At 40.5% G+C, this 144,179-nt stretch overlaps 3 protein-coding genes across 26 annotated transcripts; 1 reads left to right on the plus strand and 2 right to left on the minus strand.

The window, feature by feature from the left end:
* Positions 1 to 19,518: 19,518 nt before the first annotated feature.
* Positions 19,519 to 40,610, minus strand: ALG5 (ALG5 dolichyl-phosphate beta-glucosyltransferase). 2 transcript variants are annotated; one of them, XM_075085657.1, is made up of 11 exons: positions 40,160 to 40,423; positions 39,701 to 39,837; positions 39,341 to 39,512; positions 38,047 to 38,093; positions 37,296 to 37,364; positions 35,975 to 36,067; positions 34,329 to 34,442; positions 32,985 to 33,044; positions 29,206 to 29,357; positions 21,140 to 21,225; positions 19,519 to 19,932 (listed from the first exon to the last, which is right to left on the minus strand). In XM_075085657.1, the coding sequence occupies exons 2-11, from the start codon at positions 39,719 to 39,721 to the stop codon at positions 19,820 to 19,822; spliced, it is 927 nt and encodes a 308-aa protein (XP_074941758.1). In that variant the 5' UTR covers positions 39,722 to 39,837; positions 40,160 to 40,423; the 3' UTR covers positions 19,519 to 19,819. The 2 variants fall into 2 exon arrangements, with proteins under 2 accessions (XP_074941758.1, XP_074941750.1); XM_075085649.1 differs by lacking the exons at positions 39,701 to 39,837; positions 40,160 to 40,423 and adding an exon at positions 40,430 to 40,610.
* Positions 40,611 to 40,677: 67 nt separating this feature from the next.
* EXOSC8 (exosome component 8) lies at positions 40,678 to 54,331 on the plus strand. The gene is made up of 11 exons (XM_075085670.1): positions 40,678 to 40,816; positions 43,934 to 43,970; positions 45,845 to 45,908; positions 47,484 to 47,557; positions 48,109 to 48,154; positions 49,180 to 49,285; positions 49,373 to 49,418; positions 49,666 to 49,762; positions 50,747 to 50,867; positions 53,550 to 53,656; positions 54,117 to 54,331. The coding sequence occupies exons 1-11, from the start codon at positions 40,800 to 40,802 to the stop codon at positions 54,230 to 54,232; spliced, it is 831 nt and encodes a 276-aa protein (XP_074941771.1). The 5' UTR covers positions 40,678 to 40,799; the 3' UTR covers positions 54,233 to 54,331.
* On the minus strand, positions 54,258 to 90,101 carry SUPT20H (SPT20 homolog, SAGA complex component). 23 transcript variants are annotated; one of them, XM_075085574.1, is made up of 24 exons: positions 90,010 to 90,101; positions 88,405 to 88,502; positions 87,251 to 87,286; positions 86,088 to 86,146; positions 85,938 to 86,004; positions 83,861 to 83,986; positions 79,537 to 79,663; positions 78,762 to 78,865; positions 78,133 to 78,249; positions 77,383 to 77,436; positions 76,338 to 76,477; positions 75,172 to 75,328; positions 75,029 to 75,085; positions 73,925 to 73,996; positions 72,829 to 72,986; positions 70,560 to 70,592; positions 68,317 to 68,434; positions 66,102 to 66,207; positions 65,712 to 65,873; positions 63,662 to 63,731; positions 62,464 to 62,618; positions 60,028 to 60,083; positions 56,301 to 56,406; positions 54,258 to 54,810 (listed from the first exon to the last, which is right to left on the minus strand). In XM_075085574.1, the coding sequence occupies exons 2-24, from the start codon at positions 88,405 to 88,407 to the stop codon at positions 54,710 to 54,712; spliced, it is 2,184 nt and encodes a 727-aa protein (XP_074941675.1). In that variant the 5' UTR covers positions 88,408 to 88,502; positions 90,010 to 90,101; the 3' UTR covers positions 54,258 to 54,709. The 23 variants fall into 23 exon arrangements, with proteins under 23 accessions (XP_074941675.1, XP_074941567.1, XP_074941684.1 ...); XM_075085466.1 differs by having other exon boundaries at positions 63,662 to 63,974; XM_075085583.1 differs by having other exon boundaries at positions 54,258 to 54,807; positions 66,102 to 66,210.
* Positions 90,102 to 144,179: the final 54,078 nt, after the last annotated feature.

Genomic DNA, 144,179 nt, shown 5'->3' on the forward strand with positions numbered 1-144,179 from the left:
CTTCCAAAATCTGTTGAAGCAACCTGTGTCAGTCAGAGAGCTCCTCAGCACTCACATTTACAATTCTTGAGAGCAAGGTGTCAGGACCTGATGATTTCAAAAGGTCTTAAATTAGGAGTTAAGTTAGCTCTTTAACATCACAGAATTATAGAATCATAAAGGTTGGAAAAGACCTCTAAGATCATCAAGTCCAGCCGTCAACCCAACACCACTCTGCCTCCTAAACCATTTCCCAAAGTGCCACGTCTACATTTTTTTTGAACACAAATCATCTTCAGTTACCATTAAAATAGAAAATGTTACTACCTTGCAGTATAAGTAATGTATCTTTTAACTTTTTTCCCAGATACTTTTTGAACTCTTTGCTTTATTATTCACAGTTCCATCATTTCCACCTAGTACTGATACAAATAATTATTTGAATTACTTTAATTTATGGGATGCTTAACTCCTTTCTTACTGTTAATTCTGCTAGCCATGGATTTCTTGTCCTTTTGTTTCAATTTTTTTCTAAAATCTCTATTTCTTTTTTGTCTCCTGTGTTTTATAGAATATATTTGCGTTCATACCCCTTCGGAGTCCGTATGTTCTCTGTTAACCAGAATAGCCTCCACTCTCAGTTGGACTGTGGTTTTTAAAGCACCTCCTAGAACGTTTTAAGCAGTTTCTAATTATTATTCCCTTTTTCTATTTATTTTCTTTCTTTTCAGCTGATTTAGCTTTTAACTGTTTTCAGCTTTGTGAGACTGGATTGTTTTTTTTTTTTTTAATTACCAAGAACATGTATAGCTGTCTGAACTATCTTCTGGTCACACATCACAAATGCAATCAAGTCATGATACCTTGCACTTAAACAATCTCTTTAATTTAGTGATAGATTTCTCTACCAGTGAAGACTGAGTCTAACACATATTCCTCTCATGTTAGATGCAGAATTTTGGGGGCTAGGAAAGCCATCCTTAGTGAGCAGGACTTTTCACAAGAAATTATTGACCTGACAGGATATCCTTCCTGACCCTTCCTGAAAGTACATTTAAAAGTGAGTCTGTAGAGAGATTTTCCACTTGGCCGTGTAATCAATGAAGAAGAGGTATGAGGAAGATCAGCATGTTTTGGAAATATTAAGACTGGGGTCATCTTGACATGCTAATTTCAGTTCTTGTGGGTCTTTTTCCATTTGAAAGTCAGCTGCTTAAACAGGTCCACCTACAGAAGTTTGGTGCAAAATAATAAAAAATACTACTGTCTTTATAATGTTGAGGGATGGGCACATGGCATCATTACCTAAGTTGCCTGTCAACTTCTTAATAGTTCTCACCATGTTTTATCTTCATAAGCCAGCCATAGTGCGGTGATCCCTAGAAAGCCCTGTGTGTTGTGTTTATTTAGAAGGTATGGTTATTTGGATCCTCATACACTTATGTGGTGTCTTCATATTCTTGCTGTAGAAAGGGGAAAAGAACAGCCAAAACAACAGGCCAGTTAACTCCCCTCCCCTTTTTTTCATGCACTTACTACTTCATTAACAAAAGTCTCAAAACAGAGACTGTAAAGATGTATTTTACTTTCTACGAAAGCCCATCTTGGAATGCCATTCGAAACTCTTTTCATTAAATGGTGTCCTTAGACTTCCATCTCCAGATGAAAACATTAAAAGATGTTCACAATTAAGGTTGATTGCAAACATCTTCTTAATAATGTTTTATTTTAAAACACTCCCATGGTTTAAACAAAGACAGTATATATGGCTTCTGGGGAGGTGGGAAAGACATCTTTATAAACTAGACTATTTAAAACTCAAAATATGATGAGAGGAAAAAAATGCTCAGTGATATTTGACAGAGAAGAACATTGTACTGATAAGCACAGCTTATTTGTTCAGTGTTGGCATTAAAGCAGAATGCAGCGAGTAGAAGGTAAAATGCCATTTGTATTAGAAAACTCACTGTATTTTAATTAAAAGCTTGATTTATAGGGATCAGATTTATCTGTATTTTCACTATCTGGCAGAAGTAAAAAGAGCCTCATAAACTTATAGTTGCTTCAAGCAATAGGGGTCAAGCAATGCATCATTTTACCACGTGTTTGCTTTAAAAGAAGTTGGGGACCGACTGAATATTTTGCCTAGAGGTTCTAGGAAGAAAACCGTTGTACTCCAATCCACTCCTTGCAGATATGATAACAGCAGTTATCTTGGAGATCATGAAGTTATTACTACTCCATAGGACCAGTAGCAATGGTCTGTTTGCAGGCCTGTGCCTCTCAAAGGGAGATGCATTTGGTAATTTATGCCCTGATTTAAAGTTGACTGCAGTTCATGGGAACTACCACCATTTTCAATAGGTTATAGATCAAGCAGTTATTGAATAAGGATTGCACGACTAAGCATGCGATAAATTCACTCCTCTGGGAATCACCTGGCACCAAATACCAGGTCTCATATTTAATCAAGTTATCAGAGAAGTTGAGTTACATGAAAATCTGTTTTATTATCAGTTCAGTGTCTATTTGTTAGACATCCAGAATGTACAATCTTAAATAATACTTTTATACCTACAAACTTTTTTTAACCCACTCAATGTCTAAGATGAAATACTTTGAGATAGTGTATTAGCCTTACAGCTTCTAATCTTACCATAAAAATAAATGAATAGGGAGAAAAAAAGCTGCTTTCCTATGGAGGAAAACAGATCAACATTTAAAGATGGTCCACTAAAATGTGCCTCTAGGTACATTGCTTTGGACAAAAAAAGTATTTATTCCTTAAGTCATAAAGCGGCTACTTATTTTCGAGAATCGTAGCACATTTGCATTAGAGGGATGTACAGGGGTGCATATACTGTTTCCTTTTCGTGATGTCTCTTCACTTTTATCCACCTTCCAGTCCATATCCCAGAAAAATTTCCTCATTCCTTCCACAGGGATATCTGCCCAACTGAGCGTAAAATGAACCTTTTTTTTGTTGTTTTGTGTCTTCTAAATTTTTACTTGCCTCCATCACAAGACTTAAAGGCACCATATTCCAGAAACTAACACGTTTAGATTCAGTGAAACCCTATGTTACTGCACACTAATGTAATAATGAGAAATGTAATTAAAGTCACTACTATAATAACATCTTATCGGAATGCACAATGAAGATAAACTTGCTTATTCCAGAGACAGAGGGCTTATTGCATAGGAAGCAGTTTGTTCTGATGGATTCTTTGATCTACAGCCGGTATCTTTGTTAACCGGAAGGGTGGGGAAGGGCTCGGTATATATTGCCACATTTTCCTTCAGCTGCCAAGGGAAGAATAATTAAAAATAAGGGGGGCTTCAGGATCAAAGAAATGGAAAAACTTACGCTGCCTAGTGAACAGGCTGAGGGAAAAAGTTTTTAAAAAGGTCTTCATTAGTAAATATTTAGAAGGCACAGATGCTGAATAAACACCTCATTTAGCTACAGACTTCAGCAGAACAATTACTGTATGAAAAAAATCAAAAGCCTCAAAAGAAAAATAAAGCTAGCTTGGTGGCAAGTATGTAAACTGTGTATAGAAATACCACAACTATGCACAAGGTATCAGGTTTTCTTCATAAAGGGCAAGAAATTACTCTGACTCATCTCTCCATATTTTGTACACAAATGAGACTGGATGGCAACTGAAAGCCTCAGAGACATTTCAGAAGTTGGTCCCTGGGAACTGGGTGAGATAGTTTCAGCATAACTGGCCCTTGGCACTGTGTATCTCAAATTGGGACGTTCTACTAGCTCCAGTCTCTTCCAAAGGAGGCACTAACAAGCGCAGGGAAATAAAGAAGAAAAGGAGTGATTTTTTTTTTTTCTGCATAAGGCTTGCCAAAGTTAGAGCACAGCATTAACAGTTTATTCCAAATACTTAAACACTCAGCGCATGGGTCCATGTTTGCAGAGTCCAAGTGGAAATGACTCAGCGTGCAAAAAAGAAAAAAGAGCAGGCTGCCCTGTTGTAATTCATATAATTAAAATATTCTGCTTAAATGCATTACATCTCCCCACACACATCAAAGGATTGTGTTTCCTCAAACTGTCCATTTACATTTAGGGAAGCCAGAGTTCTTAAGCTCTTACGAGAGAGAAAATATGATGTGGCCTGGGCATCTCTGCCTTGGTGTGGATAACAAATCCCAACGTTGTGTAAAATACCAGGTCCCAGGCAAAGAGGCCTTGTATTTAATATATACTGCAGCAGTGCCACAATTCAGTTACCATTTGTTGTACTAAGGGCTGTATGCCTAACTCAGTTTGTATGCTAGCCTGTATTGACATGTGCCTGCAATAGGGCGTCTAGGTCCCTTAGTGATCTAGACCACTGGCAGCTCAGCTGTGTAGGAAAAGTAGGTTGCAGGTGTTAAAGAATCGGCACGGGAATTTATGTCCTTGCTGGCAGCTTTTAAAGGCTTCCTGGAGGTGAGTGATTTTGGGTTTACTTGGTTTTTGAAGATTATGTGGCGAAGTCCTGGGAAATGGAGGGCTGCCTAGAAGGGTGGCACTTCTGATGTGAATGGGGCAAGGGCCTGCTCTACCACTGTTGATATTTGGATTGAGCTACCTTATTCTCCTGCAGGGTTAGATAAAAAAATAATCAAGACTTTTGTTGCAAATATATGTGAGATATTTTCTGCCTTGACTAACAGCCTCCAGGTGGTGGAGAATGCAGGTTGAGAGGTTGCAGTTTAGGGAAACAAGGACTCAGAGATCCTGATGTGGGAAGAGCAGCGGCAGCAGCTGTGGGTTCTGGTCCAGTAATGGGAGTTACAGTCATTGCAGAGGTCCACTGAAAGCAATGAGGAGCCAGCAGTAATTCTTGTCCAGGCTGCTTGCACTATGACTAACAGGTAGTGGGATGGGTGCAGCCTTGTGGGGCTTTGCTGGGAAGAGAGATGGATAGGGAAGATGACGGGAAGCACTTAGTGCTTGTACCCTCTTGGATCTGGTCCAGGAGGCCAACTGATGTGAACAAGGAGAATGACCAAAAGCTTTAGAAGACAAGTTGGATGCTACTTTCCCCTTTATAGCCCAGTTAGCTGGGCCTAGACTGGGGTGGCACCAGGTCAAGGATGCCAAGAACATGAAAAGAGTGAGGGTAGAGGTCCAGGTGTGGTGGTGATACCCCACATCTCTAGATGTCAGGTCAGGCCTTTGCCTTGGCTTAGGGGACTGTGTTCTGACTGACTGTGATGGACAGTGTCAGGAGTCTTCTGGTGGGGCAGACATTCCATGAGATGGAGTCTGTCACCTGGCCGATATTCCTCTTGGCTGAAGCAACCTCTCCCTTTAGGTTTCTTTAAAGTTATTCGGTACTTACAGTGGGCTGGTGCCATTTACTGGGGTATTATACTGTGTATCTTGGGAAGACAAGACTGACTTGTGACTTGTGACTGACTACTATAAACAACTACTACACAGTGATTCTTCAGGGGATGAAGGAATGAGACCGTGAACTGAGCATGTTCTGGAAAAATTGCATTGCTCAGCTTGTTTTCTTTTCCCATGATACTCCCAGTCTAGCTTTCTCTAGCAGAAGTAACTGATCATTCTGTTGCTTTTAATCTTATGCTACAAAACTGGTTTCCCAATTAATTATGCCTTAATGAAGAGTTTGGGAATGGATCCCATTTCCACAACATGGTTGTATAATCCCTTTCTGGTGAAGTTTTGATGGTAGTGGTAACAGTTCTCCCTGCCTGCCTTGGCCCCTCAGCTCAAAGTCGTTAAGCATGAGAGTAGGTGCTTGGTCACAGCAGGGTAAGGAAGGTGGCTGCGCTCTTTCTAATGGACAAGACCCGGTGCTCGCACAGTGGGGTCAGTGCAGTGTGTGTGCAACTGCATGACAGTCTTCAGCTAATCGAGGCAGGGCTGCTATCAGTAGCGACTGTCCCACCTTCCCTGGCTGTGCCTTCCTGTCCCTTCCCTTGTACAGGCATTTATAATTGGGTCTCCATGTTTAGTCTGATGGCTAAAAGGTCCATCTGAAAACGAAGCATGCTTCAAATGTGTTAGCATTCAGCCGGACAACATGCTGATGTGGGTGTGGTTGTGCAGTACTGACGTGAAGGAAGAGATGAGGATGACAGACAAGAAGATTGAGACCACACCTTACAGCAGTAGGGTAACCTTATGTAGGCTTAGTAACGTGGCTCTCTCTTGAAGGTATTGGGGGATCCATATGCCTCTGTACAGCAATTTCTGGTTTGTTTTTACGTGTATGGGAGCAAAACCATTTGGAATCAGCTGCTAGAAAAACAAATGATGCATTTGAAATGTGTGCTTCAAGGGGCACTTGACTCAGCGCTTCACAAGGGATGTGCACCTCTTCATAGAAGAACGAGCACCAGGCCATCTCCTGAGGAAGGTAGGAAGTAGGGACTATGTTACCACAGCAACATAATGGTTACAGCAAAATGGAGCAGAGGGGTTTGGGTCCTCCTTAGTTTAAAGGAATTTAATCTGTGGTACCTCCTTTCTGAAATAGCCACCAAGCTATGAAAGGTCTAGCATGGGGTCACTGAACTCTTGTTGAAATTGGGCTGCTGTTCAGCAAGGAGTGCAGGACTCTTGAGGACATAGACTAAGTGGAGAGGTACACAACCTCCTCTTTTACAGAGGAATGTGTCTGAGAACGGGAAGTCTTGGTTCTTGTCCGTGTGCTGGGAACTGCTTTACAACACGTGCCTGACAAGCCATTGAATAAAATGCCTCTGCAGCACTGGAAACAAGACTGAGGACTCCTTTCCCAAGGGGATATTTAAACTTTTCATTGGAAAAGATTTAAACTTTTCATTGGACATATTTTGTCAGCAATGATTTTATTACTCAGTGGCTATTAATCATGTGCCTTACTGTGGCATTCATATTTCAAGACATTAGCCTTTTGTTTTCTGGCAAAAATGTAGTACATCTGTAAGAGTAACTGTTCCCTGCTGTTGAGAAAGCCATGGCATCATAAAACTTGAGAAGCCTTGCACTAATGTAATCAATATACTAAATGACATCTATATTTGAAATACTGTGTGCATGTATAATGCCTTACAATAGAAAACAAAATACTGGTAGCACTACCATGTTGTGGCTCTGTTCTGGCATTTGCCGAGTTTCGTGCATGAAACATCTTCTGTGCTGCAAACCCTTATTCTATGTGAAGGTCTGTTCCCTCTGACTTAGTGGCGATTGTCAAGCAAATGTTGTGTTGCCACATAACATTCTGATGTCAGGTTTGCATCTTCATTTTTTTAAATTACATCATCTGTTTGATACAAAAGATAATGTTTGCCACTGACTTCACATCCAGTGAATGTTTCCTATAAGCTTTTTTGCTGTGTTAAGCAAAGCTCTGGGAAGTGTGAGCCAATTTATTTTGAAGTTCTTTAATGTCTTACTGTCTACAAAGGCAACAGCCATCTTAGGTGCATTGCTCACTTTGATCTGTCCCCCTCTTTGAGAATGAAGAATTAATCTATACAGGACACAGTCCTATCTAGAAGGACTGTATGGCATTCAACTGTAAGGGAGTATAAATGCAGATTAAATTGGGGGCAAAATGTTGACAAGTCTGCAGAAGAAACATGGGAAGAATGAACCTTTTGCAGAGCTAGCAATGTGAGTTTCATAAGAAGCTTTTAGGTCCTTGTAAATGATTACGTAGGCACAGCTGAGAATAGCATGCTTGCTACATGCTTGCTGACTTTTCCTAATTCTTAAATATGTGATTGAGCGCAGCAGTGGCTTTATGAATGAGCACTCTGCAAGTGTTTTCCCCAAAGATCTTGCTTGATAGAAAAATAAAAGTTCTTGCACACTGCTCAGACTTGTGCAACTATATTATGCACTAGATTTGCACTTAGTAGCAAAGACAGTATTCTCCCCAAAGTAGTCACTGTGCATAATAAAACTTCTTTAAAGCAGGAAATGTAATTGCTTGGTGTTGACTGCACACCTACAGAGCTATATGCACGATGCTTACATTAATAGAGAACATCTTAAGAGGAAATAAGCTAAAACCCTAGGATTTTTAGTGCAACCTGCAGGCAGAGTAATTGGGGTCCTGGGTAATCAACAAAATCACTTCATACCCCCCTGTGAATGTTTGCTGTTCACAGGGAGGAGGTTCTACTCTAACATATTAAAATCTCTTGCCTTACCACTGGAAAATTCAGTAGGGGCTTTTTAAGGGTAAATAAATTATCATGCCCATCTTCCAGATTAGGGCTAGACTGATGTACTGTATAATCTTGAGTAAATCAGAAGTAGCCAGGAATAGAAAGAATCCTTCATTATTGTACAATTCGGAGAAATCAGTACATGTAAAATTAGATTCCCTTAAACATGCAGGTCTGTTCAAGCCACTCCTGAAAGTCCTTTATGATGGGGGAGGGTGCATGCAGCAAGATCAACCTTCCTTTGCTACTTTCTCCAAAACTGTTCCAGTGTGGGAGGCAGAGCAACCATGGTTTCAGGGAATGGAGCGGGCCTTGCACTGGATTTTCCTTCCTTCAGTCTTCCCAGTGTAAGATGCGAGCACATTCTCCCCCCTTTGAATGATCATTCAGATGTAATTAATTTCTAGGGTACCTGAGCAATGACCCTGTATTTGGGATTTTACTGTGATCCTCTTCCATTTTCTGGAGAAGGCAACGTCCAGGATATGAAGTTAGCTCTTTGGTTAGCACATGGCTTAGGAAGGCACTGGCAAGTACGTGAAAGACAAACATCGTACATGTAGACAAAATGGTGAGTAACATTTCCACTCTGCAGTACTTCTGTAGTGTCTGACAAATCACAGCATTCCTTATTTACCACTTAAAGATGAATGGCTCTAGTAAGTTGTCTAGCTGTGTTTATTCATTTTGGTAAACAGTCCTTTGCAATAATGCATTCATCTGATAAGTGAACTGGAAAGGTCCAGCTTTTTTTTTGCCGTGGGATCACTTGCACTATATGCAGATTTGGGTGTGGGTTTAAGAATTTCAGAGGTATCATGGAAGTTGAGGCAATGCATGAACACATGAATAGTGTACACAGAAGTTGCTTAAATCTAATATATTCTCGTGCAGTTAACCATTCTTTTTTTTCTAGCTTTCTAGCAAACACTGGAATGAAATTGCTTGCCGCCTCTTGCTTGCTGTCTCCTTTATGGGACCAGTTGGTCCTTTTTGTAGTCCCGTTGCAGGACTCCTGCAGAAAACTGGTTATTTTTCTTCTGTTCCTGTTCTTATGAAACATTTTATTGAGAAAATAAATTGTCAAGAATAGTAAAATTAGACATAACATCAGAAAAACATTTTTGTGAGACCAAAATTTTATTGTTTGATCAAAACCCAGTAAGGTTGTTCTAACCTCATCTGTGCTTAAGCTCTTATTATCATGAAACCTTCTACCAGGCAGAACCTAGCCAGACTTGCAAAACTATTCAAGGAAGAGCTGACACAGTTTATTACCATTTCCAAAACTTATGACTTGGCTTAAAGACTGGAAGATGGCCATGGATATGGTTTTGGGTTTTTTTGTGTTTTGGCATCAAGACATGAAAGTTATCAGCAGCTCTGTTGTTGAGACCTTAAATGGCATCAGACCTAGTCAGCCAAAAAGAGTTAGAAATTCCTTGTGGTTTTGACCTAGTTCCTAGTTTGACAGCAGATGATTGAGAGTATGCAGTGGGGTAGTTTATGACAGCCTGTGCAACTGAGGTTGTAATGTGGCTACACGATGAAGCCTGTCCTTGACATAATTAGCTAAACCTTTCTCTACTCTACAAAGATATGAAGATAAAGATTTGTCCCACATGTGGAAGGCCGCTTTCCAGAGACCATGCAAAGTGAATTTGCCAAAACTGTTTGCAGAACTCAATGATTCTTCATCATCCTGTGGTTCAAACAGCTCTTCTGATCTCCAGTCCAAAAGCTGACACTCAATATTTCCCTTTGTTTTGTAATGGGATCTTTATATGGCTTCAGAATAGCCCCAGATGAAACATTAGAACATGGCAGAAAACAGATGGGAATTCCAGAGTTAATGTCACCTCATTCTTAAAGAATATTGTATAGAACATACCAGCAACAAAGGCTTGGATTCAGTCTAGATATTGAAGTGCACTCTGCTAAAACAACAAACTGCTCAAAGTTCAAAGGAGGGCAGTAATCTTGACAGCAGAACATGAAGACCCAAGGAAGGTAGAGCCTGACTGTTGCAAAGACATGTACCTTAGAGGGAATTAAGGTCCATAGGAAAGAAGGGTCACCTGTGGCTAAGCCATTTTGGGAGGATGTTTGTCTGGTCTGCAGCTGTTCCTTGAATACTAAGTGTACACATAGAAAGAGACTGTGAGTATGAGTAAGTTATTTATATCATTTGCTACTTGCATGGGAGCGCTGGGAAGTGTGGTAAATGCAGATAAAGGATAACGACCCACAGCCTGTTAGAGAGCTTATGACTGAATTACTGCTCACTGATGGTAGACTGTGTCCTTAGAAAAGGTGTGAGAATTAGGAGGCCTTAATGCAATACCTGGGACCCGCAGGAATTCTGAAGAGAAGTATTCCCTGCTAGTGTGGCTTTCCCCAAGAGAAGTTGGAAGCATTTCCTCTGGGCCTGCTGAGCTGCTGTAATAGCGCTTACTTTGCAGTTGTCCAACATGCCCAGCTGGCCCACGCCCTGTGTTGCTGCAGCTTGGTTGCTGCCATTTGCCTCAAGTAAGGCAGATTATTTCTAATAACTGCAGTCATGCATTTACAGTACATTGAAGCGCTACTGCTGAGCAGGCTGCTGGTCTGAAATGGACTAGACAGTTTAACTTATTTCTTTTAAAATGAGTGTCCTACATTTGTCCGGTATGGAGTGTTATTACCGGTGGACTCCACGTGCAGCAAGGGTTCATCTCGTTCTGCAGAAAGGGAGACATGGAGCACATTGCTTCAGCAAAAAAAAAATCTACCCTTTGCACTAACATGCATATACTGAAGCTCTGTGTGTGTATCTATCATAGAATCATGGAATGGTTTGGATTGGAAGGGACCTTAAAGATTCCATCTTTGGAATGATGATCACCATTCCAACCCCCCTGCCATAAGCAGGGATACTTTCCACTATATTAGGTGGCTCAAAGCCCCATCTAACCTGGCTTTGAACAGTGGCAGGGATGGAGTATCCACAATTTCTCTGGGCAACCTGTTCCAGTGCCTCACCACCCTCATAGTGAAGAATTTCTTCCTTGTATCTAATCTAAAACTACCCTTTTTCAGTTTAAAGCCACTACCCCTTGTCCTATCACTATATGCCCACGTGAAAAGTCCCTCTCCAACTTTCTTGTAGGCCTCCTTCAGGTACTGGAAGGCTGCTATAAGGTCTGCCTGCAGCCCTCTCTTCCCCAGGCTGAACAACCCCAACTCTCTCAGCCTGTCTTCATAGGAGAGGTGCTCCAGCCCTCTGATCATCTTTGGATGAGCCGTCCTCTGGACTTGCTCCAACAGGTCCATGCCCTCTTCATGTTGGCGGCCCGAGCTGGATGCAGTACTCCAGGTGGGGTCTCACGACAGCAGAGTAGAGGGGGAGAATCACCTTCCCTGACCTGCTGCTCATGCTTCTTTTGATAAAACCCAGGACACGTTTGGCTTTCCGGGCTGCAAGCACACATTGCTGGGTCATGCTGAGCTGCTCACCAAGCAAGTGGGGCAGGGACACGGGCAACTTACAGACTGATTTGCTGTTATCTGCAAAAGTGTACTGGTACTTGGAAGACTGAGCCAAGCAAGTGGGACTGGAAAAGTTTGTTGCCTTTTTTTACACCAGGGAATTGTCTAATTATGCAGTTAGGGCAGTTGAACAGATCTATGAACAGTATAATGAAAAATGGATTAAAAAATACCAAGGACTATGGAGGCCAGTTAGCTCTTTCTTTTCTGATGGATCTATTAAATGACATGATATTCTAGCACACCTCTCTCAGCTATGATCTCACAACTATTACTTAAGCTCGGTCATATAACAATACCGTCTCTTTTTCCAGTAAGAAACAAAGGTTTGTCTGTAGCTTCTCCCCTGAGTCTAGATGACCCCTTGGGCTAGTGTGCCTGAGACTCCCTTATGTGCTGTTGGCTAACGCAATAGGCACGACGCAGTAGCATCCAATTCTTAACCTCTGAATCCCTATCCCAAAGAGATAGATAACTTACGGTTCAGCTGGCAGGGTGCAGCCTTCAACAACACTGGAACACTACTTTAATTCATGCCCCTTGAGCTATAACAGACATGCCATTGCATCCGTAAGAAACATACACGGATCATAAATAAGGTTAGATGTTATTTTAAGTAATAAACACTGAGATACAGAAACTTCATTGCAGCCTTCTGTCTTTGCCTGTCTCTTCATTTGGACTATTTTTAGTTTGCAGTCAGCATTATGACTGTGAACCCTAGGAACACTTGGACAATAGGTACATAAATAATTATGGATAGGTCTCCAGAGCCTTAAATGTTAGCAGAGGATTCAACTCAAATACTGGCTGGGAATATTCAACGGCTTGGAGATGTTACTGTGCTTAACATATTAATACAATTTCATTTTCCATTGTGAAAAACTAACCTGGACTCCTCTGTATTTGTGGTGGTGGAAGGGTCTGCACAGAAGCTTTGAGAGTTGTAAATTCATGTATTACTGAACACAATTCTGCAGAATGAACTGGAGCTGTCTTCCATGTTTGGCTGTTTACCCTTCATAGTAGTGACCTCCGAGTACTTTATATAGATTAAAACTGATTAAAGCTGTGTTATCACTCATTTAAGAGTTACCCTGCTTTGTGATAATGCTGCAGTGTCACTGAAACCAGTTAGGGATATTGAGTTAACTGCTGGCGTTGTCACAGAAAACACACTGCGCATCAGCAGGACATGTCTGAGAGTAAAAAGAGAGAAATTTTACTGTCTTTTCCAATCCATATTTTAAGCATGAGTAAAAGAATGGCTTGTAAGCATAAAAGCTAAATGTGTATCAGGGGATTTTGCACTGCTGTTGCTTTGGGTTGCAATAAAAAATTGTAACAGTGAAGAAAACTGCTGTAAACTACCGAACCTTTTTCAGTAACTTGTTTTTTTCCATGTGTTTTTTAAAGAGAACTCTTTGATATTACGTAGGCTATTGAAAAAGTCTCTTATGAAGTGTTAGTACAATGGTGCAGAAACATTCTTTATGCAGAGATATCAAAATATTTTTTTTAAATTGAAATCTAAATCTATGAAAGCACTAGCTATGCAGGCATTGATGTTGGTAAGAATGTTGCAGAATTACCATGCAGATTTTCTCTCCTTGATTTTATTTCCTTTTCAAAGTCTGTGAAATTAGTTTGTTTTTTATGTGTCTTTGGATGGCCATGCAGGACAGTGAGTAATCTAGAAGACTTGTATCTGCAGGGGTCACCCCAGCAAATGCAAGGGTAGGAGCAAATAGTAAAGGTTAAGATTCCACTGAAACACAAACGAGGAGACCTTCTGTATGTCTGTAAGTCTATGAAGAGTGTGGACAAGTTAGGCAGAGCACTGGTTTGAATGACTGGCTTTGTGATCAGGAAAGTAGTCTACATGCACTCAGAGAAACCTGGTTCTCTACACAGTCTCTGTAGTTAAGTAGGACTGCATCATATGTGAATCAATTAGCCTTTCTTCTAGCAGGAATGACCAAGAAATGTTCCACTCGAGCCTCCTGCTCCATGTTGTGGCACTCCATGAAATCAAGTTGGGGCTCTGGAATACTTCAAGAGATGGAGCCAGGACTTTCTTGCTGGAGCTCTGTAGTTAAAGGTCTCATTTTGAGGGGGCAACAAGACCTCATGTCTTATCTAGGCTTAAAAAAGAAGGAATTTAAATTCACATTTCCTACCATAGGAAAGTGTCTAGCCTCCAGGTGACAAGTCATTCTTTAAGCTTGCGGTGAGTTCACAGCTATCAAAAGGGGAAGCGCTCCTTTTGCTGCTGCACTCTGTGCCTGCTGGACCACTCAGTGAGTCATTTTACATCACTGAAATGGCAGAAAGCTATCTCAGAAGAAAGGAAAAAACCCCAAAGAAGTGGAAGATGGCATCCTGCCATTCTACTGAACTGAACTGGCTTGAGGGAGACTCCAAGCAGCCCCAGAACAGGTGTAGAAGGAGCAGAACATTTCTCTTTATGGCTTCATGCGAACAAACCAGCACAGCTGCTTCTGAAATGGTACATAGAAGAATCTTCCACTGATTCTGGGATTGCTGTGCAACAGTTGAGATACGTTGGGCCTGAAGGAACACAGAGGAGAGTAGTGCTCTCAAGAAATCTATTGGCTGATACCTGAAGTAAGTATAGTAAATATATAGTAAGCAGACAGTAAATTCCCAAAGAGAAGGGCTGGAACCCAGGTCTTCCTCACCCTCAGGTAAGTTAAGTGCCATGATAAATGAGACGGAGTTATGTTTCACTATTGGGCGTTATGCACAGCAGTGCACAGCGGAACAGCTTAGATAGCAGTTAGAGAACACCCCATGGGACGTAAGGATTTGATCTCCCTCCAGTGTGGGAATCTACTCTTGGTCTCCCATTTCTTAGATACAGAGTTGAATCAGTAGACTAGTAAGCAGGCTTCTGCTCTGCTAAGGGAAAGCTTAGACCTGTTTTCTGAAAGGCTTCTACTCCTTCCTACACTAAGAAAAGGGTTCTGGGCTGTGCAATGAGCAGAGAGAGATGTCCCGGCATGCTGAACAGGCTGATGTTAGATAACTCTGACTAAAGCCAGCAGGTTAGCCTGGACGTGTAGTATTTAATGCAGGTAAAGGGTGCCTCATTCAGGATTCTGGATTCCAATAACCTTAAATGTGGGCACCCAGGAACCTGATGCTTAACTTCTGAAGTCACATATTGGGTCTGGTCCAAAACCTCTGTCACTTGATGTGATCTTCATGGGAAAATCAAGATACATGATTACAATCTTCCCATTGGTTCTGATAGCTACACAGAAAAAAAATTGGTAATGAACTAAACAAACTTGGAAATATATTAAACTAAGTAACTAGTAAGTACCTAAAAATTTATGGCTTTAACAAGAACAGCTAACTCTTCCTTTTAAGGTAAAAGCTTGGGGAAGATCAGGATGTGAATGACTCTTAGGATACATATTTCATACAAAGGCAGGGCTTCTCTGATCTCTGACGGCTACGGCTTTCTACTTTTAAAGGATCTGATTTCTGGCAATTCTAAATGAGCTATGTTTCCCATCACTCTGCCTCTGACATTTCTATAAAACTTTTAGGTTAGTGTAAAAAGTTTTGGTGTCAGAGACTGCTGCTTGTGTAATTAATACTGTAATTTGGGGTCCCTCCCATGTGGTCATCTCTTAATTCATAGCCATTGCGTAGCTGCTTTTCAAAATATCTGATTATGCCTCACATGTGCTTAATAGTTTTCATTGCATACTTATCACTGTGCTTCTATTCTCTGCATTCAGTAAGTATTTGGATTAAGGTAATCTTGATTTACATATTGATGTAGGACTCCAGACACAAGTGGACTTAAGACCTCTGACCCCAAACTGAAATCTATCAGTGTTCAAAATCTTGACTCTGCTGTGGCCCGACCTATAAATACCTATAAATATCTAAAGGGTGGGTGTCAGGATGATGGGACTAGGCTCTTTTTGTTAGTGCCCAGTGAAAGGACAAGGGGCAATGGGCACAAGTTGGAACACAGGAAGTTCCACCTAAACATGAGAAAAAGCTTCTTTCCTGTGAGGGTGACAGAGCAGTGGCACAGGCTGCCCAGGGAGGCTGTGGAGTCTCCTTCCCTGGAGACATTCAAAACCTGCCTGGACGCGTCCCTGTGCCCCCTCCTCTAGGAGTGCCTGCTCAAGCAGGGGGATTGGACATGATGATCTCCAGAGGTCCCTTCCAACCCCTGCCATTCTGTGATTCTGTGATTCTGTGATGACCTGAAGACATGTAAAAGTCATGAATTTTAAAATCTTTTGAAGTTTCAGAGGTGTACTAAATTTCGCTAGGGACAGGCTCTTATGCACTTTAGTTTTGACAGTGAAAAGCCACTTTTTGCTAATCTTTTATTTGCTCATTGTTGGGACCCACAAAGCAGGTACGCCTTTGCTTCAGGAGTGTGATGTTTACATGTACCTGCCCAACGTGCATTTAGAGAAATACTGATAACTGACTGTGTGCAAAAACCTAAAACCAAGCGTGAGTCTAACTTTCTGTTACAGCATGTGCCCGGTGGAGTCCTGGTCTCCTGTGGCAAACTGTGTCTTGTATTTCATAATCTGCAAATACAAGGAATTGAGTATGCTACCCAGAAGACTTGTGATCACTACATGAGTGACAGAAGGCAAAGCCAACCATCCTTCTCAGCTAAAGTAAGTCTCCTTTGCTGCCTCTGCTTCAGAGAAAGCTTGAAGTAGTTGGTTCAACAAGTGCAGGTAACTGTTCCAGACCCGAGATTATTACACACAAAGAAAAAGAGTTCTCAGAAAAGCAACCGATCATGCTTCAACCCCAGTACACACTATGGCAGACTTGGAACTCAATTTTCCAAATTCTCATCTACTGAAAGATAGGCACAGTGACACATCTGCATCACTGAGGTGTCCAAATATCCCTTTGAAATGATTTGCAGCAGGGTTTGAGAATTCTTTCACCATTTTTTAAGATGTGGGCTTGGATGTGGGCTTAAACTATAGAGGAACTGGATCTGTACCTCTAACACCCTCTTCGAATGTGCTGACCATTTGGGCAAGAGGGAAAAGAACCACATGCCTGTCTTATTTTACCTCTACCTGATGAAGGCGAATATACTGCCTCTCTTTAATCCTTTGTCTCATTTATACTCTATCTGAACTTGCATTTTCTAAACAGAAGGCCAACCAATCAATTTGGCTTTGCCATACGATGCACTGATTCCTGAATCAATCCCATGCACTAAAAATATGTCTTTTAGGAAAAGTAGTCCTTATATAAGCAAGTATCTCTTCTCGTTGCACATGTACACGATGTGGGAACAAGTCAGAAAGGCTACTTCTGTTTCCTATGTTCTTCATACCTGGCTTTCTAACTCTGAAAAGTGAGTTTTCCTTGAAACTTGGTTTGTATAATCTCCCACATCTTTGTGAAAGATTCCATTGCTCCTTCGTGCAGTTCAGAATTGGAGCCTCTAGATGATCTTACTGCAGATTTCAGTGACCAGGGCTGGAAGAATAACTGATACCGGTATCCAGCTACCCTACGGACTGGCACAGAAAGAAGATATCACTTGCCAAAGGATTTTGTAGAGGTTAAATAATGACTGAGAAACACTGAAAAAGGGGTTCTGGGTTCCAGCCCAGAGTCTGAATATCACTATATCCTCAGTCCCAACTTGTTCTAGACAATTTCTGTTCTAACCCTATTCTTGTGGAGGACTTGGCTTAGGGAGGTCCTTCAGCTTCCCCTTCCTTCATCAGCAACATTTCTCCATCCTTAACTGATCTGCCTCCTTCCCCATTCCCTTGCTCCAGTCTTTTTGCCGAGTCCATTGCTGTTCCACCCCCATTCTTCATGCAGTCTCAGTACTTTCCGTCTTCCATTTCACTCTCTGGCTTTCAATCTCAGCCCCAGATCAAGTCTCTTTTCCGTTTCTCCCCATTCCCCTTCTGTCCCAGTTTATTGCTTTTGGTTTTTTTCATCCCAGTTCAGCTTTTATTCCCACTGCAATGGAATGTGTCCAGCTACACCTCTACAAGTAAACTACCCTGTGCCAGATGTCCCACAGCTGCCTATCCCTCTTCTCAAAATATTTTCGGGCACAATGTGGTAGTCAGTGCAGGTCAAGGACTATCTCCAACAGAGAGCTTAGATGTAGCAAGCCTGCTTTGAAAGGCAGCTGAGAAGGGAGACGTAGGCATATGGATGTGACTGGTGCCATGCCTATCATCCTCAGAGCCAGAGAGCAGACTCTGGACTACGAAGACATGTAGTGACTTTTATCTATGGCTTAAATCCACTGAAAGCATAACAGAATTCCTTGCCAACAAGTTCAAGCATCCAACCCCGCAAAGCTCAAAGATGGTATATCTAGCCTTACTTCTGCATCTCTGAGGTGGAAGATATCCAGTATTTTGTTGGGCTGACATATGCATAGTTGCTAAAGGAAACTGCTCAATAAGGAGAGAGTTACTGGAGAGTTTACCTGCAAAGTTTTGAAAAAACTTTGTAGAAAATGTACAAATTAATTAAAAACAAATCATAAATTTAGCACCCTCCTTCCAAGCTTCGGCATCCAATTCAAAAGCAGAATTTTTTAAAGACGTCACCAGATGTTTACTTATCATGCAGAAAATAATTTGTGACCTAAGTCTCATCATTTGAAAAAAGTCAAGTATTTTCGTTAAAATTTCAAATAAGCTAAATTTTAATGTAAGACATGGGGAAAATTTTAGGAATCTGCTTTTGAGAAATGGTTGGCAGTTTTAGTTAATTATAGACAGAGCTATTATTGTCCAGGTTTGATTAGGTAAATTCACTTTAGAAAAACTGAGAAGCTGCTATTTTATGCTAGCAATGGCAACAAGGAGTCATCTGACTGATTATGCAGAAATGATAGAGAAGTATGTGGACTAGGCAAGAGAATAAAGCCTGTGAAATCAAACTGAAGATACTTTTTGAGAATTTATTCCAACACTTCAATTTATAGAAAACTGAGGTAACCCTAACAGGAGCAAAACTCAACTCAGTAGTGCAGAAGGAATAAGAAAAAACACCAGTGAAATTGTATGTGAAAGTACAACCATACATCATTCATTCTTTAAATCGGTTCAGATTTCTACTTTTCCAAAAGAAAGACCGGCTTAGTTTGTTGGCAACCCACAACTGTTTTGGAAGCACTGTTGGAACTTGTGTACTGAAACAGAGTAGAACATTACTATGAAAGACTCAAGACCCCTCCCTCCCTCTCTGATCCCATATCAAGCATAAGAACCTCAAATTGGCGTTGCTTATAAACAGGCCCCCAATGTACATTGGGTCTCATTTTTGTATGCTCTCCGTTAGCTTTCTATACCTTTTTCACTACAGATTTGTAGATGCCAAGGACTTCAGCATGCAGTATTAATTAGTACATATGAACAAAACATATTTATAAAAGACAATGTTTTAAAACGAAATGTACTTTCTCTTGGACCTTCTGCAGTCTGGAGATGATCTGCAGTTTGATCTCAGATAAACTATTTCAGCTTCAGACAAAAACATTTGGAATGTCAAGAGACTACTGAAAGTTCTTAGAACAGCCTTATGAACATTACTGTTGTAAGTCAGTAAAACCCATTCCGGTAACATTGAATCTAAACATGCATCAGCATGAACCATGATTGATAATGCCAAGTTGCAATATGGCCAGATATTTCCAGATATTACAGAAACAAATGGTTGTGGTCATTCACAACACAATATTGCTCAACGTAGGACTGAGTGCCTCTTTTTAACATCTATAAGGAAATTTCAAGTGTATGATGAGACAAAAGCAGATATATTTATTTGAGTGAATTTATAAGACACGTTAAAGCTATGATTTAATAAGACAAAAACCTGATTACCAGATAAGAAAAATCTTTTTGGAAATGCTTTCTCTTTTCGAAACATTGTTCAAGTTCCCTGCTGACAATCTTATAAAACATATACTTGCTGCAAAAATGAAAACATACAAAAGGAGCAACGAAGAATTACCTCAGCTTTCATCACCACTTCACTTGATTGAAACTGTTCTCATGTTCCATTAAGTATAATAATATATTTGGAAAATGTAAATAACCTAATTACATTTTCTTGTTTCAAGCTGCCAGGCACCAGTCATATATCGCAGTCGTATAAAAAGAAGATCCCTGCCCATCTGCAGCCAGCTCCAAAAGGGAACTAACTTAGAACCTGTGATTAATGAAGAAGAAAATCAGAAGGACGTTGTTAGAAAAAATGAGCATTGGCAAGACACACATTTAAGTAGTCATGAACCTCTGCATTCTCAGCACATTCAGCTCCACAACCTAGACCTTAACATTAATAAAAATTTATATTGCGAAAGTTGTTGCTTTATAGTAATTACATTATACTGTAGGTGGGAGATTCTAGTTTGCAAGCAGCACAGTAATTCCATGTTTGTCACAAGATGCACAGTCCTCTCTGCTACAAGGCTTTGTTCCAGTAAATAGGAACCTGAACACCAATAATTAAGCATATTATTTCTTAGCAACTTTGGAGAAGAGGACCACCACATTGTCTTACAGCAATATTATGAATGTGCCAATCTCCAGGCTAGGTAAAAGGAACCCATGCTACGAAACCAAGCCCTCTTCCACCTCTGCCAACATTTGTGTTATGTGCAATATACATGTGAAACTCCATTAAATGAAAACATTTCTAGTAAAGTTGGGTTAGGATGTTGTCTACTTGCACCCTGCATCACCACTGAAGTTCATTATACTTTGTGTTGTTTAGGGGTTGTGCAAAGGAGAAGAGATTCAGATTTAAAAAAGGAAAAAAAATGACAGGGAAAAAAAGAAGGAACTGCATTTGATGGGAGGGAAGAAGTGAGCAGAAGCAAGCAGTACCTCTTAAGCTGGCTTTGCTATGAAGAAACATGTATGGAGCTATACTTTCCAGTAACCCAGTAACAAAGACCTCCCTACAGGTGTGAAAGAACATCACATCTTAAGAAGAGGCGGTGCCTAGAGGAAGCCTTAATAGGTGGGCTAAGAATTTTGGAAGGCAAGACACAATGAAATGGAGTTGAATCAATAAACAATGATGATCAGACTTCCTGACAGTGTTCTGCAGCGTCAATGTTTTTATTAACACATTACAGCAAGAGGATGTGCCAAAGCAGTGCTTTGTCCCAACAGTATGAACTACCCACTTTTGTCTCCTGTGAGAGTGAAAAGTTTCTCTCCCTTGCTACCCCTTCACCTCTTCCTGTACCATGCCATGGCAGAAGGCTGGCAAGGACATGAAATTCAAAATTTTTATGGAAAGACGGCTGTGTGTTATCAAAACTGGGTAAAATATGGGAAGACACTCAGATATTTTGTTCCTGATTGTCATGTAAGGAATCTTATGAGAATATAAACAATTCCCCTACCTTCAATTTCAGTCCAGTTGACAGCAACTTCTGCTATAGGTATTCTCAAGCGCTGAGCTATATAAAGAAGTTCCACATCAAATGCCCTGAAGAAGAACAGGAAATAGCAAATACAGTCACATTTATTTCCAAAAGAAAGATGGTGGCACTGTTAATTAAATCCCTAGCCTGATTTAAGGAGGTTGGTGTTCAGTTACGAAGTTGATACCAATGCTCTACAGGTCAGATGCACATAAAAGGGAAATTAATTTCCCCAACTGAACGGCTCAGAACATAGCCAATATACAGACAAGAATACTTCCCTGTGTCCTGTTTTTGAAGGCACAGCTCACGCTGCGTTGAGAACACTGCTCACTTTTCATTCTGCCACAACCATGGTTTAAACATTTTTAAAGACCAAGCAGTCAAACATGGAGTGTCAATCTACATGTCTAGCAGTTTCATCAAAGGGGACAACCACCTGCTGTGGCTTGACGCTGATCTGATAGCTTCTCCTTATACTTTCTAAGTCAAGAATAAAGGCAGCAACACAGAAGTGAGAAATTATTTATGTTACTGTACATAGCAGAACCTCACCAACAGTTGTACTTTACCTGGTGACCATTTAATGTATGACACAAAAACCCTTGAGAGACCTGTCTTTTTTGCCGGCACGATTGTTTGCAGATTGTGCAGCAATAGGAACTGGGGAAGTGATCCTACTCTAAGTCAGCTGCCCGTTCCGGCCCAGTTTGTCCCAAATATGTTTAAATCCTCTCAGTTCTCTGCATAGAGAATTGTGTGTTTCATTCTTGCACCTGCATGATCAAGTGAGCCTTCTGGATCTGAGGCACTGAGGCTTTTGATATTAGGAAAGTTTTGGCAACTACAGCTTGTAATGCTCGTGTAGAAATCAGCATACAAAACTACCAGTAGCTACTATTGACAAGGGTGAATGCAAATCACAATTATGAAGATTCTGGTGATTTTTGTTAAATTTCTTATATGCATTGATTGCCAGCCTTTTTTTATCCCTCTTTGTGGTCTTCAAATGCCAGCAGGGACGTTCTTATTCCTTAAATGAATACCAGTAATTGCAATTTAAGCTAAACAGCAACCCGTCCCCAGTAAAAAGTTTTCTAAAAATACTAGTCTGTATTGGAAAAAAACTGTCAATGGCTATCCACATTTGATTTCTACCAGATTCAATACATACCCAAACACAAACTTTTTTTTCCCAGGGAACTAAACCTTAAAGTTAAGGAATTGGAAACGTTTTAGCCAAGCTGTTGATAAGGTTTCCAGTTTGAAGTCAATGGAACAGATGTTCTGAACCAGCTTACACAGGTCTTGAAAATGCAGCTGCGAGGCAGTCAAGTACAATTCAATACTAGTCCACATTTTCTCTCAGTAACTTCATAAGTTTAGAATTTCCTCAAATGCTCATTGCTAAGTCCAAGACAATTTTCTTTTGAAATGAAAAAAAATCTTTTGCCACTGGAGAAAATGTATGCAACAAAAAAGTAACATTACCCCTTCATGCTTCAAGGGTTGCCTGAATTCAAGTTGTTGGTAATCCTATTTGATGTTAAAGAAAGGGTAGAGAGGGGCAGGCAGGTGATCAAGAGCAGGCAAAAAGACAAACTTTAGCAGGTTGCTAGCCAAGTTCAGATGTTATTTCCCTCTACTTCAAACAACCCTCTCCTTTTAAGCAGTGCAGTGCATTTCTGCAAAACTATTAATGAATACAACAACAGAAGGCCACTCTGAAATGTGCACGTAGGTATGACACGTAGGTTCCCATTGAAGTACAGACCACAGCTTGCTGGAAAAATCATTACCAAACATGCATCAACCTGAACTCGCGCTGTACGTGTATGTTACAGGAAAGCTATTGATATCACTCTGGACAGCATTAAAACATGCAAAGGCAGCATAAGCAGAGGTTATCTACAGAGACTATGGTTATTGTGTATAGAGAATTTAGAACCACTTTGTAAATCTGATTTTGATTAGGACACAGGCCTTTTAATTGTCACTAAAAAAGTTACAGGAATAAATTAGGGTTTTTTTACCTCAGTGAACTGAATCTGCTCCAAACAGCCTTGCCATTTCACTGTTTTCTTTAAATGAGGGCCGAATATTATTTTATTAATTATGCCATGGTCTCCTCTACTGAAATGGTATTATTTAATTTTTTGCTGACATTTTACATTTGTAAGCCAAAACCCTCATGTATTCACCTTTGAATGTTTATGAGTCATGTGTATTAAGACTAAATCTAATTTTGTAATACTTACTACTTAACTGAGTAAAAATCTTAAGAATAATTGTCTGATGAATTATACTATATGAGCTGCTCTAAAAATATTGCTACATAAAGTATTAGCCTAGCGAACTAATAGTTATTTGCAACAATTCCTATGGACAACTGCCTACTGGAATGTCAGCATATACATCACTACAACAACATTAAATAGGCTGGTGAACTACAACGCTCAAAGTAAAAGATTAAAAGCATGGGAATTAATCAGGTCGAACACTAACATTATTACATGTGGTTGCCATTTGTGTAACAGTGAACGTTTCCTGAAATTTAAAAAAACCCTATTCAAAGCTGAAAGGAGAATGACTTCCGTAGTATTCTGCTGGGTTACACGTTTTTCCTTCCCTGCGCCCCACCACCTTTCAGTACACCTCATATGCATACTGTGAGAGTTAATTGGGAATACAGATAACAATGTATTCAATACACTGATAGTATTAGACCCGTCCTGCAAATCACCAGATCCAGAAGAACCACACAGAAGTTGCCATAGTAATGATTTAAGTGTGGGTATGTCAGCTCGAGCCTACCCTAGAGAGATCAAAGGAATACCAGTGCACGAGTTGGTGAGCGCAATACATGTGTTTTGACATGAAGCCATTTGTGACGAGCTAACGTGTGACAGAACTGCTCTTAGAAATAGCAGGGGATTATTCACACCTTGTACTTCACCAGACCCTGCTGCGGAGAGTGAAAGTAGGTGTGTCTGGGGAGGGGGGACAGAGCTCAGAATACCTAAGTTTGGCTTCAGCCTGAATGAATTCAGGCTCCAATCTAGAATGCCCAAAGTTAGATACCCAAAAATACATGGTGTGAACAATACATCAACTATTCCTTATAGTGGCTCCGCTATCTGTTAATTACCACAAACATGAAGTATAAAATACAGAAAGAGAAAAACTACTCCATTGGTTGTGTTTACGGTGAAGCAGTACTTTTGGTTAAGTTACAATTTAAGATGATGCTGGCTAAATTCAGTTAAACAACAAATTGGTAGGTGTTTAATGGAATTCAACCCTTTTAAACTGAACCCTTAAAATGCTTCAGGTTATCAAATATCTATCCTGCACAGTTATTCTGTATTTTAAAATTTCATTAGGACTCTTTTATTTTTTTTTTTGCTGGTCCAATATTAAGTGTTTCAAACTTCACAATTAAGCCTTCAGTTATACTGTTTTAACTGGAATTCAGGACTTTTCTACACCCAGGATATGTTGTTCCAGCAAACTCTTAATGGGCAGAGAAAACTTTCAATGGCCAAAGAGGTCTATGAATGAAATTGGATGCCAAGAGGGTTAGACTGCCAGTGCTGCTCTAGCTGTACTGGGGCTTTTGAAACTCCACATATGTCTGCCAGGAGCAGGATTTTTCACAAGACAAAACAGACAGAGTTATAACAGCAAAATATTTTTTGTGTTGATTAGATGTTCATAAACAATTCTACTTGTCATGCACAAAATCAGGAAAAAACTATTCATTCCACTGCTTGTGTTGGTCTACAATGCCAAAGAAGTGGGAAAAAGTCCCTGCAGCAATATGAATGATTATTTTTCTGTATTTTTTATATAGAGACTCACATTTAGAGATTAGTGACAAACTGGAGAAACAAACATTAATTTTTTATATTGAGCTTTGGAGTTTTAAACATGAAGCAGCATGGGTGGTTCAGTGTGCAAGGCAATTTTTATACACAAAAGTAATAGCAACAATTTGATCTAATCAGCGATTTGCTGAGTTGCGTAATATCGTTATAAATTGCGACTTTACAAAAGTATGTCAGTCAAACCAGGACTAAAACTATGTTTTGAATTACCCCTCATTCTATCAATATTCCAGGCAGCACCGTAACTGCTGCTATGTTTAGTTCTTCTAGGTAAGAAAAGGCATTTTTTGGCTGGAAGAAAATTTATGATTTTTTTTTTGTAGTCGGAAAAAAAACTGATGACCAAATTTAGGATAGGAAAATTCTGCCAGTGATACCATTTAATTTTCCAGTTTTCCTCTTGTGCATTACAATTTAACATAAACAGTTACATTTCTCAGGTCAAGACTGTAGATGCGGAACCAGAGCTTTTTTTTGGAGCCTGAAAGTGAGTAATTCCAACTGTCTCTATTATGTTTTTAAAATATCCCTTCTAATTTTCTTTTAAGTTTTAATTTAAAAAATGTGCTCCATCCATTTCTGAAAAACAGATTAGTGGTGTAATCAGATTCAGAGCCTAAAACGCGAAGCATATGCTTTCTGTTCAAAAGGTTGCTCTCATTTCGTACTAATGTCAAAACTTTGCTATTTAGAAAGTACATTTCAAGAATGTTTGGTTTGTATTTGTATATACACAGCCAGATCTCCAAAGGAGAGTTAAACAAAAGTCAGTGAGAACACTCACCAAAAAAAAGCTAGTTTAGGATTTAAGCTTATTTCTTAGTCTCAAATATAAGAATGGTGTCCAGTATCAATTTTCAAATGCTTTCTAAACTTTGGTGTTAGTTTTACCAAATATTCTAGGAAATATCTTGGTCTATCTTTAAAAAGTGTTACATGATCCTTATCACCATAATGTGATAACCATAATAAAACAGTGTTTTTCCTTGTATATTTCAGTTTGCTTTTAAGATTTCATAAATAAAAGCATCTGTAAATCAAATTCAGCACAGCAAGAAGAAAACTGAGGTTTGTTTTCTAGTATTTTTAACATTAAAGAGGTGATCTTCAACATCCACTGGACTAGAAAGAGCACGAAGAAAGCAGAAAAAAGTGAAGGTCTAAGCAATTAGTTTTTCATTCTTAATGCAGCTGATATTGGTTATTTCCTTATGATTAAACTCATACTGAAACTGTCAAAGATGCACATAAGGAAGTTCCTGATGTTCTCCCCTTCTTTTTTATATGGAAGGTGAATATGGAAACACAAGACTTCATTTTATTGGTGGTGCTGGTGAAACACTGAAAACACCATACGCATTTATTTTTGGTGTCCCTGACGGCTATTTAAGTACGGAAACTTAGAAATCTTTCAGCCTGTCCAACCTAGCCGCACGATAGCTATGTTGTTGATATATCTATTACCAGAGTGTAAGATGTTCAGCTTCCAAGGAAAAGACTGTCCTCCTAACACTTGCTCTTTGACTGAGTATGTTATCAGCCTGCTGAGAGACATAGAAATAAAATCTGCATTTACTGAATAGTTTATTCTTTTGATGCAGTTGAGGCACTAGCAGCCTGACACATGTTTTTTTCTACATATTACTACGATACGAGTTGAATTTACCCTGCTGAACTTCAGTCATCTACAGTAGAGATAATTCCTTTTGTACAAATTGTCCAGAGTGCCTTTACAGTCGAGGGCAGGAAACGGGCATTTGTCGGCTGCACTTCATCTGACATGTTTTAGAGACCTATATTAGGATGAAATGAATTATACTCTAAAATTGTCCCTTCTGTTGGTCTAAGGAGGGAGGCTAAATGACAAGGAGATGCACTCTAGATGTGATGAAGCAAATCCTGCCCGTTGTGTGTGCGTATTGATACTCTAACCGAGCAGTAAGCTTGACAGTTATGGGCAGGAATTATTAGATAGCCAATTTTATAGTCATTTTATACTAATTTAATGAGTAAATATGTTATGTATTAATATTTAGTCTAAATATTTATTATGTCCTAGCATAAGAATTCACTTAACACTGTAGTACCTCAAACAATCTTAGCCTGACAAAACTTGAGCAGACAGGACAGATGAGGCTTCTGCAGAAATGGGATTGTGCTCATTCTCTTCAGCAGCTCACCACGTGCTCTGGTGCAGCAGCGGGGGAGCCCTTGACAGACTCAGTGACTGGGGTGCTGGCTTTCAGATTGCTTTTATCCCATTAAATGCTGCTTGTTTGTTGTATATTCCCCAGCACTGTCCTCCATTACCAGAACACCTGAGCACCGACCACACTGAACTGAATTCTTTTTTCAATACCTAATGGAGCTTCACTTCACTAATGGGACTTTAAGATTCAAAAAGAATCAAATAATTTCTTCAGTTGTCAAACAGCCCCAGTGTAGTGATGCAGAGGAGGTAAAAGCCCCAGATCTCAGAGCCTTTTGTCCAATATCAAGATAGTGTTTTCTCTGCAACTCCCTGTCGTTCTGTGGCCCAGTCAGGGACTCACCGTTGTTCCAAGTCATCAGAAATATAATACTGACTACTATTTCTTCCTTTTACTTCTTCATTCTCGTGACATGTACAAAACCTCCACTGCACAATGTCTAACCAGTTTTTATTTTCCTTTTTACATGCAAGCTATGCAATGGAAAGATATTAGGGGCCACTTTTGTTTAAAATAACAAGTTTCCATTATTGGGCTATTTCAGATTCTTATATTACCATGTACAAAGGAATACAATGTATGGTTCTATGGGATGAATGTTTGATGTCCCTGTATCATTTCCTACTGCAATTATCCCAACTGTCTGTACATCACAGACATTTCACTTACGACTACTGTTTCCTTTAACAACCCACTTTCCCCATATGCTTTTACACATTTTCATATGAGAACACTGTTCAGTAATTCTGTTCCCTGTCAGCAAGCAGTAGCCCATGAGAGATTTTCTTGGATAAAGACAGTAGTTTGAAAAGATTTGATTACACTTAATTAAGCCTGGGGACTGTCACTATCCTTTTCAGCAGTAATTGTGGTGTAGGAAATTTACAAAAATTACAGTATTTGTGCAGAAGAAGTGTTTCAGTCCCACAACAGTAGTCATGGCTGTATCACTCTCCTAAGGGAACTATTCTAGCTAAATTATAATGAAAGAGAGCTCTAAAGGAACTCAAAGGCTGCATCATTTTCTGCTGTCTTACACCAATGAGATCTATCAGTAGTTCTCTCATGAAATATTCCAGCAGGAAAATAAGCTAAGAGTAGGCATTTCCTTTCACTTTGAGCCTTCAGCAATTACGAACATCAGATATGGATTTTAGGTAAAATGTGTTGGTTAAACAGCACCGAACTGTGAGGTTGTAATGCATAAAAATAGACTGATAAAATTTTTGAATAGGATTAATAACTCTTAACTTTCCATATTATAATAAGAGCTTCTCTCCATTTCTTACTCTGCTTGCATGGCTCATATCTGTAAAGGAGAGAGGACTCTCAGAAACAGGGAGTGGATTACAACACAATCAAAAATTGTTTCTTTGGGATTTCTTTCAGAAGTGAAGAGAGAAGAGAAGAGTCTTTGGGATTTTCTTTTTGTTTGCTCCCCTAATCAATTACCAGTTGCTCTGACAAGGCAAAACCAAAATGGCCTGCTTCTCAGTATTACACAGTTCTTTCTATACCACCTGCCAAAGTAAAATGGACTTTCAAGGAGCCAAGGAGTCAACTCTTGGCACGTAAAATCCAGCCATATAGTCTTAAAATCCTTCTTGCAGTTTATGTTGGATGCTCTTTTAAAATTAAAACTTAGTAAGCCCGTCTGTTCCCCTTCTCCCTATCACCATGAGTAGAAAGATTAAAATTAAATACTCAACTATTTCCTGAAGTATATCTTAATAATAAAATAGAATTCTTAGCAAATACCAGGATATTTTAGCAAAACAAGAAATCTAAATTGCCAAGCAAGTAGTGCTATAATTGGTTAAACTGAGCAGCTAGGATTTATACACAGACATCAAATGTTTCATAGTAGCTGCAATGCTGAAATTACTTTTTCAAAACCATGTTCAATTAGAAAGAAAAAATAAAAAGAAAAAAAAAAGAAAGAATTTACCAGCGTTCTATATGAAGAATTGAGAAGGTTCTTGAGGCAGCTTTTCTGGTTAAAAGTTTAAATCCGCACTGTGTGTCCCTGATCTCTTTGACACAGAGAAACCATACCAGGAAGTGGAACCCATACATAAGAAGAGTTCGAAAGTAAGAGCGCTGTGGACAAAAGGCAAGAGATTAGATGGTTTCATTTAAGTGATGAGTGAAGTGTTTGAACAGACCTGGCTTACAGGATAATAATCCCGTTTTGTGATAGCTTTCAAAGTTTGTAAACTGTTTTTGTTTTGCACTGGAATAAAACCAGAACTTTTCAATTGTTACAGTGAAACAAAATTACCACTGAAAAGGAAAGACTTGCCAGTCAAGCACATGGTTAGTATGCTGGCCTAGGATATGAGAAGTCCAAGTTCTTTTTTCTGCTTCCCTAATTCAGAGCAGCTTTTCATTCTGGATAATGCCTTAGTAAGTGGAGCAGGAACCTGCACCTGGATGTCAGTTAATGAGTGGGACAGCCACAGTATCTTCTGCACGGTTGTCTCAGAATTCCTCCAGGAAAAGAAGACTGAAGGAGAAGGGGAATGACATGCTACATGCTCTATTCCACTGGACACTTACCAGCTCCCTCTGTCCCTCTGTCTAGTCCTCCTGTTTTCCCCAAAATTGGTTAAACAGGTCCAACAAACTCCAAAGTTACTAGGACAAACAATGGAGAATAAGCCAGCAGGACTGCATAAAGACTGCTATTCTTAAGAATACATGCTAAAAACTGAACAGGTTCCAGCTGCTACTCTGACATGAAAAATTAAAAAAAAGTTTTATAATATTAAAAAAACCGAACCAAATGGGAGCATCTCGTGTTGTTTGCCACCCACTTCTTTCATTCAAGACTGTATGATCTCCAGAGCTTGCACACACCATGTTAAGGCACTTAAGGGAGTGCAATTAGAGAATGCACTTTTTTGCAGTATATGATGGACCAAGTGAAAACAGAACAAAAGTAACAGCTGCTATGCAAGATAATATTTCATTTGGTATTTCCAGCAATGTTACACAGTCACCTCTTTTGTTCTTTTGCTTTCACACATGTATTTTACGTTCCTAGTCAATGTTCTCCCAGCCTACTCTTTGGCTACGCTTTTATTCTTGGCATAACAATCATACAGGTAAGTTTGTCCATGGAACCCGGAGGCTGGACTCTGGGTTTGCAGAGGCCCCTCCTAGTCTTTTATTCAAGACAGCTCCTGAACAACTAGAACTCTGATCCACAAACAGATTCTGAACTCACTGATGGTCTTAAGCTCCATTTAGGCGATTGTATCTTTGACTGCAAGTCAAAATACCATGCAAAACCTTTAGGAGCCGACACTGGTAAGCACCTCTGGATGATAAGAGATGACTTTAAAGCTAATAATTTCAAACCTCACTTGAAAATTGAGAGGATGCTCAGCTTATTATGTAATAGCCTTTGGCTTAAGAAGGGGTCCAGAGAAGGGCCACCAAGAGGATCGAAGGACTGGGAAGCCTGCCGTATGAGGATAGGCTGGGAGAACTGGATTTGTTCAGCCTTGAGAGAAGGAGGCTCAGAGGGGATCTCATCACCATGTACCAGTACTTAAGGGGTAGCTACAAAGAAGATGGAGACTCCCTTTTTACACAGAGTCACATGGAGGGGACAAGGGGGAACGGACACAAGTTGCTCTTGGGGAGATTCTGATTGGACATCAGAGGAAAAATTTTCACGGTGAGGACAGTCACCCATTGGAATAATCTCTGCAGGGAAGTGGTTGACTTGGCCATGTTGGACACCTTTAAGATTCGGCTGGCCTTGGTGCTGGGCCATTTTGTCTAGACTGCGCTCTTCCTAGAAAGGTTGGACTAGATGATCCCTGAGGTGCCTTCCAACCTGTGATTCTGTGATTAAGGAAATTAAAATTCCTAGCTTGTGCCTCTCAGAAAAGTACTCTAGGCCTAGGTTAATGGTGGCTCTGGTGTGGATTCTTTGGCTCTTTTGGCGAAGGTAAGTCACTGTGTGAACAAGAACACAAGGCTACTAGTCCAGAAGAGAAGCTCTAAGAGGCTGCATGACTGTCAGCCAGTGAAACTGTGCACTTACTTCACAAAGAGACCATTTATGCATGTCATATGAGGAATTCATTAATGTACATTAACAATTCTGGAGGCAGAACAGAATTCTTGATGTCTTGAGACTCAATTTAAGGGTGAAATTCTGGTCTTAATAATAAATCCCATATGGCTGCTTCTCACAGCTTCATTCTAACATTGTAAATGCCACTAAGCCAGAGAAAAACCCCAACTTCTCAAAGATCGTTCTGCAATTTTTTTTTATCTACTGCACTACACAACAATCTCTTTCCAATATGGTAAAGGCAGTCTTTCCTCTCCCGTCTACCGACAGCTGGGTGATGAAATAGGCTATGTATTTCAAACAGAGCAGTACTACCTAACCAGTTGGTGATTCCTTTATCAACAACTCAGAAATATGGGATGAAACAGGAAGCAAAGGATGGACACATCCTAAAACTTGTACTTTTGCATTAAAAGATAAAGTCCTGTTCCAGTTCCTCTCCTTCATGTAGCAAGACCTTCAATGATGAAAATAAATATGAATGCACTGAAGAAGGTTTACCTATATTCCGTACCTGACCACACAATGAAGTATTTTTTCTGGGCTCAAATTTATCAGCTACATGGTCTTCATGTAGCAGCAACATTTCCAGGATACACTGGCTGCAGAGATAACAAGTAACTGCAAATAGTATATTCTGTACTACAAGCATGCAAATACCATGTCAAAGATTTATCCTAATTTCTGATAATGATGAAGGTTTTGGACTTTTTTTTTTGTGAGGATGCTAACACACACGCAGCAGTATTTACAAGAAGTCTTTCCAGTGAACCACTCCAATAGTACCTGATAAACCAGAATAAAAAATTAAAGATCTACCAGAGGCTGAACATTACCAGTGTAACTACTTTTGAACTTTTGTAACTATTTTAGTGGTTGTGTATACATTTTAGAATCATTTCAAGTATTAAACATCAGTATAAACAAAGCTTACTCTTGAGAACATTCAACATGATGAGCACATCCAATGATGCTGAAAAAATTAGTCCAGCAATGCGTCTGTTGCAACACAAGTTCCATGCCTGTGCTTTGTCAACTACTGTCTGCCAAGACATCAGAAAACCAGATGCAAGATAAGACCGTGTGCCTATGCATCACTGTTTATCCCACAAGAGCCACGCACAGAACAGTACTGTCTGTGTGTTCAAAACTCAAAAATTTTACTATGAGTAATACAGAAAAATTTCAGTACTTTCCCACGAATTGAGATACTCTTCAGCTTGCTGCTAATTATCCCTAACTCATTTTAAACAGGTTTCAAGATCTGCAGATCAGGCTCTTGCACTGGAAGGGAATCAATAAAACTGAACACATCAGTTGCCTTCCACTCCAGCCCCAGTACTCGTTACTAGCTACCTATTCTGTCAGGGATTAGAAGCTCTGCTTGTAAGGTGTTCTCAGCTAGGGAAATTAAATCCAGAAGTTGGAACACTAACTGACATGAGTTCAAAGTGCCTGAAATCTATGACACAACCCTTGCGTATGATGAATCACATGCTATACTTACGACAAGCTCTTCCTATTTTTTAACTTTCATTCTTTTACAAATATTGGTTATTTAATTGTAAAATCTGTAGAGCAGAATCAAATAATGGAGGTATTTGGGTATTAGTACACAGCAGGAAATGGAAACAAACCTTTGCTATTGAGTCCTTCTCCAGATGCGCTCTAGAACCACAGGAAATAGCCATCTCGTTCTGTACAGGAATATAAATTAAAGAGTTATTCTTAAACTAACATTTTCTGAATCGGTGGTATCCTGTGCCGAGAACTGTATAATAAAAAACTTCAAAGCAGTATACTTTTCTGCTTCCTGTAGCTGCACTTTTTCTGCTGCTAGATTCTGAGGCTAAAACCAGTCTTCTCTACAATTACCAGATCATCTAAAGTTTGTTACATTTTGCATAAGGTGCATACAAACTGCTGCAATTTATTCAGGTCTGGTTTAGCTTACATTGTTCCTCTGAGGTATGCATACAGTAAACGTGTTACACACCACAGATAAGCATTCAGCATTCCTAGGCACTTAAAGTTATAAGTTTTCCCTAAATATTCCACTGTGGAAGGGCTAACAGAATAAAGTACTTGTTGCACTGATGTACCTTCAAACAAATAAAATGCCATGGTATCAGCCAAAAATACAACCTCAAAATAAAAGATGTGATCAAAATGTTCTCATGCTACTACTTCTCACAAGAAATCTCTCAAATCTACTATATTTGAGAGTGCAGGTCTGACGCTGGAGAACCAGCAGCTGCCGCTGCCTTGGTAGCAGAGAGCATCAGGGAAACACCGCCGCCCGGCGGCTCCCACACTTGTGGTCCTGCACTCGCACAGGCGCACCCCTCGCAGCTCCCGCTGGAAGAGCTGCACATCGCTTCTGGCACTTCGGAAAACGACCTACAAGTACCTCACTCATCTGCGTTTAAGCAGAAAATAAACCTCAGTTCTTTCAAGTCAAGCACCCAAAAGAGAATGATTATGCAGGGAGGAGCTCTTGTTCCACAGGTTTTTGAATTTTTATTTAAAATAAAAGTTCTTGCAAATACTGTCATTAAACTAACAACTCTGAGAAAAGTGAACCTCTGTAAAATAGGGTGAAATTAAGATGCACCCTTAAAGGTATATAGGATGACAGCAGATAAAAAGAAAATACAAAACAGTTAACAAAGAAAAAATTGGTTTTTAACTGAGAAGGTAACACATGGTATTTAGACAAAATAGAACAACTTCAAAGGAAAAATGGTAAATAGAACATTATGTACTGCGTTGCAATAGGCGCAGTGAATGCAAAGGAGGTAAGAACTCTGTGGAAGCTACCTTGTGAGAGCCCATTCTTGCAGCTTCTAAGCTTACACCTAGGTCTTCAGACTTACACCTAGATCTTCAACCAGATCTCAAAAAGCTCAAGTTGAAAAGAATTACAAAAATCAATCTGTATGCATGTGTATGAAACAAAAACCATGAGAATTTATACTCACAGGCCACGGCTGAAGGTTTTTTAGACCTTCTTCTACTTTTTCAATATCTGCAAATTTTGTAGCTCCATCTGCATCAGCCATAAGAATTTTTTTCCCCCGAGAACTAAAGACACCCTGCAATCAAAATAGTCAATAAAAATCAACACCTTTGAAATCAGTATCTGTCTTAAGCTAGCTGCAAGACGCTACAAAACCCTAATACAGTAACTAGAACAGCAGACTCTCAAGGATTCAGCACAACAGATGAGTCTTAATATTCTGCTACTAACAACAATTTATCAAGTTATATTGCAATAGCATCTAGAGACTTCACACACTGAGTACTGTCCCACAGTGACAGAATGCATGAACAGGAAAGGTTAACAACGCCTCTCCAGAGAAGCTTGCAAACTAAAGCGTTACTAGTTGCTACAGTCAGCTATACAGGGGAGGACAAAGAAGCAGTGACTAGCAGCTGCCACTGCACTGGAGAGCTTTTCTTTGTCACTTGAACTGTGGAAAGGAGGATGCAGTGCTATTTTTTCCTAACATTGTTTCAAGAGAATTCAAGAGATAATCTTAAATTAGTTTTGAAAAATAAGTCTTAAGTCACAGTATCACTGCAAAACATTTGTGATACACAGGTCTCTCAGCTTGTTTTACCATATTCTTGATCAGAAATCTTTGACGATTTTTTTAAGGGGTCCAGACAGGAAAACCATTAACCGTGGGTTTGCCAAAAGCACTGTCGTAAACAAGCATGTGTGACTTTGGAAAAAAATGTCAAGGAAGTAGTAGTATATACACCCACTCTACTCTGCAGTGCAAAACTACACCACACAGAGAATCGTTCTCCTTCACTTGGAATAACTTCAAAATTAATATCCCTTACAAAAGCTCCATACATTCTAATTTAATGTTCTCTCTATTTGCCAAACTTACTCATGTTTCACAAAAGAAATTAAATTTACATGTTAAAGATAGAGCTTAAAACACCGATAAAGACAGCCACTGATAACCCATGCATCATACCACCCTTTTTCATAAAATTAAGGTGCCATTCATCTTAGGAAAAAATATTCCTTCTAAATGTGTAACAGCTATTTTATTTTTAGAAGGTGATGATTTGATGATAATATCTATGTGAAAATTAATATGCAAAAGCATAAATTGTGCTGGTTCTGCTATCGAGTGTGGGTGATAGCAGTGGGCTTCGAGACACGCAGACTTTGCTGGATGAGAATGTTTGTTCATTAGCCATTTTTAAAACCACAGCTATGACCTGGAAAGCAATGTTTGCAAATTTAGCTGTATTTTCTCTACAAAAGCTTTCCTTTAATCTGTAAAGGTGGTTTGCTGGTTTTTTTTTTTGTTTCATTGGATTTTTTAACCGCAAGCCTATTTCTAAGTGGAACTAACAGGAACATGAAATTCAAGTCTTTTTTTTCTTTCAAATTCTCATATAAAAAAATTCTTTGTTATCAATCTTAAGGGCAAGAGAATACTGTTTCCAAGCTTATTTTGAAAACAGTTTTTGCCTTCGTCTATAGAACCTGCACTCAGTTTTCCAATAATTCCGATAATTCAAAACGTCAGTCAGCCCAGCTCTATCTTCTGCACATTTGGGCATGGGTAGTTCAGACAGAGGAGATGAAAGTATCAATTACCATCCTGACTGCTCCTCCTTTCCCTCGATTTTTTACCAAAGAAAGCACTCGCACTTTGTCGCTTCCATATTTCTTGCAGTACTTCATTGCAACCTGATAGACACACAAAAAAACAGCGTAAAACAAAAACAGGAATCAAGGTAGAAGTTTATATTTGCTCACCCTTTTTAAAAAAAATTTAATAGTACTGAGTTATAACCACTTCAGTCGGAACAAATACATTGCCAGTGTTTGCTGGAGTCTGTCTGGGAAAATAAAAACCAGTTCACAGTCAACACAGGAAGACTGAAGATGTTCAATAAAACCAGGATATTCCCCCAAGCAATTCTAAAGCCCACGGACCCAAGTCCAAAGAACTCAATACTAATGTAATTTATATCATACTATTACAGACCTTTTACACCAACACCAACAGTTAATCAAAGAAAAAGAATTTTCTACTACTACTACCTATTTCTCATTTGTTTTGCTGCTATCTGTGGTTTTAAACAAGAAATTCACAGTGATCTAAAATCCCATTCACGCTGCAGGGACATGCATACTTTGTTCCTTGTTGTGGGGAAGAGAAAGCATGAGTTTTCCCCTCTACTTTTTTGTGAAGGTTGTCTCAAGCCTTTGTAAGTTCAGGCGCCTGTGGCCACAGTGTGCTTAGTTAGAAATTATGCTAGAAGGAATGCAAAGCAGTCAAAAATATATACGAACAATCCTTAACGGACAATCTTAAGGGAAATAAATGAAAACACAGCATTTATTTTAGTAGCTAACTCAAATACCTTCCAAGTAGTAGTAAAAAAACCCTCAAGTTGGCCAGCCTTCCTTTCCAGCGGCATACATCAAAGTCGAACCAGAAGAATGCAGAACTATTTTGAAACTACTACTGATGGCATGAGGATTTTTAAATGAACAATGCCACGAAGGGTATGGGAAAGAGCTACACAACATGTCAGCTGTTCTGTCAATCACAGTATAAATCAGCTATTTTAAAAGGCTTTTTAGCTTCCTCAGGTTCACATTCATATCACTATGCACATGTAGAATATTTAATAAGAAATTTATTGAAGATAAGAATTTTTAGAATTTCAGCTGCAGGAGAATGGCTGTCATAGCTGCCAATCAAGAATACTCATATCTGCAAAAGACTTATATGTGCATGCGTGGGTGCATGTGACACCCACAATGCATATAGGACAGTGACAGAAAGTATCTGGAAACATGAATTTTAATTGTCAACTCCTTCAAGTATCAAAATATAAATGCAAAACATTGCATTGTACAAAAATCCACACCTCTGATTACTTGGTAAGACACTTCTTTTTCTTACCTTCGTAGTTTGATCTTTACTACCGTCATCAACCACTATTACTTCATAAGTGAATGAAGGATCTCGTTTCTTGAAAATAAAAACAGAAATCAAGCATTTTGTCCAATTTCTTAAGGAGGGAGTAGGTCTTTCAAACATCAGCATTCTTTTCTCCCTAGCAGTTTTTAACTCATTCATGGTCGCCAACAGACACCGATATGATGCAGTACATTTGTTCACACGGCATACTTAAAGTTTGCCGTATTTGATGCGTGTTCCATTATATTAGCTTGTTATAATTTTCCTCAGCTACCATCTAGAACTGAAAAATCAATTCAGTTGTAAAAGATGAAAGCTTAGAACATCACTGTTAAGAAAACCCAAACAAAACAAAACCCACAAAACTTTACAAAGGGCTTCTTACCCAGGGAACAAATTCTAATGAAGAGCAAATGCTTAAGAAACTTATTGGGACAAACCAGGCTTTAGTCTAGAAAGCTAAATGTATGGTTAATCCTTAATCTCTGTCTTAGAGAGTTATCATACATACAAAGATTTTTCATCATATAGTAGTATATTAAATTTTCACTTAATTAAAAAATACCTTCTGGCATTTAATCAAAAAATAACTGGTAATAGACAGAAGCATTACTTCTAAGCGGCTAAGTAATGCTGTTTTAACATACAGCAAAATAACAAAGCTAATAGATCACTGACTTATTATACATAAACAATAGAAAAATAATGAATTTTGAATGCAAAGTGAAAATACCTGTCTTTTTTCTAGATAATCCAAAGCTTCATCCATCATAAGAGGTACTAGAGAAAAGGTGGAGGAGGTCAGGTTAGTGGATTGTAACAGGCAAAGCACCAAAAGCACCCGCACAAGCAAGCCGAAAACAACCACAAAGCAAAGCTGAGCAAATTGCCTCTTTCATACAGCACTACCTTCAGTAAACAAGCTTAGCACTGTAACTCCCAAGTCCTGTCCTTTCTGAATGCAAAAAGAACACTGAAGAAAATCACACACGTAAGACAGCAGAAACATTTCTTCTGAAGATAAGAATGAACTTTTAATTTTTAAATATGTCATTCTCTACACAACATTAAAGGAAAAAAATAATTCTTACTGACTTTATCTATTTAAGCAAGCTGACAGAGAAGGCAACAAGAGAAATTCCTTACACCAGTCAGTAACATGCCTTCTCTTACTAAGGCTGCTGGCCACGATGCTTCGGCCAGTGAACAGGCGCTACTTTTGCAGCTGATTTATCTGTAGGTTAGAAAGACGTTCGACCTTGTCTTTGCAGTATATGTTCATTCCTGAGCACATCTCAGGTGATTATTCTATCTCCAAAGAGAGACAGCTAAGTGAAACTCACATGAAGCATATTAAGACCTTGCTTACAAAACACAGGCATGTGAGAACCAGGACTAAGACAGGCCCTGGACTCAAGAAAGGGCCAGGCCAACCTTGTCTCCAGATACACTTTATTTTTCAACATCTCTTTTAATGGAATCCCAAACAGCTTGGCATTTTCACTGACCAAGAAAAGAAATGACAATGTGTACTACCACATCAACCCCGAGTACAGCTTTAGAGCTTGATTATTTCTATCGCATCTGAAAGTCTTCACATTTTAGTCTCAGGTACTCATATATATGGCCAAGCCAAACAGGAACCCATGAGATTATCCTTTTTTCTGCTTGTCTGAAGCTGCTGCTGTTGTTTACAGAGTGGGAAGCTCTCAAATCAGTTTCAAGTTTTTTTCTGCTTCTTGCCTTACAGCATTTACAGGGGCAATGAGCAGCCATTCTGCTGGACTTCATTAGAATAAAGAGGATTCTTACAAGTGCCCCACAATATTTTTAGCAGCAGAAATCAAGTTACACAGGGTCTTGATTTTGAAATTCAATGTACTTGGACTGTTTTCTGGAAACTGTGTCCAAAATCAGATATGTAATCTGGCCTGCCAGAATCTACTGCTAACATAAACTGACCTCTGCATTATTAGAGTAACAACAGATAGATTTTCTTCTTTTTCTCAAAACAAGAAAAATCTTACACCGGTCTTCCTCATTGTACGAAGGCACAACAACAGAGAGTTCCCTTGTAGCGGGATCATGTATACTTGGTACAGATTCTTTCCTGCCTTCCGCATTTACGAAGAATTTCTCTTTTTCGTATCGGTGAAGGGTTGGCATTTCTCTGGCAGTTATGTGAGCAATCACACAAACCTGTGATGAAAAAGAAAAGAATCGTTGAGCATTCTATTAAACGTTTACCTTGCTGTTGGATGTGCTACGAGAGGCAACCAAACATATTTCAGTAACGAGGTGGGTCAGCAGTGCACTACTTCATCTGCTGACCAAATCACACAAGACCAAAACCTTCTCATGCCGTTTGATTACTCCATTTCACCTACCCTGAGCACTGTCAGCATCATTGGCTCCTTGCTGTTTTCAACTGCAAAGCATGTAGATGCCTCCAAACTCGTGGTCCAAGCGCCACTGCCCCATCCCCAAGTAATCTCTGCCACACAAGCTGGTGCTGCCTCTGATCCTGCACAGAACCACTGAAATCAATGGCACTGCTCGTGACCAGTCAGCCATATGTGCTTGCAAAACTGAGCTCGGATGGTTTTTATGCATGGGTAAAATAAATTGTAGAACTTGGTTTTTGGAGTAGTTTTACTTGGGAACGCTATAGACACAGTACTGTTGATGGGCAGCAGAATTTTGCTTTCCAGGTGTCAGGCTTCTCAAACTTGCCAGGTATTTCAGTCACTTAGAAACATGCAGGACTCCCAAGCGGTTACCCTGAAAGCGCGTTACCAGGGTATTTTACAAGACATACTGTAAGGGTGAAATTGCTCCATTTTCACCTGGTTTGCGTGGCCTTTCACCCCACGCCTCGCGGAAACACCGTCCCCGCGTAAAACCACGCACAAGCACAGCCCCGCCAGCAGCTGCAGGAACGGGGCCCAGGGCCCGGGCCCGCCCCGCCGCCCCCGCGGGGTCCCGGGGCCCGCCGCGCCCCCTCAGCAGGCCCGGGGGGGCGGCGAGACGCCCCTGCCCCACACGGCGGGGGCGGTAGGTAGGGCCGCCGCTGGAGGCCCCCCCCGGGCCCGCGGTGACCGCGGCGCGGCTCTCACCAGCAGGAGGAGGAGGAGGAGAAGGAGGGCGGCCAGGGCTGCCAGCACCGCGGCGGCTCCGGGCAGGGGCAGCGGGGCCGCCATCGCCGGCAGGGCCGGGGCCGGGGCCGGGGTAGGGGGGGCGGTACCGCCCTATCGCGCGGCGACAGCGCGGCGGAAGCGAGCGCCTCACCCCGCCCCGCCGCCAAGAGGGGCCGCGCCGAGCGCCGCCGGGAGCCACGGGCGCCCCCTAGCGGCCGGGGCCCGCCGGCGCCGCTCCCCTTGATTGCCGCCGCTGTAGCAGGCCGTCCCCGGGCCGCCGGCAGCCGCTTCCGGCCGGCCGGGTCACGAGGCGGCGGCGGCACCGGCACCTCCGGACAGCGGCGGCGCCATGGCGACGGCTTTCAAGTAAGTGGCGGGCCGGCGGCTGTGGTGTCCGGCTTGCGCGCCGCGGGGGTGTCCCGCCGCTCCTCCGCCTCCCCTGTGGCGGGCGCCCCTCGGGCCGTTCCTGAGAGCCAAGGCGCTGCCGCCCCGGTGCCGCGGGGACCGTTGGGGCCTTCACCGCGTTACCGCTGCTGCCCCCGCCAGCGTGCGCCGGGAGGGGAGGGCGCTCCAGCGTCTTCTCCTTAACTGTTACTAGTCTCTTTACGCCGCTGCCTCCTGCCGCTGTGCGATGTGCGCGGCGCGGTCGGCAGCCGCCCCTTCCAGCGCCCGGTTGGCGGTAGGCGCTGGCTGAGGGAACCCCGCGTTGCCGGCCGCGGGTGGGTGGTGGGGGTAGCCCGGCGCAGGACGCCTCAGGCCCGGGGCGGCGGCCGCGGTTTGGGGCGTCCCGGTAGGGAAAGGGTGTGAGCAGGCGGAGCGGCGTCTGGCGGGGGGCTGAGGGGGCTGGGGCCCCGGAGTGTGCGAGGGGGGCCCCGAGCGGGCTCGGTTTGCTCGGCCTTAGGCAGACACGGCTAAGCGCAGGCATCGGCAAAGCCTTGAGCTGCCTTGTAGGGCGGGGTGTGGAGAAGGGAGAAGAGGTGGGCTGTGGATACAGCTATCCACAGGTTGAAACGTGATTCTGAACAGATGTGTGTGCGGGGGTCACAGCGAAGGGCGGCCAGCCAGCTCATCCTCGGAGACCGGCAGCGCAGCTGCGCAAGGCCCCGAGCCTCCTCTGGGTGAGGGGTCGGACCCAACACCCTGCAGAGGCCCGCCGGGCTGAACTGTCCTGTGGCTCTTGGGGCGTTAGAAGTAGAGGAGGGCAGCCTTTGACGAAGGGGGAGAGCTAGTTTAGTGAACGGTTACAAGGAGCTTAGAACAGTAGAGAATTCCTGCTCCTTTTGCATTCGTAGAATGGCTTGTGTTGGAAGGGACCTTCAAAGATCACCTAGTCCAACCCCCCTGCCATGGGCAGGGACACCTTCCTCTCGCCTGGGTTGTGCAAAACCCCGTCCAGCCTGACCTTGAACGCTTTCGGTGATGGGGCATCCACAAATTCTCTGGGAAACCTGTTCCAGTGTCCTTTCCTCTTCAAGATTTATGGCTTAAACGTGTGAAATAAGGTTTTGCAAGTCCTCTTACACGAATTGGAAGAGAACAGACCACGTGTTGGCGTTAAAACACAGTAGTACAGGACCAACGTATGGGGAATGAACAGGGGTTAATTCGTGCTTGCCATCATGAGTTGTGATATGTCTATATGTTAGTTTGTATTTTGAAAACTTCCATTTTCCAGTTGTCCTTCCCCCCCGGAAGTGCTTATTTTAGCAAAACTGAGAAGGCTTTGTTCAAACATTAATTACACTTTTATGAGTATTTTTTACTTTCATATTCTGTGCTTATAATACTAACACACAGTTTAGTACTATATAACTAATAATAAGCATTATTTCTCAGCTGAAGCACTGCATGAAGGATATTTCTTAATTTTACATTTTCTTAAAGAATCTAAGAAAAACATTTCAAGACTGTAAAATTGTTTGAAACCATTTTGTGCATCTGGATGCAGTCAGAATCACAGAATGGCAGGGGTTGGAAGGGACCTCTGGAGATCATCGCGTCCAATCCCCCTGCTTGAGCAGGCACTCCTAGAGGAGGGGGCACAGGGACGCATCCAGGTGGGTTTTGAATGTCTCCAGGGAAGGAGACTCCACAACCTCCCTGGGCAGCCTGTTCCGCTGCTCTGTCACCCTCACAGGAAAGAACTTTTTTTCTCATGTTTAGGTGGAACTTCCTGTGTTCCAACTTGTGCCCATTGCCCCTTGTCCTTTCACTGGGCACTAATGAAAAGAGCCTAGTCCCATCCTCTTGACACCCACCCTTTAGATATTTATAGTTACTGATGAGATTCCCCCTCAGTGTTCTCTTGTCCAGGCTGAACAAACCCAGGTCGCTCAGCCTTTGCTCAGAAGAGAGATGCTCCAGTCCCCTGATCATCTTGGTAGCTCTCTGCTGGACTCTCTCCAGTAGTTCCCTGTCTTTCTTGAACAGGGGAGCCCACAACTGGGCACAGTACTCCAGATGTGGTCTCACTAGGGCAGAGTAGAGTGGGAGGATAATCTCCCATTGAACTAACAAATATTTCAGACACTGTAATAAAATTATTCTTTCTTCATTTACTCAAAACCGTTTCACACCCTTGTCTCAATAAACACTCCTTTTGAATTAAAACTAATAGTCAAGGTTACTGAGGTGAAAGCTAGCAGTTTGTGTTAGATGTATGTGCAGGTGTCATGGTTTTAGCTGGGATAGAGTTAATTTTCTTCACTGCAGCTGGCCTAGTGCTGTGCTTTGGACTTAATACGAAAATAATGTTGATAACACACAGATGTTTTGGCTGTTGCTGGGTAGTGCTTGTACTAGTCAAGGACTTTTCCAGCTTCCCATGCTCTGCTGGGCGCACAAGAAGCGGGAGGGGAGGGGGCACAGCTAAGAGAGCAGATTCAAACTGGGCAAAGGGATATTCCATATCATGTAACATCATGCCCAGTATGTTAACTGGGAGGAGCTGGCGGAGGGAGGGAGGCAGCAATTGCAGCTCGGGGACCAGCAGCATTGGTTGGCAGGTTGTGAGCGGTTGTATTGTTTGCGTTTTTGGGTTTTTTCCCTTTTTCCCTTTTCCTTTTTATCATATTATCATTATTGTTGTTATCATTATAATTTTTTTTTAATTACTAAACTGTTCTTATCTCAACCCGCAAGGTTTTTTTCTTTTGCTTTTGCTCTTCTGATTCTCTCCCCCATCGCAGAGGGGTGGGGGGAGTGAGTGAGCGGCTGCATGATGTTTAGTTGCCAACTGGGGCTGAACCATGACAGCAGGCAGGTTCCTTGTAAGGAAGAAGCATTTTGGAAGTGAATGTGGGAAAATATCTTTTTCTTAGATCAGTTTAGAGTTTCCTCATTTTTCTGTAACCATATTGTTAAGTGGCTTTGCCAGCCATCTTGATTCTCAAATTATTGTAGGTTAGTGCTTGCTTATCTTTTTTTGCTGTCTTATACCTACTTGAGTGCTTGCATGTGAACTTCTCTTTCTATTTATTTTAGAACAGTGGAACCATTGGAATATTACAGAAGATTTTTGGTGAGTGAAACAAGATATGCATTTATAAATTGCTTTTAATCAATTTTTTCTTACTTCTGCTTTTCTAATTTTTCTGTATGGAAACCTGAAACTATAAGGGAAAACCAAAAACTCACTGAGCAGGGGAAAAATAATCATACTCTTCAGAACCTGTTTTTCCATCTGTCTGTGGCATTGATGCTGCAGCAGGTTGTGTCCCTGGTCAACTTGATGGCTAAACACTTATGCTGGCCTTGAAAGTTATTTGCACTTAACGAACATTACTTAACAAAGTTAATGTGAGTTAAATTTGACCAAGGCAGTGATGCGTGTTTGTGCCTAATACAAAATTGTGTCAGACCAGGCTTTTGGATGCTACTAAAAATGACTAACAGAGAATACCGCTGCTAACCATGCTCACCATAACTGAAGGAAAAACACTGACTTTTTTGTATATTAAATTAGTCTATTCATTACTATGGTAGGATTGACTTAGAAATGGGTCCAGTATTATTGCAGTAATTTTTGGTTCTTATAATTTGTCATAGTCCACTGTTGGGTTGAACAATTTGGCAGAGGTTAAACCCCTTTGCTTTCCAACCAACCCCAGATAATTCTGGCAGTTTGGGGGTGGCTGGGCTTAACTTCTGATTAACTCCAATGTGTTATCATAACTATGTTCCGTTTACATTCTCGGAAACAGAATTAAGACTCAAAACAGGCTCAAGTACCAAGGCACATTATTTGTCCAGAAAATAGATACAGGAGAGAAAAGCAAAGAAAGAGAAAAAAAAAAAAGGTGAAAAAGGGAGCGAGAGGGAGAGAGTGGGACTGTTGCGATAGCTATCACCATGGATCTGCGGCAGTCCATCCGGTCCAGGCGGGGAGTCTGGGCATCCGATGCATCTTTGAAGCCAGTGGAGGGGAGCATGTTCCAGACTGTGCCCCCCATCATCTCTGCTGGTTCCCCCTTTTATAAGGTTACTCTCTTGCATAGTCAGTAACTGTTCTGCACACCCCCGCCTCCCACTTGGCAGTGGGGCGCACACCCAGTACTGTCACTAGAGGTGCTTGAAAGTTCTAGAGGGCCTGAGCACCCACACACATGTTGCCAGTCCGCCTTGGGCCCGGGCGTATGCGTGGAGGATGAGTACTCCGAGGTAATGGGGCGCACATTCCTGTTAGGTCGACCTTGGTGATTAAACTGTTCTGTTCAGCTGCCGTAGTGATCAGGCTTTAGTAGTGAAACTTGCCTGCTGACAATGCTGAGACAAGTTTCTAGTCCCTGACATAACTGAACCAAAAATCTTTGCTTTTGAGAAGCTTGACATTGTGATGAATAATAATTCAGATCTAACATGATGGTGAACTGGGGCAATCTCTAACTTAAGGTTCAGGTATTGTACAGCTTCTGACTGACAGTATCTGAACACTGGGGTGTTTGGGGGCATGTTTTGCTTTGTTTTTTTGCTTTAGTTCACTCTAATGTTAATTTTAAGGGCTCTGCTAGGTGGGGATGGGGAAGAGGGATTGCCTGCAAAATCTAAACAATGCAGACAGGTAGAAACTCTCATGTTAAGGTATTGGTTAGTATTCACTCTTGGATGATATTCTGAATCTAGCCTGTAGTGCTTACTCTTGAGACAATCTGTTGTTATATTTATTTTCTAAATAAATTATTATAAATTTAAAAAAATAGGGTTTTTGCTGGCCTACAACCACAAACTAAGTATCAGTTGATGAAAAGCTGGCTAGAATGTGATCAAATTTTTCCCTAGCATTTTTGTAACTGCATATTTCTGCTAAAAAGAATACTATTTTATATGAACTCGTCTAGCATTGGTGTGTTATCTAATAAAATGTTTTCTGATTTGAGCTTCGTAATTTTTGTTTAGAAAGAGAACTGTCGACCTGATGGACGGGAGTTGGGTGAATTCCGGGCAACGACTGTCAACATAGGTAACTGGTTATTTGGAATAATAATAGTAATGGGGGAGGTATTATTAATCTCATATTATAATAGTTAGTGACCCTAATGACTTGCTAATCAGTTTTCTTGGTGCTTACATTTTGAAACAAGAAAAAGGAAAGATTTTTATTTATAGTTTCAACAAGCATTAGAGGGAATGCATGGTACAGTAATATATTTGAGCACTGTTATTCAGTTCTCCTGGGCTGATATGCACAGCATAATTTAGGTGTTTGTGGAAGCTTGTCTCTTTCTAAGATCAGCAGCGTATGTTATAGATGCCAAAGACAATGTCTAGGCATATACTGACAAGCGCAAAATTGATGCCCTAGCATCTTGAGAGAGTGACTCCTGGCTTCTGCTTTGTTCTAAGCTTGATGAGCACCTGTCTCAAACAGAGGCAAGATACCTTTTACACAGTGAGCGGCAGCACCTTACCTGCCTTTCTTGCACCTTGTAATTTCTAAAAGTAAAATACAGGTTAGCGTACCACCGTGGAATAGTTGCTGATTATTGCTCAAACTTGACACTGCAGGTCTCTTCCATTACACTACAATGCCTTCTAATTAGGTCTTGCTGTAAGTCAGCTGGAAGGTGGGCTTATGGTAACCTTCTGTGATTTCTGGTTTAAACAAATACCTCAGGGATTAATGATCTGGATGATGGGGAGAAGTGTACCTTCAGCAAGTTTGCAGATGACAACAAACTGGGAGGAGTGGCTGATATGCCAGAGGGTCGTGCTGCCATCCAGAGAGACCACAATAGTCGAGACATGGCCTGATGGGAACCTCATGAAGTTGAACAAGGAGAAGTCTGAAGTCCTGCAGCTGGGGAGAAACAACCGCAGGCACCAATACATGCTGGGGCCACCTAGCTGGAAAGCAGCTTTGCATAAAAGGACCTGGGTGTCCTGGTGGACAACAAATCGAACACGAGCCAACAATGTGCCCTTGCTGCAAAGAAGGCCAATGCTATCCTGGGCTGCATTAGGCAAAGCATTGCCAGCAGGTCGAGGGAGGTGATCCTTCCCCTCTGCACAGCACTGGTGAGACCACACCCGGAGTGCTGTGTCCAGTTCTGGGCTCCCCAGTACGAGAGACATGGGCATACTGGAGAGAGTCCAACAAAGGGCCACAAAGATGATGCAGGGACTGGATTGCCTCTCCTGTGAAGAAAGGCTGAGAGAGGTGAGACTGTTCAGCCTGGAGAAGGTGACTGAGCACTGGCACAGTTGCCCAGGGAAGTGGTTGAGTCTCCATCCTCAGAGAGATTCAAAAGCCATCTGGTCACAGTTCTGGGCAACTGGCTCTAGGTGACCCTGCTTGAGCAGGGGGGTTGGACCAGATGACCTCCAGCGGTCCCTCCCAGCCTCAACCATTCTGTGTGTTTCTGTGTGACTGACTGTTTAACAGAGAGATTCTGTTCCCACCCTGGATTTATTGAGACTTTGCTTAGCCTGTCTTCAGTATAAAATGATGGAAAGTAAACGCTTTGGGAAGATGGATTTAATTAAGGCCCTTTGAATGGAAGAATACATTTTATTGAACAGCCCTTTCTATCTTCAGGTTCAATTACAACTGCAGATGGTTCTGCCCTGGTGAAGTTAGGAAATACTACGGTGATTTGTGGAGTTAAAGCGGTATGTTTGGTTTTTGTTTCAACTTGGCTGTTAGCTGAACTTGTGCATTTGTAACTCTGCAAGAGATTCATTATAAACACAATAATATGCCAGTCAGACACAGTTAGTCTTTCACCTGAGTTACTTTCAGATGTGAAAGTTAGTATATAATTTGTCTTATCCTACCTGTATAGTCTGAGAACATGTATTTTTGTGGGGAAAGATATATACAAAAACAAAGTCTTTGTTATTTCTAGATAAAAGTGATGTAATTGAAGAGTTACCAAACATTGATCAATAAGTGCGTTGGCAATTAGTTGGCTTGACTATTAAGTGCCTTATAGCCTCAGCTTTACTGCTGGCCTGCCATGACCTATGAGACAAATCACTTCACATCCCCATATTGAGTTTTCCTATAGGAAAAATACAGACAGGGACTGATTAAAAATGGCTTTTGTGAATCTCATTGTAATGATAAATGGGAAGAAAATGACCACTTGTATATAGAATAGGTGGAAAATATTTTTGTACAAAATTCAGCTCTTCATTTTTGTCTTTTTTTTTTTCTCCAGGAACTTGCTGCACCTGCAGCAGACTCTGCTAATAAGGGATATATTGGTAAGCTTTTCAGTCTGGTTCTTACTCAGATCTTGCATTGCTTCAGCTAAAAGACTGTAATGATGGGACAGATTGAGTGTGTTGTGAAGACTTCTTAAAAGAATGAATGTGGGTAAAATTGTATTACTTACCTTAAAATCAGTTTCCAAATTGACATAGAGAAAGTGGTACTTGGGAAACTGCAGAATTCTCTGTGCTCTGCTTGTGAGTTTTCCATGTAAAGCTATCTTCTTATTGCTGATTCCAGGCCAGGCTGAAAATAAAGCTGCAGCAGGGGGAAGTATGTATGTTAAAAGGGGTAAGGTAGTTCATCTATAGAAGATTGTGGCATGCAAGGTTGCGCAAAGGCACGTTAACTTTTGTCTTGGAGTCCCAGTAGGCAAAGAATTTGACTCTTAAAAACAGTGAAATAAATCCTGTGTATTTCTCGAACTGTAGAAGTCCCAGGGGTACATCCTCACTCCTGTTTGGAGTTTCTCTTGAAATAAGATAATTCAGTGGAACTAAGAGTTTAGACTCAATCCCCTTTTTATAAAGCATCTCCAAAGTATGTTGTTTTCAGTAAACTTGATCATGCTTAGGCTTTTTTTCACAAAAGTTTAGGCCTGAAGCAAAAACATACATAAAGCATCAGGTTTTAATGGTTGATGGAAAGCAGGTAGCATGCCAGTAAAGTCAGGCAATGGGATGAAAATGCTGCTGTTTCTTGATCTACTTAAGGATGCTTAACAGTTAAAGCAGAGTCTGTGTGGGGGTCATGATATTCGTAGCAGGATTACAAACGGAAAAAGGTAGTTAGGAGTATGTGTTTCTCTGGAATATATATATCGTTTCTGAGGACAGAGTTATTTAATACAAGCTCGTACATAACTGTTTTAGAGGGGAGAAGTAGGAAGGCTTTATTGAAAAATTCCTGCCTTTTACTTGAGGTCAATAAAATGGTATTAAGAGTGTGTATTATTTCTATTTTTGGTATCCCATTGCCTGCTTTCTTTAGTTTATGACTAATGATTCTTGCTGCCTAGTTCCAAACGTAGAACTGCCATCCCTCTGTTCAACGAGGTTTCGCTCTGGACCACCTGGTGAAGAGGCTCAAGCAGCGAGCCAGTTCATTGCTGATGTGATTGAAAAGTAAGAATCATCTTAATGCATTTAAAACACATAGAATTCTGCAAGACAATTTTCTATTTCCTGGTTTACTTTCTCATTTCATTTCAGTTCACAGATGATAGCGAAGGAAGATCTATGTATTGCAAATGGCAAGGTAAGTTGTATCTCAAAATGAAGATGGACATACTAACAATATCACGGTGTTGAGATGTTAAAGAAGGTATTTGGGGTTATAGGTTGTTTTGCTTTTATGTTTTAGTCTTTGTAGCTTGGTTTACATCTGAGGTGTAAAATATGTATGATAGAAATAAGTATCTTTTCATGTAGCCAGCATTTTCTTAGATACTGCACAATTTGCTTAACTGCTGTAGCATCTCATATGTGCAAACCTTTTTTGATAGCTTGCTTGGGTGTTATACTGTGATATCATCTGTCTGGACTATGATGGAAACATTTTGGATGCCAGCACCTTTGCTTTATTGGCAGCATTAAAAAATGGTAAGTCTTCTCTAGAGCAAGAGACACACTCTGATTAGTGTAGTTTGGAGAAATAAGATAGTTTTGAGTCATCATGAATAGATAAATTGTTCGCAGTTCCTTAAGACTGCTTTTTTTCCTGTCATTTGAGTGCTAGATCACTAAAACACAAAGTGGAAGTGATGGTATGGATGCCATAGGTGTGTTAACACCTGGGGAGCAGGATCTTTTTGTTATGTGTATTACTGCTCTCTCATAAGACTAATAGCTATCTGGCATGTGCTGTTCTGTGTCAGAGATCCGAGTCTTTCAGCTGTGGTTATAAACCATCTTAATGTCTAGATCAGGGTCTTACCTTGTTAGTGCATTTTGTGTAGCAGAATAAGTTGTTGGGGGCTTTGCTTATTTGTCACGACAGAATATTCCTAGCTTAATGCATTGTAGTTTGAAAAAACTGTTTTCATGCATGCAACGTATGGATTGATTATTGACAGGTATGTGGGTTGTAAATGCACATAGGAGGCAGTATATAGGGCAGCTTACAGCAAGGCCTCCTTTTTTGAGTTGCTTGTCTCTGCATTCCTAGAGCTACTTTGCTCTTGATTTTCTTGTTTCCAACACTGTATGGGTTCTTAAGATCAGCTTGCATGGATTTTTATGTGTCTCATAGGCTTTTTTGGGAAAAGTACTTTTTGTTAAATACGATTCTAAAGGTATTGGAATTGTAGGGCGTTTTGGAAGCAGAAAATGCTTCTCTGTAAGGAAGAATGTTGGCTTGAGCAGAATATTTTCTCAAATGTATAGTTCTATGTTGAATACTTTCCTCAAATTCAAGAAATTTTTTGTACAGAACACCAGTAATGCAGCCAAAACTCTATTCTGATGTTTTCAGTGGCTTACCAATACAGTAGAACAGCTTAAATATGTCAGTAATCTTGGACATCTCTAGGCCTACTAAAACCAGCAACGTTTAATATTATATCATTGTCATTTTCATCTCTTCAGTACAATTGCCATCAGTTACTCTAAATGAAGAAACTGGTTTATCAGAAGTTAATCTGAAACAGAAGAATCCTTTGACTATCAGAAAGCATCCAGTTGCCACATCATTTGCTATATTTGATGAGTAAGTTCATAACTGTGTTGTACTTATGAAAACTTCTCTTACATGTGTGTAAAAGAAGTGAAAGACGGGGTGCTACCAGTCATGTTTCTGCCCTTCTGCTAGTGAAGAACGTGCAGTTTCAGGCAGCGCTGTTTCACTTGATCTGAAATCCGCAGCCTCTCTCGTTGAACTGGCCTGTAGTTCTGTGATATGAGTGAGCCCACAGAACGAAATGAAGTCTGTCCAACTTCTTCCTGTGACTTAAAGCAGAACTGGTTCCCAGCCTAAAAGATATGCTTTAAAGTACAGGAATAGGTATTGGTTTATGCTTTTGCAATATCTTTGAGATGAAAGAATGTTACCAATGCAGTTAATGTTTTAGAAGCCTGTGTAAATAACATATAAAATATGGTAGTTTTTGAACAGCTTATACTAAGGATTTAGTGAGCAGAGGAAGTAAGAAGTAATGGTCCCATCAGAACAACAGAACCTCTGGGTGACTGAAAACGTAATTACCCAAGGTGAAGTATGACCAGTGCTCGTAAGTCATTGTTTGTGTAGGTAAAGAATCCGATTATGAGAATTCAAAATAATCACACCTGGTAACATGACTCCTCACCTGAAACTGTTTACTGTCTCTTCATTAGTCCAAGTATGTTAAGTATGCCATCTGCTGCCATTTATAAGAAATGCAGTTATTTATGATGGTATCCATTTGAAAAGCAGATAACCACAAGCAAGATGATGCTCACTGTGCTGTGAATCTGATTTAAGATTTAGGTATATTTAGTGATATGGGGGGTTATGGCACGTTACTCTGTATTCACAGGAATGATTAATGAGCCCTTTTGTTCAAATACGAGATGGGGTTGAGGGAGCACTAAACTCTGATGTTGACCAAGTGATTACCAAAATGGATCAAAGCGGAAGGTTACCGGTACTTCAGAGTGCTCCCGTCAGTTGGTTTAATACCAGTTCTCGTGGGTCTGAAGTTTGATGTAGACTGAAAGGGAGAGTTTGGACAGCACGATAGGCAAACAGTTGTCAGTAGGGTATTACCTGTATGCAAATCACACGTACTTACCAAGAGACAAAAAAGATGCCTTTGGAAGAAAGCTTTCAGTGACAGCCTGCTGGGCTTTGCCCTTCACTGAAACAGACTGTTGCATCAAACAAGTTACTTAAGTCTCCCTTTAGCTCCTAAAACTAAATATTGAGGGGGTGTGTGCCTGTGTTGTGTGGTGTGGGGTGTTCTGTGGTTGGTTGGTTGTTTTTTTTTTTTAACTCTGGTTTATTAGTTTTTCTACAGCTGTTGACACAGCCCTCTAAATAGCATGCTTTACATACTCTGGCTTCCAGAGACATTTTTCATCTGCATAAAAGCCTCCTCAAATAAATAAAACTTCTGGGTTGCTGGATAGCATGGCCATGGGTGAGGAACACTGGTGCAGAGCGCTGTGCAGCTCCACAGCTGCCTCCTGTAGAGTCAACCTGTAACTAAATAAGTCTGACACATCAAACTCTCGATGCGTGCCAGGCCCGTGTCATGCAAAGGGCCGATGCTGCACAGTGCACGTGGGTGGATTTAATGAAGCCATATTTTTGAGTAGCGAAGGTATGGAGTGATGTTTGTTACGCTATTGCTATTAAATGGCAATCTGAAACTATTGGTGAAGTTTTAAATTACCCAAAAAAACTTTAATTATGCATTGCATGTGAGTTTGAATGAGAAATTCCATCTGTTTTGTGTAATTGGCTCCTGTAGCCTTGCTGCTGACTCCCCATCTGTGAACTGGTCACAAACATCGCTTAGTTTAGGTGTACTCTGGCTGCTAAATTGAGTTTGATTACATCAATACTAAATTCTAATTTAACAGTGTAAACTGAGGCTTCATAAAAACTTCAGCTAAAGTCTTTCCTGTCATGGTACCTGCACTTCAGCCGAATGTTTGGCGTGGCAGTGATTTTCTTTTTTAAAAAGAAAACTAAGGCTGACTGGTGGTTTTTTGGCTTAAGTTCAAGTTTTTCTTGTTGTGCAAAGTTAGCCTACAGTTTAGATCTTTTTTTCTCTTTCCATTACTTTGCTCTATTTTTAACTTATTAAATGGTTCAAAAATAACAATATTTAATCTCTGTTAATGGGCTACATCATGTGATGTGCAACAGCTTATTTTGGGTGCCTTAAGGAACCCAGTAAAGTTTAACTTTTCCCAGTCTGTGTGGTGTTAAGAGTTTTCCACCAAGAAACTGAGAACTACTTTGGTGAATTTATCATTGGAAATGAGTTTTGCCTTAAGGCCTAGTAGAGGTAAGTGCAGCCTACACCTAAAACCACCACCATTTTCTCTGTGTAACTATGAATGAAGCGACTGCATATTGCAGATAGCAATTTAGTGACATTTTCCTGCAATACATGGGTGTCACAAATCTGTGAAACTTAGGCATAAAGCTGTATTTTCAACTGCTAATATTTTAAGCCCTATGCACATGAATATGTGGAATGTCCTACTGCATTTTTAGTGTGTGTGTGGGTTTTTTTTTCCTTAAATTGGGGCATTTTGGTAAGAAAACAGAGAAGCCTGAGCATTAGCTCCACCTACAAGTATTTTGTAAGACTGCAGTAAAAATTAATGTTACGTGTACTTTGCAGTAATATTAATGGAGTGACATATACTGACATGTCTGCGTATGTTCTTTCACAAGCACATTGCTCATTGTTGACCCAACTGCTGAGGAGGAAGACTTAGCGACTGGAACAGTAACCATTGTAACTGATGATGAAGGCAGACTATGTGCCGTCCACAAACCAGGTACTTCCAAGTTTATTACACAGGAACCTACGGAGGTGACAGTCTTTTCTTGACCCAGATGTTATGTACGTGCGTGCTTTTCTTTGTAAAATGTGGGTGTTTTATGGTAACAGGCTGGCTGCTTCTGTGCTTATTAAATGACTTGCTCTTGAAATTCATTTTGGAAAAGGTAGTGTGACTGAAGCGGGAGGTCCCCGGGATTGCTCTAGGTCCTTTCCAGCTGAAATAGTCTAGTCTGTTTGACGGTCAGAAAGAAGTCGCAGCTTGACCTACATACAGCAAAGGACAGATTTTGAGCACGTCTCCTGTTCTACCTCCAGTTTGCTTCTGTTTTCTTTGCCTGAGGCTAGAGTTGGGGAAGCTGTTGGCCGTGAGAATTACTGCGTTACTTAGTACTCTCATTTGGAAAATGCATTTAGAAACACTTAACTAAGTATAAACTGTTCCCTTGAATTTTTAGGTGGAAGTCCTCTTACAGGAGCCAAGCTTCAGGACTGCATCACCAGAGCAATTACAAGACACAAAGAAGTAAAGAAGCTGATAGACAAAGTAATAAAAAGTATAAAGCCCAAGTGAATAAAAGGAGAGGTCTTTTCGAAAATGGATTTGTAAAAATTGTATTTGTTACAGTGTTCACAAACCTTTTACACTAAATAAACAAATACCAATACTACATTTACAAAGTTCATTTTTTTTTTGAAAATGCTTTTCACCCTTATTCTATGTACAATGCTGCCGAGTGGTAAAAAATACAAGATAGAATGTTCTGTTAAAAAATTAAGTGACTTAAGGAAGCCAGACCCTGCTTTTATAGATGAAATCTCTAAGTTCTGTAGGGTTGGCTTCCAAAAACAGTTAATTTATTTCAATGTAATGTCAAAAGTTTATTTTCCACCAGTAATGTAACGGATTTGTTTTTAAGCTTTCTCCTTTTTAATCTGGAAAAGAAAAAAATCCCCTCTGAATCAATTATTTTTTCATTTAGAGGGTGGAGAGAAAAAAAAGGCAAGTAAGTCTCAGGATTTTGGAGGGGCTGGTGTGCCTCTTTTCCTTCTACTTTTTGAGTGGCTGCCTGAATGCTGTTGATGATGCAGGTGAGCTGCTTGTGCTGCTGCTGCTGCCATAGCCATTTGATGCTGCAAGAATCGCAACTGCTGCCATGAAGAAGGGGGAGAAAAAGCTTGTTAGTGTTGACTATAAAGCTGTGTTTCACATCAGGAAGAATGAGAGGAAGGTGGGGGGAAAAATGAAAAGGGAAAAAAAAATGAGGAAGCACCAGGTTGATGAAAGGAAAACACCACATACTGGGGCAATGACTACAGTCAAGCAGCACCAGTGGCACAGAAGCCTGCTGAGGGCATATCTAATGTTTTACACATGTATGTGGACAGCTTTGTTTCTTTGCCCTTTCTCTCCATTGCAGTAACTGCAGTAACTCAGCAACTTCAGTGAATGTTTGGGTTATGTAGTACACATTTAACATAATACCTTCTCAGTGTGTGTGTTTTCTGTACGTATCACAAAGAAGAGACTGTGTGCTAAAAAAATATTAAAATATTTCCATAAAGCATCTGAATGACAGAACACTACAGGAATGCTTTGCCAGAGCTGTTGCCTCCATGTAGCAATGCTACAGCTGAACTTACAGGTGCTTACATTCATGCTGTTTTGAAATCCACTGGCACCTGGCAGACCTGATTTAGGTGTGTGCCACAAGCACTCCTTGAATGTCAGCAAATCAGGAAGGGGGATGGCTTAAATGAATAAAAATAAATTCAGTGCTCCAAGCTGAGGGAACCACAGATTTCAAATGTTCCATGATACAGTTTGCCAAAACTCATGTGTTTTTCATTTATGAGACCATAAAGACAGTTCAAAAATCTTGCACCTTTGACTTTTTTTAGTTTTGGAGCTGAGAATTGTATTTTTAAGTTTTTTTAAATTTTATTTTTTAAACACAGTCAGGGTGAAGTTGCTGGATTACTTGTATCTGTTGCTGCTGCTGCTGCAAGGCTTGTTGTTGCTGCTGTTGTAAGGCAGAAGAGAGCTGGAGTCTCTGCTGAGGAAGGCTTTGCCCAGGTCTGTTCATGGCAGAGCCAAGCTGAGACAACACTAAGAAAGGAGAAGGGGAAAGCAGGCAGGTCAGAGAGGGCAGGTTGAGTTTGTCAGGGTCGGGCAAGGGAGACACAGAGTGTAACAGAAAAAGGGGATCAACAGAATTAGTTTCAGAGTCAAATTAGAAACAGTGCAGAATAAAGTATACATGATACACATACATACTCAGAACATCATTAGAGTATGAAGTGCTTGGAGAGGCACAAAGAGGTATCTCATAGTGGATGTTAAGCGCACAGTTAAAGAAATATTCCTCAATGAAGTTTGGCATGGAAGTTCCCTGTACTTTTTGTATCAAGTGTGATTTACTTCCATGTAATATTATCAATTTACTACACCTAACTGCCAAACAAAGCAGAAAAGTGCATGCTTTGAAAGTGAAAGTTCACTATTTTCTGTATAATTCATGTGCTGATAACAGCAAATTGTTCTGATCTAACCTAAGACTTTTTCAAGACCAAACTTCATTTCAGCGTGAGTTTTTCAGGATACGCACTTAACTACAACAGGAGGCTCAGCAAGCACATACCTGTGGCTTGAGGTTGCATAAAATTCCCTACTCCAGTCAGGTTAATTACAGCAGCTTGTTGGGCAGATAATGACTGATCTTGATTGGCTGGACCTTGGTCAGACCCCTAGCAAAAATGAAAAGCTTGATCCTTATTACCAAACTTTGGTATCAATGAATAAGTAAATAAAGCCAGTGTGAAGGCAAACTTTCAAAGTGCCATTTAAAAACATTTAATTCTACACCTTCCAGTGTGTGTAGATCCAGGCTATAACATAGTCACTGTTAAAGTGGAACGGACAGACATTGCCCCAGAACAGCTCTGTTTTCGCAGAAATATATTACGCCTGTTACCCTGCAGAAGTCCTGTCTCGTCATCAGCTTCCCTGCAGTCAGCAGAGGATACAGTTTATGGCTGTAATCTTATGACATTTCCTGTCCCACTCCCAACCCCAAAGTCTTCAGGTGACACCTGAAACCATCCATGTGCAACTGTCCTAATCCATCAAAATGTGAAAAGCCTGAAACTTATATTCACATGTTCATATGGTGCCACATGGTCCTTAATTTCATAAAAAAATACAAACCCTGCCTTTAAAATTTTGTTTTCAGAAGGCAGTCGTTCTCACAGCAATCAGACTCCACTAATGCCATTTGAGTGCTCTAGTATCTACTGAACTCAAAGCTACTGAATTACGACCTTTTCTAGAACTTAAATTATGCATTGATTTATAAAGTGGGGCAATAAAGTATTATACATGCAATTCAAGCAAACTGCATGGCCTATCAGTCATGAAAAAAATGAAAAAAAATCATCTGCATTGGTGCATTTCCAGGAGTCGCAATGCTCCTGCAGAATAACCACGTGAAATAATGCCACTAAGATCCAGGTAAACTTGACCAAAAGATTGGTCATTAAGACGACATCATCATCTTGAGAAGACTACTAAGAAAAAGTCTCAGAACCAACATTCGGAGAAAAACCCTACGTAGGAGATGACAGTGTATATATTCTGTTGGCAGCACAGAAAATTTTTGGTCCTTTAGGGCTTCGTTTTTCTCCACTAAGCACCTGGCTTACAGCACTTTGAACACGGACATTCTCGTTCTTAGCGAAAGGTAAGGAATCTGGTATCCATAACAACACGTTAGCTAATGACCCTAGTCTTACTCTATAATGCGTGGTAAGAGAAAGTTCCTCAGGTCAAGTTAGGCAACGCAGAGAGATTGATTTCCTCCAGAACCTGGATAACATCAGCCTTTTTGTAAATGCCCTTAAAGGTCAATGTCTAGAAAATTAAACCCAATAGTACAAGCTTGCATGACTTTTTTTTTTTTTTAGTAATTCAACTAGTAACTTAACTGACATTTGGATTCTGAGAATAAATCTGAAAGTTTCCCTTTAAGCTGTCCCACATTCCAGAACGAGGTCTGTGACAAGGAGGCTATGTACACCATAAAAATATTTAAAAGAGGCATCTTATTTAAGAACAGTCTACAGCAGGCAAACTGAGTATCCAGTAGAGACTGTTTGGTAAACAGAAGTCTTGCGTGTCTGGGAAGACAAAAGATCAAGAACACAGAGCAGAGCAGCTAGTTTCCCCAAATTGCTGCGTTAGTGCTGGTAAGGCTTTTAGGCACAGGTAGAACCAACCACTCAAAACTTGTCATTTTGAGAACAGACAGATTGGTCTCTATCAGTATTTTAGACTTCTTCAGTGATTAAAGCCTTTACCACTAATTACAGGCAGCAGCATAGCAACTGTCTTAAGATAACAGCTTTAAAGCCAACTGATACTTTATCTAGTGCAAAGAGAACAATTCTGTTGAACCACAGCAGTGAGGACCATAAGCCAATTCACAGCAACGTAAGAAGTTTTAGTTACTCTAGTGATGCTGTGTTTTTCCTCTGTTCATCTGACACATCTGCTAGTTCTGGTAAACAGGACAAGACTAAGCTGATTTTACACCACTCGTACAGTGGACTGGCTCTCTTCACACCAGCATAAGACAATGCTTGGCCAGGTGTTTTGTTACAGCTCTTCTGTGCAGGATATAATTAAAGGAGTATAACCAGCTCCAGCCACGGCAACAAAGCCACTGCGGTCTTTGCAGTCTGAGAAGGTTTTGGAGGAAGACTTTCCTCCCACTTTGCTTCAGATCTATTGTGTAAAGGCTCATTTACTTGTGGAGTTGGGGAGCATTGGCGAAACTTTCATCCATGCACCCCAGACTGAGGGCTGTTAGCACACACCCGTCCTCCCTGTTCCTGAAGGCTACAGGTTGTAGACTGCTGGGGTTGTTGCTGTGAAGAAAACTGTCACAGCTGCTGCTGCTCGTGTTGCTGGAGTGGGTTAAAAATAAGTGAACCACCTGGAAGCTGCTGAAGATTAAAAACAAAAGGCAGAATTCAATCAAACTGCTGAATGTCCCACTGTCCTAGGAGGAACGTGCCATTGATGACGATGTACTCCTTGGAGTGTTTGCTTTTGTTTTGTGTTTTAATCCTTCAAAAATGAATCTGTTTACAATTGCTGTTTATGAAAAAGCCTTCTGCTTAGAAAACAAACCTGCATCAAATTATAGCAAGATATTTCCAGAGAAAAATACATTTTTATTATTCTAATTAAAATAGGAGGGATTGTACTGATACTGGGAATGTATTGGCTAGTCTTCAAAAGCACTGTATATTATTTTCACTTTCAGAATATTCCACTGAATTTTAATAGATGCTTCCAATCCATAAACAGCAAAGTCTGATGCAAAAAAAAATAATGTTGAAGTGAAACAGTCTTGACTCGTCTCCCTTACCCCAGCTTTAACTGTACCAATTTCAGCCAAATTATTCTTGGCTTATATGAGTGGCAGAGGTAGCTTGAAAGGATGTACTTCAACGTGGAATCCCACAAATACAAGCATTAAATTTCATAGAAGAGCTCTACTGTGGCACAACTGCCTGCTGTGCCTGCCCTTTTCCATGTTTCTGGAGTGTGTACAGGAGTGGGAAGAGGAAGAAGCAGAGCTACAGCTCATCTTTTACTGGTATTAATTCTTTTGAAGCATGGTGCAACATTTGTGGAACACTGAAGCTGCACTTCTCCACTTGACTTCAAGATCCAGGAACTACACCCAGTTCCACAGACACTCCCTGTTCTGCTTTTAAATGGAGCTCTGACATAAAAAGCAATTTTTGCTCATGTTTGTATTTTTATGTATGTTTAGTGGAAAGAAAACATTTATAGACCTTCTAAACTCCCTATCTTGCATGAGCTTCTATTTCAATTACCAGAAGCTCTTGAAAGCTATTACTGCACCTACCTGTGCACGTTCAGCTCAGTTTTCGGGCCTTGTACATGTAACCCAAGTGATGCTACTGTACTGTTTCATACTTTTAAAATAATCATAACCTTAGTTTAAAGCATGATTTGTAATAAAAGCTTGGGCAAATCCTGAAAACAGAAGATTGTATTTTAGGATTACTCTCTTGAATTCAAATGTCAGCATTTTTAGATTGTTACTGAAAACTACCTGCTTTGTTGCGAGCTAAGAATATATTTTCCGCCTGGGATCTTTATGGAAGGAGCTTTTTCTTTTGTTCTGAGTGTTTTAAATAAGCAATTAAAATGTGCAGTAAATGGTGTGTCCGGACAACTGGCTTCAAATATCTATGGGGGGCAACGCAGTAAGCAGCACTAAGCACGTCTCTAAAGAAAATTAAGAAATTATTGTGTCCAAGTATATCAATTACCTGTAGAAGATTTAAGGGCCGAAGATTTGATGCATTTTTCAAACCAAAGGGGCTGCCTGTTAAAAAAAACATCTTTTTATTAGTATGAAGTCTTTAATTATAAACGTGTATTACAATTAATACACCTTTCCACTGGGATCATTTCTAAACATTTGGAAGTTGGAAAACTAGCAAGATCAAATTTTATACTTAATACAATGCTGCATTTTCTATGATGTTCCTAAGTTCATAGTTATCCAGATTCAAAGTTAGAGAGCCGACTAAACAGAAGAGTTGTATCGCTAGTAAATACTGTACCCCATAACTAATAACCTGTTAATGCGTTTACACAAAGGTCAATGTGGAGAATTTCATAGCAGTTATTCTTCAGTGATTTTTCTTCTAGCTTTATAAAGTTTTACTGTTTGTACAGTAAATCCAGAAATGTCCAAGAGCTCAATGAAGTAACAGGCTCTCAGCTTCTCAATCATTAACAGAAAATAACCCCACCCAAAATCTTACCAACTGCCCACCCCCACCAAGGGCTTCTGGCAAGACTTGTAGAGCTTTTGGCATTATTCCACATGGCACTCTTCAAAGCTATGCTAAAAAAAAAAGATGTATATGCAGTACACTATGAGTCGGGTATAGAACTGATACAAACGCTCCAGTAACACAGTGGCTGTCAAACAGAATCCCCCAGAGGTCTGCCACCAACCTAGCTCAGCTCACTACTCCCATCTGTTATGTGGGCGACAGCGCAGCATGTAAAAATCCGTGACACCAAACTGGTGAAGGTTGATAGTGCTTGAAAGGACAGAATTAGAATTAAAAGTGATCCTAGGGAATTGAAGAGAGGGTCCAAAAATCAATAACATTGAATTAAAAAAAGACAAATGAACAAGTACAAAATTGTAACTAGCTTTGTGTCTACACAGCAAGAAAGGACGTGAGAAGTCACAGGAAGTCACAAACACATCCAAATCATCCATATCACAAACTACAGAACATGCCAAAGAACCTCTTCACACAGTTTACATTTATAAAACTCACTGTCACAAGATGCCGTAGATGCCAAAAATATAAATGGGTTCAAAAACCAATTAGATTAAATCCACAGACTAGAAGTCTAGTACAGGGTATTAAGCACAAAGATCCACATGGATGGTCTTCAGCTGAGAAAGTCTCAAAGCTGTAGATTGCCAGAAGAGATACAGTTGTATACAAGGGATGTTTCACTTAACACCTTTGCCTTGTCTTAAACTCTCTCCTAAGTATCCTCTAACGGCAACTGTCAGAGACAGAATATAAACTGGACAGATTTTTGGCCTAAATCTGTAAAGCCATTCTTATGATAATGTAATGCTGTTGTGAAAAATACAAATAAAAAGCAGGCAGACCTCATTTGGGTAAATGTTAACAGGAATGTTGTGAAAGAGATGAGATGCATTTATTCTGCTGTGCTCCACAGTGGTAAATCAGCCAAGCTCAGGCTTGTGTCCAGTTTTGGTTATCACATTTTAAGAAGGATGTAAGCAAATTGGACAGTCTAGAAGAGAGTGACAGGATTATGAAAGGTTTGAAAAATACGACCTATCAGAAAGAGAAGACAAATGTGGGACATGACAGCATGTTTGATACTTAGAAGGTAAAGAGAAAGGGTGAACAACTATTTTTCATGTCTGCAAAGAACAGAAGAAAAAAATTTAATTTGCAATTAAGGAGATGCACTGCAATTAGAAAGAAACATTTTGTACAGATAATGAAATACTCCAAACAGCTACCGAGGGAGACTGGTATCTTCTTTAGTGAAAGTATTTAAAGCCAGTTTAGATAAGCATTGGTTCAGTATGGTTTAGACATATTTGACACTGCCTCAGTGTAAGGGATGGGTATCTTGAAGTCTCTTCTATACATCTGATTCCATAATCATACTTTAGGGTTTTTTTTTCCCTCTTTATTACTTTTCAGAAAAAATAAACTAAGAATTTAAATGCTGCTTTAATGAATATTGTGGCATGCGGATTTATATAGGCATATTTGAAGGCATTAAGGAACTAACTAATTGTCCTACTAGAATAAAGTAGTACCAGTGATAAAACTGAATGCCCCGTGCATTTAAATGACGCCTCTTTCTAAGTTCAGTCATGCCTTTTTTCTGGCAGCCATCAGTATCAACACTGCATTTAAATTTGGAGTTTCTCTCAAACTTCCTCCTAAGTATACCAAACAATCCAGGTTTAGAGTACGTTTTCCCAGTTCTAATTCCTCAAAATCAATTTCAAACAATCACAAACAGAGCCTACCCTCTGAATGCAAAAATATGCATGTTGTTCCCGAGCTCTAGCCGTCAAATACAGAATCTATTCACAAAATAGCTACTTTTGCCCATTGTTTTCACAATATTTTCTTGTTGACCCTATCTGACAAGTGGCTTTTCAACTTATTCACACTAACCTGCTTGAGAGGCAGACTGCATTGCAGCGGGCAGCGCACTTGGTACCAGACCTCCTGATGGTAAAATGCCACCCAGATTTATACCTGCAGGGGCTATGGCACCAGTGTTGCACCCCAACATAGGGTTTGAACCACTCATCAGTGTCTGTGCTCCACTGTAGAAGAGGAAAGACAACACATCAAACCCAAGTGGTACAAGCAAATCTGAGTAACTAAAATTTTTGCCCTCTGTCTCATGACAAGTAAATTAATTGGTTGCTGTAAATAGTATTACGCATAAAGCATCAGGGCAGCTTAAAAAAATCGTTATGCCTAGAGTATAACAAATACCTATATGCCAAGAATATGGATTTCTCTTTTTTTCCCTTTGGTATAATCTATGGAAAACAAAACATAAGTGGTTCTTTTATTCTAGAAATACTGAAAAAAATCAACAGTCTTCAAGATGGTTGTACTAACAAAAAGTAAAGGAAGAGGTTTGTGTTGATCAACAGCGATCGACTGCTGAACACCTTGGATGAGTAATTTAAGTGCCTGATACTTGCACTGAAGCACACCTCCTGTGTCTTACACTGACCACCTTATATCGATCACAGAATTTCATTTAGTCTAAAAATCAGTTCACATTATACCACACAGTCTATTCTTGACAGCAGAATTTTTTTTAAACATGAAAATGAGTTTTAAGAATCACAGAATGTTTAACTTCAATGTTTGATTACAATGTCAGAAATGCCAGAAGAGATTTGTTGTTTTCTTGTATTTTACATACAGCCTTTCAGTCATAGGCATGTGAATATCAAATCTCTCCATTTTTCATTTAGTGGTCTGTATATGATACTCCATTTCCTCTCTGATTAATAAAAGTTTTGAAACTTAAAGAGCAAAACCACTTAAATGGAGGTTAAGCCTTATGAAATTAAACTACGTGCACGCAGAAAGCTGAAAGCACAATTTTCTTTCAAGACCTTCACAGTATTCTGATGGTGCCTTATATTTGAGAAATAAAAATAGTTTCTAGTGGTTCATCAGTTTATAATTACAAAGTGAATGATCTTTTTGCACTGCAGATCCTAAAAAATATCTATCTTACGGGATGCTGGACAGCCCTGTAGCACTCCCACCCTCCCCACCCCTCCATCCCAACAGCCAACCCACCCAGGATAAATTTAAGAAACCGTCATAACAAACAACTTACCACACAGAGCCCACTACATTGATGAAGTTAAGTCCTGCAGGGTTTGCCATGACCTGGGTGGAGGTTGTTCCTGTAGTAACGGATGTTACCATGGTGGAAAGAGGAATGGTCATTACAGGCAATGCCTGGCTCAGAGACATTTGCTGCTGAGCAAATGGGGTTAACAAAGTGGGCTGAGGGGTGAAGCCTGAATCTTGGGGAGTAGGGGTGGCAGAAGGGGTAATAGGAGTTGAGCTCTGAGCATCAGGAGGGTGTGGGGTCGATGAAGGGGTGTTGGTTGGAGTAGGAGTAGATGGTTTAGGAGTTCCAGACCCTGCTCATTGAGAAAAATAAAAAGTGCTAGTTTGTTATAAAAGGCCAGTCCTTTTTGTATAAGAAGGTTAATGGAATCTTATTCAGCACTGACTATTTGCTCTATTTTTTTAGACTGCAAGTGTTAATTTCTGCACAACACGAGTGTTGCAGCACACACTCATTGTTAAGGATGCAGTATAATCACACAGAAAACCCATTCTCCATGCTTAATTCCTTAAGCCATACACCAGTTTATCCTCCATTAAGTCCTTCCATAATTTATCATATATTAAGTCATAACTCCAATCAGAAATACTTAAACAATTCCTTAGTGACCATTTTAACCTAATTAATGTTTTGTCCTAAAATGTTAAACATATAATCTATATGCACTGCCTGCACAATAGCATCGTGTTAAAAACACATCATGGAAAACAACAGATTCAACAAAGAACATACACTATTTCAAAAATCACGGGGTTTATCTAAATTTCAGACAGCTAAACTCCCATTTGCCAAATTTTGATCAAGTAAAAATATATATATATTTAAGAACCAGAGGATAATACTGCATCTTTAAAAGTTACTGTGTAATTCCTTGTGCTTATATGTAGCGTGTACAGCTGTATTTGTTGTGGCTGCAGTAAGCACATTTTATCAGTAGAAAAACATAAAAACCCCCAAAAGCTTGAGGTGTTTTAATTTTTTTTTTTTAGCTTTCATGTCCTGCAGAAAGAAAGAATATATGTGAATGTCCAGCTGTTGTGACCAGAGCCTTAAAGTAACAACTGCGTGCATCAGATTTACACAGTTCATAGCACTAACATAAAACCAGAGTAAATGTTAGAAGAAAACTTTTATAAAAGTTTTCTTTTTTCTTTGTGCAAAACAAGAAGGCAGAAAAGTTACACCTTTTGAGCTATCCAGATTTTATATTATTTAATGCAAAAAGCGTATTATAATACTGTGGAGAATACTGGAATGTGCAGTATACAATTATTCATAAAAAACTGAAAAACTGTAGCTACGATTTCTCTTTGTACAAATCTGTTCACAAAATGTCTCAAGACGCATACATATTTTAAAAAATGTTTATGATCTATAGCTATGATTACAATGATCCTGTCAGCGTTGATGAAAATACTTAAACTAGGATGTCACTTAGTATTGAAATTTACATTTTAACACCTGAGAATATGGTGCTATCAGCAGCAGCATCACCACCACACTTGCAATCAGCAATGATTTGTAAAACAGTGTAGGAGTGTTTTAAAAAATCATCTTATCGTTTATTGTATCACCACCTTGGGACTGATCAGATTATATACATACATAGAGATACAACTGCACCAGCTCCTATAACATTTGAAAAACCAGATGCTTAAATTATGTAAAGGCAAACTGATCTAACATACTGTTTTTACACTGGAGGAAAAAAAAAAATCTACACTTTGGAATTTTATCTCATCACATTATCTACCAGCCTTTCATAAATGAGGAGATCATACTAATTGCATAAAATGTATTAGAACGTATACACAGAGGGTGCATACATATATACAGAAAAAACGAACACGGTTACAATAAACATAAAGTACATACAGTGAACAACAGACCTGCCTAAAGCTGCACAACTTATACAATTTAGGGTACACTGTACACTTAAGTTTCATCATTCCACAGGTTAAGGAGTTTATCTCAGGAAGCATTTATGCAAAAGCCTAAGATTTAATGGAGAATTTAGGTCGTGACTCACTTTGTGAAGAGCTCGCAGGAGACATGGCAGCTGGAGAGAGCATGCTAACTGCATTAAGATCCATAGATTGTTTCCGAGAAAGACCAGGAGGCTTAGAAGGAAGAGGAGGAGGAGTTGGGGATTTTAGATGGCCACTTGACTGTTGCGGACTAAAAATATTACCTAAAAAAAGCATAATTAAAGTACATTATTGTTCTCTGAGTACACGTTATCTCAAATATTAGGATACAATTTTGTGAACAATATAATCAGAAATGAACAATATGACACATTTTTCATATGGAAGGTCTTGATTTTTTTTTTAATTAAATATTTACTAAAGAGATATAATTTCATTTTACAACAGGCAGAACACATAGGAAGTCGATGCCAAAGTCAATAAATAATTACCTGAAGAGCTACTTCCTGAACTTGAAGGTAATTTGATGGGAGGAGGTCGGTGTTTTACACCTTTCCCCAATACTGAAGACTGAACAGAGCCTGATATACTTTCTGGCTGCTAGGAGGAAAGAGAAATTAACACTACCACAGCAATAATGTGAGCTTCCACATATTTGATAGAAAAGACAAATTAATTTGTATTAGACTTTGCAAAACAATGACAAAATTCCCCTCAAACACTTCAGATTATTTATTTATTATAAAAACATAGCCTATCACCTACTCTCCTTAGATGAAATGCTTACTATCAAGAAGCAACTTGAAAGTGACGGTAAAATTTAAACAGAGAAAAAAAAGTGATAAAAAATTAAGGAGTTTCTCTTTTCTCTGCAATTATGAAATCCTTCTTCGTAACTTTTCACAAATGCAAGAGAGATGCATTTTAAATAAAAGGATAACTTGGACAGACTTGGAAAAATTACATAATTTCATTCATTTACCATCTGTGTACATCTGCCACTTCCAATCAATAAGGATTCAGAGAACAGGAATTCCCTGATTCTGGGAGTAGGAATTTAAATACGTTCAGGAAAATCCCATTGACTTCAGTGGGATCTGAACTTAACCAACCTTTTTAGAGGAAAGGTGCTCCCTTTCTGTTTGTTCTTATAGCCTGCTTATCAGGTTGTTTGAACACAAATTAGCTTCAGCTAATCTAGTCTGCAGTTCTCAGTCACTCACAACAGACTCCTAAATCCGTAATTCAAATAGCTGACACTGTCAAAAGACTCCACAGTGAAACCCATTCACACTTATAACCTATATATTTTACCTATAAAGCAGATATCCCATAAATGAAAGTAATATCTAGATAAACATATAATTCAAAAAACTGCTGAAAGCAGAAAATGAGGGTCTCAATACACTGAATGGAATATTTCAGTGCTGGAGCCTAAATTCGATGTACATGGGCTAACATCCACCACTCTGCAGAATCAACCTGTTTGGATAGCTTATCTTCCACTGATTCTCAGTTATGAGACACTCCTACATGTTTCTAAGTGCTTGCTTATAAAAAAATAAATCTTTTAAGGAAAATTCTGAGGATTACCTTTCTCTTCTACTATTAAAAATTGCTTTCTTCACTCTGAAAATAAAGATTAATGCCTCATTTGAAAGAGGACTAGATCATTAAGCAGAGTAACCTTAGTAACTTTGGTCCAGCTTTTGGTGGGGGCTTGGACAGCTAGAGAAGATGACTTGACTCCTAGAAGTATCCTCCCGCCCGCCCTAGGTTATTCTATTATTTTAATTTATATTTATATATTTTTATACATGTAATATATATAAAATATATATACACACATGCACGTGCATGCATATGTCTGTATGTGCATATACACACACAGAAACACTCATACTCCTTTCTCTAACTGTTGGCCTCTGCATGCTTTCTTCTGTCTGCCACCAAGACCCACCTCTTTCAGAGCAACACTGTTGCAATTTAAAAGTAGGTGTTTAGGGGAAAGATGCAGCAAAGGAAATAGCACCACAGATACAGAATTCATTTACTAGCTGTAGCCTAAATAGAGTTCAGCACTAGAGTACTGAATCTGACCAACCAAGCCAGGAGCACCAAGTAAAACACATGTCCATGCCAACAGGCCTGAGAATTTGGGAATGCAGGAATTTCTACTGGATGTGTGCATACAAACATATGCACTTTAAAAGTTTTGGTGTTGTTTTTGGTTTGGGGTTTTGGTTTTGGGTTTTTTTTGTTTTCATCTTCAAACTAAAGAAAAAATAATTTTAATAATTTCTAATGGTAAAAGAGAAGAAGTTCAACTGCTACATCTGCTTCTGTGTTTACTGACTTGTAAAATAAAACTCATAGCTGCATTTTACTATACTGCTCTGTGAAAGGTTCATCTGAACAGGGGGAAACACTACAGCGAAACCTTGGCGCTAACTATACTAAACACGGCTAAAAAAAAGAAGAAAGAAAAGGCTAAAAGACACAACATTTGAGCAGTGAAAACGAAAGTGCTTTCCTCTAACTTTTCCAGTATACTCAATCTGAATGATTATGACAATAAAGCATTTAAAAATTCATCCAGAAATAAATTTTTAGGTTATTTTACTTTTAAATGCGGATAGGAAAAATTATTCTAATAATTCAATAATCAAGTGCAGATAAAAGACATGTATGGCTCAATAAACTCACTTCCATTTCCTTCCCTGGAGAAAGATGACTAAGATTGACTGATCCACCTGAATTATGAAACATTTTCACAGGACATTTTGCTTCATTTTGCACCAATTCCTGATACTGGTTCACCACTCTGAAACAAACAATGAGGGCATAAAAATATTAACAACTTTGAATTTCTAAAGTAGATATGTATATGTAAACACAGAACTGTATATGTTACATAGTAATTTATATTACACATAAGTATATATAAGTATTTATCTACATGAAATAGAGATGCAGATATAAAAATACACCTGTATCTTCACATATCTTTCTACTTTATGTTCCTGGGCTCTTTTCTTAAATTTATTCCATTTTAGCTTTTCTTTTAATCACTGCCTTTTTTTCTAATGCAAAATACAGTTTAAGAAACAAGTTTAAGAAACACTCCTTTTGAGGACTATGCAAAGCAGCAGCAGAACAGTTCCCTTCCCAAAAGCAACTGCAGTTCTTTGGGATGTCAGTCAGTGGGGATCCTGTTCCCTTCACATGGGTCCAGAATCTTCTATGAAGCTGTGTCCTCTGATTATGCTCCCTGCAGAACAGTCAATTCTCCTTTGAGATATATGTCAGATGAGGACTCTGGAAGCATGGGATGAATTAAGGGGTCCATACTGAATGTTCCTCCAAGAATCAGTTATCACATCAAAAGTGATCACTTCCTTCAGCACCAGGACAGCCAGATCTTATTCTATGAGGCTAACAAGCAGTGGCGTATCCAGGAATTTAAAGCATCAACATCAGGCAAACAGGTTTAAAATACTGCTCTACTAAATCACATGCTACACCTTTACTAATTTGAGAGAACTAAGTTGAGGGAACACTGTTTCACAAACATGAGCAGAATATACAAAGTGATCTCGCAGACTGGAAAAAAAAAAAAATCAAGCTGAGGACCTGTTGTCACATACTCTTGCAGAATGAACCTCAGCGAAACACTGATGGAATATTCCCGTTACGTTATACCTAAATGTGATGACCTACACTTTATTTTGATATAGCACTGATTCAACATGCTGCCGTGTAACTAATGCAGACATAAGTAAGAGCCGCAAGATACATGGCAGAGGAAAGGGTGCAGTGCACTTTTTTCAGCAATTGGGTTTTAGATTGCCTTAAAATTACAGTGGAATCCAAGTAACAAAGTGCCATGTACTCAAAACGGTGGTCCTGCCCTCCTTCCTCTTCTATGGCTGCTTCTTGTCCTAGTCTCTGAAATCCAGCTTATTCTGGTTGAAGGATTTTTGCAATCCAGTGGCAAACATGGTCAGGAAAGCAGTTCCAGTTACAACTAGACACCTGTATTACCATTGTTCTAGTTTTCACCCAACCAATCCCCAATTCACCTTACAGCACAAACAGCAAAAGCCTATCAGCACAACAGAGGCAGGAGAGAATATAAGCAAAGAGTTTGATGATCAAAATTATCTATCAAAACAAAGAATATTATTATTGATTTTTGACCAAATCAAGGACTCATCTCCCTGACAAGCACTCTGGGGGGAGGGAAGAGCTAAGGCATGTACATCACCTTGAAGTCTCCTATGAAGGCACAAAACCACAAGTGGCTTTGACAGGGATTGCTTTTTAAAGGTTCTGCGCTCATGTGCACAAAGTAACACAGGTACATGTAACGTGACGCCCACTGACAAACATTTGAAGAAATACTTATTTTGGTGCCTCAGTTATCCCAGAATTGCTACTCAATCATTCTACAACTAATACGTACTGGAAAACTGTTTTGTTACTTGCTTCCCTAGGAAAGTCGCATCAAGTAATGCACAACACCCAAAAGCAAGTTGTACTCATACAAGTCCTAGATTACACTTAAAGTTCAGATGTACAGTTTCCATGATTGCTAATCTACCATACAAAATGTCAAGATGAAACTCCTGCTAAGTGCTCTCAAAATGTTATTTCTTCCTGTGTAATCAAGAATAATTGCCCCAATAACTGTAACAACATGCCTGGAATTTAGGTAGTGGGACAAGCTGTACTCACATACTTGCTTTCCTCTACTCTTCCTTCCTTGTTAAATATAGAAACCGCACACTATATCCTACTTCTTGTTATAATGATTAATTCCTCTTATTTTCCTCATCTGTTCTGCATCTGTTTCCACAACCACAATATTAGCAGTCATAATGGCTAAAACGAACAAAATCCATTATTTGGCATGAAGCCAAATGGCTGTACATACTATATTAACTTACCTTTCAGCATCAGTCTTTGAGCCAATAAGGAACCTGAAATGTAAAACATATAATATGTTTTCAGTCATGAATTGGACTAAAGGAACATGTTTTTATAATCACAAAACTTCAAATAAAACTCAGTGCTGCTCTTTTTCAGACCTGCTGAAAACAGAAGAGATACTGTATCCATTTAACAGACAAGGTGTTATTTAGTACTTGAAATACAAACTTGGTTTCATAACTACATATACAATATACACACATGGTCTAATATGATCTCCTTTAAGAGTAAATTGCCAACAAAGCAAAAGGCAGAATATGGCAGTTTGTTATTTTACAATTTCAAAAAAGTAGAAGTGTGTAACTGCTGCAGCATTGCTACTGTAAAAAGTACAAGGGAAAAGTTATGTATAAATCAATGTATCAATCCACTCACACTGAAATATAAACTTCCGCGTCCTGTGGTTATGTCAAAAACAGCCCTACCTGTAATATTTTAACAGACATTTAGTTTCCATTGTTTAATTTCACTTACACAAATTCTGATTCCTCATGATTTTACAGAACTCTTAACTAAGCGTTTCTCTTTAGTGTAATACTTACAGCTTGTAAACTTCGTATTTCAGTGATTTTTTTTTAAACACTACAGACCTTTTCTGTTTCTCTAGCTCAAAAAAAAGCACTTTGTTTTCTTTTACAGCAGAACAATAAAAATGTCTTCTGCACCTTTTACTTCATATGACAGTTTCCTAATGAGGAAGTATCCAAATGCAACTAGTAATGTCTTAAAAGTCATGGACTACAGCCGTGATTTCAAAAAAAACCCAGGCACCTAACACCTATAAATTCTTTTAATTGCCAGCCTTATTATGCATCTGTAAGGTAGCACTACTGTTCCAGGAAGATCAATACTATGCATGTGTGCTGATTTTGAATGGGATAGAGTTAAATTTCTTCATAGTCTGCAGCTATGTTTTGGATTTGTGCTGAAAACAGTGTTGATAACACAGGGATGTTTTAGTTATTGCCGAGCAGCGCTTACCTAGCATCAAGGCTTTTTCTGCTTCTCACCCCACCCCAACAGCGAGTGGGCTGGGGGGTGCACAAGAAGCTGTGAGGGGGCACAGCTGGGTGGGACCACTGACCCAAACTGACCAAAGGGATACCCCACACCATAGGACATCATGCTCAGCATATAAAGCTGGGGGAAGAAGGAAGGGGGGGGACATTCGGAGTGATGGCATTTGTCTTCCCAAGTAACCATTATGTGTGACAGAGCCCTGCCTTCCTGGGGATGGCTGAACACCTGCCTGCCCATGGGAAGTAGTGAATGAATTCCTTGCTTTGCTTTGCTTGTGTGCGCAGCTTTTGCTTTCCCTGTTAAACTGCCTTTATCTCAACCCATGAGTTCTCTCACTTTTTACTCTTTTGATTTTCTCTCCCATCCCACCCGGGGGAGTGAGCAAGCGGCTGTGTGGTACTTAGTTGCCAGCTGGGGTTAAACCACAACAGTAGGGAAACTAACAGTAAATAGCTCAGTCTAGGAATTTTTATTCCTAGTATTTTTATCCCTGAGTATTAAGAAGTTTAAGACTTTAATAAAAAATAGCAATTACATACGAGACAATAAAAATAACTTCCATTAAAAGAACTAAAATTTGGTCAGGCTCACTGCTCCCTGCTTTACTGAAATTTATAGGGTCTATTCTGCTGCACAGTTCCCTCCATACAAAGAATCTGGTACACACAACAAAAAGAGCCAAGAATAGAGAATTATTTGTAGAACCACAGCTGACAAGAGCAGATTCAAAATGATTCAAAATGGAGCTTCTTAGGAACTTATATTTTTCTTCATAATTTATTTAGCCTAAATTTCTTTGCATAAGGGTAAACGATGTAATGAAGTCTTGTATTTTCACAGCATCAGGGAAATTTTGCCAAGCAAAATTATGAGTAACATGGAAAACAATTGCTAACAATGTCTCACGGTGTATCCACAATTTGAGTTGTTGGGGGTTTTTTTTGCCTTTTTTTTTTTTTTACAGTATCTCTAATGTAAAAGGACATGTAGGTTTAATATCAAAATATATTTAAGATACAATGGTTGCTTGAACACATTTTGCTTTGTTTTTTTTTCCTTACTAAAATTTAGGTTCATTAGCTGAATTTTTCAAACAAAACTCTTAAATCAGATTTCTAGCTCTAGAGTATTTTTGTGACTGTAAATAAGTAATGACTGTGTTCACCTATCAGATCATAGCACAGTTTAAAAGAACATGTAACTTACTGTGATGGACTTAATAGGTTGTCATTTTCCTCATCACCTTTGAGTGTCTGTATTTTACCATAGTACAAGGGATTGCCAAGAGTCTGAAAAATGGTCAGTTTTGTTTTTTGAAGCTGATTACCAACTTCACATTCAAACACATAATCATCTTTTATTTCCTGAAAAGAAAGAAAATAACCAAATAAATCTTAAACAAGTGCTAACAGAAACAGCTACTAAAATACGCCAATCCAGTAAGAAATGCTCTATAAGAAGGGGTCCATTATCTAACATGAAAGTGATTTGAGAAGTGATGAAGGAAAAAGAGTTAAATCATCTCTCAAAAATATGAAGCTATTCCAAACCCTAAACAATCATGTAAGATATGGAAAGACAGACTAGGTAAACATACATAGAAAGTTTTATATAAATTACGACAATGCAAAAATTGTTCGGAGTAAAACGTTGGAGATGAAGATTCAGTTCTGTGGGAAAGTATTACTTTTTACTAATATGAAATGACAAAGACATCATATAGATACTGTTAACGAAGATTAATTCTTTGTCATTTCAGAGATAAAACATTATGAATTGATTTATGGATAATTGTATTAAATGACAACTTCTTAACAAATCATGTAGTTTTTGCCAAAAATCTTCAGCTTCAACCTAAACATTGCAGGAAGAGCTTTCTGTAAGAAGTATATACTATTACTTAATCTCTTTCCAAATTTAACATCTTGATCTTAACAGCAGCTCTTTTCCATCAACCTTTGAGCATCTGAATGAAGAAAGTAATTTGTTGAGCAGAGTACTGCTCTCTGTAACTTATTACACTTTCTTTACTACACAGCAACATCACACATTACTTGGGAGATTAAAGTTGCTCTTCCTTTTATTTCTGGAAGACATGAGGAAATTACAAGACCGATCACATGCATGCTGCACTGTATGTAATTACAAGTACCTGTGGTAATCCTTCTGTGTCTATATAACACATGGAAGTTTAATCAAATTGGGGGAGGGAAGACTATTCCCACATTACTTAGATTTTGTTGAAATAAGAGGCATTTTAACTAGAGACAGAGAAGTTTGGCCAAAGGTCTAAACTACTCACATGGGCTGGCCAGACGGTTGGTTGTGAGTCATCAGGCTTGATAGACTTTTCCACTTTGGCATATTTTTCCACCTTGAAAATGGAGATATTAGAAAAAAGAACAATAGTCATACTGGGCCAGAGTTAAAGTCAATCTAGCACAGTTTCTTGTTTTTAACAGCGGCTAACATGCTAGTCTTTAACAGTGAGTGCAAGAAACAGACAAAGATAGCTTGGTACTTTGTACATTGTCCTCCCTTTGTGTTACACATTCAGAAAAAGTGAACTGGAGAACCTTCAGAACTTTACATTTATTCTGTTACACCATATTTGCTATGTTAAACTTAATGAAAGTGTGAAACATGGCTTAAGACTACCGATTGAAATCACTGCCTGCAATGGGGAATCGTTAAAAAAAATTTCACGATACCAGTAACTCCTGAAGTGTCTGATTAGGTCAGGTACAACACAGTAGAAGTGCAAAGAAAGAGAAGGTTTGTACAAACTTGCAGCATCATTTCACGTGTGATGCACACTCTTGCCAGCCCTATTAAGTCCAAAGCTACAATCTTGTCTGGTCTACTGAGTCCCTTCCTGTATGCTAGTAGTATATATTTTTGCAGTGCCAGAAACCAAGAATGTGAATGTCCCCGAGAGAAGAATGCACACAGAGTGATCAGAAGAATTCCCAACTAGAACTCTCATAAAAAAATTAAACTATTGAAAACATTGTATCCCATAGCATCATAACATGTCAAAAAAGAGGAATTTCTACAAAGCTAAATGACTCATTTTTAAATAATTTCCTTACCTCATTTCTTCTTCTATTTTTTATATTATCAGAAGGCTTCAAATAGACATGCTCACTGAACCCACAGATGAACAATACTAAGGGTCTGTTTCCACTGTTTATCTCATCCAAACTGTCATGTTACAATTGCAGTGTATTCTCGTGTGGTTTAGCTTGTGTTTATACCTTACAGTATAGAAAAATCATTTTAAACATCGAAGTCACTCCCACTTCTTAAAGGTCATTCTTTGATACTGGGTACTCCTTAGTCACTTCATACAATACAACATTCAACACAATTGCTAATAATTGCTAGTGGCAACAACTGGACTTACATCCACTTCAGAAGGTGCAGTCAAATAGCAAGGGTTCTGTTTCCACATATCTACGCACTGGAAGATGAAAAAGCAGTATTAGTGTATTAAATGTTTTATATAAATAATTAGAAGTATACCCGCCTATGTCTCAGAACGCTTACATTTCCAGCTTTAGAAATTTTGAGGTCATACTGCTGGGCTCCTTTCCTCTCCTTTCTTTTCTGTAAGTAGTCAAGTAGTCTGAGCTGAGGTGGAGTTGAATAGTGAGCTACTTCCTGCTGTCTGTTCAGAGATGACCGTGAGTACCTTTTGAAGCACCTATGGTGAAATGACAGATAAGCTTGTAAAACCATCAAAATGAAATTTTCCACTGCCTGTGTACAAACACAAAAATATGCAGGGAAATGCTACTTACACTGAGACTAAACAACAAGTTTTGAAATACTAATTTAAAATTGCTATTCTGGATTACACTGTACAACTCAAACTCTTGATTTCATATTTTTTAAAAATACTAGTATTCTCTTCACGTTTCAGCACTAAGAATGGGGTTATTTTTGAAATGCATAATTGCAGTACATTGTCAAAATGATTAACTAACTGAAAAGTTGCCAAGCTTCAATATTTCTATATTACCATAGATTTCGGTTCTGTCGCAAGTTCTGTGTACTGCTTACATAACTATAAAGCTATAAACATAGTAACTATCCTCCATTCTTTGTCTCATGCCAAACCCATTGATACATTAATGCTGTTCTGGACATTCATTTAACACCTCTCCCTATTTTTCTAGGGGAAAGTTTGTTGCCCACCAAGCTCTCATTTTAAGGACAGCTTGATCAATTTCACTATTTATATTTTTTTTAGACATTACCACTGGTTGTACAGTGGTACCCTTGATTTCCTCATTCAGGGTTAGACTTGTACATAGCTTTTAACAAATCAGAGACCAATATGCAAGATATCCATGTATATATTGTGCACTACTGAGCTGCCATCTGACTCAGCTTACATCTGAGTTATGCAAAAGGACAAAATTAAAACTGCAGTAACTTATTATGTAAAGAAAATATATATAAACATTCTTTTGTCATATAAAACAAGAATATTACAGTATCTACCACTAATTTGAAATACAATACTGAGCACTTAAAAATAAGATATAATTTTTAAACTGTTCCTCATATTCCTAATATTTAAGTAGATATTACTTTGAGCCCTGCATATAAGAAGCAAATTTTTTGTATAAAGCATTGTTTATATTTTTCTTTGAAGCATTTAATAAAATTTCAAAGGAAGTCTAAACATGCTTCACACTGAAAACTACCGTTTCATTGGGCGAGTATTCATCTTCTGCTTGTTGTACAGGAGTCTGTTTGTAGTACAGGTCACTGCTATTGAAGGATCAAGACACAAAGGCTCTGCTGTAGCCAAAATAAGTTGGCTCTCAAGTAGGAGTTTGTCCTCCTGTAATATACACAGCAATTAATAAATGTAAAAATATAACGAATTTTACATTAATTAAGTTGATACATACCTAGGCATACATGCACATTATCTTAAAGAAAACTGAAGAAATTATGTGTGGATAGTCAACGAAAGAAAATATTCAACAGCTAAGTATCACTAAGCATTATTATGAGTTACAGAGCTTTGGGTGGGGTTTCCAGTAGGAAACTAGATCCTGCTGAAAAGCAGAGGGCATGTTCTGTTTGTTTGTGCTGACTTTGTTTGTTTTAAAGACAGTATTAGTGGCAATGAAATCTATTTTCTGTCAGTGATTTATATTGATGGACTGGCAATCAGTGCCATAAAGATTATCTACCTGGGACTTTAAATTACAATTTGAAATGGATTTGAGCATGACTGTGGCTCTGAAACACAAACAAGCACATTGAGTATACCATGCTAGTCAGCATTTAACTGACTGTACAACCATAGTTACTTAGGATTCTCTCTGCTGTAACAGTATCAATAGCAAAATGATGCTAGAGGAGCAATTTTATCATTAGACTTCAACAGCTGTTCTGGGGATGTATGTTTAAGATGAAGGTGTGTGATGAAGAAGTAAGGTAGAGTAACTCCTGTACTGTTATTCTGCATTACCAAAAATTAAGGTCTGATTCTTGAAAACTTTTAGAAAATCCTGTTGTTTTCTACAGCATGTTGTAGGAAGATGCTATTAACAAGTTAACTTGGCAGCTCTCTGGAGCACGTCCCATGCAGCTCTATGCACATCACTGACAGCTTGAATTAATCAAAAACAATTGGTTTCGTTTATCAGATGAAACAAAAAAATATGTGAATAAGTTTTATTTTATTGTGTATTTACCGCATCACACTGTAAAGTTTTAAAATAACTGCTAACCCACCTGTGTCCATTTGTGGTTGTCACTTGTTATAGAATGCACATCACAAATTAAAGTCTGAGGAAGAAGACATAATGGTAATTAGCTTTCAACTAAATAATATTTCTTAACATACTGTCCTGGTTTCAGCTGGGAGAGAGTTCTTTTTTTTCCCCTAGTAGCTGGTACAGTGCTGCGTTTTGGATTTAGTGTGAGAATAATGTTGATAACGCTGATGTTTTAGTTGTTGCTGAGCAGCACTTACACTAGTCAAGGACTTTTCAGCTTTTCATGCCATGCCAGGGAGAAGCTGGGAGGGGGCACAGCCAGGACAGCTGACCCAAACTGGCCAAAGGAATATTCCATACCGTATGACGTCATGCTTAGTATATAAATTGGGGTGAGCTGGCCAGGGGGCAGTGACCACTGCTCTGGAACTGGCTGGGCATTGGTCAGTGTGGGTGGTGAGCAATTGCACTGTGCATCACTTGGTTTGTATACACTTTTATCATGATCATTGTGATGATGATTATTATTCTTCATTCCCTTCCTTTTCTGTCCTACTAAACTGTCTTCACCTCAACCCATAATTTATTTTTTTTTCACCCCAATTCTCTCTCACATCCCACTGAGGGGTGGGAGGGGCAGAGAGCAAACAGCTGTGTGGTGTTTAGCTGCCTGCTGGGTTAAACCACAACAGGTATGTTCAGTAATAATTCATACCCAGTCTAGGAACTACTGTAACAGTGAAGAATGACTTAAAATGCTTCTTACTTGCATTGTAGGACGCAAAAGAATGTGCTTGCTTTGGTACGTTGGAGATTTCATGTTACCAGACTGCCTATAGTCACGTATTTCTGCTATGACACATCCACAATGAAATATATTAACCTAGTTGAAACAAAAAAAACCAACTTGTAAATAAACAAATATTTACCAATCTGCCTCAGCCTCTGCTTCCAAAAAGATTATATGTCTTATAATATTCAGTGATATTATGAATAAAACTAATTACTAATTTTGTCAGACCAGTGGTCTTTACTACATACCTAAAATACAAGCTTCAAACGCAGTGTTTTCATACGCCAGCAATGTAGTTTTAAGAAATTCCTATGTCAAGTATTTCATAATGATGAAGAACAAAGGAGATTTTGCTAGAGCACACAGTTGAAGCTGCTTGGCAGCCTTAACCATGGCAATCTCGCTTCTACCTCTTTCTCCCCAATATTGTTTTTTTTACTATATATCAAAAAAATATTTATTTGGGGCAATAAATATTAGAGCTCCAAATGCGTAAGTGTTTTACATCTTGCGGTTGGAATCACCTACTTGAAGCATTCAAAAAATCAAGGTCTATCTGGGTACAAAACATAAGTTCTTTTTGAAAACAAAAACTTCCAAACCTGAGATTTTTCTAAAAGATCAACCAAAATAGGTGGCAGCTCCTCTGCATCCAAATATTCAAGCAGCTCTCCTTCCTCATAAGGCAGCCGAATGGTCTCAGAATCTGAATGTAAACAAAACATGTTGCTTTTCTTTTGCCTTTAAAGTTCAAACTTTAACAATGTGAAATCTAAAACAAGCTCACCACAGGAAAAAGCAGGGCCGGTGGAAACCTATCCAAACAGGCTTTTTTTTTCTTTTGCATAGTATTAATTTTTGACATCAATTTCTGTTCCCAGAGCTTGATTTTGCTCTTACGGTGCCAAAAGGCAACATGCCTTTACAGCTCAATGGGATGAAATTTTTGCTCCAGCTGATATACTGTATCCTCTTCTTGCACACCACAGTACCAGTGGCATAAAGATGCAACTAAACTAGAGCACAGATGCCTTTAGTCAGACCTAGATTTAGGAAGCAGTGAAAGAAACAATTTGACAGAAGGAACCAGAAGCAAGAGAAATTCAGATAAGCAACTCAGGAAGCTAAGGGGAAATTTAAGAATGGTACACTATCAAAAAGACTCATACCTACTGATTTACACTGCACCATTAGAGACCATTTCTGAGCACCTCACAGCTTTGTGAAAATTTTTAGTTCCAGTACAGTTGTGGGTTTGGGGTTTTTTTTCACAAGGGATTATGTTAGAAGTGAAACAGTTAAACATTAACACCACCACATTCTACCTATTTACAGAGCATTCTGAATATTTTTAAAAATAAACAGCAAAAGTATTACCTGAACCATTTTTTCCCCTGAGCATAAGTGAATAACCCTCATTTCCTGGATAGAGGTTCACTACCAGACATGACAACGTCTCCTGCATAACCAGCTTCTCAAGTAAATTCACATTTCGCCTCAGCTTCTGCTTTAAAAGTAAACATTGCTTATGAACATAATACTATCAAGTAATTAGTAACAATAAAAACAATTGCTAGAATATGAGTACTATTTAGACTAATGTTGAAGTATATAGCTAAACAAGCCCTGTTAAATTTAATCAGACTGTATTCAGAGTATATTCATTAAGTAGTATTATACGTACTTATACACAGATTTTTTTAAAAAAAACCCACATATTTAAATTAAAAAAACACCTTGAAATACAAGTCCACAGACAACACAGTTAATAAGAATGACCCTATGCTACAATGTTGGAAATCTACAGTGCACTATTATTTCTATAATTTCTAGAAGCATCATTTGTACCATATACATTGTTTGATAACAACAACAAAATATTTAGTACTTTCAAATATTCCTAACAAAAGCAGATATTTCTTTCCAGGACTAAAATACTAAATTAATGCAATTGAGAAAGCTTCCAAATGCTGTGCCTTATCTGTATTTGCTGAAATCTGATCCAGCAGCTGCAGAGACTATTCCCTTTTTTAATTGTAAGAATGATCTTTAAGTTAATTAGTATGTTTCAAAGACCCCATGTACATCCTACAAACCTAAACATTGTACAAGCTCCCTGAACTTAAAACAATGAATTCTAAGCCTCATAATTTTACACCTTCTGGTTGGACAGTAGATTTCATAGCTGGAACCATTCATTGGAAGCTAAGGCTAGCACTCAGACTATCCAACTACTCATTTCACGTACACCCAACTGAGTAGTAGTGGGCTATCTCTGTTCAGACAAATTCATCTATGCAGAGATATTGGGAAGATAGAAAGAAGAATCATTACTTGTATGGGAACCATTCCTAAGAGAGAAGTGCTGAAAACAGCCCCCCAAATCCCACAGCAAAATAACCCAACGGATCATTTTAGTGGGTACGCAGAGGAAAAGGAAGAAAATCTTTTTCATCTCCTGCTATGCAGTTTTGGATCCATTGCCCAAAGTTAACTCTTCCCCATGCATCATGAATGATGGTCACTACATCCTACTGCCTTTTAGTTTAGAAATTGTGAAACTAACACAAAGGACAAAGCAGCACATAAATCCTGGAGAATTAATGGGGAAAGAACTGGAGGAGCAGAGGAGAATGAGGGACAACATGTCACGGCAACTGTAAAGGTAGAGAGTACTTGGGAAAGCCAATTCCTCATATAAGACTCTGGTGGTGCAGCCTGTTATGCAAAACCTTCAGTTAAAACTCTGAATAACCACCCTTTGCACTGACCCCAGAACAAGAGATTGCACATGCACTGCTTTGATTTTCAGACACATTGCTGAGCAGGGGATATAGATATTGGGCTTTTATTTAGAGACAGCATGAAGTAGCCTGGGGTATGGTAATTGCCATTGGAGAGCAAAGTCAACACTCAAGTACTCTGACACCTTTTATCTTAAGGACTGAAGTATTGTCATCTTTTGATGGAAAAGTTCTTTTTCAGTGTTAGACAGATTAATACTTTCATATTTAGTTATGCAATGGCATTAGGAGGACAGACAGGAATACAAGAATTCTGTAAGAGTTGATTTAAAAAAGGATCATCAGGTCATGTAAGAGAAGTTAAGATGACATTATTTATACTAAAGCTATATTTAAAAATAAAGAAAGCAATAAAAACCAAATTCTATTCCTCAGTTATTGGGACAGAATTAATACTGCTTCTAGGAGTTGTTACTAATAATACAGTTAACATTTCTCATTCAACTTTACTATTTTCATGAGCCTGAAGAAAAAGGATCATTCAGTTAAAGGCATTACTTCCATCCAAAATACAGGAACTGAATAATTCATACTATCTAGTGACCACTCGTAGAATTCTAAATAAACAATTAATCTTTTTTTCCCCAGAAGTTTGTCTATGCATGCATGAAATAGCCAGGAGATTTATTTTTATGGAAGGCCTCTGCTCCTTAAATGCCTCGTAAGTAAAATATATAATGGTAATTAGAGTCGATCACATCACTCTCAATCTATTCAGTGAATGACATGTTAGTTTTATTTGTTAATGTTTAGGTTTTGTTCAATAATAGTTGGCCAGTTATGACTTGGTGGTTTTTTTGCTGGTTTCCTTTTTTTGGGGGCTAGGATGTTGAAGGGGAAGACTGGTAAAAGCAAAAAGGAGAGGACAACACAAGCCTAAGAACTTTTTTCACACTGTATTCATATGACCTGAACTTCTTAAGACATATTCTAAACACATTTTAAAATATAAAGCACATTTTAAAATATAAAGCACATTTTAAAATATAAAGCACATTTTAAAATATAAAGCACATTTTAAAATATAAAGCACATTTTAAAATATAAAGCCTAAGACATTGGGGTAAATCAGCATTTTAAGTACAAGCATTTCAATAAGCAGGTAAAGTTGCATCTCATTAAGCATGGAAACTTTAAGACTACAAAAATCAGCTTCTTCCTTTGAGCTGGCTATTAGAGATACTAGCTCAGAGCTGATATTAAGCATTAGCTCAGGTCTTGCCTGGTAAGATTTCAAAGATCAAGGAATGGCCTGAAGTGTTCTACATTTCTTAAGCATTCATCGCAGTATATTCCAAGAGTTCAGATACCCAGCAGCCAGGCCAGTTATACTGCTCTGTTATATCCGATTAAACTCCTAACCTTCTCTGACTTCACCTGCAGAAAAGTGGCACTCCTCTCTCCTGAACACGCACCACAGTGACTGCGTGATGGCTGGGAAGCGGCACAGAGAAGGCACAGCTGCTTCCTTTCACTCCCAGTGACTTCTGGTGACTATCACTGAATAAAGAATACTGAGTATTCCTGCCTAACAAGACTGAAGTAGTGATTTTAGGCTATGTTTGTTACTCCCCTGTCCTTGGCTGAGTGAAGTGTTAATTTTAACACCTACTACTCCAACGGCACACTGGTGTTACATAAAATTATATTTTCACCTTTATTGTGACTGCTTTTCTTGTCCCTCACTGTAGCATCTTAAATCCATTTTCCCATTTAACTTATGACTGAAAAGGTGGTCAAAAGCCATAAAATATACAGAACACCGCCATAAAAAAGAGCTCTTGTAGCTATTTACTATATCTCTGTGAAATGGAAATCTAAAACAACCACCCAGGTTCTTCCTTTGACTTTGGACACATTTCATTAATACCAGCACCACTTACAAACGCATAGGAGACGCGCCCTGGAAGGTACAATTTGGTCTCAACTTCAACAGAACTATTTAAAAATTTGAAAATTAACTTCATGAACAATGCTAAGCATTGTTCTTTCAAGAAGCAGAAAAAGCAAAGCAGAGTTTTGCATATATTGACCGAAAAATAAAATCCAGCTCAATAAAACAACTTGAGGAAGCATCATTTTTTGGTTACAAAATACAAAGAATAAACTGAAGCCTGAAGATGTTCGTGACCTAGCTGAACCAAAATCAGATCGTGAGAGAAGACTGCAACTCATAACTGAGGATACTTCCACCAGGATATTTCTAGCTGTGTCAGTCTTCAGGCTGCCATTCTAATAGAGACTAGTATTAAGGCAGCTAAAAGACAAGGGGCATGCAGCCTCCGTAGTGGAGGCAAGAAAACACATTTCATAAGCAACACCTAAGGTAAGGTTTTGCAGATCAAGCTTCAGGAATACCGTGGTCTGAACAAGGTCTGCTTTTCTCACCCTAATGAGGATAGCTTTACTTTAAATTGCATTTGTGCAGTCAATTGTTTCCTGACCTTACACATGCAAGTTAGTTGTATTTTCTTCAAGAACAGAAAGATGGATGCAAGATGATGTTTTACACAATATCCAAAATACATCCAACCCTGCATATCATTCATCACCATTAGAGATTTATCAAAGAAAAAAAATCCCACCAAAAAACCAACACCCCCACTTATCTGGCACCATCTGGTTTATTCATGTATAGTAATCAGTCATTCCCCTCTGAGAAGCACATTTACAGCAAAGTAACAGATACGTGCTTCAGTATTTTAGCACTAGTCCAACGTGGAACTCGAGTGACTTTCGTTAACTGTGTTCTGAAACTTCCATTACTCCAAGATGTTCTCATGCTTGCACAGTGATGCTACCAGTGCAGCTGTCAGAAGGCACCAACTAAGAATAGGTGACTGAGCAGTGATTTTAATTCCTCCCCCCACCCCGCATAGTGAAGCCCTCAGATTTACCTGCCGAGCATAGATCCTTCCAGTCCACAGACCAGGTCTGTTTCCACATTTGTGTTTAAGACTGCTTCCAAAATTATTGTTTTGATTTTTACTTTTTTCAACTTTCAAGTACAGGAATGCTGCACACTAGATTTCAAATGAAACAAATTGTTCTAGATAATCATCGACACAGTGCACTCTCTCCAGTGTGCATATGCACTAATAGAAGAGATGCTGAGAATTAGTGAGGCTGGGCAGACTGGACTAATAAGAGGATGAATAATTAATTAGTCCTTTGTGAATTATTGTGGAAAATCTGGTCTTCCCTACGAACACCAGGGATATGAGTGACCAAGTAAACTGCAGGGTAGAAAATAGGAACATGGGAGAGACGCAGTATTACAAGAGCTAAGATAAAGGGAGAAATTTAAGATTAAAAATAATATTCAGTGACAATTTAAAAATTGCTGAGTGGACAACACAATTACAACTTGTACAATCAAAATGGTACGATACTGGAGCAGAAACTTGACAGTTCTGTACACTAAAAACGTTAAGCTACACTCAAGTCATTGGCCAGACTCTAGTCAAAATACTATTTCCTTCTCCAGTTTTATTGTGTAAATTAAGAGAACAGTAAGCAGTGCTATGTTCGTGGATAAAGTTTCACAACCTCTTCTAACCTTTGCACCTCGATCTTTGAGCTTCTCATTTTCAATAATTACAATCCATAACATAAGACAAAGATATCTATTAACTATCCACATCTTAGTTCAGTGAATAAGGGCTCTGAATACAAATTTTTCTAGGACAAAAAGCTTCCAATTCTTCAACAAATAAATTAAATTTTTTACTCAAAACTAGATCTGCAATAAATGACTTTATCTACTGTGATGTTATAACTCTGCTACTTTAATTTTATGGTAGTCGGGCAAGTTTGCCAAGTGCCTTCTGGTTTAGCGACAATTATCACACTGAAATCCTACTTTTTTTCCAGATTCCAGTCCAGCAAGCCCAATCTTCTCCCTGCTGCTCAGATATCTTGCTACTCATTCACTATTGACATATTAATCTTTTCAAGTCTAATTTGCTTAACACCTTACATTTGTGATTTGAATCAGCATCATATGCTAAATAACACCAACTACACCAGAATCAACGAAAAGAACTGTAAGTGCTCAGTAACTAAACTCATTCCCATTTGTCTTCTCATAGGTTTTTACTTCCTTGGGAAGCAGCAATACAGCAGATTCCACACTTGTACTTCTCATTCCCTTCAATATTCATAGTTTAGCAAAGTAGCTTTTGCTTTTTACACCTTAGATTTACCGTTACTAAGCCTGTTTGAGCTTCTTTGTTAACATTATAAAAAGTTTCACAAAACACCTTTGCAGTTCATCAGCTATCAGGAAATAAATCTGAATTTACAAAAAACAGATTCTAAAAATTTCTCTGCATTTTTTTCCCGTGGCAGTCATGCTAAGCAGTTGATTCTGAAACAGTGATACTGACGACAACACACATGGCATTGACACTGGCCCTGAACTTGACCACAACTGACTTCAGTGACACAAGATTAAGCCAGAATGAACAGGTCACTCAAGCCAGCCTAGGCCTAACTATTCGTATTACATCACTCAGTTATTTTAATAGCACTATTATCTAATAAGCTTGTTAGATACACCTCTGCATTCTAGACCATTCTTTTGAAACTCTCTTTTCATATACAGAAAAGCATCTCCAGATTACAATCTTTACAATCCTCTGCCAGCATTCTACCTTATCACCTTTAAAAACAGATTTAAGGTTACCAGGTAGCCATTGGCCCTCCCATCACCTTTTTTTTTTTTTCCAAGCTGAACTAAGATAATGCTATTAAATTACACAATTTAGTCCACAAAAGTTATAACAATAATTTCTCCTGTAGTGTTAAGCCTCAGGTAGTAAATTCTTACTAATTACTAAAGTAATTACTTTGGTAGTAACCAGACTACTTTTTTTAAAAAACAAGGGAATTAAGTGAAACTAAAAAAAAAAGTATTTTCTGAACTTGCCTGTTCAGACAGCAATGTAAACCTTCTCAGCTATTTCCACTTACCTTTATCTCAGGCTCTTTTTCACATTCTTCTATATATAAATCATAGAGTTTTTGAAATACAGATTTTCTGAAATTAAAAAAACTTAAAATGTAACCAAAATTAAATCAAAGAAATGCTATTTAAAAGCTAAATATTGAAACTCTTACTACCTTCCACTGGATAAATATTTTCGTTTGGGAGGTCTCTGACGGGCACTTTCAATGATATACTAGAAAAGTAAAACAAGAAATTTAATTCTAGCTACCATGCAACTTTAGCTCATTATCAGACAGTGTTCTACGGATACAGAATGTAATTAACAGTTATGGTACATGACTGTTTCAAAAGTGTACTAAACATGACTGCGTCATCAACAAGGACATATCTCCATTTAGCAGCATAACACAGCATTTCGTGGCTATGGCTTGAGTTGCACATAAAGTGTTGCTTTTACATTTATGTTTTGTAATTACAGTAGTAAATAACACTACTTAGTTAACAATACTGAAGTTAACACAGTAACATACTGAAGTTACCATGCTAGGATACGATCAAATCCATGCGTAGTGGCTCAACAGTATTTACAAATCATGTATTCCTCAACATAACCAACTTCAGGAAGTTTAATTTTCCCCTTGTTTCTTGCATTTACACTAGTTTTCTCCATAGAGCTGTGTATTACAAATACAACTCATGCACATTAAATACTTGAATTTAAAAAAAAATATATATCACCCTACATTAAATGTAGCTTATATTCCAACAAGGTTTTTCCAAATCTCTGTTGTTTGCCTGAAGTATTTTGATTAACAGCATAGTTCAGAACTTCAATGAGAGAGGTTCTCCCACAGAAACATGTGTTTCCCATAAGAGGGTTCAAGGCAGCCACTAGATCAGATGTCAGCATGAAAGAACATGAATGTGAAGGCACTTGCCTCTTCGTTCTAACTGGGCTACCCTTAAAAACACAAACAGGATTTTGCCATATATCTCTACCAGCTGTCTGTGGGTCACCACTGTACAGCTCTGCTTATTTCACAGCGCACAGATTTGCTGGTTTAAAAGGGGAAAACTGAAGCCCTACATAGTCCATCATCATTGCACCTGATGATGTTCTCAATACAACAGGTAAGAGACAAATAGGTGACATAGCAATTTTATTAAGAATTTTGCAAAACCAGTGTTACATGTATGGGTGATTATTTATAAACACACACACATATATATTTATATAACACACTCCTCCACTGCTTTTCAGAATATAAAAATGCAATAGTTATTTTTTAACTGTGAGACCTATATTTTATGTGCAAACAACATAGTTACTCCTTACCTCTGCACGATCCAATGCCAGTTCTAAAGCTTGTTGCTGCAAGAATTGCAAAGGTTTTTTTTTTTAGGAAGCACATTAACTGTTTCAACATCCTCATACATAAACACCACTATAAAAACTATTACTACTGATACGAATTTACAGTTACAAGATGGGCTCAGATGTTCTTTGGCACATACTAAACTTCACAGCTGAACCCTCATGTAACTGCATCAACAGTAATCTCACTACTAAGTGTCTACGTTCACAAAGTTTTGACTAAATTAAGAAGTCAAGAAAGGCAATTAGAGGTAAAAGTAGGAACAGAAATTACACCTAATAAAAGCAATAACAAATACTAATCAAAACAATTAGAGATGACAAGTAGAAAATCTAGGCTACAGTATCAAAAAAAAAAAGAGAAGTGTTTTGCACCTATTTGTGAAGGCAAACACCTTTACTCAAACCTCAAGGAACAGAAGGCATATAAGCTATGTCCAATGCATGTTATTTCATGTTAACGCAACATGTTGATAGTTATTTCATACATTAGAATAGAATTCAGGGAGAAAAGCACACTACAGTAACAAGGAAATACACAGCAAAAATACTTCAGCTATTTACCATTCACCTAGAGTGTGTCTCATACAAAATTTCTTACCTGTTCTTGAACAACAAAAAAGCACTTGACATGCTATTACTTATTAGAACCTGCCACTGCAGAATATTAAAATTTTAAAGGGTTTAGGTGTTTATATTAGTATGTCAAATATTCACGCTTTCTATATAGACTGGTGGATAACTGCATTATTTCAGTCAATTCACTGACTGCTTGATAACAGGTAAAACACCATGACAATATTGTCACCTGTGACTAGAAGAATACTATGTAGAGGCAGGATTTATACTTCATACTCAACTGTCTAACACCAGCCATGACCAAAAACACCCACTAGCTTTATATGGTAATCCCTATGATGCACTGGACAGTGACTAAGTGTTTAGAAGTATTTACAAGCTATGAAGGAAAATATCCACGAAGAAAGAAATATCAGAACTCAGGAGTCACGAGCAAAATATTTAAGAAAATGAGAAACATTAATGGCATTCTCACCAGCCAGCTAGCAGACTAGAGTGAAAAGATCTGAAAGTGTGTTACCTGAATCATAACTTACCATTGTAGTTGATGCCAGGTGACCAAATGGCAAAAGAAGTACTTAAGAAGTTTGGTGCGGCAGGCGAAGAATCATATTTTATGGTCACACTTGGGGTACTGAAAAAAAACAAGGAGTAAAAATATCACTAAGAAACTAAACAAGCATTTTATTTAAATACAACATTTTCAGTGGTTAATTGTACTTAATTTTTATTTGCATAGTATCCTTTCCTCCAAAAGTAGAAACAAAAAAGTTCCATTCGTTGTAAGTGCAGGGATTCCTACTCTAATAACTACTACTTTGCACAATCATTTTAAAGTAACAATAAACATATAATTGAAATTATATAGCAAAATACTTTTCTCTGTTGTAGCAGTATACCTAGACACTCCAAACATCACATCCACAGATGCAGAGAAGGCTAGACTATTACATGACAAGCAGCCAGAACATTTAGTATACCCTATTAGGTTGTTTTGCTTTTATGAAGGTATTATTTCATAGACAACAATTCCACTAGCAGTGCCTTCTAGCACTATTTTGAGAGGTTAGCTTAATACTGACTCACAGCAGGCTGTCAATTACAAAGTGAATAAAATCTGCACAGCGCTAGCATGTTCCTTAGATGTCCTTGCCCCTGGATACTGTCCCTATGCGATCTCATTTTTAAATTCAGCTAGATAGTTTTATGAAAAAAAAAAACCTAGCTCAAAACCCCAAGTCTTTAAATCTTGTCCTTGGTATCATTACCAATTAAGACATACAAAAATTCAAGTCAACTTTGCTTTCATATTTGAAGGGTATAACACCTCACTATACTTGAAGTGTTCACTTAAATTCCACCACACAGAATTTTAATTTGTAGAAGTATTTCTGTTGCAGCTATATTCCACATCAGTCACGGTTCTGCCAGACACCTTCCTAGATCTCAGATGACAGATGCCTGCTACCTCACACCTCCCTAAACCTTACTCAGCTGTTTCAGCGTGGAACCAATTTCGACAGGAGAAAAACAAAAAAACACAGACAATGACTGAGAACTCCCCGCAGGGCTGAAACCTGCTGTCTTCTGGCCGATGCGAGACGGCGGCGGAAAAGGAGCCTGCACAGGACGGCCGCGGGGCGGGGGGCCCGTCCGTGCCATCCCAGGGGCCAGTTGCTTCCCGAGCAACCTCTCCTCCGTCCCCGCCTGGCTCGGGCTAAAGGCAGGTCCCGGGAGCGGGAGACCGACGGCGCACCCCGCCCGACGGCAGGCGAGAGGCAGGTGCGAGCCTCGCCGGAGACGGGCAGCCCGACCCGCCGGTGCCCCACCGCTGTCGCCGCCCCGCCGAGCACCGCCGGGCGGGCACTCGGGCAAGCGCACCTCCGCGCCTGCCGCCGCCTCTGCGGCCACGGGCCTACCTGCGAGGGCGGAGAGCGGCCCGGCACAGCCACCCACCGCAGCACCCAGCCGGAACGGGCCGGGCCGGGCCGCGCCGCAAGGCCGCAGGCCAGGCCCCCCTCCAGCCACCGCGGCCCGCCCGGCTCTCCAGGGCGTAGGGGGCCGAGGCTGCCGCCGCCGCCCGACCAACCGCCCCGTCCCCGGCGCGGGTAGGGGAGACCCGCGAGGCCGATCGCCATTACCTGTCGGCCTCCCGCGGGGCGCTGCCCCCCGCGCAGCGGCCCCCGCCGCCCGCTCATCCGCCCCCGCCTCAGCCCACCGCCACGCCCCCGGCCACTTCCGCCCCGCCGCTTCCGATCTCTGCCGGAAGGGGCGGGAGCAGTCGCCATGGCGACGAGGTACGTTTAGGTTGGAGGGAGCGAAGCGACTCGCACCGTCGCCATAGTGACGGGAGGGCGGGGTCCTAAACCCCGCCCCTTCGCGGGGAGTAGTCGTTGGGCGCTGAGGGGAGGGGCCGGGAGGGGCCGGGCGGGGGCGGCTGAGGGAGGCTGAGGGAGGTGGTCGAGGAGGTGGTGGCGGCGGCGGCGAAGCGCCCGGGCACCCCTGCGGGCCGAAGGTTTATCGCCATAGTGAAGCTCTGAATAGATTTCCCTGTGTCTCAGGGATGACATAAGGGTGTCTGAGGATTTTTCATGTGTGACCCCCGGGCAGCAGCGCCTTGTGGAAACTGGTTTCCATGAGGGCAGAGAGGAACAGTTGGGTGGTGGGTGGTAGTGTGGCAGCAGTTATCATAAAATCATAGAATGGTTTGGGTTGGAAGGGACCTTTAGAGGCCATCTAGTCCAACCCCCCTGCAGTGAGCAGGGACATCTTCAGCTAGATCAGGTTGCTCAGAGCCCCATCCAACCCGGCCTTGAGTGTTTCCAGGGATGGGGCATCTACCACCTCTCTGGGCAACCTGTGCCAATGCTTCACCATGCTCATTGTAAAAATTTTTTTTCCTTAGATCCAGCCTAAATATACCCTCCTTTAGTTTAAAACCATTACCTCTTTTCCTGTCACAGCAGGCCTTGCTAAAGAGATTGGCCCCATCCTTCCTATAGTTGCCCTTTGAGTACTGAAAGGCCACAATAAGGTCCCCCCGCAGCCTTCTCTTCTCCAGGCTGAACAATCCCAACTTTCTCAACCTGTCCTTGTAGAAGAGGTGCTCCAGCCCTCGGATCATTTTTGTGGCCCTCCTCTCAAACTCCTCCAACAGGTCCACGTCCTACTTGTGCTGAGGGCTCCAGAGCTGGACACAGCACTCCAGGTAGGGTCTCACCAGAGCAGAGTAGTGCTGCAGAATCACCTCCCTCACCCTGCTGGCCATGCTTCTTTTGATGCAGCCCAGGATACGGTTGGCCTTCTGGGCTGCAAGTGCACATTGTTGGCTCATGTCCAGCTTTTCATCCACCAGTACCCCCAAGTCCTTCTCTGCAAGGGTTCTCTCAATCCCTTGAGTTCAAGGATAGGAGATACTTGGGAAAGGTACGGTGGACATATGGCTGGGGAAGCTTTGCTTAGTATAAGCTCAGTGCCTGAATGTACATTTTACTCAATCATAATGCTCTGTCTTTTCATAAATTCCCATCTGACGTATACAGATTTTTTCTAAAGAATGATACCGGGAACATTTAAGCCTCTTTTCTCTGTAATAGATTATTGTGTTTTAGCAGCTGCTTCTGGGTAACTTGCTAGAGCTGCCAGGTGATTCAGCAGACCATTATGCAAACAACCATCAGTCTGAAGTGATAAAAATTATTTTTAAAATTGCATTAAAAGCCTGCTGTTTGTAAAGTGAAAAAATGACTGTCTGTTTTTTTGGGTTTGTTTATTTTTCTGGAACGTTCAATTTTCTATAAAATCAGACAAAATAGATAAAGCAGTACTGCAGAGCAGATTTGGTATATATATGTTCATGATATTGGAAATTTCTTTTAATTACATAGTCAACAACAAAGGGATTGAGAGCAGCTTGAGAAGAAATTTGCTATGACCTCTCCTCCAGAGAGGATAAATAATGTCTGTATTGCTTTTGGCAGATACTTGTCTAACAGTGATCAGATCTGTCTGAAAGCAAAGTTAAACAATATGTTGTTAAAGGTAAAGAAATATCAGGATTACGTGATAAAATATCTTTGTGGTAAAGCATTGAAATGTCTTCATGTTAAGAAAACAGTTTAAAGTAGGATTTGTGTTCCTAAAATCATAAGAATTAGGAAAAAATTATTTTAAATTCGTCATCCCTCAGCATGGACAGGAAAGTCAAAGGATACGGCTGAAATTAACTACTGCTAGGTTCACATGAGATGCCTATAGTGCTGTATTGGGTCACTTCTGTGGGCATCCTGGCAGGAGGGTTCCTGGCTGGGATGCACTCCCGGTATCTGTACTCTAAGTCTGAGTATTTCCAGGCTCTCCCAGGCACATCTACACTATACATTGCACATGCTGTCCCAGGGCACACACTTACCCAACTTGTTGCCTGTTATTCCCAGGCCTTTTCAGCCCTTCTGGCTGAGTCACAATTTATTTGTTCATAGCAATGAGCAAGTGTGCTACCCTGTGATTCACAGAACAGTCCTATATGAAAGACTGCAACTAACCCTACCCTTCAATGCCTTTGTTAGCCTTGCAGTGCTGACATGTCCTAACAAGAGGTGTCTTGAAAACTCAAGGAAATTTAGCCATGAGGAGCTCCTGGGGCCTCTGGGCAAAGAGTGATGCTGAAGTGCTTCCTGTAGGACCACCCAGGTACTCCATCTTCTTGGTGCTGACACTGTTTTGGTTTCAGCACTGGATTCTTCTCAGCCCCTCTACATCTCACGCTCTGACCACAGCCAAAATGTTAGAAGCCATAATTGTTGGTGAGGCCTACAGTCTCTCAGAGGTTCTCAGTACAAAAAATAAAAAACTCTGATGGGACCAGTGTTCCTCAAATGTGGGGAAAAACAAGATGGGCACCTAATTTAAGTATGTGAAAAGCTACTTTAATGGTTTGTCAGGAGCCCATGTTGTTCCTGAACACCAGAGAAGAGACGACAGTTTTGGGCCCCCCAGTTTAAGGAGGGCAGGAGAACTGCTTGGGCAAGTCCAGTGGAGAGCTACGAAGATGATCAGGGGACTGGAGCATCTCTCTTCTGAGCAAAGGCTGCGAGACTTGGGTTTGTTTAGCCTGGAGAAGAGAAGACTGAGGTGGGATTTCATAAATACCTATAAATATCTAAAGGGAGGGCGTCAGGATGATGGGACTAGGCTCTTTTCATTAGTGCCCAATGACAGGACAAGGGGCAATGGGCACAAGTTGGAACACAGGAAGTTCCACCCTAATATGAGGAAAAACTTCTTTCCTGTGAGGGTGCCAGAGCAGTGGCACAGGCTGCCCAGGGAGGCTGTGGAGTCTCCTTCCCTGGAGACATTCAAAACCTGGGGCTCTGAGCAACCTGATCTACTTGAAGATGTCCCTGCTCAAGCAAGGAGCTGGTCAAGATGATCTCCAGAGGTCCCTTCCAACCCTTACCATTCTGTGATTCTGTGACAAGGATCCCATCCTGGTCCAGGAGCAGGTGGCAACTCTTCCTGGGCTCCTCCAGGCACCTAATAGGTGCGTGGTGCAGCAGTTCTGCAGCTGCATATGATCCAACTTTAAAGTTAGCCCACCTTTGAGCAGGCAGTTGTACTACCTTTCAACCTAAATTTTTCTATAGTTATATGCTCTATGCCATCTGCTTCACATTACCCAGTAATATAAAAGTTATCAGAACATAATTGTCATTATCAACACCATTTTTGGTCACTTTTTTCTGTGAACAGAAGAACGCTTGGAATGTGAGAGTGCTAAACAGTTAGGCTTTGTTTCGAAAGGATTAATTATATTTTTTTGATTTCTGCTTAAGTCTGTAACTTTCTGTATTTTAGTATGATTAGTCAGAATTGAACATAGCAAAATACAGGGATAAATTAAATCTCATTTCATGTCCACTTAATCTGATGCCTAGAGCAATGTTATGGAGCATTGGCTTTCCACCAGAGCAGCAAAGTGCAGAAAGTTCCCTTGTTTTTGAACTCTGTTATATTTTACTTGGGATAATCAAGCAGCCTCCTTCTGCTCGGCAACATCATAATTGCCTTTGAGGGACCCACACACTGACAACGTGTCCTTGCTGCCATGGTCTGGCTTGGTGACTATGATGCCAACCCTTAGCTGACTGCACATTCTGCCACTGCTCAGTGCCCATCTGAGCAGGCCTTCAGTTGGCTCGTGTGGTGCTGCCTTTGGGAACAGCTCTGTGCCAATGTGCTGAATGCTGTAAAGTCCCATAGGGATTCACAGTGGAGAAATGGCGACCCAAGTAGCTGCAGGAGGTCTACACATTTCATAAGACCTCCGATCCAAAGACTTAGTTAATATAGCTAATGACACATTTTCTGGTCCATTCGCATAGAAGATTACCATTATGTGAAAAAGATTCTTGCTTTACTCTCAACTATTCACTGCCTGACTATAGAAAATGAAAGATTGACACCTGAGCTATATTCTTAGCCAGTACCACCAGGACTCATGTTTTGAGTGCCTTTTTTTCCCATTTCAGTTCAGGCTGGAACGAGGAGATCTAACCTCTCAAGAGTGGTGTAATGCATAGTCATGATCTCCCTGAAGACTCCCCAAAATACCTTCTATCCAAGGCAGAAATGTCTTTTTAGTCCTAGGCAGTAACCTGTGCTATGCTCAGCCTCTTGAGGGCCTATGACCTTCCCACAGTGAAGGATTTCTCCAAGTTAGGTTATTCCTGTGTTGAAGAATCTGGCTGCAGTCTACCTATCTATGTGGGGGTTTCCACTTGCCGAAGATAACATGGTTGTGGGTGAGAAGCAGCACTAACTTCAGTGTGAACAGTTGTTTAAAGAGGCATGTTAGTGTTGGGTTTGGAAATGTGCTTTCTTCTCAAAAGAGGGACTAGACGTCTAGCATCACAGATGGTTTGCATCATCTCTAAACGTATTGTCTCTTTATGCCCTCTTTGTCTCCTTACCAGAAACAAATTAATACGTATTCCTTATTGTACACAGGTGGAATAAATAATTAACATATAGCCAACTTTTATGCAATGATGATGATGGAAAAGAGTATTGTAATTATGGTGTTTTGAATACTTGCTGTTGTCTGTTCTATTGTGGTCATTCTACCTTCTTCTGCTTGATTTGGCATATATTACTCAGATGTATTTTACTGAAAATTAGTCTTTTCACTGCAGATAGTTTGTCACTGGAGCTAACTAGCTAAAAATCACATGTATATGAAAACAATAAAGCTGAGATCATTAAAGCTAGAGTGATAAAGCATCTCTGTAAATAAAAGATATTAATTCCTTCATAATTCCATTAAAATATGTAGCAAGAATCCCTTGGGAGATTCTATCCATATTCTTACCCTACTGGAAAGGTTGCAGGATTTGTGTTGATGGTTTTGGGATAGGGAAGACTGGTGATGGAGATACAAGTCCTGCAATAGATTTCTAGCATTTGTTATACTTTCTCAGAATAGGGGACTTTAAATTTAGAGGTTTGGGGTTTTTTTCTGAGTTCACTGTTTAACTCTGGAGCACTGGACATGCATTCCTGGTCATTTAGCCATTCATTGTGCTGGGAGAACATCTTCATGACTCTCTTCCTTTTTGAGGAATTCTGAGCATCATTTGAAATATGAACTCCTGTATAGTCTTTTCCCACTTAAATGACCCCAGTGGGCTTCATGGTGAAGCTTGCCCTCCCCAATTACTCATACTTTTGGAAATCTGAGACTCAGATATCCTATAGCAAGTCATATGTACTTGATTTCAGTTAGCTTAATCCAGTTGTCTTTGTGTTCTCTCTGTGCTCCTTACAATCCATGTGGGAAAACCTGAAGATTTTGAACCCAGGTTTTCAAACAAAGCTGGAGGTACAGAACAGATCTAGGAACCTACTGACTTTTCCAGTGAGGAAACTGGAAAATCAGTTGTCAGGGTTGGTAGTCCATCTATACTGCCTTACAATTTATTCCATCTATCTTTCAATTTGTTCATCTTCTCATTTTCTTCTTTGTGCAGCATGTATCATTTAAAAAGCTGTATTTTAAAACTCCTTGGTTACAATTCCTCCTACATGTGCAGAGCATTTGAAGATAGGTGCTGTCCAAGAAATTATGCTATTAGTCATCTTGCAGTTTACTGACAAAATTTCATTGACAGTTCTTGCTACCAAGAACAGGGAATGCTGACAATAAATAATTAAAGCCATTTCTCCCCATCCCTCCTGTGCTTTAACTGAGCTTTCAAGTTTTTCATGCATGTGTTTTTTGTATTCCTTTTCTCAGGAACTTGTTAGCTGAGAACAGCCCCAGTACAGTATTTCAGGCTGGGTCCTTTCAAATTCATGGATATTGTGGTCCCAGGCCTGCCTCTAGCTCTGCATTACTGTGTTTGCACTATGAAGGGAAGGCCTCGGGGAAAACAGGCATTCTACATTTCCTTTTCCACAAGCCCTTTTAGCATTGACTTCTCTGTACTATCACATCTGCAAGATCCCACAATTTTCTATACTACTCAGCCCTAACGGGGCATAAGTTCAAATTAGTGATATAAATGCAGGGCAATGGATGAATTTAAAGAGCAGGCTTTCTAGACTTTTCATGTTTGGCACCTTCAACTTCTGAAAAACCAGGATAGGATTCTCCTTCAGATTCAGCCTCTGCGAGTTTGGTTTTAAACTGACCTTTATTTAGGTTGAATTTCACCTGCCATTTTACTGTTTAGTCACTTTCAGTTGTGAGTTGATCTTTACTACTCTGAACAGTTTGGTATTATAGAATTTTGCCACCTTTTTGTTCACCCACTTACCCAGATGGTTTCTGAATGCGTTGAAGGGCATAGGTCCATCACAGATTCCTGTGGAGCCTTACTGGTTCCCTCTGGAAACAGGCTATTTGTTCCTTCCTTTTGATTCTTATTTACTCTTTAAAGTCTGTATTAAGGCAGTTTCTAAATCCAGCCTTGAGTTCTCTGAAGTCCTCTGTAGATGGGCCCCAGTGACTTCTACTACCTTGTCGGTTGCTCCCAGGCTCTAGCCAGCCAACTTAAAAGTTGTTGTCTGTCCATAACTTGTCTCCCAAGATCCTTTTCTTGATAGCAGCACCCGCCTTTTTAGAACTCTGTAAGAAACATGATTTTCTTCTGTCTGAGTCAAGAACCTTGCCTGACGTAACAGATGAAATGAATAGGTTAGGCTCTGCATACTCCATGCTTCTATAGGCCAATTTGCTTTATTACATTAAGGACTCTGCAGTGGGGATCCATCACTTACACAGATTTCCACTTGACTTTAGCTGAATCTGAAAAGATAATACAGGTTTGTTTATCACTGCATTTGGGTTCTTATGTTTAAATTGACTTCTCCTTAAGGTTCATCCCTTCCTCATCCCTTTCCGTTGTAGTGTGGTATGGCTTTTCTGCCTTGGGTCAGCAAAATTGGCAATACTTGGCAATACTTCTTAATTCTCTCAGCATTGTTTCTTCACTAAATTAAACTTTGAAATCAGCTGATCCTATACTCATAGCCCTACAGAAGGAACAGGGAATAGCTATGCTGCTGCAAAGTTCTGTTGGAGGATGAACCATGATAGAAGTATTTGCAATGCATCTTTTGTTCCCTTTTGAGGCTGAGGGAAAATTAATCCATTCACTCAGAAAGATACTTTCCTGCATATGCAACCTCAGGTACCTTCTTGGGACAAGAACCAAAGCTCTCTCAGTTTCTTTCCTTTCTTACCTCCCTGTTGTCCTGACCGGACAAAACCCTGAGCAGCCTGGTCTGCCCCAGAGCTGATCTTGCTTTCAACAGGTGGTTGGACTCTTCTGGTCCTGAAGTATCGAATGAGCAAATGGCTTTTGCATGAAGGATAAACAGCAGCTGCTATGAAGCCTGCTATGCCTCTTGATGTTTTGGCTTATAAACTGCATAGGTTACAAGGAACAGTGAGCTCAGTTGCCTATAATAAGATCAGTCAAAGACTAACTCTGAATCTGTGATACCTATTATTAGATTTTAAAAAATTATTTTCAAAATTTCTTAGACAGGAACCAAATTTTAATATTTATGTTTAATTTTGCTGATTGTGTAGAACAATAAAAATACAAACCAGAAAAGGCAGATCAAAGTGTTGTGATGGGACTGTGGTTCTTCTTTTAAGCTTTAGATATTTCTGTGTAGGTGAGAAGTCAGTCTCCTTGTTCCCCTATCTGAATTGGATTATTCTTTAACAGTAACAAACCTTCATTCATAGTATCTACCTGTCTATTAACAGATTCGCATGATTAGTGTGTTTGATGCATTCATGGGAACAACGTACCGGAGTCGTGTAGCCATAGTGATACACTTGTCCCAATACAAAAATGCAGTGTTGTTTTTCATTTTCCTGTGCTGTTTCAAAATTAAATGGCATGCAGATGTATGAATCTGAGTCAGATTTATATGTTCAGGCTGAAGCAGTGATTCAAATATGGTCCCGCTTGCTTGAGTACAGATGAAAAAAGAAATGACAGCATGCTATGAGTAAGAAGCTCTTTGTTCAAGTCAGACAGACTGTGGGCATGTGAGTGAAACTTAGGGCAAAGAGCCATGAACTCTTGAATTCTAACTCAGTTATGTCATTGACTTTCTGTGTGGGCAGTTATAAATCCCTGTGGCTAACATTTCCTACCCTGGGTATGTACATCCATATTTAGGACTTTAATAATTTGCAGACATGCTGTAAACTCACAGCTTCTATTTATTTTGAAGGTCAGATACACCTTGTCAAGTACAACCATCCATTCTCTTGTAGGCAGATATTTCTAATTTGACTGTTTAAATAGAATTTTACAGTTGGTGAATACAGATAAACAACATTCTTATTCAATTTATGTTCAATTTGTTGTCTGAACATTTGTTTTTCCTTCATGAAAGCATACACAGAAGTTACATAGAAACTTCTTCATTTATTTTCAGGCAGTAGAGGTCAGGAAAACATGAAATACTGTGGAGTAAATGTTTTGAAGTGATTTGGAGTCAGATTCAGTACATAATTAATACACATAAAGTAACTATAAGTGAGCTAGGAGCATATGTTTTCATTATACTCAGTAAAGCCTAGAAATCAGTTCAGCTCACTCTAAAGTAGGTATCCTGGGTAAGCTTCTGTTGCTTGAAGATAAGTATCTAGCTCCATTTGTGATGCCCCTGGGGTATCTTAGACATTTCTTTCAGGACTGGCAAATATGACACAGAACTTGAGGGAGATCTGTATTCTTCAGCTGGAGAGGTTACCTAATGGAGTCTAAAATGGTACTACACCCCTGTCTTTAGTCAGCCTGTGGCTGGTCAGACGAGTCACTTGGACTTCTTGGCTGCGCTGATAACCTCCTCTGGCTGTGGGAGCACTAACACATGTAGACACCTAGAGTTAGGGGTCTCCATCTCAAACTGAGTCTTTAAGAGTACTCCTGCCTCTGTTTTGGGAAGTTCAGCCAGACTAAGAGAATCAACTGTATGAGTGCTTTCAGTAGCACTTCTATGCTGGATACTGCAGGATATGTAAGGAGTAGCATAGCAGAGTAACTCTGGCTGTCCTGTTAAGGTTGTCCATACATCATCTACCCTATGTCAGGAGTTTGAAAGAGACAGCTGTCATTCCCATCACTTTGTCTCTTTCTTTGGCCTTCTGGATGAAGACAGCTGAATTTAAAGTTGTGTCTTGCATATTTTCTGCAGTCTTCATATGGAAGCCTCCTATATTTCATTGGAAAATCGTTGCAGCAATCTTTTCATAATTCTGGATTTAATTTTCACTGTGGGACAAAAATAACAGGAAACCTAAGATCCTTAATCTTTGAAGTCCAGAATGTACCGTGGAAGTGTTATTTTTTTTTGCTGAATATAATGGGGGTTCATAAGTCTTCACAGCAATCAAGTATTCTTAGTTTATAAAAAAATTGCAATGTACTTATCCCCAACATTACTTATTTGTTCTTCTGAATCCAATGATAGATATCTCTTGGGCAAAAGGTAAACTAACCAGAAAATGGTAAGTCAACCAAACTATGCAGATAGCTAAGAGACTAATAATGGGATTTATTTAATACAGAGCTCCCAATGGGAATGAGCATTTGTCTGCTGAGTGTCATAAACACCTCATCAGTCAGATGGATGTTGGCATAAGGCACAGTACTGCTGTTGGCCTGTAATTAATTTTCATTTGTTTAATAAAATAGCTAGCCCTTGGCTGATTGTATGGCTTTGCTGGAACTTCTACATGTTCTAGCTTTAAATGAAATTATTTATGAAATCATATTAACATGTTATCCTGCCTGCAATGACTTTCACTCAACCCACTAGAGGTCAGGGCTGTACCGCTAAGATAGATGGTTAAAAATCAGCTAGGAAGAAATCTCTTAAGATGTTGTCAGAAGTGAAAATTTTGTCAGCAGCTTCTAAACTTTAGCAATTGAGATTTAATAAGATATTAACAGATGTTAAATATATTATTCAGTTAATATTAAGTAATCCATTGTGTTTAATACTGGTGAAGTGGGCCCATTTGGCAGATCCATGGTTATTATAAAATTATATAGCTTGATTTAGCAAGGACAAAAAATTAACTAACGTGTTTTTTAATCCATACATCTCTACATTTCCATTTAATTGCTGTTCAACCTTTATTTCCAGCTTTGTGATTGCATTTTATACACTGGTTATTTAAGTGCCTACTTAAAGAGGCAGGTAAAGGGGCATTTCTTAGTTCTGTAGAACAAGGGTTAATTCCAGTCATGTAACCTTCTCAGCACATTTTGAAGGAATGGGTCACAACAGTAATGGTTTGTAATCCAAAGGATGAACAAGGCCTTTGACGTAACATTTCATAGCTTGACACTCAGTCCATGGAGTTTTGCTCTTTCCCTGCTGGTTATAAGAACTTATTTCATCTTGTTATGAATGAGTAAAACATAGCACATGATCAGTACTTCATTAACATGATTGTATTCTGCTCTTTAATAGGGTCCTTTTAGAAAAATTAATCCATGGTAGTGAGAAAGGGAACCACAGAGCTCCTGGCAAACCTATACAAAGGGTTAATTACACTGACCACACCAGTATATATCAAAGCCAAGGGAAGGCAGAGAGGAGCTTGTTATTGCTTTGGGTGGAAGAAAGGAGACATTCTTTTTCCTGCTATATTGACTATAAATCTGAGATACCTAGCTTCATCTAGTGATGAGAAAAGGAGACCTGAAGAGATGGGAAGTGAGCGTTCTGAGATGAGTAGTGGCGCTCAGTCCTTTGGCATTGTTTACTATGAGATCGACATCTAAAATATCTAAAACATCTCTCTTAAGGGACCGGACTTCAGACACAGAGGATTCATTTGTCAGATTGGTGTCTGCTTGTATGACGGATGTGTGCCTGCAAGTGGGGATGAGTGAAAGCAGCACCAACTCCTTGCTGTGCATGTAGCATCACAGGAGGGCTGCATGCCTGCATTTGGAGTAGGTGTGCTCTATGGTATGTGTGCTGGGGGTGCTGCAAGGAGGGGCTGATATTGCACAGAGGCTGCTCTAGAGGGCCGTGTAGTGGGATTATGCTCCTGCTTTGCTGGGCCGTGCAACGTGATCATGCTCCTGGCTTTGCTGCCATTCTACCAGCCCAGTCGCCATTTTGCCCTATCAGTAGTCAACAAATCCTGGATTGCGGTAACACTTGACATCTGACATGTTGACTGTTAAACTGAGTGTGAGAGGTTTGACAGGTCTGCTAGTATTTGTTTTTAGTATTTTTCATAGGGTGAAACCTCCCTCCTTCCTTAAGTTTTTGAAAAAGCCAATAATTTAAAATTTCACCTATACAGTTGTGCATTTATCCAGAACAACTAAGGTTCTTTCCATGACATTTGGCTTAATTACTCTTTTAGAAATCTCACATTTACACAATTGGAAGCTGTTGTTATGTTTCTGAGCATCTCTGATCATGATTTGTGGGAGAATATATTGTAATGGGTTTGCATATTTGGCAATTACTCTTTAGCGAAGGAAATTCTTTTGACTATGTGCTGCGATTTGTCAGCCTTCCATTTTCACCTTGTCTTAGTGAACTGAGGTTGGGAAAGGAAGGTGGGTGCTTCTAAATTCTTCACACAACTAGAAGATGGCACAGAACAAACTTATATATATATTGTGACAAGAAAAGACAAAGAACGTTTTATGTAATGTGTTTGTAAGGAACACTGTAAAATGACCTGTAAATTTATCTTAGCTTGAATTCTACCGGATTAAGTATATAGTTTGATATGATGTACATGGAGCTTGTTTGCTACAAGTTCCCACAAAGGAGAAACAGCTGGATGATACAGCATTGTCTCTGGAAGACAGTTTGCAGTTCCACTAGACAAGGAAGATGAATATATCGGTGAGGTGATGTGAGTCACTGATCAATCAATTATTTGGTATCATAGACTTTATTAAACTTTTGCTATAGCACATTGGCAGTCCAGTATAATCTCTTTTGGTTTTTGCCAGGTGTGGCCGGCCTGCCCTGTGTCTCAGCATGACCAAATTGCCATTCTGAAACCTCAGTTGCTTTAAGCCTTTTGAACTCTCATATTTTACTTTTCCCATGATACTATCTTTCAGGACACCCAATTTAAGAAAAGTTACTTGTTCAGTACATCTTTATCCTACTACTTATGACAAAATAAATGCCAAAGTAAATATCAAGTGTTGCTGCTACATAGTAGTTGTGTGTAGATGATGTAGCTGATAGCCTTGACAATCTCATACACCTTCCTGCATGTTGAAAGCTTTCTGAAACTAATTTGGTTACCCAGTTTGGCAAGAGTTGTGGTAGTGAGGCTCTAAAGAAGTAAGAATGATAATCTTTTTCTCCATTGGGATAGGCTGATGGGTTGTGATGGTCTCAGGCTGGATATCCAGGGCCAGTTGACAGAGAGTTTCAAAGGTGGCCCTCTGTATGGGGAAGTTCTTCATCCATTGCTGATCATCCCACTTGTAACTCAATGTAGTCTTGCCAAGGGGTGTTAGTCTTTCAGGCCTTAGTCCTCCCTTCTTCTAAGAGGTAATGTGTAGCAGACTTGGACCCTCCTTGTTGCTATTGGCATTGGCAGGGAGGTCTGGATCTCAATAACAGTTTTCTTTTGTTCATTGCTGAGTACCAGAACCAGACATGGGATGTGTGTGTTGTGGAGCCTCTGCTGAGTAACAGTTTTGTTGGCCCCAAACAAGAAGGCAAGCCTGAGAAAGCATGGAAGGCTGTCTGATGTGGATATAAGTAACAAAAACTCAAAGCAGTAGGAGCTTTGGGAATATGAGCATCCAGAGGCAGCATGTTAAGACACAGTGTGCTCAATAACTGCCCATGTGAGAGCATCTCTGGGTCTGAAGTTATCCACTGTGTGGGGCAGATGATGGTGTGTGTGGCCTATATGACATGCTAGAGAGGTGTGTGGGTAACTTCAAAACTCTGAGACGTACATTCTGTGCCCAGGTTCTCTGCCATCTAACTGGCATCTGTTTTGGAAGGTGGTGAGTGCACACCATGTTATGCCAACTTGCTGGAGGGCCAAAGCAAGTGCTTTGGCGTGCTCATTTTACTAGTGGAAACATACTGTAATGTCCAAATTAGGCAGAGCTAAGTACCTATGGGTGCTTCATGAATGCCAAAATGCTGATTGGGAAATTGTATATGCTACATTTTTGAAACTGTTGAAAAAAGCAATATTGTTAATCATACCTTTTCCTACCCTCCTCTGCAGTAGAATCACTGCCCAGAAATTCCTTTGAAGGTGAAACCTTTGTAACAAAACTGAGGAGACGTCAGTCCTTTCTCTCAAAAGACGATCAGAAATTAGATGCACATTTTATCAGTCCTTTCTCTGGAGTTTTTCCTCACTTTCTTCCATGTTCTTTTCTCCTATCTGGTTTGAAGAACGTTTTCTTATCATTGAAGAAAGGCCCAATTTGAATGGAGCTATCAAAAATAGCTCCAATTTCTTCCACACTTCTCTCACATTGCATTATGCTACAAACAGACATTTTTCTGAACATCCTAAAGCTGTGGGGAGGGAATTCCCTGGGAAAGCAGGAACAGTATCTTTAATCACCCAAGCAAGGAGTGAACTTAGATGCCTATCATCCACATCTTTGGTAATCGCACTAACCGTTGTGCAACCACTAATGATGGAAAGAGGGACACTTCATTTTCCTTTGCAGAGGTTGATCCACTGTGTATGCTCTGAATGTGCCTCATGAATTGAGCTCCTAAGGTAACAGGCCTGGGACTGGAGGAACACCTAATCTGGTTTATACATGAAAGAGGTGCTGAGCTTCTTGGAGCTAATAGAACCACATGTCTTCTGAGAATTCCCAGGTGCAGCATTCTAGGCATCAGGTGAACTCTGGTATCAGAAACTTGGCCAGCTATAGTTTCTGTCCCTCCAGATTGAACAGATAGCAAATGGTGATTTTGCTGGCCTACACTTTCTATTAACACATCTAAAATGGCAGTTAGGATTCATCTACAGTGAGACTCAGGCACTTAAGGGAAATCTAGATTAATTATTTAATACTAAGTTTAACTGTAGTAAAATTAATAACTGATCAATGAAATAGCTGAAAGCAAGGCCCTTCATCTTTTTTTTTCTCAAACCCAGAAAGAATGCCATTGTATCATACTTCTCTTTGCATGCCTCAAAATTTTAAAATTTTCAATATGCCTCTGGTTTAAGTCAATTTAACATGCTATTCAGTACATAATCTTTTTTTTTATGAAGATCTGAAAAGAAGTCAGATTAAAAAATGCTAAACTGACATAGCATGGAAAAAATCACCTGGTGAGAAGGCCAAGTATCCTTATGATCTGACTTTTTCTTGTATATCAGGTCATAATTTTGTTTGAGAATATGTTTTGTTCCAGCTATTGGCAGCTTCTTCTTTTCAGCTTTATGAGCCTCAAGTGTGTCTGTTAAGAAGAACATTGACTCGAAGCCATTTTCTTTTTGTTGCTTTCCAGATAGAAGAGTCACTGCATCTTCTCTTTGTGTAGAGAATCCAGAAAGCTGTTCTTTGGGAATTTGCTTCTTTTTCATCTTGGCTTTTTATTTTCTTTCTTTCATGTATTATTATTGTTATATAGTATGCTGTAAATGATGAAGAAATCCAAAACTTTGAACTGATACTGAAATCAAGAGTATTTATCCCTTTCTTACATGAACAAAGCCAATTTGTTCAATATGGTAATGAAAAGTTGATTTGTAATTTCTGTTTATGTGTTAAAATAAATGTCTTATCAATACTAACACCTATTCCTCATGATTCTAAGGACTTTTTCGTATGGAGGGTGTGTAGCCAGGTAGGCTAACTGACGAGGCTGGCCAGGCCAAGGCCTGTGGCAGTTGAAGCTACATAGTGCACTGTTCACTAACCTGGGTGCCTCCACAGTCTAAGGTCTCTTTTGTTTTGTCTTCGTTTTGTTTTGCTAGAAATGTTAATTACTATGTCCAGGACAAACTGCTGCCTGGGAAATAACATATTTTTTGACTTTGCGGATCATATATGTTTGCGTATTCTCAACTTGATGGTGCTTTTAATTATTGTCTAAACTCTTGATATGTCAAGGGCTATTTTTTGGTGCTTCTGGTCTTTTGTATTAATAGTGTTACATTTGGTATGGGAAATAGGAACTGTGCCATGCCTTCTGGTTCGTGTAAGGGCAAGGAATGGACATTTCTTACTTATGACTTGTTCTACAGCTGTGGAAAAGGGGACTTGATACCTGAGGACATGCCATCCATTCCTATGTTTCTGTACATCTGTAATTTCTATGGAGTTCCAGACAGGATATGTTGTTTCTATTTTAAATCCTTATACATATTTCCATGTATCATTCAAGTATTTGTATCTTCAAGAACTCAAGATGGGAATCATGTCCAGGCTATAGACACCTAAGCTTCTGCATGTCAATACAAGTTTTCACATTCACTCGAGGTGCCTTAGACGCTGATACAGTAAAGAGAGATCAATACAGGGAATGGGGTGGGATTCGGTTGCCTGAATTCAGCCCAACATTCTTAGAAGATTATTCAGCTGATCAGCTGTAGGTGTCTCTTTTAAGATAAACTGGATCACTCTACAAGCTCTATTGATTATATAGGCTGGAGGAAGATTAATTTCCAAAGTATATGACTTTAATGTCATTTGTGGTGATAGGGGTACATTCCTGGAGTTCACCTGCTGCTCCACATTTTTTCTGCAAGTCTTGTGACAGAGTTGCTACTCTGTGCAGATGTTTTGCATTGATCATGACACTGGAAATCTTTCTTAAGGCTCTTGAATCCCACCCTAGAACTGGTAAGGGAACATAACACGTCATCTTCAAAATCTGAAAATGATTCCAGCCTTTTTCCTTCATTGTCCTGCTAATCACCTACCTCCCTGTTAATCTACCTCAGTTTTTTGTGACATGCCAAAAGTGTTGGGCACTGTTTCTGCACTGAGGTTTTAAACTTTATGTCATGCAAATAATCCTGCTTTAAGTTCACTATACTACTCAGACAGTTAAACATACTAAAGTTTTTAATTAGAAATTGAAATCAGATATTTTATAACTGTATGTTCTTCTTTACAAGATGCCTTATGAATAGTATAGCATAATTTTTCAAGTATAACTCTGTGCTGTTATTTCAGTTATTTGTGAAGTGATTCTTCATTGCAGTTTTGGGATCCTTCTCAATTAGTGTCATTGGTGTCATTGTCATTTGCTTTAAATATGGGTTTTACCACCAATAAAATTTATCTAATGATGTGGGTTTTATATATATATATATATATATATCTCCATATATATAACTATATATATATATATAGTATAACTATATATATATATAACTATATAACATATATATAACTATATATATATATAAAAATATATATATATAGTTATATATCCATAACTTTATCTTTTAAGCAATTCCAACATTATTCTGATGTAGACTGCAACTACCCAGTTCTGCAGATGCTATGAACAGGTTTAATTATAAAACCTCACTCTTCTCCTCAGCAAAAATATTCTAAATTGCTAGACAAAAAATCAGCTTTTGAATTTGGTCCAGCTGTAAGCTGGAGAAGTCCCTGGCATTGCCTTTTGCTATTTCTGTCTGTAACTAATGCCTTCTACAATAACTAAGTTTTATGTAATTTCAGACAGCTACCTCTTTCAAATGCAGCATTTACTATATAACATAGGAGAAAGTATACAACATTTCATCGCAATAAATGAGTGAGAATGCATTGTAAGGAACAAATAGAAATGCCTCAGTTTGAGTTTATCCAGGTATTAGGGTTGCCTTCCTGGATTTCAGAGATTTAGAAAGAGTGCTCAGAGTAAGTGGGGCCCAGGTTTGTGTTTCTTTATAAAGAGCAGACACTTTTAGATTCAGGTTTTATTTTAATGTTTTGCTGAAGATTTAGTTCAGTACTGATCGGCCCATATCAGATAACCCTCAAATAATGTCTCAATGCTGTATCACCCACAGTCCAAGATGTTGTAGGAAGACTCCTGACAGGGCAAACAGGAAGACTGAAGAGACAGTGCTCTTGTGGCTATGTCACAAGAAATAAAGGTTTATTCAGTAATCTTCCAATCTTATTCAGTAATCTTACAACACTTTCCTGTCCTACTGTGGCAGGTCGACCATGGCTGGCCAGGAGGTGCCCACCAAGCTGCTCTGTCACTCCCTCTCCATCAACAGGGTGGGGGAGAAAATATGATGAAAAACTCATAGGTTGAGCTAAGGACAGGGAGATCACTTACCAATTACTGTCATAGGCAAAACAGGCTTGACTTGGAGAAATCAGTTTAATTTATTGCCAGTTAAACAGAGTAGGATAGTAAGAAATAAGAACAAATCTAAAAACACCTCCCACACACACTTCTCTTCTCCCTGGACTCAACTTCACTCCCGATTTCTCTACTGCCTTCCCCTGAGTGGTGCAGGAGGACAGGGGAATGGGGACTGCAGTCAGTTCAGTACACTTTGTCTCTGCTTCTCCTTCCTCCCCATGCTCTTCTCCTGCTCCAGCATGAGGTCCCACCCATGGGATACAGTTCTTCTTGACCTCCTCTGACGTGGGTCCTTCCCAAAGGCTGCAGTTCTTCAAGAACTGCTCCAGCGTAGGTCCCATCCACAGGGTGCAGTCCTTCAGGAATGGAATATTCCTGTGTGGTTCCCCCATGGGGTCACAGGTTCTGGCAGAAAACCTGCTCCAGCATGGGGCTCCTCTCCACAGGCTGCAGCTCCTGACAGAAGCCTGCATCAGTGTGGGCTCTCCATGGGCTGCAGCTTCCTTCAAGGCACATCCACCTGCTCCGGCATGGGGTCTTCCTGGACTTCAGGGTGGATATCTGCTCCTCCATGGAACTCTATGGGCTTCAGGGGAACAACCTGCATCACCATGGTCTTCACCACAGGCTACAGGGGAATCTCTACTTCAGCACCTGTAGCACCTCCTCTCCCTTGTACTTCACTGACCTTGGTGTCTGCAGGGTTGTTTCTCTCACATTTTCTCAGTCTTCTCTCCCAGCTGCTACTGTGCAGCATTTTTTACCCTTTCTTAAATATGTTATCACAGAGGAGCTACCAATGTCATTGATTGGGTCAGCTTTGCCCAGTGGTGCATCCATCTCGGAGCTGGCTGGAACTGGCTCTGTCTGACACGGTAGCAGCTTCTGGCATCTTGTCACAGAAGCCACCCCTGGTACCAGAACCTTGCTATATAAACCCAATACACCTACTTTGGACATGGATTAGGTTTATCTCCAGGAATCTGCAGGACCCACAACTTGTTACGGAAACAGGAAGGTTTCTCTTATGTAAATAATCTGCAAGAAAGTTTTACTAGTTATATGTATGACTGCAGCCCTGGAGAATCCTGTGCTTCTGTCATGGCTGTGCTATGTTGCTGGAAAAGTAATTTTCTGGTGGCCAATAAACGTCTGCCCAGTCTGTGATCTTATGGTTACTTTTGTAGAAATGCTAAGGACTCGCATCTGGATGGAAGTCAGTGGGAGCTGTCCTTTGAAGTGTCACGTTATGCTCACTACACTCAGGAGACAGATACAATTTCAGTTACCATAAATAACCATGAAAAATTACCCAGAAACATACAGTTTTGTCTTCAGAGCTGTGCTGAGTAGCCTACAATGATTAATGCATGACAGTGAACACAGTAAACAAAGCATTAAACAGTTGGTCATTGGCACATTGGTGGTCTGTGTGTGGAGTGAGTGACAAGGATTTGATAGAAAAATGAATGGTTACATGATCCGGTAATCAGAAATCGTGTTGTAGCTGAGGTTACCTTCACTGCCACACTGACTGTGGGTTTTATGTGAAAGTGTTGCTCCTGCAACTTGGCAGTTCTGGCTGATGAACGTCTGCTCTCCACATGTCAGCAAACCAGCATCACACAGGCGCCAGGTTTCTCTTGGGTAGCCAATGCACTTTTTAGAACAGATGTTTTTCCACAGAAGTTTTTTGAAAAGTCTTAGTTATTGTATTGTTTGGTGAATATTACATGTTTTATTTCCAGATTTCCTCACACTTTCATTAATTTGGTACTCTATCAGTATTAATTGTTAGTCAGAAAAAATTGCCCACGTGGCTGTATGAGAAGTTGTTGTTTACCTAGCAATACTTTTTTCCCTGTTTGGGGATCCTCATGATAATTTTTCCTTTGGCTTCTTTGGATCAGTTGCACACGTTGTTCCTCACATAAATTGTCACCCTAGTCCTGACATAGCTAGTCCTGTGTAACAAAAATGTTGCCTAGAGAGGAGATTTTATATTAGTTTAAGGTATGTTTACAACTAAGTGGTACTGAAATGACTGCACTGAAATATAAGTTAAAGGAAATATGATTACTGCAACTGACTGATGGCATGTAAAATACATAATTGGATCGATGAGTAAGCTTTGACCCTTAATTTCATTGTTTCAGAGTTGTTCTAATTATACAAAGAAAAAGCAGTTGAAAACATACCCAGTAAGGAATAATTGTTTCATATTTCCAGTTGTTATTTTAGAAAAATCTCACACTTTCCCATCAGTGCCACTTGAAGACAAAGAGCCAAAGAGTGGAGAAAGTTAGTCAAGCACTTAAATGGAAAGGTTAAAATTGCATGAAAGAACAGGAGAGGTTTCAGTAAAAACCAGATTATGCTGTTCCCTTGTTATATGTCTGATTTGCTGCTGATAGATTTTCCTTTCCTGCCCCCCCAATAGCACAGTGCAAATAGCATGTGGCTTGCATAGCTGATATAGTAGATATATTTTGGACAGATAAATGATAAAACCACATAGCTTGGAATACAGTCTAGCTAAGGTTTCCAACTGGAACTATCTTGCAAACCCAGCAAGAGGTGGACTAAATCATTTAGGGTTCTTTTTTCATCACTACTTTTTCCTTTGTTCCTTTTTGTCTTAGAATGAAATAGAAAAACATTTAAGATTTGTGCTATTTTCTTTGTTTCCCCCACCCCTCTTCTACTCCTCTGTAAGTTTTAGAACCTCTTCATTGGAAAAATGATAAAATGGCAAAAAAGAGAAGGAAGAAAGAGAAAACAAGTCCATATGTGGGGGGAAACTTCTGAACTTTATTAATTTGTATTCGGTGGTGAAAAGAGTAAAAGACATTTCTGGTCATTAATTTTCATGCTTTCTGAATACCTTTTGGTAGGTAGGTTGAGTAAGAGAATGACTTTGCACAATTTTTCATCATACAAAAAGAGCAAAAATGGGCATTTCTGATCAGTCAAATGGATGAAAGATGGCCTGAGTAACTGTTAGAAATGGTGGTCTAGATACAAACTCTGACTCAGCATGTGCCTGGACTAATGATTGTGGGGAACTAATAAAATATTATTAAAAGAAAATCCCTCCATTCTTACATTTTCTTGCTCTTTTCCGTAAATCAGGTACTAGTAGCCACTGCTGAAATCAAATGCACCTGTTTTTGTAGCTGGAAGGGCAGTTCTTATGTTCTTAGGTTCCCACATTGTCCTCACTTTTAGAGTATTTTATGTGTTAACACTTGCTTTAATTAACATTACACATTTCAAAATCCATGCAGATTGCCTTGTGAATGAAACATTGTTCTTCATTTTAGATTTCCAGTTTGAGAGTAGGATATTTCAGAGCCCACCATTTGGCACATCTCTCCCAGAAAGATGTGTAACAGTCAATACTGTCAATAAACTCTTTGTGCCTCTGACTTACATTCCTCTGTGTCTTACGTTTCCTGCTGAGTCACTGTATGTCTTTCTCACTGACTTCGTGTTTTAGTGTTTTAATGTTTGAGTGAGAAATTATTTTGGCTGCAGAACATACTTTTCTGTATTTCTTTGTATTATCTTTGATAAAGAAACATGGTGTGAAAAACTGGCAAAACCAGCCATGGGATGATCACAAGAAAGTCTTTTTTTTGAATGAAACAAACCACTCATTTAAAAATAAAAGTAAAATGGTAAACTAGTCTTCTTTCCATTGACAAGGCCCATGTTATTGTAGCAGCTGGAAGCAAGCATAGAAGTCAATCTGCAAGTTGTCAGTTGGACAGGGGAAATCTGCATGCTGGCCACGCTGATTTACAGGGAACAACCTGAGCTGTTGGGTCTGTATGTGTAAGTCTGCAACCCTTGTATCTCCAAGACTACCTGCAACAAATCTGCAAACTGAAAACCAGAATGGTGAACAAGGTGTTGTTGAGAAGAAGAACTTTATATAACAAATATGGATTGTGCTCAGAAAAAAATATTTCTTCTGGTGGTTTTCCTCTGCTTTCACCTTCTTCACAGTTGCATGTCTAAAATGGTCTGCTGGCATAACTCAGCTAAATGAAAAGGAGAAGTGAAATCAGTCCATATAGATACATAAGGACAGATATATTTATATTTATGCAGATGACGGCATATGTTTGCACTGGTAGAATGATAGTACAAAGGCTAATAATTAATAAAGATTAAATAGGTTTAAAACTGGGGCCTAATTTTCTATTGTTGGAAGTGTGCTTGGTCTCTTGTTGTGAGGGAAATGTGACTTACAGAACAATGTATCATTCCCTGCTTCCTTTCACTTCCAGGCTTTCTACTTCAGTACCTGAGTTCTACTCTCTTTTTCATTCTGGGGAAAGTTTTAGCAGAAAATGGGCTTTTTATTCATAACAAAGCATTTGTTTTATTGATTTGTATTAATATGTGGTAGCCTATTACTGAGAATCCTCTGTCCTGCAGTCTATGTGCAGGCATGTTTCTGTTTGCAGTGTTTCTGCAGACTATCTAGGTAGCTGCTAAACTGTCTGAGTTGATCAGGTCTCTAGCACTTTAAAGGCCTTAAATTAATGTCACTACTTTGGCTTTGAGGCAGAAACAAACATGAGGGTAGGGAAGCTGTCTGCATGGAAGTGGTGTATCAGTGCTTAGTTTTGTCATTAATTAAGCTGACGCTAGCAACTTGAATGGGCTGTTCACACAGTAGCCATACATGACATGATGTAGGTTCAATGACTCAAAGTAGCATAAAATAAAGGCAGAGGTTGCAGAATGAGTCATAGATTTCTTGTATGTAATCGAATTCCTTCGATGAGCCACAGAAGCAAAAGACATTCCTTGTTGCCCTATAGATTGTGTAGCAGTGAACAATTTGTACGAGTCCTGGGTTGTCTGCTGCCTTCCTTACAGAAAATTGCAGTCCATGACTGATGTTGAGACTGGTGTGGCCACGAGGAAGTAATTATTTTTATGGATCACCATCAGACATCTTTCTCCTAGTTTATATTCAAGGCAGCTTGTTTCCTTCCGTTATTTGCTCTAGGAACTGAGATACACGGATAATGGATGAACCTGTATCAGTTAAGCAAGCGATATACATTTGAATATTATTTCCATTTTTGACCCTTTGGCATCTCAGAGGCTCTCTGATCACCTCAGATTCTTGTGTGAAGGGAAGAACAAGCACTGAGCCTCCTGGGCCTGCCTGTGGAAACTGGAGGGTTGGTGCTTCTGCTCAGTGTGCATTTTTGGGACTGAAAGGTTTTAGAGGAGGAATCTGATAGCACCGGTAGGACAGATATGTAGGATAGTGGAGTTAAGGCTTTTTGAACATTATTGCTATGGATTTCTTGACAGTGTTTTGCGTAGATTACCATCCAATATAGTAAAAAAAAAAAAGTCTTGGAGAATAAGCCGCTCTTCTCACCTTAGTAAAATTTGGTTCTTTTATTTCATTGCTCATATAAATTAATTGGGTATTCATATTTATCTCATCTTTAAGTTTAGGGGAAAAACCTTGAGCATCAGACCTCCTCACCTTTGATATAAGTAGTAGGTTAATTTGCTTCTGACTTCATGTATAATTATGGAAAGATGTTCCCACACTAGGCTACTATGCTCTCAGGAGAGATGATGAAGCTAAGAAATGATGTGACTTTCTTTCATGGCCTGCCATTGTTCTTATCTTAGATGTCCATATCAGGATGAGATCACCCTCTGGAGATTCCTGTCTTTCCCCAGTGACTGTTAAGGGGTCCTTGCTGTTCAGTTCAGATTTGTAAATTTTTGAGTAGCCAAAAGACAATGAAATATATCTCACTCAATGGTATAAAACAATCAGTCCTAAAAGGGTTCAAGTGATTAATCTCATCCTGGAGTGTTTATCAAAGATAGAGCTGATAAGCCATGCCATAGAAACATCTATTCTTTTAACCATAATGATAATGTTTCTGTAGAGAGGTCTAAAGTTAGGTGAGATGGATGCCATGTCTAGCCTTGGTTTCTGATACTCATATTTGTTACAAAATGAATATTCAATAAGGAAAGCTAGAGTAAGCTGGTGATACCAAAGACCATAGCGGCTTACAGAGGTTGAGAACACGGCCAAATATTGTAACGAATCAGTGATTTCAGTATTTGAAAAGGTATTACATAGCTTCTGCAGCTTGCTTTACTCATGTGACTGCAGATGTTTATATTTCTGGCAGATAAGTGTTACCAATTCTGGTAGGATTGTTTTAAGCTTGCTTTTTGCTTGCTCCTTGAACAGGAATGAACTTTAGATAGAAAGTTTTAGAAACCTGGATATGCTTAATAGTTTCCTGTGTCCCTTGCATTAGACTCACTATGTATAATAGGTTTGCACATGTGCAGCTGGCACTTCTCTAGGATTTCTGGATGTACAACAGTCAGTAGGTCATTGCTTGGAGCAGTGGGATGGCAGGGTATTGCTGTGTAACACTGAAAGCAAAGACTGAGAAGTAGCCTGAATATTCACAAACAGTCTGTTTCTCCTTTGAGTCATAGCCCCAGGGGTTCCAACATTAGCTATGTTGCTTTAATCCAGTCTGGGGAACTATGCAGCTGTTTCTCATGACTGATTCCTAGTAATTCTTTTATAGTATTTGATTTTTTGTGCCATGGTGGTTCAGTTATGGAAGAAGCTTAGCAATATTCATTGGCACCCTTATCCCTTTTCTGTGTTTACTAGAATGAAGTCATTGACATATGGGAACATTTATATGATTGTGTCAGACAAGCTAGACTGAAAACAACAGACAGATGTCCAATAAGTTAAATATGCAAATCTTTAATGTAAATGATGAAGCAATTAGATTAATGAACAGATGAAAAATGACCACATTAAAAATGACTGAAATCTGATCTCATTCCTTCTGGGAGAGTTTTTGTGAATCGCATTATCATCACAAAGACAGTGTGTTTCTGTTTAGTATATTTCCTGACAATTAGCACATTCTTTGTGCTATGCATGAATGTATTTTTCTGTGCTTAAGTGGAACTTCTAGGCAGGTACTTTCTGAAGATTTATCATTCACATTCACTTTCATTTGGATATAGCACTAGGTAGATCCCAGTAACAGGAGTTTTGATTCATACTCTCAGTAAATTTAAAATACCAACGATTGATCTAAAGGTGTCTGATCAAAGTAATAAAAAAAAATTCTACCTTTCTTTTGTGCATATATTTTCATCTCTGGGAGCTGCGTGTGGGTACACAAGGCTTCATTCTGAACCACTGAAGACTGTAGGGTTTGCCACTGGCTGAGGCACAGCTAGGTTGATCAGATTTAATATGAAATGCATTTAATTACAGCAGAAGAGATTCGTTTCTGTCTAGCAGACAGCATCATCTGACCTATTTTTAAAAAAATTCCTCTACAGCCGGTGGGGAGAATTAGACTGAGGTCATGGTCAGAGGCCCACTTTAAGCTAACAAGACTCTGGGCTGCTGCTGAAGGAGATGTCCCCTCACGCCCCATTTGTCCCATTGCTCCTTTTAGCAGCTGCTGGAATGAGCAGGCACAGGGTCCAGCACACTGCCTCTCTTCATGGAGGGATGCATGAGCATGAGAGAAGTGGAAACATCCCTTTTGGTGGCAGTTCAGGTTTCTGTTGCATAAAAGCGCCCATTTAACCACAATTAATGATGAGTGGATTGAACTGAACTGCCTATAGCAGCAGCCCATATAGCTAATTTACTTAGTAACCTAGGGAAATACAGTGAAGTAAGACGATTCCTGGTCTTTGTGTGTTAATGACTTATGGTCAACAAAAATGAAGCAGTTGTTAAGTATCTACATGACAGGTTGGTGTGGCAGTGTGGTGTGATAAGTCTTTTCTGCATTTAATTCTTTACATAAAATATGAAATAAGAAAAGATGAAATATATTACAGATGTGCATGTACTTGAAATATTGGTATAGTTGCTTATTTTCACAGAAGCACAGAATGGCTGAGGTTGGAAGGGACATCTGGAGGTCATCTGGTTCAACACTCTGCTCAAGTGACACCATCTAGGGCAGGTTGCCCACTTGTGTGCCCACTTGTGTTGTGAATATCTCTGAGGATGGGGGCTTCACAACCTTCCTGGGAAACTTGTGCAGTGCTTGGCTACCCCCACAGTAAAAAACGTGCTTTGTGATGTTCAGGCAGTACCTCCCGTGTTTCAGTTTGTGCCCATTGTGTCGTGTCCGGTCTCTAGGCACTACTGGAAAGAGCCTGGCTCCGTCCTCTTTAAATCCTCCCTTCAGGTGTTTATACTAATGGATAAGATCCCCCTGAGCCTGCTTTTCTGCAGGTTGAACAGTCCCAGCTCACTCAGCCTCTTCTCACAGGAGAGATGCTCCAGACCCTGCATCATCTTTGTGGCCCTTTGTTGGACTCTCTCTGCTCTGTCCATGTGTCTCTTGTACTGAGGAGCCCAGAACTGGACACAACACTCCAGGTGTGGCCTCACCAGTGCTGTGTAGAGGGGAAGGATCACCTCCCTCGACCTGCTGGCAATGCTTTGTCTAATGCAGGCTAGAGTAACATTGACTTTCATTGCAGCAAGGACTCATGTTCAAATTGGTGTCCACTGGGACACCCAGGTCTTTTTCTGCAAAGCTGCTTTCCAGCTGTGTGGCCCCAGCATATATTGGTGCCTGGAGTTGTTCCTCCCCTGGTGTACAACTTCACATTTCACCTGTTGAAGAAAAAAAAGATTAAAAAATTTTCAACATTTAGAAAGAATTTTTTTTAAACTGTTGCAACCACAGTGATATTCATTCCTAAGACACAGTGCTTTCTTTACCCCACCAGGTTTTTTCCTACTGCCCTTGTTTATTTTGTCTTTTTTTTTTTTTTGTGTAGTTTTCTGAGGAAAAGGGAATATAACATTGAGCTGAAGAGTGTATTTACAGTATTTTATGGTTTATACTGGTAGGCAGCTCAGCCCCACACAGCTGCTCACTCAATCCCCGCAGTGGGTTTGGAAAAGAATTGGAAAGGTAAAAATGAGAAAACTCGTGGGTTGAGATAAAGACAGTTTAATAGGTAATACAAAAGCTGCATGCACAAGCAAAGCAAAATCATGTATTCATTGACCACCTCCCATCAGCAGGCAGGTGTTCAGCCATCTCCAGGGTAGCAGGGCCCCATCGTATGTAATAGCTACTTGGGAAGACAAATGCCATAACTCCAAATGTCGCCCCTTCCTCCTTCTTCCGCCACCTTTTGTTACTGAGCATGATGTCATATGGTGTGGGATATCCCTTTGGTGAGTTGGTGTCAGCTGTCCCAGCTGTGTCCCCTCCCAACTTCTTGTGCACCCCCAGCCTACTTGTTGGAAGGGCAGCACAAGAAGCAGATGCTCTGTAAGCCCTGCTCAGCAATAACTAAAACACCCCTGTGTTATCAACACTGTTCTAGTTACAAAACCCAAACACAGCCCCATACTAGCTACTATGAAGAATATTACCCCTATCCAGCCAAAATCAATGCAAGTATACTCAGGAGTTTGAAATAATGCACATCACTTCCCCATATTATTTAAAATTTTAGCCAGAGCAGAACTTGGATTGCCATCAACTGATCTATGAGGACACCATATGCCCTAGGAGGATTTTCTGCTACAAAGCTGAGATGTCAGTCTAAAAATATGGGCTCAAAATATTGTCTCTAACCTCTGTGAGTCTGCAGGAAAACCACCTTCCTTCCCATTGCTTGTCATTCTATTCTGCTTTGAGCCTTAATTCATGAGGAAAGGAGCAGAAAGCAAGATGGCTAATGAGGTTGCCTTCCTTCTCCTTTATCCCATCTTGAGCTGAGGACAGCTGAGCTTGCTATTTATCAGCTGGTGAAGTGGCAAATATGCAGTGTCCTCATTTGAAGTAAAGTGTCAGTAGTTTTCATCAGCCTTAAATACCGCAGTCTTTACTGGAGCAGTTCAGAGGGTGATTTGTAAGTGGTTCAGCACACTTTTTTTCCCTCCGCTGCAGGCAAGGTGGACTTATGGGGTGGAAGTTTCACCAACAAACTGCCTTTGCAATCTCTCCATTCAGGAATCAGAACATTTCAATCCTAATTTAGGTATTCAGAGCAGGAGTTTTGACTCATAATGCATTTTAGTGTGTCATCTGCCATGAGAGGACCTTCTTGTTGCCCAGGACATCCAATCACTATGATAATACAAATCATAACAAGCTAGTGAACATCTGCACATGATTATGAAAAGGCAATATGTAACTGGGTAGTTGTTAAGAGATTTCATTAGCCTATTTTCAGAACAACCAGAAGTACAGGGTTTGGGAGTGTCCCTGCTCTGCGAAGCTGACTCACTTGTAGTTTCTCCATCAAAATTTGAGCTGGGTTTATGCCCTAATGGTGGGAAGTCTTCCAAATTCTCAACTTCCAGTTGTGGACAGAGTGGCATGATGTGGCTTTGGATATGGCCCATTGTAGACAATGTCACCCTGTTTTAGTGACCCCCAGAAGACCCACTGGGAGGTGCTAACCTACTTTTGTGGGAAAAGTGGTGTTAAAGAGGCAGAGAATACAGCTGCATATATATGTACCATGCAGCGGGAGCTGTATACCAGATATAGAGATCAATATGAGCGGGAACTTTAATTTATACACTTCCTTTTCCAGTTTGCTTTCATCATGTGAGCAAAGGCTGTACATATGCTGTGATCTTCTTTTTCTAACAGTCTACCAGTATGTGTGTCTGTTTGAAGGATTTGTGTTTATTCTCTCCACAGAGAAGAAAATACTAGTTTCATATAAATTTAAGGGACATTTGCAGCAAGTAATTGTCCTCCTTTATCCCTACTATGTTCTGTGTACTCCTATGTAAAATTTTAGCTTTATTATAAAGGACCTACTTCCCCATTTTTTTCACATAGCCATATGCATCGCCTGTGTTCATGTGATGGAAAGAACCTGTATTGCTGTATTCATCCCATATCACCATGAGAGCTGTTTCCAGCTCAGGATACTCTTTCTCATTTACACATAAAATTCCTTCTGGGTAATTTTTTCCTGGTGTGTCTCCTCTGGTCTCATGGAAGTCACGATACATAAATTCTGTCAATGGCCAGTTTTCCACAGAAAATATCCAAAACCAAATTTAGGCAAGCTTCTTGGTTTTTCAGATATCCAGGAGCTATACATTCTCCACTAAGTCTGACCTGAAAATTATAGTCTGTAGCTTCTTAAATGATACCTGTTTCAATATTAATGCAAGAATTCATAAAGAAAGTTCTCAGTTTCCACAGCATAAAGAATTCCTAAAGAGAGAAACAGGGTGAAAACAGACAAGCAATAAAAGCAAAGTAAAAATGCTAAAGATATTTGCAAACCTGACATCTATATACAGCTGTTGGCTTAGAATGATAGCAAGTGGTGCCAGGGACAAATGCAAAACAAGTTCATTGCTTGCACATGAGTCTTTAAAGGCCATGTGTTAAGTTAATGTGCTACCGATAACTTATCACATTCTCTGTCTAGACATCCAAGCTAATGTGAATGGAAATATTTTCATGTGATTTTTCCTTCTGGGGTTTTTTTCCCCCTCAACAATGCTCTTTTTCTGCTTCTGTGCTGCTAAGAATAATAATGGAAACTTGCTGTCAAAAATACAGACACCCCCCCCCCCCCCCATGTTTTCATGATGTACTGTGGAATATGGAGCTTTGGGCACTGAGGTGAGGTATTTCAGTTTGAAAGTAGTTTTTCTTCCTTGCTTAGAATATGAAATAAACTGTATATATACAGACTGATCCTTGGGGAGCTTAGAATATTTAGGTTCTGTTTTGCATCTGTGGTATTCCACCTGGATTATAGATGGGTTACCAGAAAAGAAAGACAATTCTCTGGGTCTTATGCTGCCTTTTTATACTACTGTGGAACTATTCACTTAGATAAGGTTCCGTATCAGGAGGAAGGGTCTTGAATTTATGATGATTTAGCTACTCCAGCAAGAACTTTATCTTTGTACAAAAACTCCTTCAAAAGCTCTTCTATTAGTAAGGTTCTCCTACTAAAAGTTTAAAAATTGACAAGACTGGCTTTTGTCTAAAAAATGCAGTAGAAACTTGTCTTAGTTATATATTCTAGCCATCTGACAACCTTTATGACATTCTCTGTTTTTCAGTAGATTTGTGGAGTAGCTGGCTAAATGCCATTTACATGTCCACGTAATATTTGTTTATATTTTACCTCATCATCAATTTGGCTCATGGAAATGATTCCATCTTTTTCTCATTAAAATTAGGATAAGTTTTCCTAACAATGAGCAGTGCACAGATATCCATGCTAATCTGCCAGGTCTCTTAGGAGTTTTCAACAGTATTGATGATGAGGTGTCTTGCCTGAAGGACAAGTAATATCTAGGGTAGTGTACTAAAAGATTTCCTGGAGGGATGTGTCTTCTGAGTAGCGAAAGGGGCCTGCAACTCCAGCATTTGATCTTGCACTTGTTGAGTTTCCCACAAATCAGTTATCTTTCCCTTTCAACAGGGAGCAGTGGTGATGGGGCTGTTCTGCAAGGGAGGGTGACCCTGGAGCAAAGGACAGAGACCCTTGGACAAAAGCTCCATCCCATGGTGCCCAAAAAAGAGGAGCAGAGCAGGTCTGGGGTTTAACAAGGGTAGCCAATGGCCCTGACTGCAAGACAAGTCCGTGGTGATAGACTTGCTCTGAAGTCAACCCAGGAAGGCAAGTTATCAGGTGAGCATAGCACAAGGGCACGGGCATCCCTACAATGCAGCTCAGACAGGGACCGTGGGCCAGGACTGAGCCCAAAGGCAGCTCCCAACAAGGCTACTCCTGGCTCTTTTTTCACACAGCTCTTTACCAGCAGCTGCGGCCAAGGTTACAGCTGTACCACGCCAGAGCTGATCTTAAGCACTGACAGCCAAAGCTGAGGAAAAACAAATCAGGGATGAATGGAAGGTCAAGACCACTGAAAGAATCACAGTGACTGTTTTTACGTGTCTGAAGATACATAGCCTCTGTTGGTCAATTTAGTCTATAGTTTAGAAATAGCCATGATTTCTTCTGTCATGTTAAGGTAGGTCAACCTTAACATGATTTAAGTGCGGCTTAACTGCCAACAGCACTCAGTTGGCGAGGAGCACAGTGGCAGCAAGGGCAAGTCCTGTGGATCAGCACTAGATTGGGGCAGGCAAGGTGGCTCCTCGGACCCAAGAAGCCTGAGGGTGAGCAGAGGGACCCGTCAGGAGCCAGCAGATCTCATGAGCAAGGCTGATGTGCAGCTGACATGGCATGGGGCATTGCCAGAAGCAACAGCGGGAGAATTAAATGGCCCCTAGGGAGCATGAGTGACCAGGAGTGCGGTGACCAGGATGGGCAAACAGGGCAAGGTGTGTCAGAAGGGCGTGGCATGGCAGTTTGTGCGGCAGTTCATGCAGGCAGGGTGAGGAGGAGGGACTCTGCAGCCTGCTTGTATGTCTACAGTTCAGGCAGGTGCTTTGGTCTCGGGCAAAATGGTGGACACTCATCTCAGAGCTAAAACCACTGTTCCTGCAGCAAAAGCCCCTGAAACATCTGATGCATCCACCCAGATGGATCCGATAAGAAAGGAAACATCAGTACAGGCAGTGGGTTGCAGCAAATGCCCAAACCTTTCTCCTGATGAAAAGGTAAGTACCTGTACAAGGTGCACACAGGTTGATGACCTGTTATGTCAGGTGGCCAAACTGCAGGAAACAGTTAAGAGGTCGCGCAGTATTTAGAGGAGCTGAGGCAGAGATAGACAGGTGGTTTCAGAATCATGTTCCTGTGGGAGACACCACCGAGAATGAGGTGCCATGGACCCTGGTGACTCACAGGAGCAGGATTCCACATCAGCCTGCACCCTCCACCATCATGATCAGAAACAGATATGAAGCCTTAACGACCGAGGGCACCCATGAGCAAGGTCTGCAAAGTCCCCTGCAAGGGGAACCTGTACCAGCAACATACAGTGGACATTGTAAGAAGAAACGATGAGTGCTTGTGGTGGGTGACTCTCTATTGAAGTCACCCATCTGCTGACATGACAGGGAGTCACGAGAAGTATGCTGCCTTCTGGGAACCAAGGTTTGAGATGTGGCTGAGAGGGTGCCACAACTCATCAGGAAAACAGACTACTATCCACCATTACTATTTCACGTAGGCATGAACGACACTGAGAGCCGTAACCTGGGTAAAAACAAAGAAGACTTTTGAGCCCTGGGGAAGCAAGTGAAAAACATTGGTGCTCAAGATATCTTCTCTTCCATTTTGCCAGTTCGAGGGAAGGAAGCAGCCAGAAACAGGCGCATAATGTATATCAACTCCTGACTACGTGGCTGGTGCCACTATGAGGGGTTTGGCTTTTATGACAATGGGGTGTTCTTCAATGACTACAACATGCTAAGGAGGGATGGAATCCATCTGTACAGAGGGGCTAAGGGAATCTTCAGCAGTAGGCTGGCTAACGTGGTGAGGCAGGCTTTAAACTGAAGAACTTGAGGGGTAGGATCCATTGCGAAAATGCTCACACCAGCACGTCCAATGGGGGAGTAAGTCAGGCCAACCAGTGCAGTAACAAATGTTCCTTAGCTGTCTCCCAGGATGTGAAACAGAAGAGTAATCACCCCAAGCATATGTATAGGAATGGATGCAGTCTAGGAAACAAACAGGAGGAACTGGAGCTCCGTGCCCACTCAGAAGGGTATGACGTCATAGGAGTAACTGAAACATAATGGGACTGCTCAAATGACTGGGGGGTCGCAATGGATGGTTACAGGCTCTTTTGTAAGGACAGGCAAGGTAGAAGAGGTTGAGGAGTCGCACTCTACATTAAGGAAAACCTCAAATGTATCGAAGCCAACTATGGTGATTGCAACTGCTCTATCGAATGCCTCGGGGTTAACGTCAAAGGGGTCATCTCCAAGCAGGACCTCACAGTGGGCATCTGCTACAGACCTCCTAACCACGATGACGAAGCCGCTGAAACGATACTTGGGGCACTAAAGCAAGCTTCTGGCCAACAGAACCTCGTCATTATGGGTGACTTCAACTACCCAGACATCTGCTGGAAGAACAACATGGCAGCTCACATGTCATCCACCAAGTTCCTGGAATGTATAGAGGACTGTTTCCTGATACAAATGTTAGATGTGCCAATCAGGAAGGAGGCGCTGCTGGACTTGCTATTCACAAACCAAGAAAACCTGCTTTGTAATATCTTGGTTAGTGATAGCCTTGGCTGCAGTGATCATAATATTGTGGAGTTCGGGATGCTGCTGAGCCTGCTGAAGGTCACCTCTAAGACAAGGGTTCAGGATTTTAGAAGAGCAAACTTCAGCTCACTCAGGGCTCAGCTGGGAGGGATTCAACGGGAAGCTTCCATGGAAGAGAAAGGAGCTAGTGAGTGCTGGAAGTTCTTCAAGAGCTCTCTATTGGAAGCACAATAACAGTTTATCCCCTATAAAGGAAAGGGAAGTCAGCAGAGCAAGAGGCCCCCTTGACTCAACCATGACCTCCTGGGTCTACTCAAATCCAAAAGGGAAGCATACCAGAGATAGAGAAGTGGAGGATTATCCGTCGAGAGCTACAAGGGCATTGCCAGAGTGTACAGAGATGCAGTTAGAAAAGCAAAAGCCCAGCTTGAATTGAAACTGGCCATAGATGTCAAAAATCACAAGAAAGGTTTCTTCAGGTATGTCAACCACAAGAAGAAAAGGAAGGAAAACATAGGCCCACTGTTAAACAGAATAGGAGAGTCAGTCACCAATGATGCTGCAAAAGCAAAGGTCCTCAACACTTTCTGCACCTCTGTCTTTACCAACATTGTAGGCTCCCAGGCTTTGGGAATGAAATTTACAGTTGATCCAAACATAGACCCACCATCAGTGAAGGAAGAGTTAGTACATGAATTACTACAGGAGCTTGACCCCTACAAATCAATGGGCCCTGACACCGTCCACCCGAGGGTGTTGAGGGAGCTGGCTGACATCATCACAGGGCCACTCTCCATAATCTTTGAGAAGTCATGGAGAATGGGGATGTCCCAGAGGACTGGAGGAAGGCAAATGTTACCCCTATCTACAAGAAAGGCTCGAGGGAGGATCCGGGTAACTATAGGCCCATCAGCCTGACTTCAACCCCTGGGAAAGTTATGGAACGAATCCTCCTGGGGGCCATCACAAGTCAAATGAAGCACGTGATTGGGAAAAGCCAACATGGCTTCACTAAGGGCAGATTGTGCTTGACAAACCTGGTGGCCTTCTATGACAAAGTGACTTGCCTGGTTGACATGGGGTGGGCAGTGGACATTGTCTACCTGGACTTCTCCAAGGCTTTTGATATGGTTCCCCACAGCCACCTCTTGGAGAAAGTGATGTGTTATGGCCTAGACAAGTGGTCTGTGCAGTGGATGGGGAACTGGCTGATGGACTGTACCCAAATGGTGGTGATTAATAGCTCTTTTTCAAAGTGGCAACCTGTCAGAAGTTGGGTCCCCCAGGGATAGATATTGGGCCCAATGTATTCAACATCTTTATAAGTGATCTGGATAATGGCATCAAGTGTAGCCTGATGAAGTTTGCTGGTGACACCAAACTGAGTGGGGAAGTAGACACTCCAGAAGGGAGAGCTGCTCTGCAGGGAGATCTGGATAGGCTGGAAGAGTGGGCTAACAAGAATCTTATGAAGCTCAACAAGGAGAACTGTAGGGTCTTAAAGCTGAGGAAACAGTATCCAGGAGTGCAGCACAGACTGGGATCCGCCTGGCTGGAGAGCAGCTCTGTGGAATGGGACCTGGGGGTCCTGGTGGACAGAAAGCTCAACATGAGTGAACAGTGTGCTGCTGCAGCCACGAAGGCCAATAGGATGCTGGATTGCATCAAAAAGGGCATCACCTGCAGAGATAAAGAAGTCATCATCCCACTCTACTCAGCGCTTGTCAGGCCACACCTGGAGTACTGTGTACAGTTCTGGTCTCCGCTCTACAAAAAGGATGTGGACAGGCTGGAAGGGGTCCAGAGAAGGGCCACCAAGATGATCAAAGGACTGGGAAGCCTGCCATATGAGGATAGGCTGGGAGAACTGGGTTTGTTCAGCCTTGAGAAAAGGAGACTCAGAGGGGATCCCGTCACCGTGTACCAGTACTTAAGGGGTAGCTACAAAGAAGATGGAGACTCCCTTTTTACAAGGAGTCACATGGAGAGGACAAGGGGGAATGGACACAAGTTGCTGTTGGGGAGATTCCGATTGGACATGAGAGGGAAATTTTTTCACAGCGAGGACAGTCACCCATTGGAATAATCTCCTCAGTGAAGTGGTTGACTTGGCCACATTGGACACTTTTAAGATTCGGCTGGACAGGGTGCTGGGCCATCTTGCCTAGACTGTGCTCTTCCCAGAAAGGTTGGACTAGATGATCCCTGAGGTCCCTTCCAACCTGGGATTCTGTGATTCTGTGATTTTGTGAACCTATCAACTATTACAGGTAAAAGTGAAAAGAAGAATGAAGATGAATGGAATTACATCCATGCAAAGATATAAGTCCAGTATTCTTAATGTTGGAAAAGATATGACATGGGGAATTTGATAGCAACCTGTAGACTGACTGTTAAAGAGAAGGTGAATAAAGAATGATTAACTACTCACATCTAATGTCATTAATGAGTTGGTTTTTTTTTTTAAGAGAAAGTGGCTGATAAACTGAAGATAAAGAGAAGGAAGTACCTTTAAAATCATGAAACTTCTGTGGCAGCAGAAGCGTAAGTCAGAAATAGTAAAAAGTCGTAACTACTTGGTGGAGGATAAATCCACAGATGAAAAGTAAACTTCATAATCAAGATGTGACTTTTGGTTCAAGGAGACCCTTAACCACTGACTGTCAGCAGCTGGAAAGTTGTACCAGAGAAAAAAATATCTCTGCATCAGACATATTTGTTACATGGTGTAATAATGTTAAGGTAGTTGAATGTTAAGGCAGTTAATCATGCCTTCATTATATTTTTTATTTACTACAGTAATGTAACTTAGCTGGGCATAACTCTTTCAGCTCTTAGGATGTTTGAAATAATAGTTTACTACTGCAGTATAAATACTCAGTAATACAGGTGCCAACATCAAACTTATCCTTCAGACAAACTCTGGCTTCCTATGGCGCTTTTCATGGGTTTCAAGAGCTCATCAAAATACTCAGTGACTTGGGCCAGGGATATCCAAAAGTTGTCCTAAATCTCCAGGCTGATGATTTTCTTCCCTGCACAATGCAATACTCATGAATTTTTCCTGGCAAAGTCTGAGGATTTGGAAAGAAGTCATTGGGGTATTAAGGATCATTACAAAACTCAGCATATTTTGTTTTTTTCAAACTGGCTTCTTCTAAGATAAATATATGCCACTAAGTATTTTAAAGAATAACCTCATAAATAATAATACAATGTGAAAGTAAACAATCCCCTTAGAAAACTCAAATGTCAAACCAAATAATCCCTGACTTGCAACAGGACAAAGCTGTCCTGTTTCTGGCTCTTTACTCTTTCCTGCTCTGGGACAACTGATGAGAAAAATAAAAAACAATGCATAGTCTTATGCTCCCTTTTCTGTCCGAATGCAAGTAGCGTAGATTGTACTGTCATAATCACATAGGAGAACAAATAAAAAACAGGACAGATGTCACAGTTTATGCCAAAAGACGTCATATTGCACCATGTTCAATCAGTGAAACAGAGGGATAACTTTTTTCCTTCCTTCCCTTCTAAGCAAGAGTAAGCAGAGAGATTTGGAAGTCCACTGTAGACCCAACATGCAAATGTAGTAGTTCTTTATGCCATTTAACTTTTATTTATGGTATTTATGAGCTGTCTTTACATTCTTACAATATTGTTTGTGAGTATATTTCTCAAGAATTTGTATTGCAAAATAAATGCTGAACCTATTTTACTCTTCCAATCCTGTTTGTAGAAAGTTCTTAATGTTATCTGGCCCGATAGTCAAGTAAAAAGACTTGACATGATGTCAAATTACTCTACGCCGAGGTTATAAGTATATAGTCCATTGCTGGCACATGAAAAGAAAAACATCAGTCTGCATCATATCAGCTTGCTCTGAGGATACGTTTTGCTTAGATTTGACTCCTTCTAGCACTAAATGCCTGATGTCTCTTCGAGGGAGAACTGGAGCCTGCAGAAGCTCCCAAGCTAGACACAGAATTTTTAAGTTCCTTCTACCTTCATAATTTCTAGCCATGATACATGAACGTGAATTAATGCAGCCTGGCTAACAGTTGCACAGTTGTTTACATCTGTGATAGGAAAAAAATACTTACATACATCCAGTATGCAGTCAGTGTGCTTGGCCCTATAAGCATGAACCATGTGATGCTATTTTACAATAACTTTCACAGAGGATAGTCACATTTTTAGAATAGTAAATTGTAGCTGAAGCTCATTTAACACCTTATCTCCTACTGCCTCATGGATAGTTTGCAAGCAAAAGGGTTTATCCTGGAATATGATGGCAATACCTTCTCTTCTTCATTACCATCTCTCAAATGAAGTCCTGTGATCCTTACAGTGGCTTTTGCCACGGGCATTCCTATGATGGAGATCTCACCTCAAAACAGTGAACTAAACACTAAATTAAAAGTGCTGGAATCAGATGTGAATCTACCACAGGTGTAAGATGTCTTTTGTCCCTGTTTGAACCTTCTCCAGCTCTCATGCTGCTGTGTTGGCAACTCACAGCCTCCTAACAGCTGTATGCCATCTGTCTGAAAAGCGGATTTGTCACCCAGTTTACAAAGAGCCAATAATCACACACTCAGGAGACACATTGCTTATTTATTTCAGGGTTGCACAAGCCTGGGTGCTTGGTGGTTTTCCACAAATCAAGCACATTGAAGCCTGCTCCTTCGTTATATTTATAAAATAAATTAATGTATATTCCGCCTTTCTAATACACATTCATTCTAATTTATATAGGTTGCATAATGGCATTAAGTCACTCCACTTGGCTTCACTTCAGATCTTTCTGCACATCTTCCTCTCTTTGGGGGTCCTTGGTGGTCTCTGGCGGTCTTCATGGATGAATAACCCAATAAATAATCCTTTATATCCATATATGGTTGTGTGTCACCTAAGGACAACTCATGGCTGTTTTCTCTTGCCAGCTCTCCTTTATTTTCTTCCAAAAGGAACATTTGTCCTTGATTAAATGAATAATGCTGATGGCCAAGATATCTGGACTTTAAGCTTAGGTTAAATATTAAAACATCAAATGCTACATAACTGACGCATGATCAAATAAGAGTTTAGAATCATGTTAATTAAACATAGACAGTACCTCCTCTTTCCAAAGGATGGTTGTTCTCTTACACTGGTTTTGGCTGGGATAGAGTTAATTTTCTTCATAGTAGCTAGTATGGGGCTGTGTTTTGGATTTGTGCTGAAAACAGTGTTGATAATACGGGGATGTTTTAGTTACTGCTGAGAAGTTCCTACACAGAGTCAAGGACTTTTCTGCTTCTCACACCACCCCACCAGTGAGTAGGCTGGGGGTGCACAAGAAATTGGGAGAGAACATGGTTGGGACAGCTGACCCCAACTGACCAAAGGGATGTTCCATACCATATGACGTCATGCTCAGCATATAAAGCTGGGGGAAGAAGAAGGAAGTGCGGGACATTTGGAGTGATGATGTTTGTCTTCCCAGGTAATTGTTATGCATGATGGAGCCCTGCTTTCCTGAAGATGGCTGAACACCTGCCTGCTGATGGGAAGAAGTGAATGAATTCTTGATTTTGCTTTGCTTGTGTGAACAGCTTTTGCTTTACCTGTTAATTTGTCTTTATCTCAGCCCACGAATTTTCTCACTTTTACCTTTCCAATTCTCTTCCAATCCCAACCCGGGGGAGTCAGTGAGCAGCTGTGTGGTGCTTAGTTGCTGGCTGGGGTTAAACCATGTCACCATCATAGTGTCTTTCCTGCTTCTCCTACACTAGAAAGAAAGAGTAGGTCTGTGGAGTGGATAGAAAATATTTGTCTCTAGCTTCAGCCTGTGCTCACAGCCATAATGTTGACCCGGTTTGAGAAGCAAGTAAGAACTGAATTCCTATGTGTGGCCTGGTGTGGGAATGTGAGATGTGGGCGATCACATCACATCTCTTCACTGGTGGATGGGACTATGGAAATAAAGTAAATGATTTAAGCCTCCAAATGTTACGAATCTGCTAAGGCTGGTGGGCCAATTTTGAATTGAGTCTAATACGAAGCATTCTTGCCATGAGGCATTTGGACTTGGATTTAACCTTATGCTTTATATTAATACTTAGATCACATCCCATTGCTGTTTACTTCTTGGCTTTAATTTTCTCGTCTTTAAGCAGTCAATAAAAATTTCAAGGTTGTGTGCCAATGAGATGTAATTTTGAAACATTGGTTTTATCTGGAGAATTCTGCTGTTTATTTCTTTGTATGTATTTCAGGTAGAACACATTTCTGACAAAAAATTGTCATTAATAAGATAAAGCAAACAGTGTATACTTTATAAGTTTTTGAACTCCTGTTCTATGTTGAAAAGAACAACAGGTGGCCAGACCCTGCCATGCTCTGATTAATAACATTTAATTGATCTGATGTAGTCCATGTAATCGACAGCTAAGACAATTTTTGGTCTCTCTACTTCGGTGAAGTAGCAGAAAGCACCTGGGGCTGATTTGTGAATTTAGCCCTATTTATACACACAATTCTGAAGAATGATAAGGCTGCCTTGTTGCGTGTAAGAGGAATTGAATTTTAATTTTATTAATTATAGATACTGTGCTTTAAATGTATCTTACCACAGTTAAGCTGGGCATTGGTGCTGCATCATTTTGACTGGAAGTCAGTACATGTAATGCTGGCTGATTTGCACTTTGTGTGTGTAGAGCTGGGTATAAAGAACTGGTGTGCCTTAACTTTGCTTGTCTACAGAGCCACTGAGAGATCAGTAGCTATTGAACAGAAATGTATAGAACATTTCAGTTGGAAGGGACCTACAATGATCATCTAGTCCAACTGCCTGACCTCTTCAGGGCTGACCAAAATTCAAAGCATGTTTTAAGGGCATTGTCCAAATGCTTCTTAAACACTGACAGGCTTGGTTAATCGACCACCTCTCTAGGAATCACAGAATCACAGAATGGTAGGGGTTGGAAGGGACCTCTGGAGATCATCTTGACCAGCTCCTTGCTTGAGCAGGTACACCTAGAGCAGGGGGCACAGGTACGCGTCCAGGAGGGTTTGAATGTCTCCAGAGAAGGAGACTCCACAGCCTCCCTGGGCAGCCTGTTCCAGTGCTCTGGCACCCTCACAGGAAAGAAGTTTTTACTCATATTAGGGTGGAACTTCCTGTGTTCCAACTTGTGCCCATTGCCCCTTGTCCTGTCATTGGGCACTATTGAAAAGAGCCTAGTCCCATCATCCTGATGCCCTCCCTTTAGATATTTATAGGTATTTATGAAATCCCTCTTCAGCCTTCTCTTCTCCAGGCTAAACAAACCCAAGTCTCTCAGCCTTTGCTCAGAAGAGAGATGCTCCAGTCCCCTGATCATCTTCGTAGCTCTCCACTGGACTTGCCCAAGCAGTTCCCTGTCCTCCTTAAACTGGGGGGCCCAAAACTGGACACAGTACTCCAAATGTGGTCTCACTAGAGCAGAGTAGAGGGGGAGGATAACCTCCCTCCACCTGCTGGCCACACTCCTTTTAATGCAGCCCAGGATACCCTTGGCCTTCTTGGCCACAAGGGCACATTGTTGGCTCATGGTCAGCTTGTTGTCCACCAGCACTCCCAGGTCCTTCTCAACAGAGCTGCTTTCCAGTAGGTCAGCCCCCAGCCTGTACTGGTGCATGGGGTTGTTCCTCCCCAGGTGCAGGATCTTGCATTTGCTTTTGTTGGATTTCATGAGATTCCCCTCAGCCCAGCCTGTTCCAGTGTTTAACCACCCTCTTGGTAAAGAAATTCTTCCTAATATCTGGTCTAAGCCTCACTGGATCCCAGGGAAAGAGATAGCACCTCCCTCCCAACTTCCCCTCCTCAGGAAGGAAGGAAGGAGCAATGAGGTCACTCCTTAGTCTCCTTTTCTCCAAATTAGACAAGCCCAAAGTCCTTAGCCATTCCTCACAGGACATGCCTTCCAGTCCTTCCACCAGCTTTGTTCCCCTCGTCTGGATGCATTCAAGGACCATAACATCCTTCTTAAATTGTGGGGCCCAGAACTGCACACAGTACTCAAAGTGAGGTCACATCAATACTGAATACAGTGGGATAATCTTTTTTGACCGGCTGGTTATGCTACGTTTGATGTACCCCAGGAAGTGGTTTGCTCTCTTGGCAGCCAGGGCATACTGCTCATAGAATCATAGAATCATAGAATCATAGAATCATAGAATATCCTGAGTTGGAAGGGACAAGGATCACTGAGTCCAACTCCTGTCCTTGCAGAGGACAACGCCAAAATTCACACAATGTGTCTGAGGGTGTTGTCCAAGTACTTCTTGAATATCTTCAGGCTTCGTGCCATGATTGCCTCCCTCGGGAGCCTGTTCCAGTGCTCCACCACCCTCTGGGTGATGAACCTTTTCCTAATATCCAACCTAAACCTCCCTAGGCACATCTTCCTGCCATTCTCTTGGGTCCTATCACTGGTCACCTGAGAGAAGAGATCAGCGCCTGCCTCTCCTCCTCCCCTTGTGAGGAAGCTGTAGACAGCACTGAAATCTCCCCTCAGTCTCCTCTTCTCCAGGCTGAACAAACCAAGTGACTTTAGCTGCTCCTCGTACAGCTTCCTCTTTAAACCCTTCACCAACTTCTTGGCCCTCCTCTGGACACACTCTAGTAGCTTTATTTTCTTAATGTACTGTGGCACCCAAAACTGCACACAGTACTTGAGCTGAGTCCACAGCAGTGCAGAGTAGAGCAGGACAATCACCTACCTCATCCAGCTAGCAATGCAGTTCTTGATGCACCCCAGGATATGGTTGGCCCTCTTGGCTGCCAGGGCACACTGTTGGCTCATGTTCAACTTGGTGTGGACCAGAACCCCCAGGTCCCTCTCTGTAGAGCTGCTCTCCAGCATCTCATTCCCCAGTCTGTCTGTACATCCAGGGTTGCCATGCTCCAAGTGCAAAATCCAGCACTTGTCCTCTTTAAACTTCATACGGTTGGTGATTGCCCAGCTCTCTAATTTGTCTAGATCTCTCTGCAGGTCCTCTCTGCCCCTGAGAGTGTCAACAGCTCCTCCCAGTTTTGTGTCATAAGCAAACTTAATTAGTATTCCTTCCACTCCTGCATCCAAGTCATTTATGAAGACATTAAAGAGTACAGGCCCTAAGATGGATCCCTGCAGAATCCCACTAGTGACTGGCCGCCAGCCCTATGTAACCCCATTTACTATGACCCTTTAAGCCTGACCCATCGGCCAATTGCTCACCCACTGCATTACACGTTTATCCAACTGTGTGCTGGGCATTTTGTCCAGGAGGATATTGTGAAAGACAGTATTGAAAGATTTAGTGAAATCCAAAAAGATTACATTGACTGGCTTCCCTTTGTCGACTAGGTGGGTAACTTTGTCATAGAAAGAAATTAAGTTTGTTAAGCAGTACTTTCCACTCATGAACCCATGCTGGCAGGGACCAATGACTGTGCTGTCTTTCAAGTGTTTTTCAATAACTCTCAGAATAATTTTCTCCATAATTTTGCCAGGCACAGAAGTGAGACTGATGGGCCTGTAGTTACTGGGGTCATCCCTGTTGCCCTTCTTGAAGACTGGGACAATGTTTGCTAGCTTCCAGTCGACTGGGACCTCTCCAGATTCCCAAGAGCATTGAAAAATCCTTGAAAGAGCTCTTTAATTACCCTCGGATGAATACCATCAGGCCCCATCAACTTACAGGGATCCAGCTGGAGCAGCAAGTCCCACACTAGTTTAGGGTTGATTGGGAATTTATCATCCACAGTCACGGTTCTCTAGCTCAGGGCTCTGGGGTTCCCAGAACCCACCATCAGTGTTGAAGACTGAGGTGAAGAAAGCATTAAATATCACTGCCTGTCTATGTCCCTGTTTGTGAGGTGACCATTCTCATCAAGCAACAGTCCAATACTATTTCTGGCTTACCTTTTGCCATTAATGTATTTTAAAAAGCCCTTCTTATGGTCCCTCACAGTACTGGCCAGCTTTAACTCTAATTGGGCTTTGGCCGCATGTATTTCCTCCTGGCAGTGGCAAACAGGATCCCTGTAGTCCTCCCATGTCGCCTGATCTTGCTTTAAGGTTGGACTAGATGATCCCTGAGGTCCCTTCCAACCTGTGATTCTGTGATTACACTGGCCATATACTTTCTTTTATCTCCTTATCTCTAGAAGAAGATCCCTGATTAGCCAATCAGGCCTTCTTCCTTGCCTGCCTGACTTCCTACACTTTGGAATTGCTTGCTCCTGTGCTCTTAGGAGGTGGTACTTAAAAAGTGACCAGCAATGATGGACCCCAGCACCTTCAAAAGCTTTTTCCCAGAGGACGTTACTAAGCAGTTCCCTGAGCAACCTGAAGTCTGCTCTTCTCATATCCAGAGTTAAGGTCTTGGTGGCAGTTTTCCTCCTGTTACCATAGATTTTAATCTTGACTGCTTCATGGTTGCTGTGGTCAAGGTGGCCACCAATCCTCACCCATGAGACCCTCTCTGTTAAGAAGCACTTGGACAATGTCCTCAGAGATATGGTGTAAATTTGGGGTTGTCCTGTGCAGGGACAGGAGTTGGACTTGATGATCTTTGTGGGTCCCTTCCAGCTCAGGATATTCTATGATTCTATGAATAACCAACAAATTGAGGAAAACATCTTTCCTGGTCGGTTCCCTTAATACCTGTACCAAGAAGTAATCATCTAAATAGTTTAGGAATCTTCTGGACCTGTTTGCCCCAGCTGTGTGGTATTCCCAGTTGACATATGGCAAGTTGAAGTCCCCCATAAGGACAAGGGTGGAGGACTTAGAGGCATCCCTTGGTTCCTTGAAGACTAACTCATTGGTGTCATCCTCCTGGCTGGGTGGTCTATAGTAGACTCCCACAATAACATCTGCTTTATTTGTCTGTCCCTTAATCCTCACCCTCTCAACTGTCCCATTTCCTCTCAACTGTGAGAGGCTTCAACTGTGCCATTGCCAACTGCAAGCTCCATGCATTCCAACTCCGCCCTACGTACAATGCCACCCCCAACCTTGCCTGCCCTGCCTATCCCTCTTGAAGAGCCTGTAACCATCCATCATGGCACACCAGCTGCAGGACTTAACTCACCAGGTTTCATTTATGCCAATGATGTCATATGTCTGGGACTGGGCCAAGGCTTCTAGCTCCTCTTGCATGTTCCTCATGCTGCATGCATTTGTGTAAAAACACTTCAAGTGTGGTTCATTGTGTCCCTGCTGACTCATATTGAATCTGCTGTCAACCATTACCCTCAGATACCTTCTGCAGGGCTGCTCTCCAGCCAATCCTCTACCAATTTATACTTGTGCCTGGCATGACTCCTTCCTGGGTGCAGAATCCAGCATTTGGACTTGTTACATTTCTTCCCATTAATCATAGCCCAATGCTCCAATCTATTTAGACCCTTCTGCAAGGCATCTTGACCCTCAAGAAAGTCAACAGCACCTCCCAGTTTGGCATCAGCAGCAAACTTGCTAATGGTGCATTCAACTCCTGCATCCAGATCACTGATAAATATATTGATCAGAAATGGCCCCAGAATTTAATCTCAAGAAACACCGCTGGTGACCAGTCACCAGCCAGATGTAGCCCCATTCACTACAACCCTTTGAGCTCTGCCCTTCAACCAGTTCTTCACGCAGTGCACTGTGAACCCGCTAATCCCACAGCTGGACAATTTGTCCAGAATGATGCTTTGAGGGGCAGTATCAAAAGCTTTACTAAAATCCAGAAAAACTACATCCACTGCCCTCCCTTCATCCTCTAGGTGGGTGACCTTATTACAGAAGGATATTGCGTTAGTTAAACAGGAATTTCCCTTAGTGAACCATGTTGACTGTGCCTGATGATTGCATTATTCTTTAAATGCCTTTCAACAGTACCCAGTATAATCTCCACAATTTTTTCAGGAACTGAGGTTAGACTAACAGGTCTATAGTTTCCTGGGTCTTAGCTCATGCCCTTCTTGTAAGCAAGAATAACACTGGCTAGCTTCCAGTCAGCAGGGAAGACTCCCCAGACTCCCAAGACCTTTGGTAGATTGTAGGGGAATAGACAGGGATCGGCGACCGGAAGATCACGGGATGTGACGGAAAGATAGACTCCTCCCCATAGGAGTGGCAGGAACAGGAAGCGCAAGAGCTATATAAGCGTGTGACGCAGCCAAATAAACGGACATTTTGTATCCATCATATTGATGTCTGTGCATCACTGTCCCCAGGGTGGGTAGAGCCCTGTGTCCCAGAGATATGCGGCCCAAGATAAGTTCTCCCGTAGAAGCGTACAGCTACAGTAGATGATTGAGAAGGGTCCTTCCGTAACATCTGCTAGCTCCCTTAGTACTCTGGGATGAATCCCATTAGGCCTCACAGACTTGTGAACATTCAGCTGATACAGCTGGTCCCTTACAATTTCAGTGTCCACAAATTGCCCAGTGACAGGACAAGGGGCAATGGGCACAAGCTGGAACACAGGAAGTTCCACCTCAATATGAGAAAATAATTCTTTCCTGTGAGGGTGACAGAGCAGTGGAACAGGCTGCCTAGAGAGGTCATGGAGTCTCCTTCCCTGGAGACATTCAAAACCCACCTGGATTCATTCCTGTGCCCCCTGCTCTAGGTGTACCTACTCAAGCAGGGGGGTTGGACAAGATGATCTCCAGAGGCCCTCCCAACCCCTACCATTCTGCGATTCTGTGATTCTGTGAAATGGAAAGTCACTGTTCCCACAGTCATGATCCTCTGACTCAGGGAACTGAGCAGCCCAAGGTCTATCAGTATTATTAAAGGCTGTGGCAAAAAAAGCATTGAATGCCTCTACTTTTTCTCCATCCCTATTAGTCAGATGACCATGTTCAACAAATATCAGTTCAATGTTTTCTTTAGATCTCCTCCTGCTATTAACATACTTAAAAAAGCCCTTGTTATCTGACACGACACTGACCAGTTTCAACTCTAAGTGAGGCTTGGCCTTTTGGGTCTTCTCCCTGCATATGCAAACCACAGGTCTGTAATCTTCCAGCAAAGCCTGGCCTTGCTTCCGAGATCATAGAATTTTTTTTCTTGAGCTTCATAGGGAGCTCCCTGTTCATCCAAGCTGGTCTTCTGTCCCACTTGCTTGACTTACAACACAGTGGACTTGCCTGCTCCTGTGCTTCTTAAAGGCGGTTCTTGAAGACTGACCAGCACTCATGAACTCCTAAACCCTCAAAAGCAGATTCCCAGGGTACTCTGTTAAATAGCTCCCTGAATAGCTTAGAGTTTGCCCTCCTGAATTCTAGGGTAGCAACTCTGTTGTCCTTTTTTCTCATTACACTGAAAATTTTAGACTCCACCATTTCATGATCACTGTGGCCAAGACAGCCACCTACCATCACATCCCCCACAAGTCCTTCTCTATTCACAAAGTCTAGGAGGGCATCTTTCCTAGTTGGCTCACTGAGTGCTTGTGACAAGAAGTTATCTATCTGCTACAAACTTCAAGAATTTCCAAGATCAGTTCATCACAGCAGCATGGTATTCCCAGTTGATGTCTGGGAGGTTGAAATCTCCCATAAGGACAAGGACTACCAGTCCAGAAATTTCTCCTAATTGCCTACAGAATAACTCATCAGTGCTTACATCCTGGCTGGGTGATCAGCAGTAGACACCCACTACAACCTCTCCTTTGGTTTCCATCCCCCTAACACTCACCCACAGGCTCTCAAACTGCATGGAAAAAAAATGTGTATATGTTGCACACTATGTACACATTAATGATGGTAAAGTATAGGAGAAAAATTTCACTGGTGAGTTTGTGGTACATTTGGTGGAGGAGCCAAGAATCAGCTATCAAAGTCAACTCAAGCTAGAGGAGGTAAACTACTTTAGATATGCCTTCTGCACTCACTCTCCATTTGACAATCATTTTAGCTAGTTGTCCTGTTTTCAGCTGGGGTAGAGTTAATTTTCTTCTTAGTAGCTAGTATGAGACTATGTTTTGGATTTTTGCTGGGAACAGTGGTGATAACGTGGAGATGTTTCAGTTGTTGCTAAGTAGCACTTACACTGGTCAAGGACTTTTTCAGCTCCCCATGCTCTGCCGGGTGCACAAGAAGCTGGGAGGGGACACAGCTGGGACAACTGACCCAAACTGACCAACGGGATATTCCATACCATATGGCGTCATGCTCAGTATATAAAGTTGGGGAAGAAGAAAGAAGGGGGGACTTTTGGAGTAATGGCGTTTGTCTTCCCACGTAACTGTTACGTGTGATGAAGCCCTGCTTTCCTGGAGACGGCTAAACACCTGCCTGCCCATGGGAAGGGGTGAATGAATTCCTTGTTTTGCTTTGCTTCCACACACAGCTTTTGCTTTCCCTATTAAACTGTCTTTATCTCAACCCATGAGTTGCCTCACTTCTACTCTTCTGATTCTCTCCCCCGTCCCACCAGGGGGGAGTGAGGGAGCGGCTGCGTGGTGCTTGGTTGCTGACAGGGGCTAAACCATGACACTAGACTTCAAAGGAAAAAAAAGTGTGGCAATTCACCTTCCTCCATTTATAATATGTCTCTGAGGGACTTAGTTCAGGTGCCTAGTAAGATGTCAGAGCCCTAAGGTATTCTGCCAGCTGCCTTTGCTTGGGCACATGGGTCATCCATAGCTTCTTGTCATACCTGCCACCCGTGTCTTGAGTACTGTAAATAACTGAAAAGCATACTAGGTGCCAGTGTTCAGACAACTGAATCAGCTTGGATTGCATTTCCCCTGCATCTCATGAATCTGATTGAGTAACCTTGACCATGACCACATCAGATCTCCCCAGAGTCCTGGCCTCTCAGTCACACATCTTCAGCAGCTGGTGGAGGCTGCACGGTGCCTGTCCAGGGCAGGCACGTGGGTTGCCTCTGCAAGAAAAACAGGGCATGGGAGAGAATGAGGGACATAGGCGGGGGCACACCCATCCACATGAGAAGCTGGGATATGGACATCTGGGCCTGAGAACTGGGATGTGTACCTGTCTATGGGGACTGGACATGGTCTAGACTATGTCTAGACGTGATCTAACAAAAAGTACTAGGTTTTTGGCTAGGGAAAGCTTGAAATCTGCAGAGGTGGAGCAGGAGGCATCTGAATCAATAGGCCTCATCCAGCTGCCTCAGGGTAAATTAATAATGGAAAATACTCAAGTATGGTAGTTTTCACAGCTCTGCTGGTGATCTGGCACTCTTACCACTGCTGGGGCTAGGTAGCTTTGAACTGGATTTGTGGACATGAAATGAACTCTTATTATTCATCATATAACACAAAAATTGCTAAATTAAAAAATCCCCTATATTTCTGACAATTTTATAGGAAAAAAAGGTGATTTGTACACCTAGTGGAAGAACTTTTCTATTCACAAACACATTTTTTAAACCAAAAATAAACTCTTCCTCCCCATACTACCCAACCCACCAATTCCAGGTTATAATCAAGCTTCAGACCGTGAAGCTCAATTTCTTTATAAACAAAGGCTGTGTCTGAAAAAGAGACAACCGTTTCAGTTCAGCTTATCACACAGAAGCAAACCACTGCAATAAACCTTATCATTCAAAAATGAGCTGAAGCCTTGTGCTGGAACAATGTGCACTTCATACTAGGCAGATTTCAGTTTTCCTTTTGGGAAACTTTAGAGGAATTTGAGCTAAAGAGAAAGAACAGAGGAAGCAATTTAATGATGACTATTCCTTGATAATTTTTTAACACTATTTTTCCTTCATTGCTTAAGGTCCTATGTTAGAATCTATCTCCCATTGCATTAATCATCATGCAAACACACAAGAAGGATAACTGCTGGCACAAAGAACCTGTGTTTTAATTAAACAATTATCTTTTCCAAACCAGATGTACTTGGCCTAGCACCTTCTAGAGGCCTGGCACTGATTTCTAAGGGCATCATGCATTCAAGAAATGCAGGAGGAACAAAACGAAATCTTTTTCAGATCCTGGGACTCCAGGATACAGGGGATCAAACTCTTAATTTGGTTATACTGATATAAATCACAGGGCTGTTGCAGAATACATAGATAATGTAACTTCGCTAATATATCTCTTCTGCAAACTAGGGGTAAAGTTCCAATGCGCCTCGTTTTACTGGGGTGCCAGAGAAGATTATCATGTATGTCCTTAATCTTAGCTGTTTCATTAAAGTATTACAATGAAGTCTAAGGTGACTCTTAAGTGTGCAGCATTGGTAAATAGGTCTGGGTGTGCAGTGGGAAAGGTACTTGCAGGTAAATCTGCTGGGAATCACTCCTCTAAAAGTACAGGCCTCTTTAAACATCCAAGTGGCAAATCACTTGTTTGTACTAAGATCAACAATGATACTTGATGCCTTTCAAGGAAAGATGTTACCATGACAGATTTTTTCACCAATATACAGTGGGCAACCTGTGATTTAAAAGGTAAAGGAAAGGGGGTAACCTAACCAAGAAGTTCTGCTGCTGACCCTTGGAAGAGTTTTTCATACTCTTGACATGCCAACTCAGTGTCCTCATTGCCAGCCTCTAATCATGCTCGCCTTATCAGCTCTCTTCTGGCCTGATGCCTCCTGTGTGCCTGACCACACAGCGACCTGACATGTCTGGAACAGATCACCCCTCCCGAGTGACCTGCAATCCTGTGACTTGTGGAAGGTGTGGGTCTGAGCCTTTTCTGACTGAAGGAAGCCGGTTCATCACAAGTGCTCTTACTAGTAAGTTACTCTGCAGAAGGTGAGAGAAGTTTCCACCAAGTCCTTAGACCTTCAGGTGAAAGATAGGTAGGCCAGATTCAAAATGGATCTAGGTATCAGTTTGAAGACAGAACAGAGGAGCAGGATGTCCTTCCAGAGGCCTTCAGGGGCTGTTGCTTCTCCCCACTGCTGTTCTGGCATAATTGGGTGCTAGTTTTAGGAGGTCTGAGTCATTTCCCAGAGGAGACCACTGAACATCGAGTGAACTGAATGTCTAAGATAGGCAAAGAAGTTGTGCATTGTGGATTACACACAAGATTAATAGAAACCTTTAAAAGAAACTCTTTCCAAAAAGCAGTCTTTAATGGGGTTCATTTGGGCCAGAATTAGTAGACTTAACACAATTCTTCACAGTTTCATGTGGATTAAGAAACTCCTCATGTTTCAGATTCAGTTATTTCCTTGCACTTGCAATCATACATTGAGCCCATTCTACAGCCTGGTACCTGATGGAGAGGTGTTGATTTAAACTAATTATAAGCAAATCTATCTTTCCTTTATATGTTCCTTTCTACTTTGTTTTTAATTTTACACAGTCTGTTTTCAGGTCACTGCAGATTTTGCAAGACAGGATTTAACTGGTAAACAAATACCAAAAGAAATATTTCCTTTAATAATTTTTGATCACAAACCCATTTTCTTTGTTGTGATGTCTAAACCTCTTTAGACATATTCTCAAAGAGATTGCCTGCTGTGTCGCTGCTTCCCATTGACATTTATCAGGTACAAAATCTCTATATAATGTCAGTTATTTAACTGAAGACAACGTATGTGTGATAATGAACAATAGACCTGTGTTACTATCTTTATTAATGATTTGTAATTATAGTTCAATCTGTGAATGAATTGATAGTGAATCTCTTCATTTTCCCAATCCATTCTGGACTCTTGAGCATAATGAAGATGAATATTCTATTTTCTCTTTAAAAAACATCCTGAACAATACTGATGATATTTTGCTTCCATGCAGGTTGGAGGGACACCCATGTAAATGCTCCTGAATGTGAGTAGCTTTTGGTTTGATCAGGGTGAAAGTGATTGTTTTTTCTTTGCCCACTGTTCTTTGAAGAGGTGCTGTATTCTTTCATAAGGAGGGCTGCAGTTTGTGCCAATTGTTTTTAACCGCACACGGATTTATTTCCTTTTCTAGGAGACAGGCTGTTATCAGAAGTTACAGTGTCTTCAGTTTTCATTCCAGCACTCATTTTACATATGTACAGGGAAAACACAGCTTCTCTCAGGGGAATATTTAATTACACTTTCCCTCCTTCCATAAACCCCTGCCAGTCCCAAGAGTGAATTTTCTCTCTGAGGCAGACTGTGGCACGAAATCCCTGGCTGCCTTGTCCAGGCAGTAAGTGGAGAAGCTGCAAGCAGCCTTAGCTGTCAGCCCTTAATCAGCACTTGTTTAACCTACACATTATTTGCACACCTGTTTATGGACTGGACCACAGTTTATCCAGGAAAACAGTCCTCTGCCCTTCCCAGTTGGGACCGGGGAGCAGGGGGTGCTGTGGCAGGGCTGAGGCAGGGTTAGGACTCTCTGCAGAAGGCTGGCTTCCTGTGTGCTGACTTTCTGCAGCAAAATGAGAGAAATGTCTTCTGTTTGCAGTGGTTCACAACTGCTCACAGGCTTTGGAAAGGTTGTACATTAAAAATATTAGAAAATCCAAGCTCTGAGGTGTCAGCTGAGTCTTGGAAATCACTGAAATGGTTTCTTTCTGGGTTTGTTTTGGGGGGAGAGAAGGACTTTTGGCAGACTGCGAAATTTTTCTCTGTGAAATCTCACCTGTTCTCATAGCATCTAATCCAAGAACCACAGAAAGCAATTAGAAAATGTTACTACAGTTTTGTCAGGCTCCAGACTGGGCATTTTACCCTGAGCTGGGAGTATCTAAACATTTTCATAACTGTGTTTGGTACCGGCAGCACATGCAGGAGGGGTTGCAGAGGTGAAATCTAACCCCAGGTCTGGGTCCAAAAACCCTGTGCTACACAACTTTGGGCAAGGGTTAAAGCAAAGGACCCTATTTGGGGTAGGGACAGATAGCAGCACTTCCCTACTCCAAAGGGGGGCTCTGAGGATAAACAGCCGCATGTGTCTATCTGTGAGCAGGGCTGTGAGCATCACTGTTAACACTCTGGAGGGCTGAGGTAGAGGAAGGGGGACCCTATAAGCCCATGGCCGCAGGGAGATCAACTGCAGCCCCAATGAATTAACCCTGTGGCATGCCAACTTCAAGACCAGATTTTCCCCTCTCACATTTTTTGAAATGCAGTTAATTTAAGTAACCTCATATTTCCTACACAACTAATATTTCTAATTTCACTAGTTGCTTCTTGTAAAAGTTCAGGCAAGAGGCAGCTTTGCAAGACTCTCTGTAGTACAGTAAATATAATAATCTGTTTGCTTTGTTAATATGTAACGAGCTATAAACTTCTAAAAATTCCTCTTATTCCTGATCAACACACACTTAGATGCAATCTTGCCTCTACAGGGTTGTTTTTGTTTTTTGTTTGTTTGGTTTCATTTTTAGATGCTATAATAATAATGAATGGCAATTTCTGCTCTTAATGATTATATTCTGAAATTGTTGGTGTGAAAAAAAAAATCTGACTAACCCAATCCAAACACCAATGTGCTTTACCCCGTATCTTATGCATTTGTTTGCTAAGACTGAATATGTTTCTGTCCCTTGACTGCATTCCTTTGCAACGGACAAGTGAGCACAAGGTGGTGCTAAATAGCACTACATTAATCTTTTTCCTGTATATGGCCCTGAAGGGAGCTTTTGGAAAAGGCAGATAAAAGATCTTTTTTAACTGCCTCTTAAAAGTTTTTTTCTTTTTATTTTGTTAATTTATTTCTGTCTGTCATGACTAGGAGATTTTTCCCAGTAAGGCCTGCCCACTAAGGCTGTCAAAGATGTCTCCTCTGAGAAGCGTGGGCCCCCAGTTTTTGGATAATGCAATAACGTCATGTTAGGCTTTCCTTACAGGAAAGTGTAGCCATTATCTACTTATTTGTAAGTGGATGGTGGTATTTTTCACTGCTGTTCCACAGGCCTTTGGGGTTTGTGAGTTGTTTCTGGGAAAATCTGTACAGCATGTGTGCTGTGGGATTAAATTACAGGGGTCTGTAGTTCGTTTGGACATATTGCTAAGGAAAGGTTGAAAATGCAAAATGAGTGGAGAAGACTAATCATAGATGGTGAGACTAGAATGCCTGACCAGGTTCAGGACTGGCAGCTCCAGGGACAGTGGGTGCCTCTTCACCCAAAATCTGCTCTGTTCTTTTTGCTGCTGCTCTGCCTGGAGTGGGAAGAGGTGTAGTGTTTGATCAGCTGTTGGCCTCTTTGCTTTGCCTGCCAGCAGAAATGCTAATTACCTATTTTGTTTTCTTGGTATCATATCATCTTTCCTGTGAAAATGCTCCTGAGATGCAAACTGGAAGGGATGGACATCTTAAAAAACTGTTTTTTTAAGGGATGAAAAAACTGGTCTTCCTAAAAAAAACAATGCATGTTTTTGCTAGCAAACATGAAGAAGATGAGCTGGAAAAAACTAGCCAGAGTACTATAGTTGCTGACTCTGTGTCTCTCGAGGAATCTCACCCACAGGTATTTGGCAGCACTTTAACATTGTATCTGCACCTCAGAGAGTTTCTCTGGCATCTTCTCTCCTTTAAAAGAAAGTTTTATGGATAGAAAAGGTCTCTAGGAAAGCCTTATTTCCTTTAGCAAAGCAATGGAAAGTTGAAATGGGCCCTATTCCTCTTTCGTGATGTAAATCCCAGCCTCAGAGAGCGCTTCCTAGAGGACCTAGGAGCAGTTATTATTCTACACAGGGTGCTGAGCTATCTGCTCACTCTTGCTGTGTGCATGATTTGATGAGCTCTTCTGCTTATCATAGTACTGACATACAGCACCAAGTTCAGTGTGGTGTGAAAACTTGCCTTTTGTGGAATGATCTGAGATGTCTGATTATGTATGGTGTATCATATTGACTTGATGTTAGGATAAGACTGGACATTAAGAAGAATTGCTTTACCAAGAAGGCGGTCCATTCTATTCCATTCCATTCCATTCCATTCCATTCCATTCCATTCCATTCCATTCCATTCCATTCCATTCCATTCCATTCCATAAAATGAATAGCCAACTTTTTTTCATAATTCATTTGGACAGGAGTTGGATTAATGAATGAGAGGAGATTGGCCCTATTCTCTTTTATATAGACATATATTAGTTAATATATACATTAATATATACTAACATGCTAATATTGTCAGAATTGCAGGGTTTGAAATCCAAGCTGAGTATCTCTCTAGTTCTTATAACCTAATTTTCCATCAGTGACACTGGATCTCTGAAACACAGTCGCAATTGTAGTAAACCGTTTTCTGTGGGAAGCCAAGTGTAAATCAAGTCTTGTTCTTTCTGCACTCCATTGACACTCAGTTTCA

The sequence above is a fragment of the Phalacrocorax aristotelis genome, chromosome 1 (assembly GCF_949628215.1).
Source record: "Phalacrocorax aristotelis chromosome 1, bGulAri2.1, whole genome shotgun sequence".
NCBI classification, from domain to species: domain Eukaryota; kingdom Metazoa; phylum Chordata; class Aves; order Suliformes; family Phalacrocoracidae; genus Phalacrocorax; species Phalacrocorax aristotelis.

Excerpts from the sequence above, each read along its gene's own strand:
- SUPT20H (XM_075085440.1), bottom strand. Across the intron at positions 86,147-87,250 it reads TGGCATTGGATCGTGCAGAG|TATATCATTGAAAGTGCCCG; the intron begins GTAAGGAGTAAC and ends TTACTTTTCTAG. Across the intron at positions 77,437-78,132 it reads TTTTGCGTCCTACAATGCAA|ACTTTAATTTGTGATGTGCA; the intron begins GTAAGAAGCATT and ends CTTCTTCCTCAG.
- ALG5 (XM_075085649.1), bottom strand. The coding sequence starts at position 40,513 with ATGGCGGCCCCGCTGCCCCTGCCCGGAGCCGCCGCGGTGCTGGCAGCC. Across the intron at positions 36,068-37,295 it reads GTAAAGATCAAACTACGAAG|GTTGCAATGAAGTACTGCAA; the intron begins GTAAGAAAAAGA and ends TGTGTCTATCAG. Across the intron at positions 19,933-21,139 it reads CAACTGGACTGAAATTGAAG|GTTCTAAGTTAGTTCCCTTT; the intron begins GTAGGGGAATTG and ends CATTAATCACAG.
- EXOSC8 (XM_075085670.1), top strand. Across the intron at positions 49,763-50,746 it reads ATTGGCAGCATTAAAAAATG|TACAATTGCCATCAGTTACT; the intron begins GTAAGTCTTCTC and ends TCATCTCTTCAG. Across the intron at positions 53,657-54,116 it reads ATGTGCCGTCCACAAACCAG|GTGGAAGTCCTCTTACAGGA; the intron begins GTACTTCCAAGT and ends TTGAATTTTTAG.